The following is a 121,896-nucleotide window of genomic DNA, read 5'->3' on the forward strand; positions in this document are numbered from 1 at the left end:
TGTTTATTCTGATGTTACTATTGATCAAAATCGAATAGAGGATCTCCCTCTAAATGGACAACTTTATTCCTCTATTAGTCAAGAGTCCACTGAGGATAGCTCTTCTGAATCAGAAAGTGAGCATAGTGAAGATGAAATTACAACAGACCTTGGTCCTGAAAATGAAGAAGACATAAGGCCTGATGAAATGAGTTCATTTGTACCTTCTTCTTTGAACACACAAATGCATAAAAACAAAATTTCTCATTTTATCAACAATATCCCTGAACTGGATATTATTGGTATTGAACCAATCAATGAATTCAATACTCCATTTTTAGCTACTATGGCTTTTCCAACTCTATTTCCTGATGGCAAAGGTGATCCAACTAACCTTGCCTTGGAAAGAACTATAGCGTCTAATGAACTTGAAAACTTTTCATTAAAGATTCGTCATTTACTCAAATTCTGTGATGTCAATGATGACAATTACTTCTATCGTTTTGCTGCACATCCTAGATTTGCCTACTGGGCTTTCAACATATTGTATCGTAGAAGAATTTTGAGCAGGGGAAATTTGTACATTAAAAGGAATCCAGGGGAAATGAATTTTACTTTGGATGAATTCAATGAAATGTTAAACTCTAACTGTGCTAATGAATTGATGAAAAAGGTATTTTATTACACCAAAGATGTAAGTGGATCACGTTCTTTTTGGAACAAAGTACGAAACAATCTGACAGCAACAGTTAAACAAGTTGGGGTATTTACAATTTTTTTCACATTTTCTATGGCAGAGTTTCACTGGCCAGATCTTTTGAGTAAATTTAAAGTAGATGTCAATGATGTGAATGGAATAAGAAAATTTATTACAGAGAATCCTCATGTAGTAGACTATTACTTCACTGAGCGTACAAACAAATTTGTCAAGCATTGGCTTTATAATTTGCTAAAAGCTACATGGCACTGGTACAGGTTTGAATATGCTTCTAGAGGTTCCATTCATTGTCATGGTGTTGCTAAACTAGAAGACGATCCAGGTTTGGTTGAATTAACAAATATTGCTCTGAAAGGTTACCTTGCATCGCAAAAATTAAAATCTGAGAATGTTGCTTTTCAGGAAAAAGAGTTGAATGAAATTATTGCTGAAGGTAGCCAGGCTGAGAAACAAGTGTGTGATTATGTTGATAAGCTTCTTTGTACTTGCAATCCTATGGAGGGAGAAAACTGGGTCAAACCCCAGGTACATCCCTGTAAAGTGGATTATAGAAACTTAAATCCAGAGGAAATGAGTACAGATTATGCCAATCTTGTTAACTCTGTCGAAAAACATCTTTGTAGTTCGGCATATTGTCTTCGGCAAAAAAATGATGACACAACATGTCGATTTCACTTTCCTTTTGAAGTAAACGAGAAAACACATTTGGAATTTGAAAAGGTGAAATCTAGAGATGGTGTTGAAAGGTTCAGAGCAAAAGTTGTAACTTCAAGAAATGACCCAAGAGTCAACAGGCACCAACGTGTTTTATTACAAGGATGGAGAGCCAATGTTGATATCAGTGTAGTAGTTGATTACCACTCATGTGTTGAATATTTGACAAAGTATGCTTCTAAGCCAGAGAAGCTCAGTGATATTACACAGGATGCGTTCACTCATGTGGCTTCAAAAGTAAACTCTGATAATTTTTCCCCAAGCTCTGCAATAAAGAAATTAATGATGAGATCGGTAGGTTTACGTGATATGAGTGTTCAAGAGGTTTGCCATCAAATATTAGGATTGAAGTATTACAGTAGTTCTTATGAAGTTTATTGCATGTCCTTAGATGGTTCTCGACAGGTTGAATTGGTTGATGGTGAAGTTAGTACAAAAAAATCTCACTTGGATATTTATGCATTTAGAGAGGACTACTCTTCTGATCCAAGGATTTCTGAGATGAATTTTATCCAATTTCATGCCAATTATGTTTTGGTCAATGAAGAGTTGCATAAAAGGAAAAAAGAAGTTGTAATCCGAACATTTCCTTCTTACTCATCTTCTCCAAATAGTATTCACTATAGTAAGTACTGCAAGTATAGTTTACTAAAATATAAAGTATGGAGACATACTCCAAATTCAGCTTGGGGTGAAATAGATGCAACTGATGAAGGTTTTATTATGTGTTGGGCTACATTTCTACGATCAGATGCTGCTGTTAGTGTTCCTAATCATTTAAGGGAATTAGAAACAATTGAAAATGCTATGATGAGTAGAGAAACAGGTACCGATTCTCAGGACTCTGATTCCGAAGATGATTCTGAAGTAATCAATGATGAGATAAGCAACTACAGAGAGGAATGGATGTTTCTAGCAGATCATTTCTCAAATCCCCAACAAGAAGATAATTCGAGTGGTAGTGAAAATAGAACATATTGGCTGGATCAGTGTTCCCAGTATAATTCAATATCTAGATTAGAAATGCCTGCTTGGATAAATAGCAAAAAAGCTACCTTAAGAATAGAAGGTCAACTGAATGACGAGGACACTGAATTACAGAATGTCTTAAAACTAAATGATCAACAGCGTAAAGCATTTGAGATGGTAAGGTGTCACATTAATAGTAACTCACAACTGTTGATGATAATTTTTGGAAAGGCAGGTTGTGGGAAAAAGTTTTTTGATTCACAGACTTAGACATTTATTAGGAGATGCACTCATCATTTCATCATTATTTGGACTTGCAGCTTATAGTGTAGGAGGTAAAACTTTACATCACTTGTTGAGATTGCCTATCAAAGGCAAGTTTAACTCCGAACTTGAGGGCTCGTCATTGATACAACTTCAAGAAAGGCTAAAAGGTATTAGGTACATTATAATTGATGAATATTCTGTAATTAATCGAACAGACTTAGCTTGGGTGAATCGGAGATGCAAACAAGCCACTGGAAAGTTTGATGTGCCATTTGGAGGTATAAATATGATCTTGTCTGGAGACTTGGGACAACTTCCTCCTGTGAAAGGACATCCTATTTATTACAACAATCCTAGAAATGAACTTGAAGCTGAGGGATTTTTCGTTTATCAATTATTCAATACAGTTATTGAGCTTACTGTGAATCAGCGCTCAGATGGAAGCAGTTCTCTTCAAAAAAGATTTCGCAGCCTCTTGAGTAATGTTCGTGATGGTAATGTGAGCATAGATGATTGGAAATTGTTACTACTGACACGTTCTGGACCTAGTATTAAAACTAACTTTTCAAATGCCTTGAAGTTGTCCTATGGAAATAAAGATGTTGCAGAAAACAATTTCAAGGCCCTTGAAAAACTGAACCAACCGATAGCTAGAATTTCTGCTTTACACAATGACAAAAAAGCTGCAAAATGCTCTTTAGATGATATGGGTGGCTTGGCACCTACTCTCCTTTTATCAGTTGGAGCTAGAGTAATGTTAATGAGAAATTTGTGGACTGAATCTGGTCTCTGTAATGGAGCCATGGGTACTGTTTGCAGCATTGTTTTTAAGGATAATGAAACTCCACCATCTTTTCCAATAGCAGTGATTGTACAATTTGACCAATATTCAGGTCCAAGTTTTTCAGAATTACAACAGAATTTGGTACCCATACCACCTATTGCAAATACATCTGACAGCCTAGGTAGTAATTATGAAAGAATTCAGTTTCCCTTGCGATTGGCATGGTCAATAACTATACACAAGTCGCAAGGCCTTACTCTAGAACAAATGTCAATTGATCTTGGAAAATCTGAACGAGCATCTGGACAATCTTATGTTGCTCTCTCAAGAGCAAAGACTTTAGATAGTATTTATATTGAGCCAATGCCATATGAAAGATTGAAATCCTTAGCAAAAAGTAAAAGTTTGAAAAAGCGTTTGGATGAAGAAAGCAGATTACGTCAACTTGGTATGACAAAGTAATCAAATTAAAGTTTTTATTTACCAGCCGTCTCCTCTAAATAGTTTGTATATAGATTTGCAGTTTTTGTGATTCTTTCATTGTTTTTAAAAAAAGTAAAGGGGAAATGTGGATATTTTCCTGAAAATTTGTTTATTTATCATTTTAGTTTCTTTTAATAACAAAAATTATCCTGTATCTTTATTACAGTGGCAAAAGGTGACAGAAAGAGGAAGCAAACTGCTGCTGATGCTAAGATGGATGACTTTGATGCATTAGCTAGCACTCAAAGTAATAACACCACCAAAAGTTCAAGTTCTTCTCCCAACGCCAGTGAAAGTTTGAATAACAATGAGACACCGGTGACTCCTAAAAAGCAGGCTGTTGAAGGGATGGTCAATACACCATCACGTTTGTTTGGGTCTCCATCACTCTTGCCGTCCCCAAGATTTTCACCTTCCATTCCACCCAATGCCAGAGGTAAGAAAAAGTAAAATTCAAGAACATTTTTCTTTAATTTTTTCTCAAACATTTCAGAAATGCATTATTTAATTCTTACCAGCTTTTACTAAAATAGTAAACCCATTAAATACAGTGGGACTGGTTTAAGTAAATGGTTTATGTATAAAGTCATTGCCTGGTCATGAAAAGTTTTGCGTTAATGTTATTTCTTGTGCTTATGTCAAGCCTTCTCTTTCAACACAGGGTATTGCAAATTGATTGTTACTATTCTTCTTTAGACATCCTTGGATTTGTTGGCGTAGTTGCAACGATCAGCCAAAATCAAGCTCGTACCAGAAATTTCTTCACGGTGCATCTCAAAACTGGCAAAACTGATTTTTGCAAAATAATAATCAGCAACCATAAAGACATCAAATCAATAAGGCAAAAATTTCTTGACGCCTTTCATAACAAAACTGCCATCCGTGCCGGCAAATTAGTACCAGGGAAAGAGGTATATTTTTTTTAACAGCTACTCTTCAATCTCGGACATTGATGACAATGAACTCAGCTTTGGTTTAAATGATGCTGATGCTGTTCATCTTTCTGATATCGATGAGAATGGAACGGTTCTTTCAGCGGTTGGAAAAATCAAATATTCAGGTCCCACTGAGATGAAAGAATATGATAAGTTCGGCAAAACCAAAACAAGTCTTATGCGCCCTTGCCTTTTCTCTGATGGCGTGAAAACTGTCAGTTTGTCCCTGTGGGGAGACTTTGTTCATCTGGTTAGAGAAAACACACTCATTCAATTGACTTCACTTTCCTCAAAAGTGATTAACGAGGAGATTTGTCTTGGTACCACTTACTCATCTTCAATTTGTTACCTGACAGCAGATTTGGACGTTGAATTCCCAGAACAGGTTCTCAGCGAAGTTGACTTGTCTACCAAGCTAATAACAACGCCTGTTATAGCTAGCGTTAAAGTGGACAACTATTGGTCATGTAAATCATGCCAAAAAAGGTTAGCACCATCCACACAAGGTATGACTTCCTGTTCTTCATGCAGTAAGGATTTCAAGATTAGTTACCTTAAATTGCATCGAAATCTATTTAAAGTTGTCGTATTCGTTGAATTTGATGCTCCGGAAATGACAGTGAAATTATCAAACAACATCCTTATCGATATGTTCGGTTCAGAAACTCTGAATAATATCGACACAGAAGATGGTATGAACGACCTCAAGCTCAAGTTGCTTAATTCTGATTTCAGTTATGAAGTTGATGTTAAAAAGAAAATAGTTATGGAAATTGTGAAAGCTGAAGAAAGTTAAGACTTCTTTTTTTCGCACAAACTTTTGAGAGGTTAAATCTCTTAAAAGAATCCTTAGACCATGATTTTATTATGCTTCTATTAAAAAACGTAGTAAAGACATATTTTCATCATTAAAGATTTATCAATGTACATTTTATCTTATAGTGTAGGTGGGTTGTCAGATTTCAATCTTCGTTTGAGTATAATGGGTAGAGCTAAGTTTTCATTGACATTGATTCTATGGGACCTATGACTCTTTGAGCCTCAAACTGTTCTTATTTGGTTCTTATTCTTTGGGGTATTTTGGGTCCTTTTTGCCTTATTTTTATTTTTTACCTCATCTTACCTCGTTTGGACCCTTATTTGATAAAAAATTAGACATCCCAGCCTTCAACTTGTTCTTATTTTTTGGGCATTTTAAGCCTCATTGTTTTTTTATAAAAAAGAGTATTAGCTTTTTTATTTTCCCATTTTGTTAATAATAAAAGAGGCGTAGAAAACAGATTTTTACCAAAAAAGATTTTTTTGTTAAGATTATTTAAAAAAGAGACGTAGAAACAGATTTTTATGAAAAAAGATTTATCATTTTTCCCATTTTGTTAAGATTATTTAAAAAAGAGACGTAGAAACAGATTTTTATCAAAAAAAGGTTTATCATTTTTACCACTTGTTAATAATTTTAGAAAAGGTTTGTAGTTTTTTATTTAGTTTAGTTTTTTATAAGCAGGTCATTTATGATATAACATTTGTATCAAAATGATTCCTTTTTTTTACAATAAATGGATTTGCTTTAGCCATTTAGAAGTTTTATTGTTTACGTATTTTAGCAATATTCCATACATGTACACATTTATCACCATTATACCCTTGCAAAGATTTATCAAAAGTTATTTACCTTTTAGTCTATCTTCATCGTTATTCGCAATTTTCCTTAAATTTCTTCCCAAATTCATTTAGTTGCTTGAAACTGCCCTTTTGTATCTCTAAAGTAAGCAACGTCAAACTTTTGTTTTGGTTTTCATATAGACTATAGACAGAACTTAAAACACACATGTCACGGGAAAAATGAAAATTGAAAACTGGTCCAAAAGCCTAAAATTTGTACTAAATTTCCTAATTTCTAGTCTATTTTCGTCCTAATTTGTCCTATTTTACTAACTAAATGGCAAAAAAATTGGCTTGGAGGCCTGAACGGTTTCCCTAGCCTGTAGGCCACTTGGAGCTTTTTGATAGACTGGATGACGCTGGTAGCCAATTTTTTTGTTAATTTTACTTTGCCAGCATAAGTTTTTTGTGCCTACTCAGCTTTTTTAAGATAAATCGATAAACTTTAAGGATTTTTTAAGAATGTTGTTCAGCTTCAAATTTTGTCTGAAATATGGTTCTGTTGAGAAAGTTTCAAATTCTTGTTTTCCATTTTGGTTTTTATGTTTGAAGAAATTTAATCCCTGCAAAACTTAATCTACAAATGGTATTGCAGGAAAAATCTTATTTTTGAAATGAATTTTATGGCAAATTTAGTTAAATTCACTTTTTTTATTTTTCAAGTCTTAGAAACAAAAGAATTTTTTAGGGCTCAAATTCGTGACATTTTCAGATCGCGAATCACTTCGATTTATATAATTCTTATAAAAAAACTGTACTTTGTATATCATTAAAAATTATATTTTGATTAAAAAAAAACTTGGAAAAACGTCTGGTTTCAAAACTAACTGTAGTCAAACCAAACTTTCTATAAGATTTAAGGATTTTTCTATGTACTGTTCATATTAAACGGTAAATGGTGTACAAATTCATAAATTTCATAAGATTTGACCGCGGTCGCCTCAGTGTGTTACACTGTGACCTAGTATTTTCCAACACATAAAAAACATTGCACACGCGAAAACCAGAAAAGCCATTTTGATTTTATTCAGTGGGCTCCAGCTAGAACAGATAAAGCTGCGTATGTTGAATGATGTTATGCGATTCACCGATTTCTCAAGTATATACTCAAGTTGAACCCGCCTGTGAAGAAGTTCCTCGCAGATCTTAGTTACCCCACGCTGGCAAGTATGCAATCTATAGGCTGAAAGGCTGGGGAACAGATTTATAAAGCATAAAGCCCGAAGGGCTAGACTTGGCTGAAAAATGTGCCGTATACCGTAATTTTTCTAATTTAACGCCACGCGTAATAATTAGAGTAAAATTTTCGCCAAAAACAGGGTACGCGTTAAATTAGAGTACGCGTTAAATTATAAATTACGTTACGTACATCACTTTGCCTCGTTTTAAAATTGTTGCCATGGTGATCAACTCCCAGCGGATTTTATTATAACTACTTCCTATTCATAAAAAATCATTATGGTAATTTTTTGAATATCATCCACCAACCCTAGTTCTAGTACCCCCGGATCGGGACCAAAATTCAATGGAAAAAAGAACCTCTTCCTCAGATATTAATAGGCTATAAAAGGGGAATTTCTCACACATGACATTGTATGATACAAAATCTTGATTTTCGGAAAAATCAAAGTAACGTTTTTTCTTCTTCAAAGTTTCAGGGAAATGTGACTGATCTACCTACTAGAGTTCAGAACTGTTCAAGATTCCTATACTTGCGCGCAGCTATGTGGAAACCTGAGCTCCAATATTCCCGAATCTGGACTGATCGAAGGGGAAATCTCTATCAAAATAAGAGGATTTAACAAATTCAGTCATCATTACATTGACCCCTTCACAAATAATTAGGGCGCCTTGTTGTTGAGAGTTGAAGGTTGAGATATGAAACTTGAGAAGTCTCAGGTTTAAAAAACTCAAAAGAAAAAGTAGCAAATTTCAATTGGCAAAAGCTCATTCAGTTGTATGTATTGTACTTTTTGCACAATGTTTATTTTTTCTGTCAAGGCTTTCAATGAGATAAGCTCAGTAACATAGTATAAATTGTAAAATTAAAACGTAGTCGGCCGAGTCAACTAACGTGTTGAGAGGGAGAAATTCCTTTGTAGCGCAGATGCAGATAATTCAAAAACGTAAGTATACAATTAGCACTCTTCCAACCTTCTTTTTATTCGGGGATTTGGTTGATAGAGGCGGGGGATTATTAGCTCATTTTCCTATTGACGCGGTATAAATTTGCGAAAGTGTACTTAAGATATTAAAAGTCTGCAAATACATCTGTTTTAATGTAAAGAAAAAGATAAAACGACAGAGAAAATCTAACATTAGCTTTCTTTGAAATCTATACAAAGTTGCAATTATCGATGATTTTAACACCTATCAAAATACTGTGTCCTTGAAATTGAGTACGTTGAGAAATACGTGATTATTTTTTCAACTTCAGGTTTAGCGGAAAGAGTTGATGATGAGTGAGCAGCGACTTTTAACGATATTTGTGCTATTGGTATTCATTCCAATATTATCAAGCTTTATAATCGACAAAAATACAACTCTTGAAGACTTATGTGCATCAAATCCGAACATAACAAAAGAAGATTGCAATTGTGAAAAGCATCAGTTCTTTTGCAAATTGCTGCAGGATCGTGATCGACAAAAGGGTTCGAACAGCACACCACAAGTACCCCTTCGTATTACTTGCGATGAGGAAATGGGATATATGAGAGGTGTGAGCAATATTATCATAGGAGGGATCGGCATAATAGGGAATGTCTTGGTGATCACTGTCTCATTCCGCTATTACTGGATGACCACAAGGTGTCATGTCTTGATTACTATTTTAGCATTCAGTGATCTCGCAACCTGTATCATTCGTCTGTGGAGAAACATACCTTTCTTATGGACTTGTCATTGGGTATACAGCGCACTATCATGCAAAGTTGGAAGCAGTCTTCTAAATACTGCATCCTATATATCGATGGGGCTGATCGTTTTGATTGCTGTTGAACGTTATCTTGGCATTTGTCATCCGTTTCGAACTGTTATGACTAAATCACGACTTGTTTTTCTCCTTCTGGTAAACGTCGCAGTAGGGTTACTTATCACTACGTCACTTTTCCTCTACACAAATCTCAATGAAGAAACGAAGCAGTGTGAAATCAAGTGGCCAAGCAAGAAAGTCTCGCTCTTTTATGCCATCATCAATTTGATTTTCTTTTCACTTTTACCAGCCTTAGTCCTAGCCATCCTCTACCAGCGCATCATAAAAGTTTTAAAAAGCACAACACGGAATCTCTTCAAAACCAACTCGATGTGTTTTAATTCGGAAAAACGAAGAATGAAAGATAACGAACGTATCATGAAAATGGTGGTCACGATTTCAGTCTTATTTGTCGCTCTTGTATTCCCTAACCGTATAATGTGGATCGCCAAAGACAGTTTAGAATTAGAAGGTATTCGGCCATCAAAAGACTTTCATTTTGCATATGTTTTCTTTGCTTTCATTATTTATTCACTACATGCGATTGTAAACCCTATCATTTATTCTCTGATGGACAAAACCTTCCGTAGAAAAGCTATCAATACTTTGATGTGTAAAGCTATACCTCGAAATAAAACAGACATATGGGCTAACTCGAACACACAGGCTAGCCGAATAACGAGGCTGTCAACCTTTAAAAAAGAAAACCGATATTCACAACAAATAATGACGTCAGGAGCTTTGTAAATACACTTGAAGTTACCCAAGCTCAAGGTATTAGTGTTCATATTTCAACGAAATCCAAGGGCACTAATCTCGAGGCACCAGTTGCTTTAAACAATTCATTGGACTGAAAAAAAAACTATGATTAATGAGAGTCAGTAGTCAATGATTATAGCTTACGAATATATTAATTGTAAATAAAATAGTTCTTCCTTATTCTGAACATTAACTACTTGATGATGCAAAAAGTTGAATGCTGTTTAACTCTTTCACGGTTACACAGTAGAATTTCGTACTCTCAGGGACAACAATTTCGGTCTTGGCTGAACCTTTCTATCCATCTCGAGGGAGCAGAATAATCATTTGAATGAATATTCGAGTTAAGAAGGCTCGAGTATTATAGGTTTATTTCCCGGAGTTTATTATGGAATCTTCACGAAACCAACGACTCGTGTTTAGGAGACTCTCTGTAGCTCTAAATACCCCTGTCTAAGTAACTTTCGGCGACTTTCAGCTAGTGCGCATAAGATATTAAATACAGAAAAGATGAAAAAGATTTTGATTTGGTGAGATCGCCAATTTTGTACATCGAGAAATAAAAAGAGTAAAGATTACTTTTACTTTTCAAGGAGTATTCAAAAGCCGTTTTAGCCAGGGTTTTAGTCAACAAAAAACTAAAAAATCCCTCACAAAAGAAAGGTAGCCCAAAAACCTGTATAGGGGGACCCCAGCGGATCTGAAATTTACGCATTCATGCAATGGGCTTTTCCAGAAAAAAACCGTATACCCCCTGTTGAGGAGGTCCATTTCCGTTCCAAGGGGGTAAGGTTTTATATGTGGCGGAATTCCAAAGGGAGATAAAAAAATCGGTCAAAAATAACTGGAATTCCATGGGGGTAGCTTTTTAAATCCTACTAAAATTCAGAATTCAAGAGGGGTTTAAACCTGAAATTGCCTGGAATTCCAGGGGGTTACAGCATTTCCAGCCACAGAGGGATGAACCTCCTCAACAGGGGGTATACGGTTTCTTTCTGGAAAAGCCCAATTTGTTTTCCGAAACTCATGCAAACTTGCTATTTCAATAAATCAGGATATCGGAGGAATTAAGTTAACCAGGAAAGTTCATACTCGAACAACTTACAAGATTCGCACATTCACAATTATAGAGTGGATTTTCAGCTCACGCAAATATTTTCAATTCACGCATTCACGCGATCAAAAAAGTTTATTCACGCATTTAAGCAAGCCCCTGGGGGTGGGGCTATAAATTGCCAAATAAAGTCAGGATAAAAACACACAGTATTTTTAATACTTGAAGGCTCTAACAAACCCCATTAAATTTATCGTAAACAAAAACAGAAAGCTAAACAGTCCAAACAATGTTTGACTTGTTTTAATTTTTTTGCCGCATACTTTCCTGCAAATTTGCAAAATATAATTAGAGCGAGATTCTATAAACTGAACAACTAGCTTAAAACCAGGTTTTTGAAGAATTTTATAGTTTGAAAATGAAGTCATTAGGAAGTAAAAAGAAATATTTCATCGTTTTCACTATGATAAGTATGCTAGGCTTCATTGTGTTTTACATGTTTAAGAAAGTGATGGCAAAACGGGCACAATATCTGAGAGATTTGGCAAGGCATGATGGTACTAAACATGGAGAATCCGCCATCTTTGAAGAACAATCAGCAATATTAGAAGAAAAAGACGACGAGAAAATTGACCAAGATGACATGAAGGTCGACGTCACTCAATATTTCGAATATCAAAAATATGATCCCGAAAATCTTTGGGAGCAATATAAAAAAAAGCCAAGTAGGTTCCTGAATGTTGCAGCGTTATGTGAAAGTGATAGCGACGATACAACACCAAGAATTGAAATTCAAATCTATTACCAAACATTTGTTCATTTGTTTCGTGTCCACATTTTATCGTTGACAAAAATGCTATCTTTCCAGACAAATGACAGTAAGAATATCAAGTTAAAAATCATGCTCAGAAGAAGTTCAAAAACATGTTTCTCCGATGTTACTGACATTTATCCATTTGGAGAAACAATTGAATTTTCCGACAAGTTCTCATTTGCAATCAAATTCAAAGAACTACAGGAATACATCATCTACATATCTGTCTGGAATGTCAACATATTTCACCATGAGATCTTATTAGGAGCAGCTCATATGGATTTGAGCAATTACAGTGATTTCACCAACAAGAACATAATTTCGAGCGACATTGTCCCTGTCAAAAAGGTGTGTAGAGAAACAATGAATGTAGCTAATTTCAAATTGCAGTTTCTCCAATATATACAACACCGAATCTTGCAATATCAAAATATTTTCCTCTCTTTCTAGGACAAAAACATTTATGGGCACATCTTGGTCGGGTTGTGTTATCTACCGAGTGTTGAACGGTTGATGTGCGTGGTGATGAGCGCCAAAGACTTGAGAGATGATGTCACTAATCTTTCCATTCTCAATAATGTCATTAGTGAGTGGCTTGAAAATGCCTACACACTATAATTCTTAACTCTTTCGAATAAAGGTCCTACCGAGGTGTTTAGAACAGCTGATGAGCGGTAAAACAAAGCTCTGCCTCAATGACATCCCTGTCTCCCTGCTTAACACGTTCGCTGCCAACTACGAGTATGCTCGTAGTAGAGTAGTCTAAATACCGGTAGTACTTCAAAGAGTCGTAACTTTTGATACGGAAACTTAGCTTGCCTTTTTCACTGTATTTTTGGTATATCTACGTGAAATTTTGCGTCGACAGGTATACAATTTGTAGGCATTTGAAGTGAAACTAAGGCCACAGGAGCCTCTGAAAGTCAAACATTCGATAACATTCCAAGAGGTTGAATTTTCAATTTCTGAAAAAGGATCTGCAGTAAAAGTGTCAAAATGTCGGTGGTTCTTTTAAAAACGCAAAAAATGTACGTGAAAGAAGTGTTGCTAGCTTACTCGATACCTGATAATACCGTGGTTTTATGTTTTAGATCCCTTTGTAGACGTGTTTTTGGTGAACGATGGGAAGATGATCAAATGTCATTCCACTAAAATATTACTCGATGATAAATCACCTGTTTTCAACGAAGCTATCGAGTTTTACATTCCGAATCATCAAATAGAAGGATCGGATATCCATCTGATTGCAATGCATAAATACAATCGTATCACGAACACTCTGATAGGGAAAGTCATGATTGGAAGTCATTCCGATGGTCATTACAAAACACACTGGACTGAAACATTAGCTAACCCAGAAAAAGTCATACCATTTTGGCATCCCTTAACACGATGACGTCAAGATCAAGGAAATAAGATATTTTTCTTTTGTTTAGAAATTTGATCTCATGAATATATGTCGAAAGATCTATTTGATCAAATAGGACTAAAACAAGTTTGAGATTTGAAAATTTCGAAATTGAACGCATAGTATGTAAGCAAATAAAGGGAAATTAGGCTTAAATATGAGAAAACATTTGAGTATCTTGTGCTTTGGCGTTTTATTTTTGGTTCTTGGTATTGGTTTAGAAACTGCAGGTGTAGCAGCGCCAGAATGGTTTAGAAATACCAATATCACAGATGATGCTATAATTGTTCTCAGCATATGGAATCGTTGTCAAGAAGGACCAGCTCTGAAAACACCACCAAAAGATTGTAACAAAGGAAAAGTATTATTATTTGGAAAAGATGATTTTGGTAAGTTATTCTATTGCATCTTCATCATGTATACAAGAAAAAGATACAATTAAAAATGATAATTTTAATTAGAAAGATCATTTCGAATTGATGAATTCAAGGGTTGAAAAGTTTATAAAAAAATTGAAAAAGAAGAAACTGCAGACTGCTAATTCTTTGAAATGGACTTAAATTCAGACAAAGATTTTGCTCGTGAAAGTATAAAAATACGGTGAGAACAAAAAAATTGCTCTTACCATAGTATAAGAAAGCCGCGGCTGGAATGATAACATCTGAATTTCTGTTATTCTATCACTGTCGTATTTGATGACTATTTGTTGATCAAGAAATCAGTAATGTAGCATCTTTAATGGTAAATTTTATTGGTTTGTCGTTAATAATTACTTCTCAGTGCGTTTTAGACATTAATGATATGCTCTTGATAATACACTTGCATTATAAAATCATTGTAAAGGAAAAATCAAAACTAAGAAATTGAAATAAGCACAAAATGGCTGGGCTGAAAGAACTCAAAAATTAATGAGGTGCCTCGAAATGCCTTCGCAATATTTCAGTGAAATCTATTTAGAAATCAATGAAAAAGTACATCAAGATAATAATGTGAAAATTTCAAGCCAGCACCTTCAAAATGTATCATTTAAACTGACAGGAAAGTTGTCTTCTTGAATATAGTTCTTATAATTTTAATTTTAGCGAAAAACTATTGTTTCCACAAAATACCCCTAAAATATGTCCAAAATTTGTTCAAGTGTTCTATTGGGTACATATTCAAAGATATCTAACGACAAAAAAACTTTTTGTGAAGAAAAATAAGAGAAAAATTTCAAAAACTATCTACCGATAACAAACTGATCATCTTGATGTGCTTATAAAGCTCGGAGACAGAGATGGAACAGCAATTAACTGAAAAGACAATGCTGTACATATTCCAGCCGCGGCTTTCTTATACTTTCTTACTGTGTTCGTTCTATTTCCATTCCATTTTGATGTTTTAAAGGGTTTAATCAAGTTCACTCTCTTTTTAGCGCTGGATTTGATATTGGCACTTCACTGTGGTTCCATATTGATTTGCTTCATCGGATTGATCGCTGCAATCAGCATGTTTTATTGCAGAAACCAAAGGAATGCCTGGAGACATTGTTCACTTTTCACATCAGCAATTATTTTGATTTCTGGTGAGTTTTCGTCCTGAAATATATTTGATTTCAGATGAAATTCAGCCTCGATATTGAAATGTCAGATAAGGACTTTTACCAAAATTTATCCAATTTTTAGGGTTTTTAAAATAATGGCCAGTGAACCATAGTGTAAAGGCAGAAGTTTCGAATGGGATGTGCAAGGTCGTGGGTTCAATTGGTAGTCGGGTTAAATCAAAGATTTTAAACTGGTGTTTGATGCCTCTCTTCCTAATACTCATCAATCTAAGAGATTGATCACGGGTGATCGAGCAAGCTAGGGAGACAGGCTACCTTTGGATAGCTAGAAAGAGCTTTCGGGTTGCCTCCGACTGAAGTCGAAAAACTTACTTACTTTAAGACAAGTCAAAGAAATGCGTGAGATTTGAAGATTTCTAGTTACTAGTCATCGACACGTCCCCATACTGTCCCATACTCGAGTTCCGAAAGTGACTCCTTCCAAAAGCTTGATTTTAATTAAATGATATATATATTGATAAAATATTGAATTTTAGCGGCATGTGGCGTAGTAGCAGTGGTGTATAACGAATACAATCATAAAGAACATTTTCTAAATTCATATTTACGTGGTTGGGCGTACATGATGGCGGTATGTGGCGTTTGCTTGATATTCATTTCTGGTGTCATCCTAGCGGTGTTGATCTTCATCAAACCTAGAAAGAAGATGATTTATGTACAAAGTAGAAGAATAGAACGTAACAATGAGAATGAGGTGGAGCTAAAATAAGATAAGAATAAGAATGTTTTTATTGGTAATTTTATTCATGCAGGATACTTCACAAAATATTACGTTAGTAAAACACTTTCGGAGCCAATTGTTGTTGTGTTGTTGATATTTAAAAGTTGTTACCTTCTTATATTACGCTTAAAATTTATATCGTGACAAATTGTTTTTTTTCATTGAGTGTCGACAATGAAATAAAAAATAGGATTTCAGTTAAGCCGTCTGTGAGTTTAAAGTAACTATTATTTATTTGTTGAATGTCTGTAGAGAATATATTTGTAATTGTTAAAAATAAATTTGAAATTATCAAAATATTATGGCACGAGGATCTTTATTGACTTTTACCTTATGGTTGCTCTTGACAAGTTTAGCAGCATTATCAGCCAGCATCTTTGGAGATGTTTGGTATGTTTACGAGCCCAATGGAACGACCACAGGTTTACTAAAGAAATGCTACTTTGACATCCAGACTAAGAAAGTATGCATTAACAGAAAAGTGTTTAAATTCAAAGAAAAGGATTTCGGTGAGTTTTGTTCATAAGTGTAAATATTTAACTTGAATTTTAGCCGGTCTCACCTCACTGTCAATTGGTACTCGAGCGCAAAACAGCTGAATTCAAGATTAAACCTAGCCTATACCAACCCACCCACGGACGTTTTTTATATTTTGAAAAACTTACCGTGTGTCGGTCTGTTTCGTTTAGCGAGATTCTGTGTCTCAGTTTGTCCCAGATTTTCCAGGAGTGCTCTTATACCATTGCATTGATGCGTTAAATAGACCATCCCTGCAGAAACATCTAGAGGTTTGCCTAAAAATGTCTGAGACACGGAATGTTGCTTAACCGTAACAAACCGAACTCCGCGTTATCTTTTCAGTAAGCAGTACAGGTTAGATTAAAACTTCTAGCCAAAGTTTTGAATAAGATATTCTTTTTTCAAACGGGGATAAAAAGTCGGTTTTTACGGACTGCACGAATTTACAGCAAAAAACTATTTCGATTTTGTACATTTCAGATTTGGATGTGATATTGACAGGGCTATTGGGCTCCACACTTCTCATTATATGCAGTATTTCGATAGCGACAAGATTGTACTGTTCACAAAAAGTGATCGTCCCTACCTGGAAATGTTATACCACACTGATTGCAGTTTTGACTATCACAGCTGGTAATGAACCAAAGTCTGTTTATTTCAAATTACTGGGAAAGCGAGCATAAACTAAACTTGTACGTACACTAGCGCGTGTGCATTTTCGGACTTTTTGAAAATCTTCTTCAATTAGTAACTTGGATGATTTAGCCTTGATTAATTTTGCGCATAATCGCACGATGGGTTATTTTTTCTTATTTGGCGTGCCCTCAAAGAGAGCAATTAATCGTTAATTGCATCCTGTAGAGAGCAATTAATCGTTAATCAAACTCTTCGATGTCACACCAATGTTTACAAAATTGATTTTAATGTTTTTTCTTACATTTTTTTTTACATCGAACGTTTTAATTGCATTCGAAATTCATTTTGTGAGAAAGAAATTTTATAAACAACAATAAAAAAAACATAAAAGCGAAGAGAACAAGACGACTTAAAGTCGAAAATTTCGCCTAGAATTTAAACTACATAGGAAAAACAAGAAGTAGAGATTGAAGCCAATTTGAAATCTACTTTACATCGAGCCTTGACGAAACAATTTTACAGAACAACGAGGCTTAAAATCGCTAAAAAAGAGACCAATTTAAGAACTATTGTTTAATTTTTAAGAACTAATTAACAAAGGTACAATGGAACAACTAATTACCGAAAGCTATATCACCGTCTATCAAGAGTTATTGGTTTGATTCTTATAAAGTAAATGCTTATAAGAAAAATAAATATGCTCATATTGTGCGCCATCCCTTTTTTACTTTGTAAGAACTAATTACCGAAAGGTATATCACCGTCTATCAAGAGTTATTGATTTGATTCTTATCAAGTATATGCTTATAAGAAAAATAAGTAAGCTCATATTGTGCGCCATCCCTTGTTTACTTTGTAAGAACTAATTACCGAAAGGTATATTACCGTCTATAAAGAGTTATTGATTTGATTCTTGTAAAGTAAATGCTTATAAGAAAAATAAATAAGGTCATATTGTGCGCCATCCCTTGTTTACTTTGTAAGAACTAATTACCGAAAGGTATATTACCGTCTATAATGAGTTATTGATTTAATTCTTATAAAGTAAATGCTTATAAGAAAATAAAGAAAAAATCAAAACTGTTGAGCTCAAGACAGAAAGATATATTACGTAATCCAAAGAAAACCCGCGAAAATCGTCCGTGGTTATACGAGCGTGTAATTTGTAAATTAAATTTAGTGAGTTCGTCCACCGTATCAAGCACTTTCGTTTTCTAATTTTTTTTCCGAGGACACCGCAGAAAGGCTATCGTAATACTTTCGCTAAGCGAAATTAAAAATATAAAACTCTCAGTGTAATTTCTATAATTTACTTTCCTAACTGAGAAACCCATTGTGCGATTAGCTAGTAATCACATAGTAACTCGTACAATTCGAAAATTGCACTCGTGTTTCGATTTTTTCTACTCCTTTCGGAGTCAAAAACAAAAAAGTGTTTTTTCGACTAGTTGCGTTTTAAGGGTCCACCCCGTGCGAGCTGGGATGAGATACCGAGAATTTCCCGAAAACGATTTTTTCAAAATCTTCATATGCAAATATATCTTTTTCAAGGTAACTTCATTTAATATTGAAATTCAAATGTTAATAGCCTTACCACTGGTTGATACTAGTCCCAAATATTATATTAATTTGATGTCACATAATTGACTTGCCTAGTATAAAAACTGTGGGTTGTCCCAAATCGTTTCAGTCACTTCTTCATCCTCGAAAGCGTACAATACGTAAACTCGCTAATAGAAATTAAAACAGTTGCTTTCTACCAAAGCAAAGTGATTTTTATCGAATTTTCTGAATTTCCCCCATAATACGAGATGCTCTCTTTGTTTTTAATGGCTTCATCCTATCCAAATAGGAACTGGTGATAGAAAAAGATCGTCAAGGGTTGTTTGTTTAGTGGGTACGAAAGCGTAGAAATAATTACGAAACTTATTATTCTTTCTTATAGCTTGTTCGACGACGGCAACTATGGTTTACTACATTTACGATGACTCGGGAATGCTTATAGATAAAACAAGTGGGTGGACAACTACAATAGGATGGGTGGCAGTTGGAGAGCTAAACTTTACCATGGTTTTTGCTGTCCTTTTGAGATATATTGGTCCAAATCATGGAAACATAGTGAATGGAGTATATGAAACACGGAGGGGCGAATATGAGATGAATTAAAATCTCTGCTGGAGACTGCGTTTGGTAACACAACAAGTTATGACGGGAAGATGAATCATTAATTAAGTGATGAACAGTTTCCTAAGGACAATCTTCAATAGATGCCGATAAACAACACTGCTATTTCTTTCATTCTAGCTCCCCTACCGTTCAACGAAAATCGGCCAACAGCGCCGTCAGGAAAGGCACTTTGAATTCCAAATTAATATTTCAAAGATCAATGAAGAAATGCCCGAATAATATTTGGCAAAAAAAATCAAAACGCCTTTGATTTGAATTTACGGAACTTTTTTCGTAAACAATTATAAAGTATAGAATTAGTAATAAAAATCAAAACGAAATAAAAAAATTCATACCTTTTTACTTTTCAATTTTGTTCATGGAGTAGCTTTGTTAATAAAATTGTATATATGATTTGAACTGTTTTCGATTTCGAAGAAAATGAAGTACCAGGGGTTGATCTTTCTTCTCCTTTTCACTCGCCTAAAAACGTAAGTTAAAAATCTCTCAACGAACACTTCCTTCGGTTGGAACACCAAATAAATCGGGACTCGAGAATTGAGACTTAAGGTTGGCTCCAGATTCCCATAATAATTTCTAGCTCTATAAGTTACTCATTTTAATAACAGCATAGTTCCTTGCCAGCATAGTTCACCATATAATTGAAAATTATTTACCGTTAGTTTTCTTTTCTCAAAACGTCAGGATTTCGTCTAATTTTTCCTGAAGGGTTCCTTCTTCCAAGTGACAGAAAAAAGAATTCAATGAATTAAGATTACTATAGAACCTTAACAATTGAAGCTCAGCGTTCCATGAATAAAGAACTAAACCACAATTATCCGTGTCCTTCGTTGTGTATTTGAAATATTTTTACTACATTGAATTAGAATGATAAGTAATGTAGAAAGAAGTTTAGAGCTATTATATTTAGTAAGCGCGTATTCTTTTCTTCTTATTCAATTCAGGATTGAAAGTGCAGAGCCAGTGATCAACAACGCCATAAACGAGATTAAAGTATCTTACTGTTCAACGCAAGAATACAAACTTGACGCAAATGCTTATTCTGATGCAGAAGACGGGAATTTAGTAGGTGGAAAACTTACATTGAAACTTCTAGATGCGTCTGCAGCAACCTTCGTGCCAAATGATGAGAAGCCAGTACAATTGGTGGGAACTTCACTCTTTATTGTTCCAGTATCGACAACACAGAGTGAATTGAATCTCATTCTTCGTGTGATGGATACATCTGGATCGTTCAAAGACGACAGGTTCAAAGTCACTTTCAACAATAAAATCTCCGTACGTGAAATCTCCTTCCACTTCACTTTGAGCAAGGTAACAACAGGAGACGTGCAGATACAAGATCTCTTCAACTTTTACCAAGCGCTGAAAGAATTGACCACTTGGAAGACGAGAAACTTTGGTTTAAGTGAAATCACAAATGTAGCAGACAAGAAAAAAGAAGTGGCTGTATTCGATTGTGGAATGACGCAGTCTACTTGCCCATTACAGACCATTTTGAATCTGATCAATGACGTAAAAGATCAAAACCCAGGGCCAACCTACACGCTCAATTTTGATAGTAAAATGGCAGCAATAGACCTACAAGCCAGTGGGTTTCGCTGGGAAAAATTTGACCGCTGTATTGGAGTGTCTGGAGTACCAGACCGTGACATAAACCTTGAATTCTGGTCGTTTGCAGGAATCCAAGCGATTGATCGAACACAGGTCATCCAGGTAGAAATTCCCGACGGAGGCTTTACTTATGAAAGTATCAAGCAAAGTACAATGACTCTCGAAATACAATCAGGACGCAATGATCCAACAATAGCTTTCGATAACTTCTGGATTGGCGCTGAACTGGAAGGTAGTAAATGGATCATATATGCAGTGAGAACAGACCGATTTTATGAGTATATAAGTTTGACAGGGAACTTTTTCGAACACAAAGGGATCTTATATGCTCAAGTGTTTGTCTCTGCGTCAGTTCTATTACCGATCAGCGTCGAACGAAATGATTATTACATGTCAGTAGAAAACACAACGAAACCAATGAACAACTACATTGTTGAATTCTCCGTTGGAATCACAGGAATTGCTAAACACATATATCCCAAACAAATCAACATTTTTTTATCAAAGTTGTTTGTGACATTTGGTACATCATACAAAGAATTGATCTATGTCAATGATTACGTCATCGAATCGTTTGATGGGCGAAATGGAGATGGAGTTATCCGGTGGAGCTTGATGATGGACAAATGTGAATTTGACAGAATTGAATTCATCCGTTCAAAAATGTTTGAAAGTGGAAGCCAGGAAGAAATCAATAATGATTTTAAACTCCGAATGAAAAGAGAATATGACTTGAGATCGATAAAGGAAACTCTATCAGGTGACTGCAACCTATCAAAACCAAAACAGAGCAGTCCGATCGGCCCATACCAGATTTCCTACTGTGGAATAAACAGCTTCAAACTAGCAGACGATACTTTTATCGACGAAGAAGATGGCAATCTAGCGAAACTGACCGCAAAAATGACAACCGAGCAAAACAAACCAATTGGCAGTGACGATATTATTCAATTCGACGACAGCAACTAAGATCATCTATGGATTGCTACCTTCGACATACAATCCACCACTCCAGAGAGAAATCACATATAAATTAGTAGTCACTGATTCATCAAACCTTTCTACAGAAACTGTCGTTAAATTTATTGTGTCGGATGATTCAAAAACAATCCCTTACAGTATCTCCATAACAACCAAGTTCACGGCACAGTCAACAAGCTTCAACCAAGAGTCCAGGATTGGCATTAGCTTTTAAAGTTGGTAACTATTTTGGTGATAACGGCAATGGATTTTCTTTGGTCAGCTCACAAACTTCTTCTGATGGGAATCAAGTCATAAAGTTCGGAAATTGTACATGGTCGACACCTCAATGTGACTTTGTTAACTTAAATTTTTACAAAAACAAACTTCTAGCCACATCAACATCCTTGAACGCACTTCTTGATTTGAAACCAGAATTTGAAGTGTTGAAATGTGGAAGAAGTTATCAAACCTCCCTGTGACAAGGACAATCCACCAGAAGTCTCAAATCCTTTACAAGATTTGTCAGTTACAACTTGTGCAACGTTTATTATCAACATTCCTGCTAATACCTTCAATGATGTCGAACAAGGAAATACAAGGAATCTGGATCTTTCCATTCATTTTTCTGGACTGCAATTCGGACAAACAGAAATGCTACATTTTCAGGAGACAACTCAAATCATAGCAATTGTTGCAGCAGAAAGTGATTTAAATAGCTACAATTTTGAATTGAAAGCCACTGATATTGGTGGAAATCAAGCTATTGACACTTTCAGTGCCCAAGTTCAAAAAGAGGAGAAGGATCCGTCCCATATCTTCACATTTCAGTTCAGAATTCTCAAAAATGACTTTCAAAATTATGTAGAGCTGTACAGTTTTGTTCGTCGAAGGTTCAAAGAATTTTTTGGTGACAGAGAAACCGATAATACTTTTCAAATTTTCAAAACTGAAAAAGTATCATCTGGTTATGGGAAAGATTCTGTGCATATTATTGAATGGTCCAACTGTACAATAACAAGAGATGAATGCAAAAAGGAACAAATAGAACGTCTCAAATCGCGTGTGTTCGATGGAGATGTGGTTAAAAATGAATTCAAACAATCGTTCCAAACAGACTTTTTTATTCTGGCTTTATCTTTCAAATTATTTGGTGTTTGTGATGTTGACCCACCAGTTGTTCAAAATCCGATTCCTGACCAAAACCTTGGGTTTTGTGGACCGCTGACTTATCAGATTCCCGAGAACACATTCAAAGATTCAAACGATGGAAACACAAGAGCTTTGCAACTAAAGATGACTTTTGAGAATGGTGAGCAGATTCCAGACACTTTCTTCGTTCAATTCAATGAGGAGGAGCAAACGATCTATGGAGTATTGGCGGCTGAAAAGGATACAACTCTAGCTGGAGAGTACAGTTTCGCCATTATAGCTAAAAACAGTAAAGAAAAGACCGCAAAAGCAATTTTAAAGTTGACAATCGATTCAGCCAAAAAGACAGTCAGTCATGTGTTCAAGCTCAATTTTTCATGGAAGGAGAGACAAAGTCAAATTGAGGTTTTGTCAAAAGTTGCAAACAAATTGGCAACGTTCTTCGACTTTTCGGGAAACTTTTATATTTATAACTACAGGGTGCTTACTACTTTCGGTTCGTTGACATTCACTACCTGCAATGCTAAGTATTCTCCATGTGACAGAGATTTGATTGCTGCAATCGAGAGTAAAGCCATCCTGAATGGACAACCTAGTGATTCGCTAAGAGAATCTTTAGGAAATAAGTACACCATCTTTTCTTTTCGAAGACTTCTTATTGGCGATTTCTGCTTACCTCAACCAAAGAAGCCAACGTACGTCAAACCATTTCAACCATTCACCATCGAAATATGCAAAACGTTTCGAAGAAATTTTGACTCGAAAACATTCGTGGATGAAGAAGACGTAAAATTGAATTATTTGGTGACAAAAATTGATAACAATTTCGTGAACGCCGAGTCCTCGTGGATTTCAGTGGATTCTTCAAGTCATCAGTTCATTGGCATCGTCCCAACAAACATCTTCTCGGCTACACAAAGCTTGAAATATAATGTCAGTGTTCGAGCAATCGACTCAGATAACATGCATGCCAATGGTGACGTTCTAGTTACGGTTAGAAGGGCTCAAATCAACTCTTTTTATATCTTCGAAAGTAAAATCAAGCCAAAAGACAGCCAACTCACGAGTCCAATTGATATCAAAATGAAGTTTTCTGACGGGGTCAACAGATTCTTTGGTTCCGACGCAGCTATGAGTATTTCAGGTTTTGAAGCAAATAATGACATTTACACGATTCGCTGGCAAAACTGTCTAATGGTGACATCTTGCATTAACGAAGCTGCTCTTCAAATTTTGAAAAGTAACATCATACAAGGAGAAAACCAACCAGTTCAAGACTTCAGTGACGCTTTGTCAGAATTCGACGTATTGGAAATGGGTCTCAATATCGCAGATGTTTGTAAAACAGATATTAACCCACCAACTTCAAAAGACAACCCTTTAGAAGTTCGTTTGCCGATTTGTGGAGGATTTGTGTATCAGATTCCAGAGGACCAGTTTACAGACACAGAAGATGGAAATACGAGAAGTCTTGAAGTTTTTTTGACAACTGATACAGACAGTGAAGTCAACATTGTATACAACTGGATGGCATATGATGTAACAAAGCAAACATTGACAGGGTATCCAACCTTGTTTGAAGCTACTCTTTTCAATCAAGAGAAGAAGAAACTCATTTTAACAGCTCGTGATAAAACTGGTCTCACCTCAAAAGTTGACCTGGTGGTAACGTTCAAGGAGATTAACGAGCCAAAGTTTTTCTTTGTGATTGGTATGATAACACAAGAGACAAGTGAAATGGTGAAAAACTTCGAGCTATCTGAAAAAATATCAGAATATTTGAAGGATTCTAACAATAAAAACATTGGAATCAAAAGTATAACCAGTAATGAATTGAAGTTCTTTAACTGCTCGATCTCATATAGTCCTTGTGATTGGGCTTCATTGATCCAAATAAAGTCAGCCTTGGCTACAGATAACATTCCTAATCCTGGATTGAAGGAGCTTTTGATGCCGAAATATGATATCACCTATGTATCCGTTGAATATGACCTTCCTTGCAAAGATGATGGTGTAAATCCACCAAGTACACGAGAAAAAATCAATATTGAAATAAGTATTTGTGAGTGGATAGATTTCGTGGTGCCAGAAAATACATTTTATGATTTGGAGGATGGAAACACAAGAAAACTTCAACTCAGCTTTCAGTCTACCTTGAGTCAGCCATTTGATAACTGGATACTATTCAAACAGCAAGACCAAAAGTTCCATATCAATACATTGGCAAATGTGGCAATAAACCAGCCTGCTGAAGGATATTCATTCTCAGTCATTGCAACGGATTCTTCGTCAAGAACAGCTTCAACCGAGATGAAAATAAAAATCACTGGTCCTTTCAGTATCCTCGAAGAATGTAAATTGAAAATGTCATTAACAATTCTTAATCAACTAACTATGAGCTCGATTTCTCTGATGAGAATGCTGATTTCGAAGATGGCCATCTACTTCCAAATCAAAACTGAAGAAATTGGAGCAGTAGATTTTCAAATAGATTCACAAATGAAACAAGTCACATTCTTCTGGTCTTATTGTTCTGATGTCTACAGGAGAGTTGAATATCAGACCGACTCAAAAGCACTCATGGTTGACTACTACAACTTCATTGTGAAAATACTGTTAAAACTTTATCAAAACGATCGTAAAACAATTCGCAGCGAGTTCCTCCAGTCGTTTGGCAGTGAAATTCAAGTCAATGAAGTCATTCCTATGTTTAGTGGAAGATGTCAAAATTTACCACCTATTGTGTATCCTGGAACAGCGTCTCTGCAAATGGATGTTTATTACTACGGGTATTCAAGCCAAATCTATCAAAATACAATATTTTACGACTTTGAGGATGGATGGACTCATTCTTTGCATGTCACAATGAGGAATTCTAATCGCGCAAGTTTATTCATTGACAGTTGGATTAACGTGGACAATGTTTCATATAACATTTATGCAGTTGCAAATTCCTTTGTTAGATCACTCACAACCTACAGTTTCACATATTATCTTTACGCCCAAGACTCTGGTGGACTTGAAGCAAATATCGCAATCACTGTGAATATAATCAAGAGTACTCTCAACTTATCTCCATTCAGATTTTCCTTTATCTATATTTATAGAGGATCACCAGGTCAAGTCTTTGTTAGCCAAACCGTGTATTTGATACAAAAAATCATGCTTTATTACACCATTACTTCAAATCAAATTGTCACTTTTAGCTACACTGTGACTTATGGGAATTTGAATTATCGCCTGATGATCTGGTCTGTATTGCAACAAGATTGTCAATCAAACATCTATCTTTCTACAGCAAGCATGAGATCTCTCTCAGATGGATCACTCAATCAAAACTTTGTCAACCAATTCAAAGACTTTATGGATTTAAAGAATATTTTCATCAGCACAACATGCCAGCCAAAGACAGAAGTCGTGATCAATTATAACATAACCTTACCACAGATAACATTCTGTCAAGTTTTTTCTTATCAACTTAAATATGACCTATTCTATGACCCTGTCGACGGAGGGATGTCAAATATGCAACTTCAACTAATGAATGAGAATGGAATGCTTGTCTCAAAATCATCCTGGCTTCAAATAAATCCAACATCTTTACAATTATACGGTGTTGCAATTAGACGAAACTATCGTCGTTCAGCGTCCCAAAAATTTCAACTTAAGGTCACCAATGGCAGAGGAGTCACAAATAGCTTAGCCTTTGAAGCAGTCATCAGTGATGAACCTTTCACGACAGATTGTCCAATCACAATGAGTTTCACTTACAAATACTTTACAGAAAGCACACAGAATATCGATGTCTTAACAGAGATGATCAGAATGCTGCAAAAATATTACAACGATCAAGAGGTAAACATCAAAGTTCTCAGTTTTCAAAGAGTGGATTCGACTTTTACAATGGTTTGGAGTAACTGTTCCAGCTCATTCAGATCATCCACTCTCTCTACAGCCAAGAATGGATACACAGAAGAAAATCGCCAAAAGATCAAATTTGTTTTTGACAAGATTTACATGAACGGCCAAATCAAACAAGAATTTCAAACCTTTATGAGCCAATGGAGTTTGCTGATTTCTTTTGTATCTGTCAGTTACTGTTGTATTGAGAAAGGACCAGTAGCTAAAGAGAATGAAATTCGTTTACATGTCGACTATTGCAAACCAGTTAATTACATCATTCCCGAAGACATGTTCAACGATGAATGTGATGGTTCTACACGAAACTTGCAAATGAAATTATTTTATGCGAATGACCAAGAAATCGATAGTAATGAATGGATCCAACTTAATAAGGAGCAAGCAATATTTGGGATCGTCACAGAGGTAGTCAAGATGAACTCTCCTCAAAACGGATACAGATATCTTTTAAAAGCATTCGATTATTCTGGCAGATCAACAAGTATCAGTGTGATTGTAAACATCATTGGAAATATACCAGATTATGAAGCTTATTTTGTGACAGGATATTCAAATACTAACAATGAAATGGTTTCAACTACACAAATACTATACGAAACCTACCAGCATTTGGTAGGGATGATTGATTCACAAAACCAAGTTGACTCTCCCAACATATTTATCAAAGAATTTCAATACCCAGAGGTCATCACTTGGACCAAATGTGAATTATCTGAATGTGACCATGGAAAAGTTTACTAGCATTTTGGACAAATTCCAAATCCAAAGATATGACGCAATACCAAATACTAAATTCATCGAATCAGCATCCTCTCAAATGACACCCTACTGGATTCAATCGTTCATCTTTAACCAACAGTGCGGTTCTGGGATCATCATCATAACAGTTAACCCAGAAATTCCAAAGGAAGAAAACAAAGGTAACTGTGAAATGTTCACTTACCAAATCCCTTCAAATCTCTTCGTTGCATCTACACAGATGGATTCCAGGAACTTCGTGATGACAGCACGATTTGTTGGTAGTCAAAGCATCACAACTTCATCATTGATTCAATTCAATCAAGCAAAGCAAACATTTTATGGGTATGCAGTCTCATACCTAATGCAATCTTCATCTTTTCAAATGGAAGTGACTGCAACTCATCCTCAAAGTGGACAAAAAGCTTCAACTGAAATCAAGATCAACTTTCCAAACAAAACAATAACTGACAATCTAAATGAAACCATCTGCCTTATAAATACGACCTTGATATCAAAATACCGAGCAGTCTATCCTGATGTTGATATATTGTCAAAGTTTTCACAATTGATTACAAGCTACATAAAAACATCCAATATCGAAATCGTGTGGTACAAACGGCAACAATTAAACAACTCTGTCTGGTCAATACTTTGGACAGATTGCTTTGCTCTATACACTTTCTACCAAAATAAAAATGGTATCCAATATTTCAACACCATGGAGACAACCATCAGCAGTCTTATTCAATCGAATGGTGAATTAAATCAAGACTTCCAACAGTTCTTACAAAAGTACGAATTTTTCAAGTTCATAAATATCACGACATCTGAAGGTTGTGGGGAGCCTCCAAATACACCACCTGACCCAAAAACACCAGTAGAAGTTCTTATGCCAGATTGTGGTGCTTTCGAATTCCCATTAGAAGAGGATGCCTTTGTGGATGGTATTGATGGAAATACAAGGAATCTGGATGTAGAGATGATGTTCGTGGATGGAAAAGCTGTTCCTGAAGATTACTGGATAGTTCTCAATAAGACTCAATTCTTCGTGGGCTCTGTGAATAAAGAAATCATTGAAAATCAGCCTGAAGGAGGATATGAATTTAAGCTCGTAGCTACAGACAGTGGAGGATTGTCATCAACTATGAAAATAAAAGTCAAACATTCTGGAAAACAACTACCTAATCCAGACTACAAATTTAATGTTGTTGGAAAAATTGCAGAAGATTTTCAAAGTGAGGTTATTTCAGTGATCAAAATAGAAATCCTTAAGGCCGTTAGCAACTATGTTCGACCAAACCAAGTAGAAGCCTACAAAACATTCTACTTCGAAACCTTCACTGTTGGTGATAAAATACGTTTTACAGTATCCCAATGCAAAGAATGTGACCCATTCCAAATTGCACCATTTGAGCTGATGGATAAGTCAAAAGCAGAAAGTATATTTGAGAGCATCGTAAACGTCGAAGATGCAAACGCTGAAATATTCGATAAGTGCGACATAATTAAAACAGTGAATCCTGATTTTCAGTTGGAGATGAAATATTGTGAATATTATAGATACAGCTTCGTCCAGCAGTTTGGTGAATATTTTAAAAATCAACTTGATTATAAACTCACTGACAAAAATGGAAACGACATTTCCTCGTGACTATTTCCTGTATTTCAACAAAGATGAATTAACAGTTGAAGCTTTTCCAACACCACAAATCTGGAATGATGCCCCAACAATCTATGAATTTCATTTCCTTGTAACTTTTGCGTTTCAACCAAATACCCCAGCCAAATTCTTATACAATCTAACGGTACCAGAGGTTAGAACTTTTCCAAAGACAGCCGATTATTCAATAGTGATTCAAACATCGGAAAGTCAAGAATTGCCAGACGGTTATTTTATCAGTAAAACGCTAAATAACATTCGAAAGATCATCAATGATAACGAGGGAAATATAACGTTTTACAATTTTCAGAGACTTTCGACGGACCCGTTTCAATACAGAATTGATTGGAAAATTTGCATTGTTGGTGAAAAATGTGACAGCAGCTTTGTGAAGAATATAACTGAAAAACTACTGAATAATGAACTTCAACCATCAGATGATATAGTAGCAGCATTTTCTCCTGATAGCATACAAAACATTGAAACGGAATGTGAAAACCGACCTCCTACAGCTATGAAAAACTACACAATAGTGATCAAACCATGCGGGCATTTCATCTATCAGCTTCCAAGGAGTCTGGCCAAAGATGAAGAAGACGGAGATTTATATTCAATGTCCATTCAATTGAAAAACAAGGATGGATCTTCACTTGATAGAACGTCCTGGGTGCAACTTAACGAAGAGACGAAATCTATAATAGCAATACCTACTGCTAAAGCTTATGAAAGTCTACTCCAAACACCGTTAAACTTTCTTTTACTCATCACCGATACTGAAGGAAAGTCGATAGAAACAATTCTCATATTGACTGGCGAGGAAAAATCAAGCGATTCTTATTACAGTACAACGATAACTTTCCAGAATAATTTGGGCACCAATGCTCCTTTTGTTGAAATTCAAATAGTGATCCTGCGCAACATTGCTTCCACGAATAGCAGTAATTCTTTGGATGATTATCGCTTAGTTGACTTTAAAAAGCTTGCAAGTGATGAAAGCAGTTATCAAATGATCTATTCCATTTGTAAAATTGACGAAACTGTCTGTGTTCCTGAAGATAATGAAATCAAAACATCCGAGAAACAATTACAAAACGACGATGGAAAACCATCGACAGAATTGATTAACAAACTTTCTCCTGACATTCTGCTCAAAGACATTCAGTTTACCAAGCGGTACACCATTGACGAAGTCCCAAAAACAGCAGAAGATTCTATTAAACTGGCAGTCGATTCTTGTTGTCATAGCAGATTGTATTGTTTAGAAAATGACATTTTTGTCGACAAAGAAGACGGGGACATAAAAAACTTGAAATTGTCTTTGATGAGAAGAGATACTTCACCAAACAGCGATTTTGTTGGATTAGTTGATGATTGCATTTACGTTGTGTCTTATCAAAACTTTCTTCCAGGTATTTACAATTTCGTTTTGGAAGCTCAAGACAAATGCAACAACACTAAACCTATCAATATTGAAGTTGAAGTTTTGAAGAAATGCAAAGACGAGTTTGGTGTTGAATTTTCTGTCGACATCGAGAAACCAGCAGGAGAAAAAATTGATCAAAAAGATGTGTACCGCATCAAGAGTGAGCTAGAAAAATACTTCAGTACTGAAGATAATATTGCAGTAATTAGCAAAGAAGAGCAAACATCTGGCAAATACACCCTAAATCTGGGGTATTGTACCTTGGATATCAATGCATGTGACTTGAAGTCAGTTGAAGAAATTATCTCCAAATTGGACGAGAATGGCGAATCAGAACTTACAAGCATTTTAAAAATTATGAATATAGAGCTACAAGACATCAATATAGAGAGAAAAGGGGATTGCACAAAGCCCCCTTTTCCACCTCCAGAATCAAAACTCGAAAAATTGGAATTCAACGTAACATATTGTGAGCATATGGACGTCAAAATGGCTGAAGACACATTCTTCAACCAGGAAGGATTGTCAACTCGAGATTTTCAGTTGCAATTATTGACGGTAGGTGGCAAAGATGTTGGGAAAGATTCTTGGATTCAATTGAATAAAACATCACAATCAATTTATGGATATATTAGATTCAGTGACAACCAAAACCAACCCAAAGCCTTCAACTTTACGTTGTTTGTGAGGAAAAACGAGCAGGACCGTGGATTGAAAGTACCTCTTTGTGTTTATGTCATTGGTGAAGAGCCTGTTCTCGACTATCAAATGAATATCAAGTCCACAATCTTAGGTGATGCTTCAATGCCTAACGTGTATTACGAAATAGAAATGACTAAATTTCTCGCAAGCTTTTTTGGAAGAGGATCACTGAATAATTTGGGACTAGCTCGCTCATCAAGCTCGTTGAATGAAATTGAAAGTTTTAAATTTAGCTTTTGCAACGCAAGGAAGAAAACCATGTGATTGTGTTTTAATTGGAGAAACAAGCTTCAAAAGCAAATGGCATAAGTTCCATGAGAAGTGACATGTTTCAATTTAGAGAGTCAGAAAAGGAAGTTTATGGAAATTGCGCAGAAACAAATTCACCAGAGCAAAAGGAAGACTTGATAAATTTTATTCAAATTGTTAAAGGGAGTTACTTCAATGTATCAATACCTCCGGATTATTTTACGGACGATGAAGATGGAGGTATGTCAAACCTGACACTGTGTATAAAAGATGATCAAAATCGCCAGCTCGACAAAACAAGTTGGATGAAAGTGAACCAGGAGAAGATATGCGGTGTATACACACTGAACGAACAGCGAAATCAAGTATCCACGAATAAGCTGATACGATATAGCTTGGTTGCAAAGGATGGTTGTGGAGAAGAAGCAGTCGATAATTTCGTTATCAACGTAGAAGAATCTGGTATAAGTAATAAATCATACTGCTTGATTATCGATATACCTTATGATGAATTCGCCACAAATTGTTCATTGATTGAAAAAGTCAACAAAATCATCGCTGAAACTCTAAAAAGACCCACATCTGAAATCATAATATCTGACATCAAAACAAAAGATAATGCAACATTGTTCGAATGGCTTATCCAAAACAATCAAGATATCAAATGTCCAGCAATCGGAAACAAAACTTCAGACAAACTGACGACAAATGAAGGTCAGGTCAACAAAGACTTTGCAGACAGAATGAATGGAATAGGACTACCTGTTAATGACGTAATCATTAAATGTTACGGAAACGAGGCGAGAGCAGACCCTACAGATGACGAAATCCCATGGTGGATTATCCTTCTCAATCATATTACTCTTATTGCTTCTCATTTTCTTTTGGTGTCTTTGGTTGTTAATACCAAGGCTGTGCCCTGGATGTTGCTGTTCAAAATTATGCCCAATATTTTGCACAAGGAAAGGTGCCTTATCATCTGTTGCACACGAGGACTTTATAGATGGAAAAGCAGCCATTGTGAAATCTCCATCAATAAGTAGTGCACCAGATAGTATCGATGGATTTCCGAAAGGAGGGATAGCAAACAAGGAAATCGATACAAGCTCTTTGTCATCAGTTGACAAAATTTCTACGGATTCCGGTCATTTTTCGGATCCACTTGAGCTACCACCACTATATGATCATCAACATGGTTATATTGATTCACCGAGGAAATATTCAAACATCTACTACAAAAACAATCACAAACAAGAGAACGACGACTGAAGGGGATTTCAATCGCATAGATGAGCGTGATGTTAAATTAGATTTCAACACGCATCGAACTGATCAAGGTCGTCACAGAAATGAAGCTTTCTATGAATCTTGGAATGATCCTAGACAAAGAAATAAGATGAGCGATAGACGATTAGGTTATAGAGAAGAGTATTATCACGACAATCGACAAGCGAACATAGGCTCGTACGCTGGCTTCAATAACTATGAAGAGAGAAGATACAACGAGCAAAGAAGAGCTCGAAGAGCTAAAATTAAAAGAGGTGACGATCATCTTCTTGTAAGAAGAAATAAAAGCAATAGAATAGAGAATGAAGATCGCTACCGCCGAAACTTACCACATTATTGACGAAAGAAATTTACGTCAAAACCACCAATCGTATGGGAACAGTTACTCAGGTGAGGACCAAGTAACTGTAACTCTTTCAAAATCTCTACTCAACAAGTATTTGAGAGAGCAAAACTTCAACATCCAGCAAGACAGTAGAACCCAAAATAAACGGTATTTTATTAAAAAGAGAAGTCGCAACGTGGACGCTTTGGTAGACAACAGATATATGAGTTCAGGTCGGAAAAATATATATTGCGTACATTCACCTGGTACATCGTCTTCAAATGACATTTATATTACAGACACGACAACAGGTTATACGTCAGACACAAGTGATAGAAACTTCTATATCGTGCGACGAAAGAGGGACGCGTCAACAACCAACAGCTCTTCAAGAAAAGCGAGACGAGTTCGATTAACCAAACAACATGCAGCAAGGTCAAATAATGTACACAGCCAACAGACATTATAAATCGGAATCTTCTCATAGATATGGCGAAAGCAGAGGACAACTTATTTTGAGATAAATATATTAACTATCTAATCAAGAAGTAGAGCAATTTTACCAAAAAAGATTTTAACATTTAGATTATATAATTTACGGTCATTAACATATTTTTTATAAGTACTAGTAAACTTTGGCAGAGACTTTCCTCGTGATTTTCAGGCTAAAACTGGCTAAAATGCTCTTAAAATGTTTCTAATACACTTAATTAAGAAACTTGAAATAAGACCTTGTTCTTAACCATTAATGAAATATGAAGAACTGTACTTAATTTTTAAAGCGGGGGGTTGTACTTTTACGGTGTGACGGGATTGGCCCTTTTTTAGTACGGTATTGCGGGATTTGACGAAAAAAAAAGACGGGAAAACGGTATGTTTAAAATCAGACGGTGACGGTGTTTGGCCTTTTTTTTGTCATTATGCCGGTATTTGAACCTGTACAAACCGGTGTGACGGTGTTATAATTTTTTTTCAATTTTCGGGATTCCGGGATTCAGCAAAAAATTTTTCTTTATTTATTATTTTTACCCATTTATATTTATAAAATAGTGGAAACTTTCCTTTGTCTTAAATCATTTCCTTTATTTAAAGAAATATAATATAATTCTTTCGAACGCTTACCCTCTTTCAAAATCATAATTTGAATCTGAAGTGGTTTGTTGTAATAAACTTTACTAAAGTTGTTTGGGTCAGCAATAGCCTTTGATCTGATTGACCCGCCTTTTTGCCGACAACTAAATAGAGATATTTCAGTCATTGAATGAATTTTTTTATTGCAGGGTAAGTAAGGGCGCCACTACTAGTAGCTAGGGTCCTATCCTTGGGATCCAAGATTTTTCGTGAGGCGCATCCTCACATTTTAAGTTCGAAAGTAATGATAAATATAAAGGATAGTTATATGATTTTGAGACATTATTGGAGAAGGTTGTTTAAAGTTTGAAATTCAATAGAGAACAATCAACATAAAATAATGATAAGTGAACACTGATTTTTATTTTGCCATGTTATTTCTTAACGAATGCCTCAAATTTTAGGTATAGACTGCTGAAATGAGAACCACGATAACTACAAATTCAAAAACTAATTTCGCAACTTTTTTCCATAGTTTTTTCATCATATTTCACTGTTCCGCGAGGTTGACCTTTACAAAAGAGGACGGACACTCTTCGCACCCTTATTTCCGATGTTTGCTAATTTCTTCTCTCTTTTTTAACTCTGTGATACAGACCCGGTGAGAACCCATTGAACAATTAAACAAACAGGCGATTTTCATCCCTAGTGTGATTTAGGCAATGCATTCTTTCCAAACGGCTGTAACATTGGGCTACCGAGATAGGGTTAGCAAAAGCAAAAGCAAAAGGTTCGCAAAAGTTACTCATCGGTAAAATCCCTAAAGCAATATTGAAATACAGCTGGAACCTCTAATTAGCGGACATCATCGGGGAATCGGATCAGTGTACGCTAATAAGAGGTGTCCGTCTTTTGGAGGGTTTTGAGTTTCAGGCTCGAATTTCGAAATTAAACCGTACTAGGAGGTTGCAAACATGAAATTATGGTTTTAGGCATTTCCCTAAAGACATAGGAACATGAAAAGACTCGAGAAAAGTTATTTAAACACAACAAACTACTTTTTTTCAATCGTTTAAGAAAAGTATAAAAATACTAAAAATAACAAAGTCAACTTCAGGGTTGGGAAAGAGCCTTAAGAGCTATAAAAACTGAATTTTTGTAAACAAAATTTGGAAAAAAAAAAAAAAAAATGCTTGAAATGAATGGTTTAAAATCACTTATTACTTGTATCTTAATGTTTGAAACTATGTTTTCCTCGATGTCCGCTAATTTGAGGAAAAAAACAGGTTTTTGACCATTCCGTGCAAAAGTTTTTGTCCGCTAAATGGAGGTGTCCGCTAATTGAGTGTCCGCCTTTTGGAGACTTTTTTACAAGGATTTGACTAGGAAACGGCCGGGAAAAAATATTTTGCCCACTAATCAGAGGTGTCCGCCTTTTAGAGTGTCCGCTAATTGGAGGTTCTACTGTACATATTATTACAAATATTTAATGTAAATTTGTAAAAAAAAATGCCGATAATAAGGATGGAATTCAAATACTCCGTCAAAAGAGATGCAAATAGAGTTCTACATTTGATCCTCACTAGAGCAACAATTTAGGTTAATGAAATAGGGATGTCCCAAAATGAGAATCATGCATGAAGAACTGTAACTCTTATAATTTTTGCTCGATTTACTCGATCACTTATTAAAAATGTGTTCAGAAGACTAGAATTGATTCATCATTTGTGTTCCAAAAAGTGACAGACAAAAGTTTACCTAAATTCTGCTAAATTGAATAAAAGGACGCAAATAACCTAAATAGATGTGAAAGAAGTACCCAAGGGCTAAACCGTAAAGGAAGCTAATCAAAGATTAAAACATTTTTATTTTGCAAAAGTGTCATGCTAAGATTTGAGGAACGTAAATTGTACACATATCTATCAATTATTTAAAATCTCTCCCATACCGGCGATCTGAATGATTGTTTGTCAGGCTCAATATCGCTTTTGACCATAAAACGAATCAGCCAACTCAATTCAAAGTCACTTCTTTCTTTGAAAATGATTGAAGAGGTTCCGGTACGGTCATGACAAATATTTTGGGTTACCTTCTTTGGATTTTTATCTTCTATTCAAGGTGAGCATCACTTAACTTTACGTGTTCCTTATAATCAAGAGTCTATTTTTCGCCTTTGAATATACTTATGCTTATAGGAGAACCTTTGCAGAATATGTTTATTGTATGTATGTATAAGGTATTGCTTTAAGACGCATCGGGGCAGCAAATTTTTTTCCGTAAGCGGCCCAAGCCCTGATTTAGCGGCCCAAGACCTGAATTACCGGCCCAAGACCTGGGAAACTTTGCGATTTTTGAGACTTGCTTTTTTGCCATGATTTTAGAACTTATAGTGGCCCAAGACCTGAATTATTGGCCTAAAAAGTTATAAAAAACTAGTAGAACACATTTATCAAATAAGATCATTAAATTGAAGTACTTTTCCATGGGAATATAACGGTTTGATCATCTTCTTTTTCCAAAAAAGCAAGTCTCAAAAGTCGCAAAGTTTCCCAGGTCTTGGGCCGGTAATTCAGGTCTTGGGCCGCTAAATCAGGGCTTGGGCCGCTTACGGAAAAAAATTTGCATCGGGGCATAGGAGTAGTGCAGTAAAAATATTGCTGAAAATCCCAAAATATATTAAGTATAAGGAAAATTACAAATTGATAATTTTCTACTTCAATAGGACTGACTGTGCAGCTCCACAAGCAAAGAAAAAGATACAAGAAATCAGAGTTTCTTATTGCTCAGCGAAAGAATACCCGATCGAATTAGATGCTTATACGGACGTAGAGGATGGAGATTTAGGTGATGGGAAACTTACATTAGAGCTTTTGAATGCATCTGCTGAAAGTTTCGAAGCTGACGAAAAGAACCCAATACAATTGATTAATTCAACACTCTATATAATACCAGTGTTTGGGGAAACGCAACAAAAGAATGGCAAAACTGAAGAGGAGCGCTTTTACATTTTGAGGGTTAAGGATACAGAGGGATCGTTTGTCGATGATAATTTCAATATAGTTTTTTCTGGAAAACCGAAGGACGCCCAAGTCATTTTCAATTTTACACTAAAACATGTCCATTCAGAGGCTGCTTTGTCTTTTTATGACATTTACAACTTTTATGAAAACTTGGTATCTGAAAACCTTTGGAGCGGGAGAAGTTTAACGACAAGATCAATCTCCATTGGAAAGAATAGAACAGAACTTGAAATAATTGACTGCGACATCGACGCTAGCACATGCGAGACAAGGCTCATCGAACAGCATATCAACAAAATTAAAGATCAAAATCTCATCCCTACTTACACTCGTAACGTTGAAAATCTCAGAAAAACTATTGAAGTTGAAGTCATATCATTTAAGTGGAGAGCAATTAGCTCTAATTGCATCGCTGCAATCAAACCTGTCGATTCCATTGGAACAAACAAAAATGCTGGATTTTGGACGTATGACGAGAAAACGGTCAGATATACACTGAATCAAACGAAAGTGATTGAAATTGCTATGCCAAATAATGCATTGACGCGGGAAGATATCAATCCATCTGAATTGACAATTGCTGTCAGGGAACTCAATCAGGATATCAAGATAATAGATTTTTGTGGATCACAAATTGAAAACGATCAATGGAAAATATATTTGCTTGCAACTGATGCGTTTTATGAGTATTTATCAAGACCACTTGACGGAAAATTTGACATCTCGCCAATTATAGCGAGTCCAACTGTAGAGGGTAGATTATACGGACAGGTTATTATTTCAATGCATGCAAGGTTTTTGGAAGATCTAATGGGCACAAATTATGCTTTCATTTTGAGCAAAAGTACACGACCAGTGAACAAATACAAGGTTACTTTTTATATGTACGTAAATGAAATTTCTAATTGGATCTTTCCAAAACAGATACAGCTGTTTCTCACCAAATTACACAGAGTGTTTGGGTCCGAATACAAAGACTTGATATACATAAATTATTATACTATCAAAGAATTTCAAAGCAGAAATGGTTATGCCGAGATCCAGTGGAGTTTACTGTTGGATTATTGCAATTTCCCTATGATCGAGTTTCTGCGAACAAAAATGTTTGTCGATGGAAACAATCAAAACATAACCCAAGAACTGATCAATGAAATGAACGAAGAGTTTCGCATCGAGAAAATTATAGAAAACGTGACAAGCTGTACTTTGAATCCTCCAGTTCAAATCAGACCAATTCGTCCAATTACCCTCTCTTACTGTGGCGTAACAGTTTATCGAATAGAAAATAATACTTTTAAAGATGAAGACGGCGATTTGTCAAAACTTGACGTTCAACTTCAAGATGAGCAAGGGAGAAAGCTCACAGGCACTGACATTATTCAATTCGACGACGCAACTAAGATCATCTATGGATTGCTACCTTCGACATACAATCCACCACTCCAGAGAGAAATCACATATAAATTAGTAGTCACTGATTCATCAAACCTTTCTACAGAAACTGTCGTTAAATTTATTGTGTCGGATGATTCAAAAACAATCCCTTACAGTATCTCCATAACAACCAAGTTCACGGCAGAGTCAACAAGCTTCAACCATAGTCCAGGATTGGCATTAGCTTTTAAAGTTGGTAACTATTTTGGTGATAACGACAATGGATTTTCTATGGTCAGCTCACAAACTTCTTCTGATGGGAATCAAGTCATAAAGTTCGGAAATTGTACATGGTCGACACCTCAATGTGACTTTGTTAACTTAAATTTTTACAAAAACAAACTTCTGGCCACATCAACATCCTTGAACGCACTTCTTGATTTGAAACCAGAATTTGAAGTGTTGAATGTGGAAGAAGTTATCAAACCTCCCTGTGACAAGGACAATCCACCAGAAGTCTCAAATCCTTTACAAGATTTGTCAGTTACAACTTGTGCAACGTTTATTTTCAACATTCCTGCTAATACCTTCAATGATGTCGAACAAGGAAATACAAGGAATCTGGATGTTTCCATTCATTTTTCTGGACTGCAATTCGGACAAACAGAAATGTTACATTTTCAGGAGACAACTCAAATCATAGCAATTGTTGCATCAGAAAGTGATTTAAATAGCTACAATTTTGAATTGAAAACCACTGATATTGGTGGAAATCAAGCTATCGACTCTTTTATTGTCCAAGTTCAAAAAGAGGAGAAGGAGCCGTCCCATATCTTCACATTTCAGTTCAGAATTCTCAAAAATGACTTTCAAAATTATGTAGAGCTGTACAGTTTCGTTCGTCGAAGGTTCAAAGAATTTTTTGGTGACAGAGAAACCGATAATACTTTTCAAATTTTCAAAACTGAAAAAGTATCATCTGGTTATGGGAAAGATTCTGTGCACATTATTGAATGGTCCAACTGTACAATAACAAGAGATGAATGCAAAAATGAAAAAATAGAACGTCTCAAATCGCATGTGTTCGATGGAGATGCGATTAAAGATGAATTCAGACAATCGTTCCAAACAGACTTTTTCATTCTGGCTTTATCTTTCAAATTATTTGGTGTTTGTGATGTTGACCCACCATTTGTTGAAAATCCGATTCCCGACCAAAACCTTGGGTTTTGTGGACCGTTGATTTATCAGATTCCAGAAAGCACATTCAAAGATTCAAATGACGGAAACACAAGGGCTTTGCAACTAAAGATGACTTTGGAGAATGGTGAGCAGATTCCGGACACTTTCTTCATTCAATTCAATGAAGAGGAGCAGACGATCTATGGAATTTTGGTGGATAAAAACAATGACAACTTGCCAAGTGTGGTTTCATTGAAAATAACAGCAGAAAATGCAGGAATGAAATTTGCTGAAACATCATTCAAAATCTTTATTACTAAAAACAAGAAAGCGTTTAGTGTGACCTTCAAAATGAGATATGCTAGGCCTAAACAGCTTGATACAGTGGATAATCTAGTTAAAACATCAAAACTGTTGACCGAATACTTGGAATGGAATATAGACGATTTTTATGGCTATAAATACAGCACCTTTGGGAAGCTCACTTCTTTTACATTTTCAACATGCAAAGCAAAGTTCTCTCCCTGTGATAGGAAAGTCATTGAAGCAGTTGAAAGTAAAGCTATTGAAAATGGCCAACCAAGCGAATCACTTAAATCATCAATGAGCGTTCAGTTGCAAGTTCAAAATTTTCAAAAAGTAAGAATAGGAGACGAGTGTATTCCAAAAAATAAACCAGAATACGTCAAACCATTTCAACCATTCACCATCGAAACATGCAAAACGTTTCGAAGAAATTTTGACTCGAAATCATTCGTGGATGAAGAAGACGTAAAATTGACTTATTTGGTGACAAAAATTGATAACAATTTCGTGAACGCCGAGTCCTCATGGATTTCAGTAGATTCTTCAAGTCACCAGTTCATTGGCATCGTCCCAACAAACATCTTCTCGGCTACACAAAGCTTGAAATACAATGTCAGTGTTCGAGCAATCGACTCAAACAACATGCATGCCGATGGTGACGTTCTAGTTACGGTTAGAAGGGCTCAAATCAACTCTTTTTATATCTTCGAAAGTAAAATCAAACTAAAAGACAGCCAACTCACGAGTCCAATTGATATCAAAATGAAGTTTTCTGACGGGGTCAACAGATTCTTTGGTTCCGACGCAGCTATGAGTATTTCAGGTTTTGAAGCAAATAATGACATTTACAGGATTCGATGGCAAAACTGTCTAATGGTGACATCTTGCATTAACGAAGCTGCTCTTCAAATTTTGAAAAGTAACATCATACAAGGAGAAAACCAACCAGTTCAAGACTTCAGTGACGCTTTGTCAGAATTCGACGTATTGGAGATTGGTCTCAATATCGCAGATGTTTGTAAAACAGATATTAACCCACCAACTTCAAAAGACAACCCTTTAGAAGTTCATTTACCGATTTGTGGAGGATTTGTGTATCAGATTCCAGTGGACCAGTTTACAGACACAGAAGATGGAAATACGAGAAGTCTTGATGTTTTTCTGACAACAGATACAGACATTGAAGTCAACATTGTATACAACTGGATGGCATATGATGTAACAAAACAAACACTGACAGGGTATCCAACCTTGTTCGAAGCTACTCTTTTCAATCAAGAGAAGAAGAAACTCATTTTAACAGCTCGTGATAAAACTGGTCTAACATCAAAAGTTGACCTAGTTATTATATTCGAGGAGATCAACGAACCAAAGTTTTTCTATGTGGTTGGTATGACAACACAAGAAACGAGCGAGATGAAAAAAAATTTCGAACTATCAGTAAAAATAGCACAATTCTTAAATGGTAGTCACAAAGACATTGGGGTCAAAAGTATAACAAAAGAGAAGTTTATATTTTTTAATTGTACAATGACTTTTATCCCTTGCCATTGGGCAGCCTCGAATCAAATCCTTACGAAGTTAGGTGAGAAAAACCGTCCGAATGAAGTACTCAAAACATTGCTATTACCGAAATATGATATTTTATATGTTGCTGGTGAATATGATCTTCCTTGTAGCGAAGATGCTGTGAATCCACCTATTCTCAAATTTGAACTAGAAACGATTTCAATTAGTATGTGTAGATGGATGGATTTCGTGGTGCCAGAAAATACATTTTATGATTTGGAGGATGGAAATACAAGAAAACTTCAACTCAGCTTTCAGTCTACCTTGAGTCAGCCATTTGATAACTGGATATTATTCAAACAGCAAGACCAAAAGTTCCATATCAATACATTGGCAAATGTGGCAATAAACCAGCCTGCTGAAGGATATTCATTCTCAGTCATTGCAACGGATTCTTCGTCAAGAACAGCTTCAACCGAGATGAAAATAAAAATCACTGGTCCTTTCAGTATCCTCGAAGAATGTAAATTGAAAATGTCATTAACCATTCTTAATCAACTAACTATGAGCTCAATTTCTCTGATGAGAATGCTGATTTCGAAGATGGCCATCTACTTCCAAATCAAAACTGAAGAAATTGGAGCGGTAGATTTTCAAATAGATTCACAAATGAAACAAGTAACATTCTTCTGGTCTTTTTGTTCTGATGTCTACAGGAGAGTTGAATATCAGACTAATTCAAAAGCACTCATGGTTGACTACTACAACTTCATTGTGAAAATACTGTTAAAACTTTATCAAAACGATCGTAAAACGATTCGCAGCGAGTTCCTCCAGTCGTTTGGCAGTGAAATTCAAGTCAACGAAGTCATTCCTATGTTTAGTGGAAGATGTCAAAACTTACCACCTATTGTGTATCCTGGAACAGCGTCTCTGCAAATGGATGTTTATTACTACGGGTATTCAAGCCAAATCTACCAAAATACAATATTTTACGACTTTGAGGATGGATGGACTTATTCTTTGCATGTCACAATGAGGAATTCTAATCGCGCAAGTTTGTTCATTGACAGTTGGATTAACGTGGACAATGTTTCATATAACATTTATGCAGTTGCAAATTCCTTTGTTAGATCACTCACCACCTACAGTTTCACATATTATCTTTACGCCCAAGACTCTGGTGGACTTGAAACAAATATCGCAATCACTGTGAATATAATCAAGAGTACTCTCAACTTATCTCCATTCAGATTTTCCTTTATCTATATTTATAGAGGATCACCAGGTCAAGTCTTTGTCAGCCAAACAGTATACTTAATACAAAAGTTCAAGCTTCATTACACCATTACTTCAAATCAAATCGTCACTTTTAGCTACACTGTGACTTATGGGAATTTGAATTATCGCCTGATGATCTGGTCTGTATTGCAACAAGATTGTCAATCAAACATCTATCTTTCTACAGCAAGCATGAGATCTCTCTCAGATGGATCACTCAATCAAAACTTTGTCAAACAATTTAGAGACTTTATGGATTTAAAGAATATTTTAATCAGCACAACATGCCAGCCAAAGACAGAAGTCGTGATCAATTATAACATAACCTTACCACAGATAACATTCTGTCAAGTTTTTTCTTATCAACTTAAATATGACCTATTCTATGACCCTGTCGACGGAGGGATGTCAAATATGCAACTTCAACTAATGAATGAGAATGGAATGCTTGTCTCAAAATCATCCTGGCTTCAAATAAATCCAACATCTTTACAATTATACGGTGTTGCGATTAGACGAAACTATCGTCGATTGGCGTCCCAAAAATTTCAACTTAAGGTCACCAATGGCAGAGGAGTCACAAATAGCTTAGCCTTTGAAGCAGTCATCAGTGATGAACCTTTCACGACAGATTGTCCAATCACAATGAGTTTCACTTACAAATACTTGACAGAAAGCACACAGAATATCGATGTCTTAACAGAGATGATCAGAATGCTGCAAAAATATTACAACGATCAAGAAGTAAACATCAAAGTTCTCAGTTTTCAAAGAGTGGATTCGACTTTTACAATGGTTTGGAGTAACTGTTCCAGCTCATTCAGATCAACCACTCTTTCTACAGCCAAGAATGGATACACAGAAGAAAATCGCCAAAAGATCAAATTTGTTTTTGACCACATTTACATAAACGGCCAAATCAAACAAGAATTTCAAACCTTTATGAGCCAATGGAGTTTGCTGATTTCTTTTGTATCTGTCAGTTACTGTTGTATTGAGAAAGGACCAGTAGCTAAAGAGAATGAAATTCGTTTGAATGTCGACTATTGCAAACCAGTTAATTACATCATTCCCGAAGACATGTTCAACGATGAATGTGATGGTTCTACACGAAACTTGCAAATGAAATTATTTTATGCGAATAACCAAGAAATCGATAGTAATGAATGGATCCAACTTAATAAGGAGCAAGCAATATTTGGGATCGTCACAGAGGTAGTCAAGATGAACTCTCCTCAAAACGGATACAGATATCTTTTAAAAGCATTCGATTATTCTGGCAGATCAACAAGTATCAGTGTGATTGTAAACATCATTGGAAATATACCAGATTATGAAGCTTATTTTGTGACAGGATATTCAAATACTAACAATGAAATGGTTTCAACTACACAAATACTCTACGAAACCTACCAGCATTTGGTAGGGATGATTGATTCACAAAACCAAGTTGACTCTCCCAACATATTTATCAAAGAATTTCAATACCCAGAGGTTATCATATGGACCAAATGTGAATTATCTGAATGTGACCATGGAAAAGTTACTAGCATTTTAGACAAATTCCAAATCCAAAGATATGACGCAATACCAAATACTAAATTCATCAAATCAGCATCCTCTCAAATGACACCCTACTGGATTCAATCATTCATCTTTAACCAACAGTGTGGTTCTGGGATCATTATCATAACAGTTAACCCAGAAATTCCGAAGGAAGAAAACAAAAGTAACTGTGAAATATTCACTTACCATATCCCTTCAAATCTCTTCGTTGCATCTACACAGATGGATTCCAGGAACTTCGTGATGACAGCACGATTTGTTGGTGGTCAAAGCATCACAACTTCATCATTGATTCAATTCAATCAAGCAAAGCAAACATTTTATGGGTATGCAGTCTCATACCTAATGCAATCTTCATCTTTTCAAATGGAAGTGACTGCAACTCATCCACAAAGTGGACAAAAAACTTCAACTGGAATCAAGATCAACTTTCCGAACAAAACAATAACTGACAATCTAAATGAAACCATCTGCCTTATAAATACGACCTTGATATCAAAATACCGAGCAGTCTATCCTGATGTTGATATATTGTCAAAGTTTTCTCAATTGATTACAAGCTACATAAAAACATCCAATATCGAAATCGTGTGGTACAAACGGCAACCATTAGACAACTCTGTCTGGTCAATACTTTGGACAGATTGCTTTGCTCTATATACTTTCTATCAAAATAAAAATGGTATCCAATATTTCAACACCATGAGGACAACCATAAGCAGTCTTATTCAATCAAATGGTGAATTAAATCAAGACTTCCAACAGTTCTTACAAAAGTACGAATTTTTCAAGTTCATAAATATCACGACAACTGAAGGTTGTGGAGAGCCTCCAAATACACCACCTGACCCAAAAACACCAGTAGAAGTTCTTATGCCAGATTGTGGTGCTTTCGAAATTCCATTAGAAGAGGATGCTTTTGTGGATGGTATAAATGGAAAAACAAGGAATCTGGTTGTAGAGATGATGTTCGTAAATGGAAAAGCTGTTCCTGAAGATCACTGGATAGTTCTCAATAAGACTCAATTCTTCGTGGGCTCTGTGAATAAAGAAAGCATTGAAAATCAGCCTGAAGGAGGATATGAATTTAAGCTCGTAGCTACAGACAGTGGAGGATTGTCATCAACTATGAAAATGAAAGTCAAACATTCTGGAAAACAACTACCTAATCCAGGCTACAATTTTAATGTTGTTGGAACAATTGCAGAAGATTTTCAAAGTGAGGTTATTTCAGTGATCAAAATAGAAATCCTTAAGGCCGTTAGCAACTATGTTCGACCAAACCAAGTAGAAGCCTACAAAACATTTTACTTCCAAACCTTCAATGTTGGTGATAAAATACGTTTTACAGTATCCCAATGCAAAGAATGTGACCCATTCCAAATTGCACCATTTGAGCTGATGGATAAGTCAAAAGCAGAAAGTATATTTGAGAGCATCGTAAACGTCGAAGATGCAAACGCTGAAATATTCGATTCGAAGTGCGGCGGAATTTACCCATATAATCCTCCTTTTGAATTATTAAAGGTGAAATATTGTGAATATTATAGATACAGCTTCGTCCAGCAGTTTGGTGAATATCTTAAAAATCAACTTGATTATAAACTCACTGACAAAAATGGAAACGAATTTCCTCGTGATTATTTCCTGTATTTCAACAAAGATGAATTAACTGTTGAAGCTTTCCCAACAACACAAATCTGGAATGATGCCCCAACAATCTATGAATCTCATTTCCTTGTATTTTTCGCGTTTCAACCAAATACCCCAGCCAAATACTTCTACAATCTAACGGTACCAGAGGTTAAAACTTTTCCGAAGACAGCTGATTATTCAATAGTGATTCAAACATTGGAAAGTCAAGATTTACCAGACGGTTATTTCATCAGTAAAGCACTAAATAACATTCGAAAGATCGTCAATGATAACGGGGGAAATCTAACGTTTTACAATTTTCAGAGACTTTCGACGGACCCGTTTCAATACAGAATTGATTGGAAAATTTGCATTGTTGGTAAAAAATGTGACAGCAGCTTTTTGAAGAATATAACTGAAAAACTACTGAATAATGAACTTCAACCATCAGATGATATAGTAGCAGCATTTTCTCCTGATAGCATACAAAACATTGAAACGGAATGTGAAAACCGACCTCCTACAGCTATGAAAAACTACACAATAGTGATCAAATCATGCGGGCATTTCATCTATCAGCTTCCAAGGAGTCTGGCCAAAGATGAAGAAGACGGAGATTTATATTCAATGTCCATTCAATTGAAAAACAAGGATGGATCTTCACTTGATAGAACGTCCTGGGTGCAACTTAACGAAGAGACGAAATCTATAATAGCAATACCTACTGCTAAAGTTTATGAAAGTCTACTCCAAACACCGTTAAACTTTCTTTTACTCATCGCCGATACTGAAGGAAAGTCGATAGAAACAATTCTCATATTGACTGGCGAGGAAAAATCAAGCGATTCTTATTACAGTACAACGATAACTTTCCAGAATAATTTGGGCACCAATGCTCCTTTTGTTGAAATTCAAATAGTGATCCTGCGCAACATTGCTTCCATGAATAGCAGTAATTCTTTGGATGATTATCGCTTAGTTGACTTTAAAAAGCTTGCAAGTGATGAAAGCAGTTATCAAATGATCTATTCCATTTGTAAAATTGACGAAACTGTCTGTCTTCCTGAAGATAATGAAATCAAAACATCCGAGAAACAATTACAAAACGACGATGGAAATCCATCGTCAGAATTGGTGGACAAACTTTCTCCTGACATTCTGCTCAAAGACATTCAGTTTACCAAGCGGTACACCATTGACGAAGTCCCAAAAACAGCAGAAGATTCTATTAAACTGGCAGTCGATTCTTGTTGTCATAGCAGATTGTATTGTTTAGAAAATGACATTTTTGTCGACAAAGAAGACGGGGACATAAAAAACTTGAAATTGTCTTTGATGAGAAGAGATACTTCACCAAACAGCGATTTTGTTGGATTAGTTGATGATTGCATTTACGTTGTGTCTTATCAAAACTTTCTTCCAGGTATTTACAATTTCGTTTTGGAAGCTCAAGACAAATGCAACAACACTAAACCTATCAATATTGAAGTTGAAGTTTTGAAGAAATGCAAAGACGAGTTTGGTGTTGAATTTTCTGTCGACATCGAGAAACCAGCAGGAGAAAAAATTGATCAAAAAGATGTGTACCGCATCAAGAGTGAGCTAGAAAAATACTTCAGTACTGAAGATAATATTGCAGTAATTAGCAAAGAGCAAACATCTGGCAAATACACCCTAAATCTGGGGTATTGTACCTTGGATATCAATGCATGTGACTTGAAGTCAGTTGAAGAAATTATCTCCAAATTGGACGAGAATGGCGAATCAGAACTTACAAGCATTTTAAAAATTATGAATATAGAGCTACAAGACATCAATATAGAGAGAAAAGGGGATTGCACAAAGCCCCCTTTTCCACCTCCAGAATCGAAACTCGAAAAATTGGAATTCAACGTAACATATTGTGAGCATATGGACGTCAAAATGGCTGAAGACACATTCTTCAACCAGGAAGGATTGTCAACTCGAGATTTTCAGTTGCAATTATTGAAGGTAGATGGCAAAGATGTTGGGAAAGATTCTTGGATTCAATTGAATAAAACATCACAATCAATTTATGGATATATTAGATTCAGTGACAACCAAAACCAACCCAAAGCCTTCAACTATACGTTGTTTGTGAGGAAAAACGAGCAGGACCGTGGATTGAAAGTACCTCTTTGTGTTTATGTCATTGGTGAAGAGCCTGTTCTCGACTATCAAATGAATATCAAGTCCACAATCTTAGGTGATCCTTCAATACCTAACGTGTATTACGAAATAGAAATTATTAAATTGCTCGCAAGCTTTTTTGGAAGAGGACCGCTCAATAATTTGGGACTAGCTCGCTCATCAAGCTCGTTGAATGAAATTGAAAGTTTTAAATTCAGCTTTTGCAACGCAAGGAAGAAATCATGTGATTGTGTTTTAATTAGAGAGACGCAATCAAAATCTACTGATGGAAATGGTATAAGTTCCATATCGAACGATTTGTTTCTATTTAGAGAGGCAGAAACAATAGTTCAAGGGAAATGTTCCGAATCTAAAGCTCCAGTTATCAATAAAGATATAATCGATTTCATTCAGCTAAGAAAAGGTGAGATTTTCGAGGTTTCCGTACCAGAAAATGCTTTTACGGACGATGAAGATGGAGGTATGTCAAACCTGACACTGTGTATAAAAGATAATCAAAATCGCCAGCTCGACAAAACAAGTTGGATGAAAGTGAACCAGGAGAAGATATGCGGTGTATACACACTGAACGAACAGCGAAATCAAATTTCGACTAATAAACTTGAGAAATTCAATTTAGTTGCTAAAGATGGCTGTGGAAAAGAGGCTTATAATACATTTACTGTCATCCTTCAAGAAAGTGAAATCAAAGCGAGTGCTTCATACTGTTTAATAATAGATGAAAACATTGAACAGTTTAAGAAAGACTGTTCAAAAGTAGAAAATATCGTTGAAATAATCGCTGAGAAGTTTATAATCCCTGAATCTGATGTTATTATTACAAAGATAATATCAAAAGATGAAAACAAGACACAATTTGAGTGGCAAATCCCCAATAGTAATGACATAACTTGTACAGTTCAAGAAAAATCTTCAAAACATATCTTACCAAATGGAAATGTAGATAATGATTTTGTTCTGCAACTTGACAAAGTTAATGTCAAAGTTGAAGAAATTCTGATTAAGTGCGTGTCAACTGATACAATAAAGACGCCAGATAAGAGCGAATTTCCATGGTGGGTTATCATTCTGCTCATAGTTATACTCGTTCTGCTCTTTCTTATTTGGTGCTTGTGGTTGTTCATACCAAGATGCTGCAAAGAAAACTGTTGTTTGTCTTTGTTTTGTGAAAGATGTTGTACCAAGTCTGGCAGGTTTTCCTCGCTTAATAATGAAAATGATCCTGATTATGACGAGAATAAAGAACCAATTGTTGACTCTGACTCTATTGATGGGATGCCCATGGTTTACACCAAATTTAACAAAGAGTCAGACACCAGTTCAAATCCAAGCACCAAAGGAGAGCTAGTTGATGGGAAATTTTCGAAACCAAAGAGGACGAAACATCTATGGATTCTGGTCAATTTTCAGATCCACTTGAGCTACCGCCACTATATGATCATCAACATGGTTATATTGATTCACCGGGAAATATTCAAACATCTACTACAAAAACAATCACAAACAAGAGAACGACTGGACGAGATTTCAATCGCATAGATGAGCGTGATGTTAAATTAGATTTCAACACACATCGAACTGATCAAATAGATCAAGGTCACCAGAAAAGTCAAGCTTTCTATGAATCTTGGAAAGACCCTCAACAAACAAACACTGATTATCAATCAATTCGCTATGTCAATAGACAATACAAAAATAATCAAACACCTCCTGGATACATAGAAGAGTTTTATAACGATAATCGGCAAGCGACCATAGGCTCGTACGCTGGCTTCAATAACTATGAAGAGAGAAGATACAACGAGCAAAGAAGAGCTCGAAGAGCTCGAAGAGCTAAAATTAAAAGAGGTGACGATCATCTTCTTGTAAGAAGAAATAAAAGCAATAGAATAGAGAATGAAGATCGCTACCGCCGAAACTACCACATTATTGACGAAAGAAATTTGCGTCAAAACCTATCTTATGGAAATGATCATTCCGAACAAGTCACTGTTACTCTTTCAAAATTGCTGTTCAATAAATATCTGAGGGAGCAAAACCTGAAGGTTCAACAGAACAGTAAATACAAAAGATATTACACCAAGAAACGGAGCCGCAACGTGGATGCTTTGGTAGACAATAGATATATGAGTTCAGGTCGGAACAACATATATTGCGTACATTCACCTGGTACATCATCTTCAAATGACATTTATATTGCAGACACTGCAACTGGTTATACGTCAGACACAAGTGATAGAAATTTTTATATCATGCGACGAAAGAAACAGACTGGTGACGTAAATAGTAAAAATCAAGCCAAAATACATTATATTCGTAAAAGAAGGGCTTCGAGCTCTGAAGTTTAGAACTTTTGAAATTAAAAATGTCTAAAAAAAATGTAAATAATTTTGCACTTTCCTAGCAAGCACTGCCGGATCAGGGAAGAAAAAAATCGGTGGAGAATGACCGAAGTTGACCAAATTTTTCCCCGACTTTTCATTACCCAAAAAAAATATTTTCAACGAAATTTTGAATTCCCAAAATGCTTTCCCAGGGGTTAGTTTTATTACTTTTGATAGATAGGCTAATTCTTTTTGTCCCATTTTCGCTATAACCCCCAAAATGTGGTAGGTTTATTTTTATGGCTTTAAATGTAGTACTGTAAATGTAAATGTTGATATGTTTTGAATTGGATTAACTATAACAGTAAATCTTAGAAATATTTTAATTTGTAGGAAAATAATTTTCAAAAGATTTTGTTATCCCGAAAATTGTATTCTTTCGATTCTTTCCCCAGAATGTAGGTGATTTTCATTGAAAAAACTAATTTAAGTTTAAATTTAATGTCCTGACATAATGAGTAACATGTAACAGTATGATCTGAAATAACTTTAATCATGAAGTTGAACTATCATTAGGGCTATAAGTGATAGTTATCACACGGTAAAGAGTACAATATGGGATATATTTTTCGAGTTCAGATTTTTCGTTATATTTAGGCGAGGAAAATATAGAAAACTCTGAACGAGAAAAACATATCTAATATTGTACGAGTAAAGTGTGATAACTGGTTTATTGTCAACTTGAAAAATATCAACAAACTTTTCTCTCTCCGTTTGTCTCTTCTTTGTTTTTTTTACTTCCTGTATTTTGGTGAAATCAACATCAAAACATTCGATTCTTCGAAAATGATTCGAATGGTTATTAAAATGGCATACTATAAAAGTCGGACCCGGACCTTGGACCCTGACCCCGGACCCTATTTTGGACCCAAGATAGGACCTCAAATCGGACCCTAATTCGGACCCCCATCTAAAAAGTCGGACCTCCATCTAAAAAAGTCGGACCCCCATCTAAAAAAGTCGGACCCCCATCTAAAAAAGTCGGACCCCCATCTAAAAAAGTCGGACCCCGATCTTAAAATGTCGGACCCCCATCTAAAAAAGTCGGACCCTAAAAAACAACTTAACTTAAATCATTATGCCTTAACAGCTTAAAAAAAGACATGAGTACAAGCTTTTTGCTTATAGGCTAAGAAAAAGGTGATAAACAACCTCTTTGTAAAATGTAATAAAAAAACCTATAAAAGAGAAACCCCAGAGAAACCCATTGCTCTCCCTCCTCACAGCATGGATTTATCATAGAACTCTGGATAAATATCAAATAAAAATGTGGAGAGCAAACCGTTGCCGTTCCATTGTTTTAGAAAACAATCTGAAACAATCGATGTCCGCCAAGGACAACTGTCACGGTGGCTCGAGTTTGATTTTGATGGATATAGATATATGCCCTCCGATAGCGATCGGAATGGGTCCTACTCATCAAGGAGTAGGAATCACTGTGAACACAGACATTGCAACCCTGCAGGTGCGAGCTCACGTGGGTTATGGCATATACATTGACACTCGAACGACACTGGGAGAACGATGTTCATCGCAAGGCCGAACCTGTAGGGAGTGTTGCAGCACGTCTGGAAGTATCTACCCAGACTACCTAATTCTCCTCACATGGTATGGGTTGACCTGGGCGAAGGTACATTCACCTGCCAAGTGAATCGTAGTACCGCGGTGGGTATCGAACTCGGGCCTCCCAGACAGGAATCAAGCGTAATAACCACTACTCTACTACGCCAAAATGATTACCGTCAACAGCTCTAACTTGGGACGAGTGGTTATATCATGGGATTGTTGACTTTCTGGTCTGTATTTTCACTTACTGTTAAATCTCTGACAACAAATTTGTTTTCTATGAGATTTATGACTATGTTAATTAAATGACTTTGGAGATTCGGTAAAATGATGGCCGAATTGCTGTCCCATGTTTTATCAGACTGTCGAAAGTTAGAGCGCCATATCAAAACATTCTTTTGACAACTTTAGTGCTTATCGAGAGGAAAAAAGAAAACATTCCTGAGCATAAATTTTTGGATAAGGTACAAAAGTAAGTACAAAATATGATCTCTTGCTTACCAGACCCCTTTTTGAACGGGTACAATATGAAATACAGCATTTATGAGCCTTTGCATCAGTTATTTGTCCTTTCACTTTTTTCTCGAATTATCAGTAGGGCTCAGTATAGACTAGTAAACCACGTCGTTGTATTTCGCTGCAGATTAAACTTGCAATAGGATCTATTTTTCTATATGTTCACTGAATACAAAGACTAGTTCCAAGAGGCGCTATTTACTAAATAAACGGTGGAGTGCTTTTTATACCGCGGCGGAGTGCTCACTAAAAACAGCGCACTCAAGCTCGCGGATTGGAATAAAAAAGTAAGACAAAACTCTGTGCTTTTTATGCTTTATTATTATTATTTTTTTAAAACTAAATTCAATTCACTCAAATCAAAACAAACTCACATCCTGATTATTTTTGGATTTTAATGTATTATAAAAGAAGGTGAGTACAATGTACAATGAAATATCAGTCAATTTAGAAGCTTTTTTTTTGAAAAAAGTTTTTGAAAAAAGTTCTTTCTTCCATAATTCATGCATAAATGCACTAATAAGATACCAACAACAAGACAAGGAGTTGAAACTATTCACAAAAAGTATGATATTTTTGTGAATGAAAAGAATATGAACTAGACTGTACCTACCAGCTAGGTACCCCAAAACAAAAATATTCATATATATAAGGGGAAAAATCTTTTTCAAATGAAAAAGATTAAAATATTTTAGAAAAACGGCATCAAAAATATAAAAGATCAGGCCACTGCAGGCATAAGAAAACTTTTTTTTTTGTAGAAGCCAAAATGAAAAATGTTTTCAAAAAAGCAACAATTTTTACTTAACATAAAATTATATGTATTTGTTCATATTGATCTTTAATTTTGCTATAACAATAATATAAAGTACCTACATAAAATTACTTCCAAATCCAAGTAGATTTTTTTAAATTGGCAAAAATCCAATCAAAATTTTCATAAATTTTCAAACTGTAGGTTTTTTCACGTATAAATTTCAGTCTGAACTTGTTCAACAACACCAGGGGACAACACAAAATTACAAGGTAGAAGTCTGCCGGGGGCACCCTGGCGAATAACCGGGACGTGCCACGCTAATCTGATAACAGATTGTGTATTTTCTGGCCCAGTACGCTGAAGCTCTAAAGACGTGGGCGAAAATATACAATCTGAAGAATATGGTCGCGCGCCTGTACGCGGACCGCGTAGAATTTTATTTAAGAGGAACAGGTCCGAGTGCAATGTCGACAGGGAAGGGTGTCATGGCCGACAATTTTTGGGTCGGGAGATATGTCAAGTTCTCTCAAAGCAAATTCAGAACTTTTTTTGGAAAAGAAGCATGCAAAACATTATTGTATTACACAAACAAGGTTCTTTAATGGATGAATATGCTCAAAAAAGAATCTTTTTTGCTTTAAACTGATTACACAAGAGAAAACAAAGTATAATAACATCATACACAAATATCACTTAAAAAGAGAGAAAAATCATAAACAAACATCTTTATATTATCAGTAGAAGAAAACTTAAGCTATAGAAAAATGACTACAAACCATTACTGAATACTTTTATGAAGTTTATAAAGTATAAACAGTATAAAGACCAAAAAACTCGAGTTTCAAAACAATAACAAACATCCATTTTCACCTTCCGCCTCCAATTTGAAACCTTTCCACTCGCAAAGCATTGTGGGGCAGAATTTCAAAAAATTTTATAAAACGCACTTTTTATGGAGCGCCATTTTAATTTTTAAGTTTTCGGCATGAAACAAAAAGTTGACTCAAAATTTCTGTAGAAATAGGGCCATTTTCCTCAGATGTTAGTTTTCAGCGATCTTTAGAGCTTCAGCGTGTCGCGTAGAAAACTCCACAGCTGCTATCAGGTTATGCCACGCTGGAGTTTGAAAAGTGGACCCTGTGAGATATGAATGTTTGTTAAATTTGGGACCCTTTCAGAACGAAAGATGATTCGATCGAAAAAAATCAAAATATTTTCCCACTTTAACCCTGTAAATTGGCAAAAGTGACTTAAAGTAGACGAAAAATTCAAATATTTTTAAATTTCCACCCTAAAAATTGTCTACATCTTGAAAATTTTAGTAAATTTTGGGACCATATCAGATATCTCAAGAGTCTGAAAAAGGGACCCTGGTCAGCGGCATGTCCCCGTACTTAATTTTGCCTAAGTGCCCCCCCCCCTGGAAGTCTGTCAGTAGTGAAAACCCAAAACATCCTCGTACATCTACCATTTAGAGTCAAAGGTAGTGAAATCCAGCTAAACGACGGGCATCCGAAAGCCCAGGAAACCAGTCATCTCAATGCAAAATGTTGTTCAGTTCAGTTTTCATTCACAAATAGAACCAAGATGTGTCTCAGTGGTCAGCTTGTCAGAATATTGTTTCCACGTAAAAAGCATTCAATTTTTAAATTCCAAATTATCATTTTTCATCATTTCTACACCATATTGCACCACCAAAAATGTTATATAAATACCATACTTTCCATCTTAATTTTTGAGGATTTCTGTAGCCATTTTGGAGTTACATTCTCTGGGATAAGGTTATCAGGTTTAACTTGTATATACCCATAGAAAAAAGCAGTGATCTGTTACCCAATGAATGTGAGCATATTAACATATTGAACATTCCCAGCAAATAGTATCCTGCATGCAGTCAATCTCAGCTGTGTCATAATGTCATAAATATTGCACTTGTACTATAGATTTACCAACGTACCAAGCTGACAAAATTTCAAAGATCCCAGTGTTAAAAGATGTCATGAATGTTTATAACCATATACACAATCAAAAAATCTTTCAATCACAACAATCACATGAAAAAGTGAAAGTATGATCCATATATGCAGATATGAGTTTGTTTGTTTTTGTTAATAAATCAACGTCCCAACCAAGCCAGAAACAATGTATGAATAAATTATCTCAGATAGAGAATGCCAAGACAGTTTAAATCTGTGTTTATAAACATTTAAAAGCATTAAAAAATTTCTCTAGCAAAAAAGTTGGAGAAGTCCTCCGAAGTCCTCGCCACGTTTTTCTGTTTTTGTGTTTATATCTTTTTTCTCATCCATAACTCCGAGAAACTCAAATATTGCGATGAGAATAGAAGAAAAAATAAGCCGTGTCCATTCATTTTATCTTCCCTCTTTTTCGAGGGAACGTTGCCTGAGATTAGATTGAAGCAAAATCCCGTATTGCACCACTTGGAACTAGTCTGTCTTTCCAATCCACTCTCCCGCGACAATTTCTATTTTTTATAAGAACTCTTTATTATAAGCACTATTCCCGCGTTCCTGTGTCCAAGAAAGACAGACGCTTGCTAGTCTAGGCTCAGTACGACACTGAAGTTTACCTTCCGTAGTTGTTTATTTTCTCTTTTGATACTTCAAAAATACTTGAATAAAAATTCTTACCGAGCCTTTCTTCCTTTAATTTCACCCATTCTATTGACAATTTTTTTATTCTATGAAATCGACACCGAAACATTAAAAATCGAACAGTCATAAGCAGACAAAAATGATTTTGCAAAAATGAGTCTATGAAAAGGAAAAGAAGTTTGGGTCGACAATCACCGAAATTGGGTTCAAAATCTGTCAAAAAGTATACTTTTTTATAAGAACAAGCAACATGCTGAATGGACCTACCTGATGATGAAACTTAGATAGCAATAAGGAGAAAAACAATCATTAAGAAAATATAGCGCTTAGCGAAAATGCATTAAATGTCATCATTGATTGTTGATGGGGGGGGAAGGGTTTAGGGAAAAAAGAAATAGAAAGTTCCGGTTGCAAAATTGCAAAAGTTTTATTGACAATTGAATCATGCTTGATGGTGGCATTGTTATCAATAATTTTTTTAAGTGAATAAACAAAGAAATGTATGGAAAAAGCCCAATTCAAATCTGCAAAAACGGCGATTTCCGGCATATTTTCGGCATTTTCGGCCGGAAAAATCTTTTTCTCAAAAATCGGACTCGGCAATGATTTGGGCATTGTTAATACGCATCTTTGTGCAAAAACTCAGAAAAAACTAATGATAAAATCTCGAGAAAATGCTAAAAAACCTGTTTTTCCGGCATATTTCCGGCATTTTCGGCCGGAAAAATTTATTTTCCAAAATCGGCTCCGTCACATTTTAGGTATTATCATTTTGCATCAGTGTGCAAAATTTCATAAAAAAATATAAAATACAGCTCGAGAAAATCAAGAAATACCGTTTTTCCGGCGAAAATGGGCTGCACCAGCGATTTTTAGAAAGTTCCGGCTTCAAAACTCAGCTCTATTGACGATTGAACCATGCTTCATGGTGGGCATTGCTATTAATAATGTTTTTGTGTGAACAAACAACGAAATGTAAGGAAAAAGTCCGATGAAAATCTGCAAAAATGGCGATTTCCGGCATATTTCCGGCATGTTCGACCGTAAAAAATTTTTTCTCAAAAATCGGACTCGGCCAAGTTTTGGGCATTGCTAATACGCATCTTTGTGCAAAAAATCAGAAAAAACTAATGATGAAATCTTGAGAAAATGCCAAAAAACCGGTTTTTCCGGCATATTTCCGGCATTTTCGGCCGGAAATAATTTTTTTTTCGAAAATCGGGCTCCGTCACATTTTGGGCATTACCATTTTGCATCATTGTGCCAAAAATCAAAAAAAACTAATGAGCCAATCCTGAGAAAAGCTGGTAACAGACGGACGGACGGACGGACGAACGAACAGACGAACGGACGGACGGACATCGGTTAATTTATAGGACCTCTACCCCACCGGGGTAGGTCCAAAAAACTATATAAGAACATAAGGCTTCGTTTTAAGGCTTTGGGGACTCTAAAACACCCGAATTCTTAGAAAAACGCACAAAAATACCCACAAAATGGCGAAAATAAGAACATTTTAAGAACATTTTTAGGCTTCAATCTAAAAAAGTTAAAAACATCCGAAGGCTTCAAAAATTTTAGATGTTCTTATAAAAAAAACGTGGCATCATTTTTAGAAATCTGTTTCTGTTTGAGAAGAAGATTTTTTTTTTGAATAATGGTCTGCAAAACATGAGAAATTTTTTCAAGTTGATTTAAAAATTTCTAATTTCTAAATGACCAAATCTTGTGATATTCGAATGACACAGAATTTAATATTTGGTACATTCAAAAAATCTTTTTAATTCATGATTTAAACTTTTTCCTACATCAACAATGTAATTAATAAAAAATAAAAACTTAGCTTTAGGGTTGTGAACCTTTAGGTGGAATAGCATTGAAATGGTTCTTCTGGCCCATTTCCTCTTCGAATTTGAGATAACGGTCGATAGCTTGTTGAATAGTATCTGATTTCAATTTGGCAGCTTCTGCAGCATTCAATTCTGCTATTTCATGAATGTGTCTTTTAAACAAAAAGTTTGCTGTGGTCATGATATCTCCTGTGATTATTCTTGCATCTTTTCCCGAATAGTCTTGGGCTGAAATGAAAGAAAACGTGTCCGCAAGCCTTTCTCTCAAAATCTCCAAAATGTGAGCATAAGAGCAAAAAATCTCTTGCTTTTGTTTAAAAACACAAACAAAGCAAATTCTTTTCTCTGATTGGTCGATAATTCCCGCCTTTGATTAAAACGTTCGAAATATTAGAAATGTCGATTTTACAATAACAAGCTTTAGGTGTACACCGAGCCTTAAAATACAAAGTAGAGTAGCATATGGAATGTAGCAAGTAAATGCAAATTTCAAATATCGACAAGGTAAGTAAACCCCTAACAACAAGAATATGTTTTTAAACATCAAAAAACGAGGCCCGGAATCTTCGAGTAAGAAAACTTCGAGTTAGCAATTTTCGAGTTAGCTAAATTATGACGTCATAAAAGTGCAAATTATGACGTCACTCGACTCTAACTCGATTTTTTATTTTCAAAAAAGGATTTTCGAGTTAGGAATAACTTGATTTTTATTTTTCGAAAAAACCTTTTCGAGTTAGCTAACTCGGATTTCTTTTTCACAAAACCTTTTTTCGAGTTAGCTAACTCGGAATTTATTTTTCGTTCACAAGTTTTCGAGTTAGCTATCTTGGAATTTTTTGTATGGTAGTAGAAAAATCCAGAAAATTTCGAAAAGGTAGGGGGAAGGAAGTTTGCTCGTTTTTCTTCCTCCTTTCTTCTTGTTTAATGTGGAGTGGAGATTTTGTAAAAGATGAGAAATTAGATTTATTGAATTTAAGTGCCCTGATGTATCTTATGTGTGCACCAACAAAAATCCAGATAATTGTTTTGTCAGTTCTACAGATATGTTGCAGATTATTTCAAGGTATGTTAGTTATGTATATACAATACATTTGAGAGTTATATTGAATATTTCTAACATTACTTCTTTGTGATTCTACAAATTCAAAAGAGAGTGTCGTTGTTCCTTTTTAAAGATGTTAAAACAAACCAATAACTTTTCTTCAGCTTTGGTATTTCACTTTTCGATACTGCGTGGCCTTTGTGTTTATCTTTTTCAGGTACGCAGGTGATTAGCTTCTTGCTCAGCTTCAATTCCATTGAAGAGATTGAAGTGTTTTTTTTGTTTTCTTTCCTTTCCTTTTGGAGCTTCGACCGTAGATGGTAGAGCTAAGAATTCGAATTTCCAAACTAAAACTCGAATTTTGAATAAAATATTCGAATTATGAATAAAAACATTCGAATTATGATTAAAAACATTCAGATTATGAATAAAAACATTCGAATTATGAATAAAAACATTCGAATTGTGAATTAAAATATTCGAATTATAAATAAAAACATTCGAATTTTGAATAAAACCATTCAGGATTTGAGGCACATAATCTTCGAGTTACATGATCGAGTTATATGGCTTCGAGTTATGAAATCTTCGAGTTAAGGCCCATAACTCGAAATAAAAATGCTTCATTTTTATTTCGAGTTATTTTTTTAACACGGTTTTTTTATTGACCATTTTCCTCTCGAGTTATATAACTCGGATTTTTTATTGCAAATAATTTCATCGAGTTATATTCCTCATTTTAACTCGAGAGAAAAATAATGATTTTTTCCATCGAGTTAAAATGTTGTTTTTAACTCGAAATCAAAATGGCAAATTTTTTCATCGAGTTATATAACGTATTTTAACTCGAAAGAAAAAAGGCAAATTTTTCCATCGAGTTAATGATGACAGGCTCTTTTGTCGTCGGTTTCCACGGATTGTGGATGGGCTATAGCTTTCTTATAGTAGTAGAGTCAATAAGGACCGAATTGTCAAATTGTGAACAGAAGAGAACCCTTTGAAAAGTTTTAGCATACACCTTCCTTAGGTCAAAACTTAGGGGTAGTTTTTTCTTTTTTTTTTATTTCGATTTATTTTGCGAGTTATCCCCGGAATTACCGATATCTTGCGTTTATTAAACGTCATAAAATTCTAAATAATTGACGTCAAATATTTTTATGTTAATATCCCGACTGCCGGGATGAACTGGAGAGGGAACTGTGAGAGGGAATATATCTAGCTAGATTCACTCTGTGGAGTATAGATTTTTCAATGTGAGGTAGTGCTGTGGGATAAATGATAAATTTCGAGAAGAAGGACTGTTAAATACTTAATTGGAGAGGCAAATATACTGCACTAGACATTGTGATTTTTAGCGATTTAGAATTTCACCAATAAGGGAGTGGTCAGAAAGTATCTATTATTAAATTTCGCACCCCCTCCCTGATATCCTCGAAAAAATTTCAAGCCACCTCATAACCAGTCAATATATTTTTGGTACCCACTCCTAATAAATGTCACTTAGAATGTTCTTTAACCTCTCAAAATGGACGATTTAAAGCTACAATAATATTTAGCAACTGCCAGAGGCGTAGCCACGAGTTTTCGGTTTGGGGGAGGCAAGATTGAAAAATATTTTTTCGACACCCTCTTTCTCAAACCCCCTCCCCCCCCCTAGTAGATACTTTCTGACCACTCCCTAAAGATGCGCGAGTAAAATCACTGTGATACACAGAGATCGCTTTAAAGCCTTTATTCCCTTTTTTTGCCGCTTGCACTGTAAGGGTACAAATTTCTAAGTTCTCACAAAAATGAAATTGCCCAGTCAAAATTTTTATAAGGGATTCGATTCCCATTTTTGGATCCCTATTAGATGCAAAATTACATAAATACATAGAATAATCGCACATCGCACCAAGCGTGTCTTTTTTTTATTTGTCAATCACCTCAGGGACAAAAACTAGACTACGCTGTAAGGTTATTCGACTTGGTGAAAAAATGCACTATAAGGGTGTTCGGGAAAACCACTGCGATTTTTAGCCCGTACATACCGTCAGTCCAAAATCCGACTACACCTCCTGGGCTCTTAGAGAGGCTGCCTTTCGAAGATTCTGCCCATTTTTGGACATTTTCTCACGCTAAGAAAAGAGAGACTATTCCCTCAAAATTCAGCCAGAATGTTCATAAATTTTAGTCTAAGATTCAAGAATTTATGACCCTTTGATGGAGTCAGTTTTTCTTATTTCGGTAATTTTGGAACCCTTACAGAGACTTAATTGTTTTTTAATGGTTTTTGTACTCCTTTGAGGAACTTTCGAGGGCGTCTGACAAGAACCCTTATTATGGCTCGCACATACCTGGCACCCATTTTGTCTAACTGGGGGTACTTTAGGCTTTAAGGGTTCTAGAACCACCAGAATGCAGAAAGAATAGTCGATTGATAAAGTTTGGGGCATTTTTTGATGACGTCACTTTTTAATACAAATTCCTATAAATAAGATTTTCAAAAAGTTCTCGAAAGGCAATCTAATTAACGATTCAATTCTGACTATTTTATGACGAAAAGCAGATGACGAAACTGGGGTCAATTGTAAAACTTCGTCGTTTAGAACCCCTAAAATGGCTGAAAAAATGGCTAAAAATCCGCAACATTGCTTGATTACTCAACACAAAATCCATTTGCTTCCATGGTTTTAAACGGCTGAAATTGTTATTTGAAAAGTCAATTTTTCCATCCAACATGTACCTAACTGACAGACACAACTAACCCTATTTACGTAACTCGAAACCAATATTGTAACATTTTGAGTTCGAGTTATATAACTCGAGATCATTTTGATGGCATTTTAGTTTCGAGTTATATAACTCGAAATCATTTTGACGAAATTTTCATTTCGAGTTATTTAACTCGAAATCAAAATGCTGTATAAATGGTTTCGAGTTAATTTGCTTGATTTAACTCGAGAGGAAAATGGTCAATAAAAAAACCGAGTTAAAAAATTAACTCGAAATGAAAATGCTTCATTTTTATTTCGAGTTACGGACCTTAACTCGAAGATTTCATAACTCGAGGCCATATAACTCGATCATATAACTCGAAGATTATGTGCCTCTAACTCGAAAACTTGTGAGCGAAAAATAAATTCCGAGTTAGCTAACTCGAAAAAAGGTTTTGTGAAAAAAGAAATTCGAGTTAGCTAACTCGAAAAAGTTTTTTCGAAAAATAAAATTCGAGTTAATTTTAACTCGGAAAAATACTTTTTGAAAATAAAAAATCGAGTTAGAGTCGAGTTAGGAATTTTCGAGTTAGCTAAATTATGACGTCATAAAAGTGCAAATTGTGACGTCATAATTTAGCTAACTCGAAAATTCCTAACTCGAAAATCGCTAACTCGAAGTTCTATAACTCGAAGATTCCGGGCCTCTCAAAAAACCATAATAAAACCTATCAAGAATTTAGAACCGTATTTTGCATAGTTATGGTCAATACTTTAGGGCGTGAAATCGATTTCACATCATAGAAACAAGTGATACTTTTATGGACCTACAGTACTTGGCTGATCAACAGCAAACATTAAATTCAAAATAAACAAAACGTCAGAAAAAACTACACTGGAGTCTCTTTAACTCGAATGTCTCCTTAACTCGAACAACTTTTGTAGTCCCTTCAGTTAACAATGCCCGGTTGCCTTTCTCCAACTCGAACAAATTCGTGTTCCCTGTGCGTGTTCGAGTTATGGAGACTCCACTGTGATGAAAAAATCTCGAGGAATTTTTTTCGGGACATTTCTGGATTTGGCGGCCAGAAATAATTTTTCTTCGAAATTGGGCCCCATTACATTTTGGAAATAACTATTTTCCTTAAATTAAAAAGTAATGAAAATCTATCGAGTTTAATCAAAAAAATCAAGGAAATCCGTTTTCCACCGGTTTTCGGCTGTTCCGGTTATTTTTAAGGAGTTCCGGATTGGTAATCAATCAGTGCAAAGTTTTGGGCATCACCATGAAATACCTTTTCCTGTAAAGTTGTGTAAAGAAATAATCAAGCCAATTGAAAAAAAATCAGTAATAACCAATGATGAAACCTCGAGAAAATCCCGACAAACCGTTTTTTTCCGGGACATTCCGGATCTGGCGACCGTAAAAAAAATTTTCTTGAAAGTCTTGGGGGAAAACCCAAAAGTTTTAAAGGGATAATCAGGTTGTTTGGGATATTTGGCATGTGGAATCCTTCTATAGGGTAGATCGTCAAATGGCAAAGTCAAAGAATTCAAAGTGTAATATTTTTTTGTGAAAATTTAATCTATTGTAAGACATTTTGCGCAATTTTTAACCTCCTAGGTCAAAAATCCAGCATTCCCCAGGGGGGTCTTTGATTCGCACTAAAGCCAAAAATGAGTAAAAATGGCATTTTTTGCCCATTTTAAGACTATAAAAGGCCAGGAAAGGGTCAAAATGGTTTCTAAATGGTGTCTTGTACTAATATTCAACACAAAAAGACAAAATAACCCCAGCGAGATCGCTCAATGTTTCAATTTCAGTCTAAAAAGGCTGATTTTCTTCGATTCTGGGTAGGAAAATGCATGAAAGCAGCATTTTTGAGGACCCACAACTTTTAAACTTTTTAAGGTACACATTTGAAATTTTCAGTAATTAAACACTCCAGAGAAAGCTCCAGGAAAAATCAAACTTGAGTTTTCAAAAATTTCCTATAAATCCATAATGGCACCCTAGAAATTGAGTTTTCATGCTAAATGCCAATATTTCAAGCTAAAACTTGGTTTTCTTGGGCTAAAATCTCTAAAATGATTTCAAATGATGTCCTGAAATCTTTGGATCTTGGAAGTATTCTGAAAATACTCTGGGAGAATCAAAATGGTTTGGGTCAGAAATTTGCCCAAGTCTGCCATTATAGTATTGCATTTCCCACTAAAATGCGATATTTAGAGTTAAAGTCTAATTTTCTCAGGCTAAAATCTCAAAAATGGTTTCAAATGGTGTCCTGAAATTTTTTGGTGTTGAAAGTATTCTGGATATACTCTGGCAGAGCCAAAATGGTTTGGGTCAGAAATTTGCCTTAGTCTGCCATTATGGCATTGCATTTCCAACTAAAACGCGATATTTAGAGTTAAAGTCTGATTTTCTCAGGCTAAAATCTCAAAAGTGGTTTCAAATAGGGTCCTGAAATCTTTTGGTGTTGAAAGTATTCTGGAAATACTCTGGGAAAACCAAAATGGTTTGGGTCAGAAATTTGCCAAAGTCTGCCATTATGGAATTGTATTTCATTCTAAAACACAATGTTTTGAGTAAGCTTGAGTGTTCTTCCTAAAGAAATAAAATTCATAATGGCAGACTTTGGCATACATATGTCCATTGTGAACCACTGTGATTTTCCTTGATTGTTCCAAGAATACTTTCAACACCTAAAGATTTCAGGACCCTATTTGAAACCATTTTTGAGATTTAAAGCCTGAGAAAATTAGACTTTAACTCTAAATATCACGTTTTAGTAGGAAAAGCAATACCATATTGGCAGACTTAGGCAAATTTCAAACCCAAACCATTTTGGTTCTCCCAGAGGATATCCAGAATACTTTCAACAGCAAAAAATTTCAGGACCCTATTTGAAACCATTTTTGAGATTTTAGCCTGAGAAAATAAGACTTTAACTCTAAATATCGCGTTTTAGTGGGAAATGCAATACCATATGGCAGATTTGGGCAAATTTCTGACCCAAACCATTTTGTTTCTCCCAGAGTATTTTCAGAATACTTCCAACACCAAAAGATTTCAGGACACCATTTGAAACCATTTTTGAGATTTTAGCCTGAGAAAATTAGACTTTAACTCTAAATATCGCGTTTTAAGTGGAAATGCAATTCCATAATGGCGGACTTTGGTAGATTTCCAACCCAAACCATTTTGATTCTCCCAGAGTTTTTCCAGAATACTTTCAACACCCAAAGATTTCAGGACACCATTTGAAACCATTTTTGAGATTTTAGCCTGAGAAAACCAAGTTTTAGCTTGAAATATTGGTATTTAGCATGAAAACTCAATTTCTAGCGCGCCATTACGGATTTATAGGAAATTTTTGAAAACTCAAGTTTGATTTTTCCTGGAGCTTTCTCTGAAGTGTTTAATTACTGAAAATTTCAAGTGTATACCTTAAAAAGTTTAAAAGTTGTGGGTCCTCAAAAATGCTGCTTTTATGTATTTTGCTACCCAGAATCGAAGAAAATCAGCCTTTTTAGCTTGAAATTGAAACATTGAGCGATCTCGCTGGGGTTATTTTGTCTTTTTATGTTGAATATTAGTACAAGACACCATTTAGAAACCATTTTGACCCTTTACTGGGCTTTCATAGTCTTAAAATGGGCAAAAAATGCCATTTTACTCATTTTTCGCTTTAGTGCGAATCAAAGACCCCCCTGGGGAATGCTGGATTTTTGACCTAGGAGGTTAAAAATTGTGCAAAATGTCTTACAATAGATTAAATTTTCACAAAAAAGTATTACACTTTGAATTTTTTGACATCATGCTAAAAATGGTATTTGACGATCTACCCTACTTCTAATTTTCCTGAGCAAAACCTCAAAATATTTCCAAAAGTCGAGATAATTAAGTTCTGTTAAGTCTTGAAGTTACAAGTTTTTGACTTTTAGTAAAAAACAATAGGATTTCAAACCGTGTGAGAACCCAATTTCAGAAATTTTAAATTGTGATATCTTGACTTTAGAATATAGAGGGGGGTACCCAGTGCACGAACGGCAAACTTTATCTATCTATTTTTTTTTGGCGCGAATTTCGTTCGCCCTTTGGTTCCTTACTGTTGGACGATGGTGGCAATCATACACTGGTTGATTATGATATCAAAGAAACCTTTAAAGGCGATGGTTTTTGGTTTTAAGCTAGGCTATACATTCATCTATATGCTACGGAAGTCAATATAGTTGTTCTGCAAAGTATCTAACAGGCAGTATTGTCATATTTCTTCAAAAAGTCTATTTTTATGGGTACCTCTACAAGATCTTGAGTTATAGGAATTCTAATCGACCTTTAGCTGTAATTTTTGGAGAGATTGCAAGGAATAGTTTGAGGATTCTGCTGCACAAAGGAAGTTCTATAGAAGTTTGTTTTTGGTTGTTTTTTTCAAGTTCAAAGCCGCTCGTTCGTGCACTGGGGCCGTTCGTGCACTGGTGATATGACTCTAGTTAGACAAAAATACTTAGGGATTTTACTCGAAACCACAGAGGGTTTCTTCAGGCAAAAATCTCAAACCATTTGATTATATATAGATTTTTGGGTTTCAGGAATACAAGGTTGTTTTCGGTTTTGAGTCAAACACTCCAATTTAAACCTTTTTTTCTAAGCCCGTCTCAATGACCATTTTTTACATTTTTAACACTCTATTTTAAAATGGCCAAACTTTACCAGCAATAGGGTTGGTGTTTACTATGGATCTGTATTAAAAGGGACGATAAGATACATAAATTATCAATAAGGAATTTGAAAAACAGAAAAGACTTACTTGAAAGAACAGGATTTGCGGAATGCATACAAACAAAACTTGCCAAAAGCAACAAAGTAATCGATATGGACCTGAAGAAAATAAATAAAAATGAAATCAAGAGATGACTATCACCAGATTTTATGTCTAAAAAAGGAAAAATCAGTTCTTGGTAAAACTAAGTATTAATCAGTTTGGCTTTTTATGGATTTGAAATGTGAATTATGCAGTCATAAAAGTCTAATAGATCTAAGTAAGTAAAGCACTGTAGCGACCAAAACTTTTTAGGCAATAAGAACCGATCTACTATGATTTATTTCGAAAGAAGCCAGCGCGAGAAAATAAAACAAAAGAATATCTATTTATTTCGGTGAAACATTAACATAGACATAGAATAATTAGAATATTCACATAAAAGTATAATCGTATAACAGAAACATTCTTACCTCATCTGGAGATGTAGTATCGAAGATAATTTACCAGGTTTTCTTGTGAAATGATCAGTTCGTTGGGTTTGCAGTGGCAGTCAGCAGTAGACTGGCGAAAGTTCCAGGACAGACGACTTGTTTTGATTTTTTGTTGAGCTTGTTGTCATGTCACAACAATAAATCGAATGTTTTGATTCGAGTATTCGAACGTTTCAAAGAATTCGAACGTTTGAATTTTCGAATGAGTTAAGGCCTTGCGCACATCTAGAAGTTTGAGAAAATGGATGGGCGGGGCAAAAAAGAGTCACGTGTGCTGACGTATTGACTGGAAATACTTGGGGAGGAGAAATACTAATTTGATTATTTTCATATTGCTTGCAATAATCTAAATGAAAGTAATCCATGTAGTTGATAAGAGTAAGTTAAGTTAAGGTAAAAGTATGATTTAATTATTGATAAACCTAATTCATTAAAATAATAAATAAAATCCTACTACAAAATAATTTTCTATTTTCTAAATTATAAACCCTCAACTCACACCAATGAAAATACAATGAAGAGAATGGGGGAAAATTAAAAAGGGGAGAATAAAACAATTACAGTAAGTTATTGTTTTAAGTCCGACGATAATTGCCACTTTATGAAAAATGGATGAAAAAAGAAATGAAGGTTTTTCTCATGGTCAATAAGTAGATAGTGCAGAAAGTTGCAAACTTAATGTCTGAAGATAAATCAGGCTTTTACTCGGAATTTTTACGTGCGTACATTTATTTTTGATTGGTTCGAATTTATTGATACTAATAAAGTTATCAGTTGTAAGTAACATGGGAATAAAATTACGTGAGCTTTTTCGAGTAATCACATGTTTTTACTGCATTGATATAATTTTGCAGCCCGTGTATTGAATATAACTCTTCATCACTAAGCTCGAAGTGGACGAAATTACCTCGTTAATTTGGAACCTAGAAAAAAATCCGTAACCATTGGTGTATTATACCCAGTCAAAAGTGAATAGAATCTTTAAAAAATCCTATCAATTGAATCGATTAGATACATTTCGGGCGCTGTGGCATACACATGTTATAATGAGCCGTTTGATTCCAAAAGTTTTGACCTTTCCACCCAACCCAACCTTTAGATTGGACAGTTTTCAAATTGTCATTACCGGTAAAATGAGGGTCAATGATCAAGAAACGAGTTTCTCCCGTATTTTCATTGAAAACAACACCTACAATGGTGTGGGCTAGCACTCCTCCACCGATCATAACAGGTGTTCCCTGTGTTTTAAAATGTTGATACAAATCGCGTCCTTTGTAAGAGAGATCAGCACCGGTAGAAACATGTAATGTTTTAGAAGTGATCCCAAACAATTCATCTAAACAATAACTGACTTCCATTGAGCCGATCCACTCACGAGACCCAACAAAATTAGCTTCTTTATCCCCAATCTTGACCAACGCTTCTTGGATTTCTTCATGCGTTGGGAATCGACGCTCAGTGTACCCTTGCAACCAAAACCAAGAAGCTAGTGTCTGCAGTGAACGGTACGCGCATCCCCAATGACCATCATCGAAATTCTCTTGAGTATAATGATGATATGCATAACGCCCATCAACCAATGCCACCTTACCACCCTCAATAGCAGGGATGTTCAAGCCTTGGTGTGGATTGATGAGATGATAATTACTCAATTTCCTCTCACTGAACATTGATTGAGACTTCTTGAAGATGGGTCGATCAACAACGATAAAGAATCGCTTATGAAGCGAGCGGCGGTACTCAGTGGTCGAATCCTCTCCCAAAACCTGCCCTTTGTTATCATTACAGGGGATGAGAGTGGTGATAGGAAAAACTGATAGAGATGAAGTTAGAAAATGAAAAGGTTCGTACACCTTATTGTTATTACGCATGCTTAAATGAAGAGCAGTAGATTGCTTGTACATAGCATCTCGAAACAAAAATAATAGCTTTGGTGCTGGTGTTTTCAATGGAGCCATCACTAAAGCATCAACATTAACTTTAACAGTGATACATTGACCACTGATTCTTTTAGATAATAAAACTGGGACACTACATCCTATTTCTTTATCCATCTCATCGACTGAATCTGAGTTTAGGTTGGGATCACCTTTCGAAGCATCGAAACTCATTCGTACAAGATTGGTGACATTGATGACATGTCCTAAAGGGTGTGATTCAGGCCATGTTTTGATGTCACGGGCTTTTCGAACATCATTCACGATATCATTGCAGGAAATATTTCCGATGACCTGCCCTTCATCATTATCAAAAAGAATAGCACGTATTTCATCAATCAAAAATGCCGATCTGCTATTTACTGAGGACATTAAATCCAATCCATCAAACATACAATTTCCTGTATTCTTAGTGAGGTAACTAACAGTGACCTCCTTTTGAACACGAAAAAGAACTTCACCTGATAGATCTATATCGATGGTTGAGACATCATTGGCGATATTCAAATTACCATCGGAATCGGCTATATGCCAATCACAGCGTGAAGGTTTGATCAAACAAACAATATAATTCAAACTGGGATTTGAAACGATGTCTTCTATCTGCTTCAAGTATCGAATCAAATGCTGAGCAACCTAAAAAATGATAAAATAAATTTCTTTAATTAGTTTTCTAAAGTTTTAGGGGACTGATACACAGAAATCTTATGAGCTTGAAAGAATTAGTGCTTGAAGAAAACTCATTGCGCTGGTTTTTTTACAAGAGCCACGGCTTGTTTTCAGAAATGGTTTAGAAACTATTATGAAGGGTATTCGATTTGAATACTTTAATCGTAGAAATTTTAGTATGCTCTTTTAATAAGTATAACAAGCTAGATGCTGAATGGACCTATAGTCCAGGGGAATTTAGGTTTGACCCAAAATTTGCGTACACATGGAATTTTTTGATTGAAATGTGTTCATTGGGTCATTGGGATTGAAAAACCGTCGAGTGCCACCTGGCACACCTTGAGCATTTTCCATAATGGCGGAATTTTCAAAATGGCGGATTAAAAAAAATTCAAAATTTTGATATCTTCAAACCTAAGCACATTATATACCGTTGGAAAGGATTTTTTATGCTGAACAACTTTTTTGTCTACGAAAAAGTCTGAAAATGTACTCAATGTGAGTAATAAGTGTCCGAAGCTAGGTCGGTGATGTCGTCATTTTTCGGACAAGTGCTTTTTTCGTTAAAACTATCAAGTGTAATATACCGTTGGAAAGGATTTTTTATGCTGAACAATTTTTTTGTCTACGAAAAAGTCTGAAAATATACTCAATGTGAGTAGTAAGTGTCCGAAGCTAGGTTGGTGATGTCGTCATTTTTCGGACATGGGCTTTTTTCCTTAAAACTATTAAGTGTTATATACAGTTGGAACGGAATTTTCATACTGAGCAAGACTTTTGCGTACAGAGCAGTTAATAAGAATTAGAAAAACACACCAGAATGGAATCAACAGCCCTGATAATAGGATCAAAAAGGAATATTTAGAATACTGAAGTGAAAAATATTATGGCTCTCTATTTGCATAAATATTTACATAATTTACTTTCTGTGCAATAAATTGAATAAATTGTTCAATAGTAAACCTTTACATAAATTACGTGACGAGCAACGTTTACCTCGTTTTCAAAATATTGCTATGGTAATTGATTCTCAGAGGAGTTTATAAGAAGATTTACTCTATTTATAGAGTAATACTTGAAGACTCAAGGGATTTAATCACCTAGGTAATGATTTCAAAACGAGGCAGTCGTATCAAATAGTTCGTTCAATAAAAAAGTCTCAAGTCACCTGGAAAAATTTTAACTGCTCTTACAGATAAAGCTTCTTTTTTTCGAATAAAATCCTAATAGATGAAAAGGTTGATGTCGATTAAGAATTAAAGTTTTCAAAGAATCTTGTTCAGAGCAAAAACTAATTCTAAAATGGTAATCATTCTTCCAACTCGTGCACGTCTTCGTTCTCGTTCTCCTCTTCGTCATCGTTCAAATAATCATCCTTATTCGTCCATTCATTGCAACACGTGTTTTCACTTTCATAACATTTGCAAAATTTGTTACAAGACAATTTTGCACTGGCACATGTACAGTTCTGCCTTGAACAAGGAGATTCACTTGCACAATTACATTTAATCATCTGAAGGACTGCATCCGGTGCGGCGAACACGCTTTCGGGAAACATTGTAGGTAATAGGCACTCGTTGATATCGTCTTTAGTCCATCCATACTATGGGATAATGAAATTAGAAATAAAGTTTCTAAACTTTCAACACATTAAGTAAAGAAACTTTTGCGAATGAGCTTAGCATTTTTGAGAAAGTTCCTTCTCTTAAAGTATCATTTCGCAAAAGTAATGGCCGTGAAAAAATAAATACATATATAATAAACCTAACAATCCAATTCAAATCCATTGTTTAAATCGACACTGACATTTAATACCTTAGTTGGATCCATTTCTGGTGGTCTTTCGTCAAGGCAGCTGTTCCAAATACATGCTTGGTAATGGGCTCTCAGCACGTTTAAGAGAAACACTTCGGTTGTAGGTGGAAGAGATTCCAATTTTGGTGGTTTAAGGGTTGTAGATAGCTTCTTCTTTGTTCGCTTGGCCCACAAAAAGAATCTTGCTTTTGAGAGATCGGGTTCATCCAGTTTTATGCCATAGCATGCAGCAATGAGTTTGGTGCTATCTTCAAGGATCGATTCTTCAGATGCATTGATATTACCAAGAGACTCTAATTTGTAGCCTTTTTTCAACGCATTTTTGACTTTCTTCTTTCCGATACCTAGCATCTTTGGAACACTATCACATCCTGAGAGAGCGTGTGCAGCAATGAGCGATGGCATGATATCAGCATGTTTTTCCGCTGTCTGGTTGATGTTAATGAGTGCTCGAGCATCTGAGAAAGATTCCATAACAACTAATGCTTCCACTGAATACTTATGGACATACGACGCTAGCAGAACAAAGACATCAGTATCGTCACATATCACTTTGATTGGGGACTGTCCTTCCTCTGCACACTTCATCGCTTGTTTGATAATATTGACATCAGCTTCTTCGTGGTAACTTTTTAGATCATCTCGGGTTGTGATGACACCATTTTCCACTTGGATGGGTGTTGCCTCTGAGCACGTAACGACAAATCGTTTGGAGAAACGATGGATGGTGAGCATTTCGATAATGTATTTCGATACAATGTCAATAACTTGAATCTTGTTCTTTGAAGACTTCATCACAATTTTCTCTCGTTGGTAGAGGTGAATCGAGGCTCAAAATATGATTGTGAGAGATGTTTCCCGTCCTTTGATCCCTGGTCGCGCCTTTGATTGAGTACTTGAAGTACCGATCGAAAATGAGAAACACGTCAGAATTTTCTTTTGACAGCTGATAAGTTACATACTGGTACATCTTGTAAGCCAAATCTCTGACGGTACCATTCGTTGGCCATCTGACGTCCCAAAACTTGGCACACCCATCCACGATGATAACTTCTGGTTTTGTTTGGTTCCTTTGGGAAGTCGTTACCTTTAGAGCCTCCTTTAACTCTGACTTTGCGTTTGGAGGTCTCATTTCACCATTCTTTTGAAATATTGACAGGGGTATGGGAGATAGCTCAAATCTCAAGACTTCCTCTAACTTGACCCTGTCAATACTCAATAAACACATAACCCGTGAATAGATTACCTCTGTGTTGAAAATCTTGCTTTCTCCAGAATCGACCGATTTCTTGCCTGACTTCATCGTGACTATTTTGCTAGATATCTTTTCGTGAAACCCTTCTGGTAGGTTCTTTATAAATTGATTTCGTTGGCTTTGTCCATCCTCGACGGCTTTATGAACATTCACTTCACCTTTGGCAATGAATCCCGAAAAGATATTGACCAGACCATCTAAGCTTTCCTTGAACGGGTCGATGCATTTTTCTAGTGTTTTTCTGATACCGGATCGGTCGGTCTCGTCACTTTTGACTCTTCCTTTGGATTCCTCCTTGTGAAAGTTTTGAGATTTAGGCGTTGATTTCTCCCTCATATCATCAAGATCCGACAAGATTTGGGTTGTTATGTGAAGACTGTTGGCCCACTTCTTAACAACAGTTGGCTTGAGTGTGACACCGACGATTCCGCCTGGACCTTTCCCATACCGCATGAACGTTGTTTCGATAAACATATCTGACCAAATTCCGTTCCAAAATCCCTCTTGATGCCTCATGACGTGTTCCCCCTTCATAAATCTTTGAAGAATCTCCTTTGGTATACTTTCCATGTTCAATAGATAATACGAAGCGTATCTAGCATAGTTTTGGTGGCCCGCTGCAAAGAAGTATGGTATCATATCTTTAACTGCTGATAGATGAAGCAACCACTCTCCTTCTCTTTCAGCACGCACGAAAAGGAGGCAAAGAAAAACTGGTTTGATAAGGTTGTTCACCCAATGTTTTGCTGTCGAACTTCTCTCAGATACTGTCTCCAAGAATTCCGAAAGTTTGGTGCTATCAGAAATTTCTGTGATAACATTCCGAAACAGTTCCTCCACCACCATTCTCAAGGCTCGAAGATTCATAGGGAACTTTTTGCCAGATAGCATCTTTTTGACACCAGAAAAGCTTTTTTCTAAGATTTCTTCAAGCCCGCTATTTGCCATAAGAGTTCCTATACATCCGATAAAGCTCATGAGAAGATGCATACCACCAAGTCTAGGAATAAAGTTCGGGAAGATTTCTGGATAAACCCACATAATATCTACCATGATTTTGTAGAGTTGTTGGTCACAGGTCATTATTGTGTGCTTCTGGCCGGTTGCATTAGTGATTCTCTTTGTCTCAGACATTGCTGTATAAATGGTTGTGTGATCGGATGGCTTTTGATCAATGAGAGGAGTGTATACAGCGATAGTTTTCTTTGATTTTAGAACTCCACTTTCACGAACTTCACGGGTATTGAAGCCAGAGTACTCTGGGGTGGTTGGCTCAGTAGCCATCGCATGAAAGAATTTGAAGTCCTGTTCTTTTCCTCGTTTTAATAAAAGGGCTTGCTGGGCTAAATGTTTCAAACTGAGAGGGTTCCGTCCTTTTGGTAGACTTGGCATGGCAAATTCCAACGAAAGCAAACTTTTTTCTGTCTTCAGCTAACTTTTCTGTTCAATCATTTTATAACTTATAATTTTTCTTTCACTAGAAAATAAATAAAGAGAAACTCAATTCTATATAATAATGTTCTTCAATTAATTCAATTTTCAAGTTTGACTAATACAGATAAAAGAATTCTGACATAGCTTCACTAAATACAATATGTAGTTTCTGAAGATTCGATATTTAAGCTAAAAGGAAAAGACAGGTTTCTGAAAAGTGATGACATCAGCTACATGCCTTCAAACACTTATTACTCACATTGGGTGAATTTTCAAACTTTTTCGTAAGCAAAAAAGTTGTTCAGCATATAAAATCCTTTCCAACGGTATATAACACTTGATAGTTTTAACGAAAAAAGCACTTGTCCGAAAAATGATGACATCACCGACCTAGCTTCGGACACTTATTACTCACATTGAGTATATTTTCAGACTTTTTCGTAAGCAAAAAAGTTGTTCAGCATATAAAATCCTTTCCAACAGTATATTACACTTGATAGTTTTAACCAAAAAAGCACTTGTCCGAAAAATGATGACATCACCGACCTAGCTTCGGACACTTATTACTCACATTGAGTACATTTTCAGACTTTTTCGTAGACAAAAAAGTTGTTCAACATAAAAAATCCTTTCCAACGGTATATAATGTGCTTAGGTTTGAAGATATCAAAATTTTGAATTTTTTTTAATCCGCCATTTTGAAAATTCCGCCATTATGGAAAATGCTCAAGGTGTGCCAGGTGGCACTCGACGGTTTTTCAATCCCAATGACCCCATGAACACATTTCAATCAAAAAATTCCATGTGTACGCAAATTTTGGGTTCGGTAAAAAATGACCAAAATTCCCCTGGACTACTACCTGATGATGAAAGTTAGATGGCAATGCAAGGAGAAAAATGAAAAAAAATCAGTCAGAAAACATAGCGTTTAGCGAAAATGCATAACGCAATAAATTCATCATTGATTGTTGATAAGGGGAGAGGGAAGGGTTGTAGGGAAAAATTAATAGAAAGTTCTGGTCGCAAAAATCAGTTTTATTGACAATTGCATCATGCTTGATGGTGAGCATTGTTATCAATAATGTTTTTGTGTCAAAAACATATAAATACAAGGAAAAAATCTAATGAAAATCTGCAAAAACGGCGATTTCCGGCATTTTCAACCGGAAAAAAAAATTTCTCAAAAATCGAACTCAGCCATGTTTTGGGCAATATTAATACGCATCTTAGAGCAAAAAATCAGAAAAAACTAATGATAAAATCTCGAGAAAATGCCAAAAAACCAGTTTTTCCGGCATATTTCCGGCACTTTCGGCCGGAAAAAAATGTTTTTAGAAAATCGGGCTCCGTCACTTTTTAGGTATTGTCATTTTACATCAGTGTGCAAAATTTCATAAAAAAATATAAAGTACAGCTCGAGAAATTCAAGAAATACCGTTTTTCCGGCGAAAATCGGCTGTTCCGGCGATTTTTAGAAAGTTCCGGCCTCAAAAAATCAGTTTTATCGACAATTGAACCATGCTTGATCGTGGACATTGCTATTAATAATGTTTTTGTGAGAAAAAACAACGAAATATAAAAGGAAAAAGTCCGATGAAAATCTGCAAAAACGGCGATTTCCGGCATATTTCCGGCATTTTCGGCCGGAAAAGAATTTTTCTCAAAAATCGGACTCTGCCATGTTTTAGGCATTGCTAATACGCATCTTTGTGCAAAAAATCTGAAAAAACTAATGATGAAATCTCGAGAAAATGCCAAAAAACCGGTTTTTCCGGCATATTTCCGGCATTTTCGGCCGGAAATGATTTTTTTTCGAAAATCGGGCTCCGTCACATTTTGGGCATTACCATTTTGCATCATTGTGCCAAAAATCAGAAAAAACTAATGAGCCAATCCTGAGAAAAGCTGGTAACAGACGGACGGACGAACGAACAGACGGACGGACGGACGGACATCGGTTAATTTATAGGACCTCTACCCCACCGGGGTAGGTCCAAAAAAGATTCAAAATAAAGTATTCAAATCAGTCAAAACGTTATACCTCGATATTTCCATTTTCTGGCTGCGTGATGAAAACTCCCACAATATTCAGCCCGACAGGAAATGATGCTCTGATACAAGCAAACTCTGCTTGAATCGCATCAGATGGTCCATTGTTAACGTCAAAATTCTCAAATAGTGTCAAGTCAAGCTCGATAAGATCAAAAATTTGAATTCCCGATTCGCCATATCTTCCGATCAAATACCCACAACAAAATCTGTAAAATAGAATAAACAAGACAGTGATACTTTTATGGACATATTAAGAGTTTTAAGTTTGACCCCGTCTCAGGAAGGGAATCGAATCAGGGAATGTTAGCATTATCCGTGTAGCTAAAATGAATTAGTGGATATAACAACTTCACTTTGAGTGACACGACCCAAAAATCAGAACTGATACATTTCAAATATATCTGATCACTCAGTTGTTTTTTAATTAGTAAATTTGACCACTTATCTATGTTTTGATTTTTCAAGTGGGGATTTTTGTAGAATGGTAAAAATAGCTTGGCTGAAATTGACGCCATAACAGCAGTGTTCGCTTAGTTGCAATCAAAGTCGGTAAAAACATACTCTCCTTTGCCGAAAACTTTTCGTATATCCAAGACAATAAAAATATTTTGTTATCAAAAGCAAAAATAATAACATCTACGTTATTCCCAAGAGCAATCAAAAATGAAAAACTTTTCTCTTTGTTTGGAACGCGTTATTGTCAAAACAAACAGAAACGACAAATTGTCGTTTTGATTATAACAGGGAAAGTACTAGAATTTGATTTGATGCAATAAAACGAGCTGCAACGAAGATTTGTTTGCGACCAGGCGTCTGTATAGACCAATTCACTGTAATGTCATTATGTTTTGATTTGACTTATTTAGCTTACCAAAACTGTACTGAAATACAGGATAATAAAGACAAATGCCCCCAATTCCACCCCAATTTTTTGTATCAATTGTTTACCTTTGTTTTTAAGCTGAGAATATGCAAGATCACAGAAACAAACCGAAGCAAATAAGAATTGGTCTATAAATGTAGTTGCTCCAACCGGAGTGAAGTATGGGTGGGATACGGAGTCGAACTCTGAATAGCCCTGTAGAACCTGAGGAAGAGATGGTATAGTCTTTTTTAACTCCGGTTAGTATAAAGACTCCATCGCAGATATACCACTTTTATTTGAGAAATGAAATAAACGAATGTAACAAAAATGGTGCATTTGATTAGCAGGAGCTTCGCATTTCCCTCACCAGATTATATTTGATTTATAAGTGCTATAGAAACTACGCATACGAAGATCGGTTACGACTCATCAAACTACCAAGCCTAAAGACCAGGCGGCAAGTTCCTGATATGATAGAAGTTTTCAAGAACCTTCACATTTATGACGAGTTCATAAGATCAGAGAAATTTTCTCCTCGGACACGACCAAAGGAACTTTGCTAATGACGGTATGAGAGGCTACCAAACTAACTCTTTTTTTCACAGAAGTGTAAAACCTTGGAATGATCTAGAAGAAGATATTGTTGAACAATAATCCTTAAAAGTCTTCAAAGAGCGTTTGATAAAAGAATGGTAGGAAAAATTTGTAAAATGTAAAATCAGAAGTTCTGTTTAAAAGAGGTCAATAGACATATATTGCTATAAAAAAATTGAATTAAATTTTATTGAAAGATTTTGCAGCAAGTTTATCAAACTCCTGACAGACTGAGAATAATATAATAAAAAAGGATGAACATGGAATGAAGGTAGTAAAAATGATTTAATTTAGCCGATATACAGTAGTCTGTCTTCATGGCAACCCATGGTTGCAGTCTTGAGATATTTGTATGAGAAACATTTTCTTTTGTTTTATTATAGATTTCTTTAGTTTGTGTCTGATAAAACCTGATTTTGATCAGATGAAAAATTCAACTACTTCCACTAACTGGCCGATTCTCTTTCCTGGATCATCCTGGAAATTTCAATGTTGTTAATCATGTGCTGCTTTTAAACTCTTTAATGTTTTTAGATTACCTTAAGGGAACTAATTTTGACAAGCGTCCTTAATTTTGGCCGCTGGAACTAATCTGTTCTAGGGTATTTTGCCTTATTTGAAGCTTTTTTTTTAACTCAAGAAGTTATTTTAAACAAAATACCTAAAAATTTAATTTTGGCGATAACTTATTTTGGCAAGTGAGCAAAATATTTAATTTTGACGGGAACTAATTTTGGCGAATTTTCACCAAAACTAGTTCCCGTCAAAATAAGTTCCCTTAAAGTTCACTTGAAAAATCCAACCAATCTAACCTTACTCGAACGCAATCAAACACAATTGAATATTACCCAGGAATTGGGATTCGATTACGTTCAACAATCGAATCGCAATTATATACCGTCAACTGCTCTAACTTGGGACTATCTGACAAAACATAAGACGGCAATTCGGCCACCATTTCACATACATACATACATACATAACTTCATCCCTCTCAGCGAGAGGGTGAAGCTAAATTTTCTCCAAGCTTCTCTGTCTTCCATGATGTTGATCGCTTCTATCTTTGTTAATCCATTATCCTCAAGTATGACACTTTTCAAGGTAGTGAAAGGATGACCACATCAATAGCTGCGAGGCGGGCTCTTCTCGACGTGCTACGTGACCGGCGAGAGCAAGTCGACGTTTTCGTATTGTTGCAGATTGGAGGAATATTTCCATAAAGGACTTTGTTAGACATACGTGTCGTTGGAGGTACGTTGCAGACGACTCTCAGCATTTTTGTGTATTTTCCGTCAAGGGATTTTGCAAGGGTCTTTGTCATGGTCCAAGAATCAGATCCATAGAGCAATATTGATTCGGCTGTTTGTCTGAAAACCTTTATTTTTGTTTTCTTTTTAACTGGAGACTTCCATACTTTAGTCAGGGCATTTACTGCGCCCCAAGCTTTTCCAATCCGTACATTCATGTCGTTAGCAGTGTTTGTCAGACCACCCAGGTAGGAAAAATCGTCGACTTTTTCAATGATACTATCGTTTGAAGTTTTTAAAGGGATAGAATCATTCGAGTTCACAAGCATATACTTTGTTTTCTTTGGATTCAGATAAAGACCAACCCGCTGGCAATCAGTTTCAACTCGGTGTAGGAGATCTTGTGCCTTTTTGATAGTTTCTTCGATCAATGCAATGTCGTCAGCGAAGTCTAAATCACTAAGAAGTAGTGGAGGATGTCTTCTGCTTCTCCTACGTTTCAAAACTATTCCGTCTGTATCAAGGATTGCAGATCTCATAGCGTAGTCCAGACAAATGATGAATAAAAAGGGTGCCAATGGATCACCTTGCAAAACTCCAGTCACGATTTTAAAAGGATCTGAGTCGCCATCAGGGGTGGAAACGTAACATGATGTATCTCTGTAAGAAGTCCTTATTGCGTTGACAGTTTCAAGTGGTATACCATAGGCCTCTAATATAGAGAACATCTTGTCTCTAATGATCGAATCAAAAGCCTTTTTGAAATCGATGAATATAAGGACAGCTTCTTGTTTGTGATTTTTTAGCTCTTCTATAAGTCTACGAAGTGCGAGTAGATGAGACGAAGTCGATTGATTTTCACAAAACCCGTTTTGGTTGGGTCTCAAAATTTTGTCAATGGTCGGTCTTATACGATTTAGAATAAGACGATTAAAAATCTTTGATGCTGTCTGTGCAAGAGAGATACCGCGATAATTGTCGGGTTTAGATAAATCGCCTTTTTTTGGTACAGGAATCAGTTTAAAGGAGATCTAACGTCAAAAATCTCTTTATCCTTATTTTTTGACAGAGTACAGGCCTAATTAAATAAAAAACATTGCAAAAAGAACGAGTGCAAAATCTTTCATATTGATTGAATTATCATTGTTTAAAATATCTCTTTATTTGAAAGTAAGAGGGTTTCGTGACGTCAGCGCCGAACTTTCATTTCGATAGAGAAACTGTTTGTAGACAAAAATTATGGAAAGAAGATGTTTTATAGCAAAATATAATTTTGATGTACGTAGACGTAGAGATGTTTTGAGAAAAATGTAATTAGAAGAACGAACTTGAAAGATATGGTATTGTGTCAAGCTTTCGGATGTTCCAATAAAACGTCAGGGTCAAAGGCTATAAAAGGGAAATGTTTTTTCAAAATTCCTGACCCAAAGAAAGAACGTGATAGATGTTCACGATGGCTACACAACATGGGAAATGCCAAATTGACTATCAACACTTTCGAAGCTGCTCGTCATCGAGTCTTATGCAGTGACCACTTCCACTCGAAATGCTTTGAACGAGACTTGAAAGCTGAACTTTGTCCATTGTACAACACTAACGATGGACCCCGGGGGGGGGGGGCAGCTGGGCAAAATGACCGACGGGTATGTGCGGGTCCTAAGGGTACCTTTTCCAATATGTTTAAAATGCACTGTAAGGGTCGGAAAAACTAGAGATGCACTGTAAGGGTAGAAATTTCAGAAAATTCTTGAAAAATCTAGATATTTTGACCAAAAATGCTAGAATTTAGACCATTTTTTGCACGAAAGGGATCGAAAATTTGGGGGAAAATGCACTCTAAGGGTATGATTTTCACTGATTTTTGCTGCACTGTAAGGGTGCAATTTTAAAAGCCAATTTTTGGCCCGCACATACCGTCAGTCCGCAAACCCAGTGCCCCCCCCGGGCGATGGACCTGCAAGGGCAAAACGTCTCATTGATGGGGCTATACCGACAATTTTTTATCATCAGGTATACGAACAAATTAACATGGATGGAACTACAATCTCTTCAAGACAACCTAGAAAAAGAGTCTCTGATATGGAGAGAGCAGATGTAAGTTGACAGTTTTCATTTAAACAACAGAAATTTTGGAAAAGTTATAAAATATGATTTTCCAAGCCCTTTGACAAGTCTTCCTTTTGACTTTTGACAATTTTCAACTTTAACAAGATATAAGCCTCATGTCAGGGCCAAGAGCATGGTAAGAAAGATACTAAGACAGGGGTGTATATTGCAACAATCGATCAACACTATAAACTTGATTCTACATTTTGGTTTAAGGTTGTCAAGAAACTCCTCGTTGACTATGAACAATCCATTGATAATGAGAGGATCGTAAATCAAGAAAATATCGAACCATTCGATACAAACGACGCACCTGAGGAGACAGTGAATCAAAACGAAAGTCCAATTGAAAAGGAGATAGTCGAAACCAGCAGTGACGTAAGAAAAACCAATGAAGTCGGTACACAAACGGAAGATATTCTATGGCCAACTTCGTCAAGTCCTATCAAAAATGCAAGTCAAGATTCCATCTCCCAACCCGATCTCTCATTTGTTCACGATAAATATGACCCTGATTACGAGCCTTCTGTCATCGAAAATTCTAACCGAGAAGAGGTCAAAATCGACATTTTAAACGATGAAAAATTTGTCGTTTACGAAGGAATGCTGGATCAACTTGTTTCATGCTTACGTTGCAAGGTTTTGTGCACTACCTGTCAACGAAATTAAGAAAACTAAGCTAGGAACTAGTATTCACTATAAAATCTTTTGTGACAACGAACATGTCATAATTGATTGGAAGAGCCAACCATTGATTGGGAAAATGCCTGCTTTTAATTTGTTGATTTCCGCCTCTGTATTTTTTTCTGGCTCAAATTTTGAGAGCATTAGAAAACCTGTGAGCTTTTCCGGACTGAATTTTGTAAATGCTAATACCTTCTACAAGATTCAACGTGTACTTGTAATACCTAGTGTCAACCAAGTTTTCAAACAAAATATAGAGGAAGCAAGAGCAGAAATAAAAACCAAAGCAGATCTTGAAATTGTAGGGGATGGTCGATTCGATTCACCAGGAAAATCAGCGAAGTACTGCACGTACACATGCCAATCACCCGAGACCAAAAAGATTATCGCCACCTCAACAGTCCAAACTTCAAAAGGCAAAGGCTCTGCGCCTCTTGAACTTGAAGGTTTTAAAAATTGTTTGACCGATTTAGAGAGCAGTGGTTTCAAGGTTAAGAAGATAGCTACTGATAGGAACATGCAATTGGCAAAATGGCTGAGAGAAAATCGTGCCCGTATAATCAGAAATTATGATACCTGGCATTTTTCGAAGAATATCACTTCAAAATTGAGGAAGGTGTCTAAACGAAAAGGTTGCAAAGTAATCCAAGAGTGGATTCGACAGATCGGAAATCACCTATTTTGGTGTGCCGAAAATTGCAAGGGAGATGCTGAAACCTTGAAGCAAATGTGGAAATCTCTGTTGCACCACGTCACAAATCGTCATCGATTTAAGAGGGTTTACCCCAAATACCCCAAGTGCTGCCATAAATCATTGAAAAGGAAGGAGACTGCACAGAAAAAATGGATCGTGAAAGATTCGGTAGCGTATGATGCATTAGAAAATGTCGTGACAGAAAGCAAAACCCTCAATGACATGGATCATCTCGTCAATCCATTGCACACCGGGAGTATCGAAGTATTCCATTCGCTCGTTAATTCTTACGCCCCAAAAAGATTGGAATTTGAGCTGAACGTGATGGATGCACGGGTGAAAGTAGCCGTAATTGATCACAATAGCAACGTGGGCAGGCAGCAAGCAGTCATTACCTCCGAGCGTAAAGGATCAGGGAAAAAGGGAGAAAAACAGTGGAAAATCGTCTCTTCAAAGTTGTCAAAAAATTGGGTGGCCAAAGAGACGAAGGAAGCAAAGTCTTACGATTTCGTGAAAACACTTTTAACTGAGGTTATAAAAAGGAAAGAAAAAGGAGAAAAAAGATTAACCAAAAAGCCTCTGAATTAGCGAATAGACTCGTAAGCCCAAAAAACAACATTGCATTTACAGAACGTCCAGAAAGACAATTGGTTTTGGAAAAACATTTCAAAATACAAAGGTTCAAAAAGTAGTTTAGGAATTTTGCAATAATTTTATTTCCTTTTATATTATATATCTATCTATACTCTATGTTCACAAAAGATTATAAGTCTAGTTGCTCAATGAAGCTCTCTTGAAACCAGTATATTTTCCACCAATAGACTCAGGGAACGTGTTTTTTATTTCTTTCACGACACAAGATGGGATCACCACTCTTTTGTCACGCCCAAGTATTTCGAAATAATGTGTCCACGATGTGTATTGGTAATACGCAGTGTAACGATATTGCCTGTAGAAATAAAAGAAAACAAAGACTGGTTTTCTATTTGAACTCTTGCCTAGAATTGATTCAATAAATTTATTTAGAATCTTCATTTTGCTAGATTTACAAACTATTTTGTAAGATTTACGAACTATTTTACGATCTATGATGTATTACACCCAATCAAATTTACCTGTTTTTTATTTTTTTGATTCTTTTGAAAATTTTCTTATGTCTCCTTCTTGTTATAAAGGTGAACTCAAGGGCTGATGGGGTGAGAATGAAAGGTTTGAAGTCTTTGTGTTTTGTAATACAAGATATGCCTTCAAGTTTCTCTTCGAGAATACTACATTCTTTGCAACAGAGACATTCTTCTAAAGTGAAATCGGTGCCAATTACACAGTTTCTACAAGTGCACCAATGCAAGTTCTCAAGTCTACTTGACTCCAGGTCATCATTTTCCCGTTCGCTATCACTTGAAGACGAGCTTTCATCTTCTTTGTGCTTTGCTGACAGGATCGCTAGCTCTTTTTTTGAATACTCAGGTTCAAAACCATAAAACCCTCCAATAGCTTCATCCTCTTCATCTGACGCGTCTGCCTCTGATTCTGATGTGTCTAACTCCTTTTCTTCATCAGTAGAATGGTTAAAAATGTCTGAGAAATCATTTTCTTCACTTGAAGATTCACTCGACGACATTTTGCTCTGAATTTAGAAGTCTAAATGAATGTGCTAAATGATTTCATCAAGAAATTTTTCTTTATAAAACTCACTAAAAGTTTAGAGAAAAAGAGAGAAAATCTTGTTTAACAAACAAGTTGTTCGGCAATGACGTCACACGCTTAAATCTTTAAAGGGATATAACTTCCTATTGAGTTAAGATTTTTCAACATAACATAGCCCATTTTAATCCCCACAATATAAAGTTTCCATAATTTCCAAAAAAATGTAGCAAAATTTTTGACGTTAGATCTCCTTTAAGAAGTCTCCATTCAGTTGGTCTGTCACCATGGTAAGCAGAATTGCAAAACTGTAACAGGATTTGATTGAGATTCTCAATTTTCCAGAATTCAACAGGAAGGCAGTCTGATCCTGGGGCCTTTCCATTTTTCATTTGTTTTGTTGCTTTTGTTAGCTCGTTAATATCAAAGTCACCTTTCCGTATATCTTTCAATTCTTCAAAGACTCTCACGATTTCGACGTTCTCTGTCACATCGGGAGTGTTGTTTAAAAGTTTTTGGAAATGATTTTTCCAGATTTTGGGTCTATCTTCTCCGGAAATGAAATTTTGAGAGGTGGATTTCTTTCCAGACAACTCTTTTACGAAATTCCAAGCGTTTCTACTGTCATCAGACGACTTACTTTCGAATAATTTGAGCGTGTCGTTGATTCTTTTCTCTTCAAGATCATCGTGAGTTGTTTTAATATTTTGTTTTTTGGCTTGGATGTTTTGGACTGGCGCAGTAATTGATTCCTTTCTCGAGGATATCTTCTGAGATAGGAGCTTCAATTTTCTTCTTAGGAAGATGAAGAAGGCCTTCTTGGTTAGATACTTTCATAAATTCTGAGTAGTTTCTTGACATATCAGGAAGAGCATTAAACTTAGCAGCAATGTTTTCACCGATCCTAGAGCCAAGATCTATGTCATTTCGTATGGCTTGCCAATTAAGACGTTTTGACCGGTTAGGCTTTGGTGTTCGGAAACTCATTTGAATCATAGTCGATACAATGCGATGATCATTGGATTGGAAGACGAGTAAGCTTGGCAGTTGGGGATGCTGTTTCGCCAACGTTTCCTATACATGCAGTAGTCTATCTGTGCAAGATCTCCACGTGGTGAGCGCCAGGTCCAAAGCTTTTTGCGAGGCTTTTGAAAAGTGATGTTGCCTACGACCAGATTATTTTGTTCTGCAAATTCGCGTAAATATTTGCCGTTTCTGTTAAAATCGTCATGGAAGGAGAATTTGTCTTCTAGTCTAGCATTGAAATCTCCTTGGATTAGTAACATGTTGTGATGAGGTATGGCTTCAGTTATCAGATCAAGAGTTTCGTAGAAGTCAATGACCTCTTGTTCAGGTCTCGAGTTGTATTTTACCGAACCTCCAAAGTCATTTGATTTGAGTTAATGAACGGCGTATTAAAAAATACACAATTTCTTTTTCACACCGAGTAGGCTTTAAATTGAAATATGAAAAAAAATCCGTAGTGGAACACACGCGAATGTCTGGAACAAAGAAACCAAATTAGTTGCAATACGATGGAGCGTTTGACGTCACTCGCGCGGCAAGTTACACACTTGTTATTTATTAATCCCATCAGGCGATAGGCAGTTAGGTGGCGGGCGTTCTCTAATTCTCCAATCGGTGTCTGGTCATTTTTAATGAAAACAAAAAAGTTAAAAAGGGCGCACTATCAGTGAAAGTTATTGTGATATGTTATGACAGAAAGTATGATTGATAAACTTGGTGGAGTTATCAAAACAAATTTGTTGTCAAAGAGAGATTTAACAGTAAGTGAAAATACAGGCCAGATATCAACAGTCCCATGTTTCGACCAATCGTTCCAAGTTAGAGCAGTTGACGGTATTCGATCGCGTTCCATATTGTGTTTGATTACATTCGATTGGTTCGATTGCAATTTTTGTTCATAGTTGTTCGATTGACACCGTCTGGCCTTATTGACTCAGTTCAGACTACTCTAACAAAAAACTTCCTTTCATTAAGACCAAATTTCATAACAGCGCTTGAAAATAATACCGTGAGATTGGGTAACTTGCATCAGTGGAGGCTAACATGCATAGCCCTCAAATGAATGACCTGGCTGGTCATTAAAATACAAAATTAAATCAAAACAAAAATGGTAGAGTAGAGCTGCAAGCGGAGCTGTGTAGTTCATTTTTTTTGAAATTTTGCTGCTTAGATTGGTCAGTCATTTGAGGGCTATGCATGTTAGCCTCCACTGATGCAAGTTACCCAATCTCACGGTACAATATACATGTAAGCTACCCCCCTTCTTAGACCATCCCCCGCTTTCTTGCTATCCCCCCTTCTTCATGAAAATTTCTGATTGATCCCCCCCCTTCTTCATTTTTTCAGAAGGTGTCATCCCCCTTAAAAGGTACCGTGAAGTCGGGTAACCTGCATCAGTGGAGGAAGGTGGAGGCTAACATGCATAGCCCTCAAATGAATGACCTGTCTGGTCCTTAAAATACAAAGTTTAAAATCAAAACAAAAATGGTAGAGTAGAGCTGTGAGCGAAGCTGTGTAGTTCATTTGTTTTGAAATTTTGCTGCTTTGATTAGTCAGTCATTTGAGGGCTGTGCATGTTAAACTCCACTGATGCAAGTTACCCGACTTCACGGTATCAATCGAACCAATCTATCCGAACTACCGTCAACTGCTCTAACTTGGGATGATTGGTCAAAACATGGGACTGGTTGATATCTGGTCTGTATTTTCACTTACTGTTAAATCTCTTTGACAACAGATTTGTTTTCGTGTATTTTTTAATACACCGTTCATTAAGTCAAATCAAATGACTTTGGAGGTTCGCGGCAGTGAAATTGTGGCCAAATTACCATCCCATGTTTTGTCAGATAGAGTACCCTGCCCAGTTGGCGACCGAAATTCTTTTATTCAAATTTCTCACTTACTTTTTACTTTTTTGAAAATCCTTATCGACCAACGGTTCGACGACTTTTAACATGCTCCTTTGTGTTTGGTTTGATTTTTTATTTGAGGCAATCTTCTTAGAATAAAAAACTTTCCAAGCGAGCGGTACTAGTACCCAGTTCCCGACCGACGTACTAGTCTGTGACCGATTGCTAAAAAGAGAAAATCAGTGCTCTATTTGCAGGTTAGGTCATATGAATTGATCAGGATGATAAAAAAACTCATAAGCTTTCCCGCATTTAATTTCTTTGCACTCGTTCTTTTGTTTTAAAATAGCTCACTTACATTTCCCTTCGGCATGTTTTTTTAGAATTTTTCTTCAAGTCGCCATTTTTTTCTAAAGTTTGTTTTTGTTTTGTTTTCAAAGTGGTGGTCTATGGAGAGTCTTCATTTGACAGTGAGGATATTATCGCGATTCTCAGATTTACGGAAAAGCTTTTTGCTGGTTTTTGCCTCGATTGCCCAAAACCCGTAACCTTTTTAGCTTGAGGCAATTACTTTTTTATTTTCTGGTTTACGGACATTTTGAGGAAAAATTTTGGACAGGAGGATGGAAAAAAAATAAAAATAAAATTAATGTTTAAAATTTTTTTTATTTTCTTTTTAAAAATCTGAAATCGGAGGAAATAATAAAATAAAATTTTATGAAATGGTATCGATTTTTAGATTTAAAGACAAAAGAATAAAGTTCAAGATGTTGTTATAGATATAGTCTATGGATAAATTGAAAATAAACTGAAACATAAAAATGTACACATAAAGACTGATATGTGTATATGTAAGACTGGCATAGGTTCCCATTTAGGGTTCCCATTTAGGGTTCCCACTTTAGGGTTCCCACTTTAGGGTTCCCCTATCCCACTTTTCTGGTATGTCTATTTTTATATCTACTCTTGAATTTTAACAATCACATAAAGGACTTTAAATAAAAGTGATTACAAAAGAAAGAAAAAAATGAAGAAAATCCACTGTGTACACAAAGAGTTACATAATTTAGTTTGTTTTATGTGGATAGGGAAAGTCTACGGGGAAGTTCCCTGACATTAAGGGAAGGATCAAAATATCTTTACATTGGCAGAAAAGGGCACAGCTGTGTTTAGATCATTTAACACCCTCTCTCTTTCTCTTCTTTTCTCTTGTTTTCCTGTTTAAGTAAAGGTTTTTTTATTTATTTCTTCTTTTTTGAAGGTTGGAGGAGAAAAAGTAAATAAAAAAGTATTTGCCTGAGGGAAGAAAAAAATTAGAGTTTTTGGGTTTGCCAAAAAAACGCCTACTCAAAATTATTTCATCTTCGCAGGATCCATTCCCAACCTGATATCACGCCCACAGAAGACGCTGTTTAAAAAGCGGGGGTAAAAATAGTAAGTAATAGCTTTTGTAAGTGTTTATTTTGCAAAATATATAACCATTTTCTAATATGGTCTACAAATTAGCATTTTTAGAATTTTGATAGTGAAAACTTAAATATATAATGAAGAAAAAAACAAACCATTTCAATTTTTTTATACGTTTCACCCCCAGAAAAATTATGTATTACCTATTACGTAACTTTACATTTCCCGACTTGCTAACTCCCAGAGGAATTCAGATTGTAAACCCAATTGGTTAATTTCGGAACATCTTCATAATGGCAGATAATTTAGAAGTGTCTAGTGGAAAGGTCGTTTGAATTTTTTGATGTCAGTATTATTTTTGTTGGTTGATGGCTTGTTGAATCTGGCAAGAAAAAAGTAAACAGGTATAGCTTTTTCTAACCAAGGATCTGAACAGTTAGGAACATTTGGCGAGTTCCTGTACGCGACCGCGATCTAAAAAGACATATCTTTTCCAAACTTTCAGCAATGATTGACCAAACTGTTGCAATGAAAATTATCCAGCGCATTTTTTATCTTTTTATCTTCTTAATCTTCAATGAAGCACTCAAAGTTTACTGAATTTAAGCACATAAGATATATTCTTATAATTATTGATATTCACTAAAACACCGTTCGTTGTGCGCTGCGGTGGAGTGTATGACGTAACTCGCGCGGTAACTAACTCGCCTTTTGTTGGAAAATCATATTGGGCGTTTTGACATTACCACCCTCGAAGCTAGCGGGCGCCCCTAACTTTCCGCAACCCTTTCCACCATTTTAGATGGCTATAACAATAGATCCAAAAGGGCGCCATAATCTTGGAAGATAATTTGTTTTGGTCTCCAGCTTTGGGAAGTAGCAATGTTTTTGGTTGTTTTTGATGGAAAATAGTAAGAAACTTAAGTTTACAAGTGGCATTTAGTTTTTGCTGGCTTATAGAATGCCAGTCTGGAAAGAAGGGAAATGTTACGCCGGAGCTGCGCCAACTTAACTGGAAAAAGTTGCAGGCAGCAGATCTCAAATCTCAAATGTACGCCGGAGGATTCGAGCCACACTGTTTGATAAAAACGCGGGAATTTTTTATGTCTACCCAGAGATTCAATATACCGTTTCCTTTGTTATTTCAATCCGGAGCTAGAAACTTCCCATTGGAGTTGTCAAGTTAAAGACCGCGGGCATGCCCCTTGAATGTTGTGATCGCAATGTAAGGTCTTCTTTTTCATTCTCAGCATCTGGAATGTTTTGATCGCAATGTAGAGTCTTCTTTTTCATTTTTTGAGTTTGGTCGGTCGCAGACTGGACATCAAATTTCGAAGCTGATTAAATCAACTTTTTTATCAATATTTCACACGAAGGCAAGGTCAAGGAAACTGTATCGAGCTGATTTTTATAGGACCCTGCCGACGCACCGGACTTAACGAACACCGGACACGCGAAAGTCCGGTGTAAAATGAGAATTTTTTTTACCACCGGACAATTTCTACACCGGACTTAAGGAAGTCGGATGTCCGGTGTCAGAGAAGGATATTTTTTCCCACCGGACAATCAAAACACCGGACATGACCAGTCCGGTGCGTCCGGTGTCTCTTAATTTTTTGTTTCATAAATGTCCGGCGTCCAAAATTCCCTGTATGCAACACCGGACTGACACCGGACTTATTGCGTCCGGTGTAGCGAAAGGATACTTTTTGCCACCGGACAAATACACCGGACAGTCCGGTGCGTCGGCAGGGTCCTATTTTTATAGAAATGCTTTCTAACATACTCATCGTTTTGGACAAGTATTTTTTGGAGTGGCAGTTGAAGCGTTTTTTCTTACGAAGCTTTTTTGTCCACAGGTAGCCATTTTTTATTTTTTTCGAAAAATCCGGCTTTTTCGTGTGGCTTTTCGTGTGCAAAGTTGGATCTTTCGGATTATACATCTTTTTTTCTAGAATTTTTTTTACACAGTACGGGAAATAGGTCAAGGCAGATTACTCCCAAAAGAAATTCTCCAGAGGTTTGTTTTTGTATGACTTTTCTGGGTTCAAAGATATTTGGTTGCCAACTAGACCGGTCGCCAACTATGGGCAGCGCAGGGGACTCTACTAGTCCCAAGTTAGAGCAGTTGACGGTATGTGATGACGTCGCACTTCAGCTCCAGTTTTTTCCTATCATATAGTTTTAGAAGGATAAAAAATACTATTATACCTTTCAGTGATTTGACGTGAAACTTCGATTTTTCCTTGAACATTTTCACAGAGAAAAATTTTGTTGTTGTTTTCATCCGCCATCTTGAAAGAACGACACGAGTTGATAACTCAGATCATGTAGATAGGGTTATAAAATTCAAATTGCCGTAATTATTAATCCCTATCTACACTACCTACCCAGTCTCTGGCGCACGGTGGGGGCAATGAAGTATAAGCCCGTTGGTAGGATTTGAAGCCAACAAATCCTACCAAAGTTGCGCGGCCTTGAGCGGCTCGCCTGGTTTTTACACAAATGACGGATTGAAACTAAAATTTACCGCTAAATTTCGAAAAAAATATCAATCGTAAACAAGGGAATTGCTAGATTCAATCTGTCGTCAAGCTCTGAATGTCGGGAAAATTTAGTTAGTTTGGCCCGCTCCTTCAGAGCTTTAGCGTGGGCGGCCGCCAAACCGCCATCGGAATATTAGATAACACTTTTTCTTGCCTGAGAAAGGTTAGAGATTGAACTCTAGCCCTTCGGGCTTTAGACTCAATGGGGGGGGGGGGGGGGCGGGGGGGCGACATAGCCCCCGGGGTCCGCTTAAAGCTTCTTTATAGACTGGATGGCGCGATTAAGTGACCCGGCAGTATATGGTAATATGCTTTTGCTTAGGCGGTCCGCCAGATTTTAGTTGTTTTGAGAAGGTAAAAATAGTATAAAGCAATGTTTTTATTTGAGAATAAGGGAATGCAAATCTGTGATTGATGTTTGTTTCTCATTTCTGATAATATCTGTAAACTCCAAGTAGTTTTATTGTTATTTGATATCTGTAGCTGTAGAGGGGGGGGGGGCAGATTTCTGTAAACACACAAGGCTAGATGGCGTGCTTTAAGCTTTTCCAAGAACAAAAAGGGAATATCGCCGAAATATTGTTGCTAATGCTATTGTTTTCGAAAACCCGCGAACCTTTAATCACGAATAAATGTCGACGACAAAATTTTCTTTGATGAAAACTTGGCCTCTGGTACCCAGAGTAAAAAAACATTGATTTGAAATCAATGGTGGCCAGCAGGAGGGGCGCCCCATCAGATCTGTACTTAGGCTGCTGCGCTGGCAACCACCAACGGATGCGTGCTCCTTATAGATGTACTATACTACCTTCATTTTTGTAAAGCAAAGGTCTAATTTATTAGGCAGGGGAGGGTGCGACACCCAAGGTAATAGTAGCCATCCACGGTCAGGGGGTTATGATTTTCTGCTCAAATTTCTGATATTTGGCTGGCTAAATTTCCTCTACAATGAGTCATGGAGGTATAAAGAAACAGGAGAAGTATGTTATTGTATTGTAACCAAGCTAGCCCACGATTAAAAAAGTTACGATGTATGTATGCATGCTCATAATCTCATATATCGTGCATTTTTAATGAGCTCTTTTATCCATTGGTGAAATCTTATTGGCTCATTTAAGCTTTAGAAATTAGATGAGACGAGATCCATTGTTTCTGACATCAGTGTAAGAAAATATTTGGACTAAAAAAAGGCCTGTAAACTTTGACAATCCCTCGTCAAATAATGTTTTCTTCAAGGTGAACTCTATCTATATTGCTTGATACTTTCCTCAAAAATTCTCCAATGACTTTATGTTTACAAATTCAGTCTGAAATCGTGTGTGCTTATAAAGAACTTTTCATTTTCTGGCTTGAGAAAATATCTTTTCAAAACTAAATTGAACGGATAACGAAATGGAACATAAACTTGTTTCGTGGACGAAGTTTTATTTAATTTTCGTATATCAAAAGGCTAGAATCTTCAATACTGATAATTAGAATGTTCAGAGCAAACTTGAGTTCTACTAAAAACAAGTCTTATTTCATCGGGCGAGCTTAGAATTTCTTTTGATACATTTTATAAAAGAAATCAAAAGACTTTAACGACCAATTACCGACACATTCAACTCCTGTTTTTCTTTATACCTCTATGAACGAATGGTCTAATTTCGAGACCGCGAACTATGTCCTATACTTTTGTCGTTTTCAACGTGTGCACTTTATAAATCTACCTACTATATTGATTGAAAAGCCAAACTATCAAAGGGATGCATCATGACAGACAAGCGTGTGGTACAGGACTAGGTGGGTTATTTTAGAAAATCACGAAAAACAAATAAATTCTCGCCAAAATAAGTTCCCCTTAACGTAGATAAAGAAATCAAATCGAACTATTTTTTCTTTTTTACTTAAATGTACTCTATTTGAAAGATTTGCTCAATGGGATTGATTGATCAAAATATAAAAATCACAGGATAAAAAAATCTATCAAAATATCTAAATAAATTATTTTCCAAAGTTCAAATAGTAATTATTTCTTCAGCATGATAACGTACGTGTATGTGAAATGTTTTGTTTATTCAGCAGGGACGTTGGGAGTTCCACTTAGTGTTACTCCAGATTGTTGGATGATGTAATTGGCAGCATAGTTGCCAACTTGCACACATCTTGGAATGTCTTTACCTTGCATAAATTGACTTAAAAATCCTACAAATAATAATAATGATAATGGTAAGACAACTTCGATCGACGTTCATCTGGTGAAGGGATCGATGAGAGATGATTAGTCCTTATCTTTTGAAATGGTACATTTGTTTACTAGGTGGTTACAGGAGAAAATTGAAAATGAGACCTATCAACAGCTGTTACAAAATAATGAGTACTTTTAGGGTAAAGAATTTTCCCAAAACGCAATGCATAGAGATCAAATCACCGAAATTCTTACCTCCAACAAATGAATCACCGGCACCGTTCGTATCGATGATGTCTTTCGCTTCAATGGGGATGATTGGGTACTCGGTTACTTTACCACCTAAACAACAAACAATCTGTGTAATTTCCGTACACATCGCAGTACCTTCATTTTCCTCTAGAAAGTTTAGTATGAAAGGGGTAAGAATAAAGTTTTTGACTTCTAGTTCTATCCAATCAAACGCAAAATAATGCATATTGTTTGAAGTAAAAATTAGTTAGGGAACAAACACATAAAATAACCTTTAGTCGGGCAGGCTTAAAGGAGGTGTTCCTATTGGTTGGCTTTTGAAAATTTCATGGCATGTTTATAATCCGAATTGGTCGGTGCCAGGTGTAACTAGAAAAGCCACTTTGAAGTCCAGTGGTTGGATGAGGAGGTTATACCTGTAGCCACAATAGTAGGGTCTTTTCCTTGAGTGAAAATAACGATTCGTTCACGTCCTTTGTTGATTTTATCGAGTGTTGCTGCTTTCAATGCGATTTCTTTGATGTCTTCAGTCTAAAAGAGGTAGTGGATATAGTAAGAGGTTGGTAAGTTTAAACTTTTTCATTATCAATCTAAATGATCTCTCATTTTCTTTACTCCAAATCTACCTCAGCTCTCCAAGGCAATATAGTACTGACAAAATGAAAGAATTTACTTACGCCAAAATTTTGTTGTTTTGCAAATGCAACAGCTTCCTAAAATATAAAAAAAAATCAAAATATATGTATCGACGAGCTTGTAGTTAGTTGTTTGTTATTTAAAATGTAAAACCTTGCTCTCAAGAAAATGAACATTACAGCAAGAATGATAGCAAGTTAGTGGAAATTCCTAGAGGGCAATAATGGTCGTTCGTTAACAAAATCAAAATTTTGAAGAAAAGAAATTCCACAAATAAATAGGAAACCATCCAGCCATTAACTTGAGATGCCAAATATCAGCCGAATACAATTATTTTATAAGTATCAAGCAGGGAGCACCAAGATTTTAGCCGTAATTTCGCAAACAACTATTTAATGAATGAAAAAGTACCCCAAGGATTCATCAAAGAATAGCTGTGCCAAATTTCAGCATTAAAACCGACCATTTAAGTCTCTAGGCTGCTCTTAAAAAGTACTTAGGAGTTAAGAACTTACTGTTTCATTTCCGAATAAAACGTCAACGTAAGGAAAGAATTTCATCATGGGTTCTGCGAAAAATTGGCATAAGAATGGAGCGGACAAATTTGTCATACAATACTGAAAAATGAAAAGCAATGGAAAAATCAATGAAATATCTGAAGATTATTAAAACTAATTTCATACTTTAATCTGATTAATTTTTATGAGATTTAATTTCCTGAAAAAATCAAAGTTTTTTAATTTATTTTCACGAATAGCGTTTCAAAAATATTTGCCTGGATCTAATTTTGCGAATCAGCAAATTATCAGTTAAGAATGGCCCTAAAAACACAGATTCTTGTCAAAAATAGAAAATTTACAGGGTATTTTGAGCCAGAAATCTAAATATATAAGTTTTGTGTGGATTTAATCAGGGCAGTCAGCAAACTCACACGATTTGCAAGATCACACAAAACACACAGAAATTTGAAATCACAAAATCAGAGGATGCAAGAATTTTCCAGCCAGGCTGAGCCAGGACATTCTTTGTCGTTAAAGAAATATACAATCAGTCAAAGAAAAATGACACTAAGGATCTTAATTCAAAGTAACAGAGAATATACGAAAAAGGGAAAAAATCAAGAAAGTAATACAAGTCTTACTTTATTATTGTCACTAGCATGTTTTGCCATTTCCAAAATTGATTCAGGCGAGACAGTTAAGAAGAAACCCTATGGTATGAAATGAAGAGCTTTTATCATGATGTCAAGTCCAAATAGTTTTGCGCAAATTAAGGATCAAAAGTTTGGTCATATATTCAAGTTGAGTGACGATAAACCAGTTATCGCAATTTCACTCGTACAATATTATTGGATATATTTTTCGAGTTCAGGTTTTTTCATATTTTCCTTGACCAAAGGCTGGAAAAATATGATCTATTTAATTTAATAATTACCAAGTTTCTTCAATTTCAAAAAGTAATTTAGATAATTTGGTAATCATTCTTACCCCAATATAAAAATAATCTGCTCCATCAATGATTTTCTTGACAACTTCTTGGTCAAAATGAGTTCGTTTGAAGTGGTTGGCAGCTGCAAGATTTGCAACTAAGGATCGATTGGCACCTTTGTTTGTGATGAGTACACCACAGGTTCCAGTATCATTTTCTGTATTAACTTGTGGCTTCATGTTTACACCTGCTTCTGTGGCTTTTTCAACTAACTTTTTACCATAGTCATCGTCACCTGTGGATAAAAAGAAGAATAGTTTTGATCTTGTTTTAATAACATTTTACTAGAAAGATTAAAAATGTCGACAAATACTTTTAAAATAATTTAATACATACCAATACAACCAAAATAAGAAATGACATTGGGCTTTTGCACCAGCCATTGACACACTCTCATTGTATTCAATGTTGCCCCACCAGCAATGTATTCAACATCAAATTTTTCAACCATTTCTTTGTACCTTTAAATAACCATTGGTTGTGAATTTAACTTTATCTTAAAATGAAATCATTCACCATTCAACAAGCCCAAGACCCAAGCAGGTCTTGTTTACAGTTCCAGGATCTTCATTATCAAGATGCAAGCAATACATTATGCTTTTAGATGCTATCCCAAAAAAAATTTTCAAGGCTCTCATGAAGTTTGGCAATTATAAGTTATCTCAGTCACAAGCTTTGATAAATAAGTGTATTAAACAGAAATTCAAAGGGTTATCTCTTACATTGGTAGGTGAGGTTCTGAGGCTAATATAGCATCATTTGCTTTTAGGTCGTATCTATGAATGAATAAAATGATCAATAAATAATTTTGCTCGTGCCCAACTAAGTACAGCAATTGCAATAGTTATATATTATAATGCAAATGTTTTGTAAGAAAATAGAAATTATAAAAATGATGAATTAAGTTAAAATCTTACTTTGTCAAGAAACTTTCGTCACAGTTTGCAGATATGTCAAGTAAAGGATTGCCCATACCAACCAGAAGCCCCTCTCTAGAAAGAAATTGAAATTTATCACCATGATGGTACAGAAAAGCTGTGGAAAAGTTAAAAAGTCTAAAATGGGTTATTTTACCTTCTCTTCAACAGACTCTGAAAAGACGATAAGCTTCTGTAAAAATTTAGAGAAAATATGCTTCGAATCATTTTAAAATATGATTGGAGCACTCTTCTTTTTCAATCTGAAAAAAAAAAATTCAAAATAAATTAATAAAATTCATATTTAACAAGTGATACTTTTATGGACCTACCTGGTTATGCATTTAACACATATATAATTGATATCTACGTGAGCATGAACGTTAAACAATCATTCAGAACACAAATAGTGACGATTTATTAAAATTAGTCGTCTGTTTCTTATAAAAAAAACGTTTAGAAACCAAAATTTCATGCTCTTGAAATATTCTTTCATATTCAAGACTTCGTGAGCATAAAAAGACATCTATCTCATCAAAAAATTGAGTAATTTGGCTAAGAACATTGATGTATGCTTATTAATAGTGATTCTTATAGATAAAGATGCGTTTTTTGAGCTGAAAAGTTTTTTTACAAAAATCTGCTAGACGCATCTTTTACCTACTTTCATGCAAAAAATCAGAAAAAAACATCGATCTAATATTTCACAAAGTCCAAAAAACCCTTTTTTTAGCCGTTTTTTGGCCCAAATTTTCCCAAAAACATTTTTTTTCGAAAATTGGGCTCAGTCACATTCGAGGGTTTATAGTTATGCATCTTTGTGCAAAAAATCATAAAGAATGAAAGAGCCAATCTCGAGAAAAGCTAATACCTAAGTAATTGATAATGTGCTTATAAAAAATATCGAATTTGGCCAGTTTTTCTATAAAAACACGCCAAGGAACCAAAATTCCATGTCTAAACACACATATGCTTCAAAAGTAAGCCCTCTTGAGCAAAAAAAAACATCTATCTCATAAAAAAATTGAGTAATTTGACTAAGAACATTAATGTATGCTTATTAATAGTCATTCTTATAGATAAACATGCGTTTTTTGAGCCAACAAATATTTTTGCAAAAATCTCCCTGAGCTATCTTTTACCTATGATGGTACCCTACTTCCATGCAAAAAATCAGAAAAAATCAATGATTCAATTTTTCACAAAGTCCAAAAAACCCGCTTTTTAGCCGTTTTTTGGCCCAAATTTGCCCAAAAACATTTTTTTTTCTCAAAAATTGGGCTCCGTCACATTCAAGGGTTTATAATTATGCTTCTTTGTGCAAAAAGTCTTAAAGAATGAAAGAGCCAATCTCGAGAAAAGCTAATACCTAAGTAATTGATAATATGCTTATAAAAAAATATTGAACTTGGCCAGTTTTTCTATAAAAACACGCCAAGCAACCAAAATTTCATGTCTAAACACACATATTATTCAAAAGTAAGCCCTCATGAGCAAAAAAAACTTCTATCTCATAAAGAAATTGAGTAATTTGACTAAGAACATTGATGTATGCTTATTAATAGTGATTCTTATAGATAAACATGCGTTTTTTAAGCCAAATAAATTTTTTTGCAAAAATCTGCTTGAGCCATCTTTTACCTATGATGGTACCCTACTTTCATGCAAAAAATCAAAAAAATGTAATGATCCAATTTTTCACCAAGTCCAAAAAACCCGTTTTTTGGCCCAAATTTGCCCAAAAATTTTTTTTTTCGAAAACCGGGCTCCTTCACATTTTGGCCACCACCGTTTTGCACCTTTGTACCAAAAATCAAATGATTCCTATGATTCAATCTCGAGAAAAGCTGGTAAAGAACGGACAGACGGACGGACAGAGGTGAATTTATAGGACCTTCACCCCACCGGGGTAGGTCCAAAAATGATGGATGTAATTTCTAAACTTTTTCACGGAAATTCCCATAAGTCCAAAAAGACGGTCATCTGCAAAATTCAAAAGGGAGCCAAGACATATCGTAACTTTGTGTAATGCCAACATACCTTGTCTAATTCTGTCATTACAACTGTCTGGTCTTTTTTAAATGTTTATACATAGTGTGCAGAGGGGTCTGACCCCATTTCATCCCCCCTATTTGAAAAAAATTTCGAATCCGCACTATTTTTAGCAGCAATCCACCAGTCTTTCAAAACCAAAAACATTGAAATTTGTATCAAAAGATTATAAGAAAAAAGAGTTAAACATGGCGCTGCAGGCGAAAATTTAGCTATCTACACTTGTTTTTTAGTTGTCCCACACCAAATATCTAAATCAATATAAAAATGATAGATATTTTGACCAAAAGTTGTTATCCCCCTATTTTTACTTGGCCCTCCTAAAATCTCAAACCTCCCATTTTATTTGGAAAATCTTCTATCCCCCCTATAATGCACTTTCTGGAAAAGTTGGATCCCCCCTTAAAAAAAGGGGGCTTCATACTATGTTATAAATAAAAGCTTCTGAGTATAACCGTGAGTGGTCCTAAATCCGACAGCCCTGCCTAAATCCAATGGGGTCTTTCAAAGATACCTTAAGTGGATAAATTTTCGCGTGGATTAATTTTTGCGATTTTCGCGTATTTTGGCCATTTTCGCGAAATTTTGTCCACGCGAAAAATTTAAAATTATGATTTTTGCCAAAACCCCTAGGAAAATGAAAGAAATTAGGTGAAAAAGAGGCTGATTCGCGAAATTTAGTCCACGCGAAAATTTTCGATTTTCGATTCGCGAAAAAAAGTCCACGCGAAAATTTATCCACTTAAGGTACAAACTAAAATAAAAACAAACCTTTCGCTGTGACGCAATGAGAATATCAAAGTGTCGAAACTAAACTGAGAGATTTGATACACTTAACCAATTGAACCAAATAACAATAATTGCTTCTTATACAAAACATAATTTTTTATTACAAAATTGTTAACGTTTTAAACAAGATGCAACGGATTCAGAATAATAGAGGTAATTATTTTTACAACTCACACTTTTGATCACATTAATTGACATCTTGACATTATAGTCATCTTGTTAGATGTTTTATTTTAAGATTTCTCGCAATAGTTTATTGTTCAACTTGGAGAGGGAATTTTTGTAAACATAGATTTTTTTTCATAGCAGTTATTTGGGGGGTCAGGTTTAGGCAGGGCTGTTGGATTTAGGACCACTCACGGAACCTGTTTAAAACGTTTTGATATGCTTGCCTTTAGTTACAGGGGTTTGTGCAAAAAAACTAAACATTATAGAAAATTTTCCATACCCCCCCCCCCCCCCATTTCGATTAAGACAATAAAAAAATAAAATTTTTGTTTTAGTCTAGTTTCTAATCCTGATATGGGAGTTTAAGTCTAGACTGCAGGAATAAATAGCCACCTCCAAATAGTCCAATCAACGTTTTCAGTGGCAAGTTTGAGTTTAGATGGCTCCCCTAAGGTTAATTTTCATGCTTATTGATTGCTAAGATTGTAATGTTTTCGCAAGTATCCCTGACTGTTTGCTGGTTGTCTGGTCTCCTATACTAAATAACCTTCACCTTTACTGTCGCTTTGTATAAGATTCCCATTTCCGCACTAAGATTCTTGCCACACTAGCTACCGTGAAGTCGGGTAACTTGCATCATTGCAGGGAAACTTGCATAGCCATCAAATGACTGACCAATGAAAGCAGCAAAATTTCAAAACAAATGAACTACGCAGCTCTAGTCTACCATTTTTGTTTTGATTTAACTTTGTATTTTAATGACCAGCCAGGTCATTCATTTGAGGGCTATGTATGTTAGGGATGCTCTTAGATCGGATGGCCAAAAGTCACCTTATTTATTTTCTCATCCGCGCATCGCTTAAAGTCACCCTGGAAGACGGGGGTTCGGTTATCATCAGTTAGGGTCAGGGTTGGAGCTCGAGAGTCACAATAAAGGACTGAAGGTCCTCATAGGGGCACCAGTAGGGTTGGGAGTCTCATCTATATAAAGAGATTTGTCCGTTCGATATAAGTTCTTTCAAATTGCGGAATTTGGCATGCAACGAATGGCTCAGTGGATAGAGTGCTCTGGCTTCCGGAACCGAAGGTCTTTATCTTTGGCAAGGGTTCGAACCCCATACGGTGCGATGATTTGATTGGATGAAATATCATTGACGGATCAAAACTTAGGTAGTTAGAAAATAAAAAACGTCAGACAGTCAGAAAAGAGAAAAATAGGATAAGAGATAGGAAATAAAAAAAGGTGACCGATATAACATCTACCGTATGTTAGCCTCCACTGACGCAAATTACCCGATCTCATGGTACTTGTCGCACCAAATGGAAATCTTATATAAAATGACGGTACTAAAACTATATAAGACAAACAAACACGTACAAATTGCCTGGAAGAATTAAAAACTTGTTAGTAAATGAAAAACTTTATTCACTTAAAATCAAATTAAAAACGAAGACGTGCGTCTCTTCGTGAGAAAAACGTGCAGAAAATCACAAGTTTGTAAGTCTGTATACTTACTCTAGGCCAACTCTTGGTTTCTTCGATTGTGGTTCAGCCATTTCGTTACTTTGTTCTTTGTAAATGGGTCTTCAAGTTGGATGGTTGCAAGGCAGAGGACGAAGCCAAGAAAAAGTGCAAGGTTGGTCTAGCACCTTGATGACATGTGTGTTCATGTGCAAATCAAAATAAACATGCGATGAAGTGCAAAGAGGTGACCACTCTTCTCCCGGCTGCTTTATGTAATGTAGACAGGCCCTTAAATTTTTAGATTTGCAATTTATTTTGTTGAGCCAATGTCACGTGACCATATAAGACGCAAAAAAAGGAGCATTGTGCATGCGGCGCTTATATATCAGGGGGGTCAGGGTCAGAATTCGGCCGTCGAGAAATAGTTTCTCGGTCGGTCGACGGGAATATTATCCGGCCGGATAACTGTTCTGATGGCCGACTATTCTGCCGACCGAATATTTCCGGTGAATTCTGACCCTGACCCCCCCCCTGATTGGCGCTTGTGGTTTTATTGTCTCAACTTCCAGTATTTTCTGGCACTGGTAATCCCGATGGGGTATTGTACACCTGAAACCCTGAAAAGGGGCAACTACAAACTCTATTCTATAAGCTTAAGTTTTGACCTTTTCAACGAATGCGAAGAGATAGTTCAAAAATTTAATAAAATGAGGATGAAAAACGAAGAAAAAAGATAAATTTTTATTCTATTGTTGCTAGAAACTTCATGTTTGAACTTGAAGCCTCCGGATTACATCTATACAATAATTTTTCACGTAACGTTCCTGCATCGAAGGTTACAGATCTTAGAGGCTAGCTCGTTGGAGCCTTTTGCTGTTTTTCACTTAGGGATTTAATTATTTTTCGTAAACATTATAGTGAATTATCTTTTCAACGGTGTATAATATGCTAGAATTGAAGCATTTGTTCATAGCAAGTGAAACGAAACATCACAATTAAAGCGAATGTATTTTGATCATAAACTGTAATGCTTGCCGCTTGCCTTCCCGCTACGGTGTGTGGCTCCTTATGATGGTCGATTATTCCTTATTACTCTTATTGATAAGTTGCAAAGATGATAGACAAAAATCCTAAGTGAAGAGAGTTACTAGAAGCCTAAAACTCCGCGTTTGGTGGTGAGTTCTTTTCTCCAGTTTACCAAAAAGTAAAGCTATTACACCATTATACAATAATTATCGATGAAAAAGTTTTTGTTTATGTCAAAAAATATATTATGAGAAAATCTAAAATAAAGTAACATGAAAAGGATACGAAAGGATACTCTGCTCGTTTCGTTATCATCCAAATGCAATGTAATGGTGGAAGTTTTATTTTTATGAGGGTTTCACATTGGCGGGAACTGATCACTAATCCGAATAAAGAAAGATTCGAATCATAGAGCTTGTGTTTAGAGAAAATCGACTACCATCATTGCCCGTTTGATGGATCAAATTACAGCCGGACAATAGTATTGTTGAACCAAGGGCGTTTAAGAGGAGCATTGCTAATGTCAAAATAGATGACTGCTATTGACAATGTGAATAAACAATCCAAACACTTAGGACCTTAACATTCCCTCAGGTAATATGATATGCAGGTACAAAATTTAAGTAGTATAAACTAGCCCTTAACGATTGAGAGAGTGATTACAAAGCAATGTTTGTTATTGAGCAATATCAATCATCTAAGATAAAGATTAGTGTCTGAAAAAACAATAACCAAACAGTCCGATATAAATAGATTAAAAAAGGATAAAAAATAATTGAATTTCCGTATACCACATTAAAATCAATAATTACTTGTTCGTTTTTCGACCACGAATGGAAGCTGCAACTTTTTGCGTTGCACTTTTGAAGGAACTCCGAACACCATCCCCTCGGTGGAAACGACTCGTCGGCCCTTTAGACCCGGACTTTGTTGACGCCGATCTAGAGGCCGGTTCTTTAGTTGTCGTCACAGGAGGTCGTGTTTTGGATTCTTTCGTACTTTCATTGGTTTTGAGATTACCGGACGCAAGTGATCGAGTCATTCTTGGATTAGGACGCGACTTCTTTGGAGGGTCCATGGTGATTTCGAAAGCACAACTTTGTTGTGCAGGTGGTGCATCGATGGCCTCGTTCTGTTTTGTTGACGAGAGAGTCATCGTGTCACGTCTCAAACTTGATTCGGAACGGGTACTACGTCCAAGATATGATAAATCATTACTGAGGCTTAGGGAATTTTCGGTTCTCCATTTTTTGTATGTTCCTCTCGGTCCATCTTCACTTTCCCCTTTTCGTTTACCGTGAGTATCTTTGAGCACTTTTTCAGGGATGTGATTCTCTTTGTCAACAGCCAACTCCATTGGATAAGAAGATTTGAGATGTGGCAAACACAACGTGTTTCGTCGTTGTAATTCTTGTAACCTGTCTTCTTCGCTTAGCTCCGTCAATGGAATACCCGTCTGTTGAAAAATAACAAAGAAGAGAGTAATGAAAACAACTATCAACCAGTTTATCGGCAAAGAACATCTCCAAATTGCACATAGAGCTCTCTGAAATTCATCTGTGTCCATTTAAAGGAGCGCTAAAAGCACGAGCTCTTTTAATAATTGGTAGAATTAATCAAGTCAAAAACACAAATAGAAACTTAGGAGTGGTTCCAAAGGTAAGTAAGTGGAACACCGACCTGTTCGTTTTGAAGGTTAGCAATCAGACCCCAGTCATTATGGACCTCAGGCTCTTCTTCAGGTTCCGTGCTAAACATCGAGATTCGTGCTTGCGCAGGATCACCAAGGAAAGTCCGTTTGCTGGGTGGTGTATGTCCACCCATGTAACGGCGTGGTTGGAATGAGCGTCTTCTCTCACTCCGTTGTCGTAACGAATACGTCTTCTGGAAGGTCGCTTCCTCCTCTGACGTTGTCACTTCTTCACGCGTTGTTGGCATGACGATCAAGCTTCGTCGCAAGTTAGCGCGCGTAGATCGCGATCTTTGGAAGATCTGTTCAGCTTTATCTTCAGTTGTTAAATGGGATTCTAGAAGCGGTCCACTGTCATCACGATCTGATGAGCTGGCTATTGTTGACGTCGTCAGCTTTCGATCATTGGTTGGTTCGATCGGTTTGCTCCTTCTGATTGGCTGATCAGCGTTTGATTCCAATTCTTTGATTTGCTTCTTCATTTTAATGATGACTTCTTCTGAAGCTTTCAGTTGTGTTTCTAAGGATCGAATTGTTGCAGTCGATCTCTTTTGATTTGTTTGGTCATTCGATGCTTGGTAATATTTATCTTCCAGATCTTTGAAGGATTCTTCTTTGTATTTCAACTCTTCCAGTACCTCCTAAACAATGACAGAAATTAATGATTTTCTAAGGGGAATTTCAATAGGCTGAATATGAATAAAAAAAACGCTTATTATCTTGCCTAGTTGTTTTCCTTTTCAACTTTAGATAATTCTTGATGCATTTTGATTACTACTAGTAATAGAGGATGGATGAGATAGAAACCAAAGTTAACACTAAACATAAACATAAACATGATTCCGCAATCAGTAAAAATACCTTATTCAGTGCTTCCAGTCGTTCTGAGCATTTCACTTGATCGTCTAAAAGGGAAGATTTTTAGGTTCCTTGAATTAAAACAATGCAAGTAAAAACATACTCAATCTCACAACAAATCGTTAGGTTAAAAATGAACTTAAAAAGCTAGTTGTTAACAATTCGCAGAAGAAACAGAACAAAATTCGAAAAAAGGGAGTCCTTACCATGTGCTTCTTTCCATTGGTCGAGTTTTTGAAGTAGATCACCAATGGTTTTGTTTTTGTCTTCTATTTCGTTGATGTGATAAAGTTCAATATGTTTCAAGTGAGTGCTGTTTTCTGTCTCGTTCGATGATTTCTGTGAAGCTAAATCTCTAACCAGTTTCTGTTCACTGACCTTCCAATCCTCCTGCAGTTTGGTGAAATGTTCCACAGATTGCTTCAACGATTCATTTTGGTGACTCAGTTGGGTGATTTCCATTTGGTGGTTGACCATTTGACTTTTCATTGAATTCTTCTCGTCCTCGAAGGATTTGGTTTTGGTGACCAGTGTCATCTCATATTCTGTTTTGGTGTTTTCGATTTGTGATCTCAATTCTGCAATTTCGTTAGTGAGTTGACCACGTCTCGAAGCCCCATCTTTCAATTCAACTTCCAAAGTCTTGTTTTGACATTTCAACTCAGTGTTGTGTACCCGAAGTTGGTCCAAGTCGTCAATCTCCTGCCGCAAAGATTGACATTTCTGTTCACTTTTCTCGTACGCAAAACTGAGGTTTTTCAGATTCTCACTGACCGACTGAAGGGCGGTGTTTTCACTTTGAATGATTTTGTATTGGATCTCCACCTCTCTCAGCTCCGTCAGTTTTTGTTGTTGGGTTTGCATTTCTTCTCGGTGTTTATCACGTGACTCTTTCAACGTTACAATCTCTTGTTGTAAACATTGGACCTTGGTCAAACTTTCTTGAAGACAAGTTTCCTTTGATTCTACTTCTTTCTTTTGGTGAACAAGACCTTTGGTCAAGACATCACTCTTTTGGCGAGCCTCCTCCACCACGCTGTTCATTTCTTCCAACTTTATCTGTTCTGCTTTTCGTAATTTCGCTTGTTCAAGAGCATCCGCTTCCAAGCGTTGGATCTCTTTGAGAGCTTTTTCCTTCTCTTCTTTCAAAACAATCATTTCGTTTTGATTAGAGTCAGATGACTGTTGGATTTGGTGTAGCTTCTCTTTCAGCTGCAGCTCGTTTTGTAGGAGTGATTTATTTTCCGCTTCGATCTTTCTCAATTCTTCAACCTCGTTCATGAGATGTTGATGACTTCGTTCACTGTTCGTACTGGCTTGCTTGTAATCTTCCACTGTCTTCTTCACCGACTCATTCTCCATTTCTAATTCTTGAATGTTCTTGCTCATTTTCATTTTCTCGCTCAATTCACCGTTTAATTGGTCAATTTCCTTTTGAAGCAGACTCGCTTGCTCTTGACTTTCTTCCAGATCTTGTTTTTGTTGGTCACGCACAGCGGATAATTTTGTTGTTTCGGCGTTCAATGTGTTGATTTGTTTCTTTAGAACTGTAATCTCTTTATTTTCTTCGGCGAGCTTGTGAAGCGATTGTTGAAGTGTGGTAGCTTCATTTGATGCAACTTCATACAACTTTTCCACGTTCTTTAAACTCTCTATTCGACTTTCCAAAACACTGTTTGCACTTTCAACATTTTTCAATCGTTCATTTTCATAAAGCACACTTTGATGTTTCGTCTCAATTTCTTGAAGCCGAAGTCGATCTTCAGTCAGGATCTGCAATTTTGCTTCCATTTTCACTTTTTCTCTGAAGAAAAATAAATGTAAACAAATAAATATATAAGCAAAGTCTGACGTCAAAGCTAATCAAACTGTATGTGTTCATTGAGGCTTTGTCTTGACAATTTTGTAATGGGATAACATCAAAAGCACATATCAGCAGGGATTTTTCTAAGCACTTTTTTACTACCGTATACCGGCAAAAATACTCAATCCAAGATTGGGTTATGAAACTCAATCCGAAATATAAAAAAAAATTTACAAGAAAAAAGTTTCAAAGCAGTTTTCTCAGAAACGCCAATTGTTTGTTTTTAATCAGTATAGAGTAAAGACAACACTACTGGGTCAGAAACCGTTCGATTCGGACACACGAACGCTTTTCCATTCGTGACGAACGGGTTAACCGTTCGCAACGAATGGAATGCTTTTGCATCCTTCGCGAACGCCCTACAAAAAAGTTTTAATGAAACTGTTCGCGACGAACGCTTATGCTTTTTAACCCGTTTGTGACGAACGGCCTAAAAAGAAAACCGTTCGTGAAGAACGCTTACGAAAACTTGAGATATGAAACCGTACGCGAAGTATGCTTTTCCGTTTGCCACGAATGCTTTTAAAGAATCATTCAAAAAACCGTTCGTCACAAACGGTTTAACATACGCAACAAATGGATTTTAATGGGAAAAGATTTCTAAGAAAATTTATTTCGCATTTACTTGGATTTTTGGAAAGGGGAATGAATTTACTTATTGAGTTACTTCTTTCATTAAAGTTTTTTTCAAAAGGATAACTTTATAGAAGGGGTCAAAATTGAAATAAAAGTCATTACAGATTTACAGCAAAATTGCTTCCAAAAAACTATTCGGGGTCGATGAGGTATAAGGAAGCTTTAGGAACTTTTCTTTTCAAATCAAATCAACATTTGAAAAACAAAATCAGACTATTTAAAGTTAAAAGAAAAACTTTGAAGATACCCCTGTCCTACCACGAATAATCTTTTAGAGAAAACCTGTATTAGAATAACCTAATAAAAAATGATGAAGTTTGGTATACCTCTGTCCCACTCATTGAAATTCTTTATTATTATTTTCGACAATGCAGGACTGCAATCGGACATTATGTCCGACTGAAATCAAATCCAGTCGATAAAACTTAAAATCTTCTCGGTCATTCATTCGTCGGAATTTTTCAACTAGCAGAATATATTTTCTAACCTCGTTTATAAGAAGCTAGCTTTTGAAAGTTACACGTAAAGCTATAGATAAAGTGACCTTGGGACAATACTCGCTGCAGTAATAGAGAAAGTGGTTAGTTTGGTAAAAGTGAACTTAGAAACACTCTTAAAAGTTACAAAGAATAAAGCGATTTGATAAAAGTGATATTTGAAACACTCATAAAAGTTACAAAGAATAAAGCGATTTGATAAGATCGATCTTAGAATCACTCTTAAAAGTTTCGAAAAAAGCGAAAAAAGAAAGCGAAGAAGCAAAGAAAGCGATTTGATAAAAGTGATCTTAGAAACACTCTTAAAAGTTTCGAAAAAAGCGCTTTGATAAAAGTGATCTTAGAAACACTCTTAAAAGTTTCGAAAAAGCGATTCGATAAAAGTGATCTTTGAAACACTCTTAAAAGTTACGAAAAAGCGATTTGATAAAAGTGATCTTAGAAACACTCTTAAAAGTTTCGAAAAAAGCGAATTGATAAAAGTGATCTTAGAAACACTCTTAAAAGTTACGAAGAAAGCGATTTGATAAAAGTGATCTTAGAAACACTCTTAAAAGTTTCGAAAAAAGCGATTTGATAAAAGTGATCTTAGAAACACTCTTAAAAGTTTCGAAAAAAGCGATTCGATAAAAGTGATCTTTGAAACACTCTTAAAAGTTTCGAAAAAAGCGATTTGATAAAAGTGATCTTTGAAACACGCATAATTTGATAAAGAATAGAGTAAGAGACAGGGGTGTATGTGAGATTTGTTCTTGATGAAATGAATTTTTAAGAGAATCCTCATTATTACTTGTAAATTCTTTTGTAGATTTTTTCCTAAAAAAAAACAGATTTGTTGTTATTTCTTCTTTCGCTTTTGCCACAACTCTTTCTATTTAACTAATCGGCCCTTTTTACGCCGGCCCTTATTGGTGTTATTTTTGGGCTCGTGCGTGGCGTGATTAAGGGCCGGCGTTAAAATGACCGCCGTAAAATGGGCCAAAATCTTTCTATTTTTACTTAAGCGGCGTTAATGTATTCACCCCTTTTGTTCTTGTTTAAAGCAATCCAGGGCCAAATTTGGAGTAAAAAATTTTCTTACAGCTCTAAATCGCGATCGCTTCGCTCGCGTTTTGTCACGCATCTGAAACTCAATCTAATTATACATAAACGGTAGTAGCTCAAAGTGCTTGAAAAAATCCCTGATATCAGTGTAGTATAAGTATAACAGAAAATTTAATGTTTAAAACTAAAACAAGAAAACTAAAATCAAGGTCATAATATTTCAGAAAAAAGGGAAATTCCCCCCACGAACTCTTATAGCCACAAACGATTTGGAAGTGCTTTAACTTAAGTTGGAAGAGTGGAGTTTCAACTCTGAGTTAGGACCTTAGGATACGAGGATTCAAAAGTTCAAGAATTGCCCAATAAGGCCTGGAATTGAAACATTCGATTACATTTGACGGGATAGCCCAAATGCGACTTTCTCGCCCGAACTTCAAATTTCGAAAAACGAGGAAATAACCCAAATTCTTAATATATTTCGACAGAGATTGCAGATTTCAAATAGAGAGTGGGTAAAGGAGAGAAAAACTTACACATCCAGTGAGACGATAGATCCTTTCTTTTCCTCAATTTCTTTTTGTAACAACAATATCCTAAAAAATACGAGGAATATACATTTTGTGAATATCAGCACATGTAAAGAAACAGCTATACTAGACTAGCAAACTAGTTTGTTATTTAATCATGTCAGAGGGCGGGAACATAAAGGCGGCGGGCGTTTGCTCGAATATGAGCTGCGTAAGAGAGCAAGCAAAAATTGGCGAGAGGCTGCTGATTAAAAGCTTTCAGCCCTTGCCGTCGACAAAATTTCTTCCCATCCTTATCTAACCCCTCACTCACTTTTCCCGCGTGATACCGTTCCAGCCCGACTGGCGTGCCAGTCTACAGCTATACTAATAGCAAAACGTCAATAATGTGACTCGATATATCGATAACTCGATATACCCATATCGATAACTCGATATACCCAAGGGCCACATAAAAAGTCAATTGATAAAACACATATACCATCAAAGCAGTTGGTCAGCCCTAGCGGCTAATGCTGAAATCCCATCATCAATCTTTCTCCTTTGAGGATAATAACTGGCGAGATATACCCACCACCAAAGTTGCCTCAAGGAGTTTGGTGATGAAATGTACAGTAGCCAATACTTAACGTAATGGATCCGATAGATGTAGGACATTCATCTAAACACCGGGGATAGTCTATACTGAGTACAGACCCACGCCGGTGATTCACCACCACGTTAGTAGCGTTGATTAAGGGTATTAAAAAATCAACTCAGAATCTTGAATTTAATCGGAAATAGCTGATATACCTTCCGTCCTTTTCTTCAATCGTTTTCGTTTGCTTCTGAAGATGTTCTGAAAGAAGGATCAGTGAGAATGAGTTCGCATTTCGATACTGTAAACCACTGGCAAACTTCTTGGCAAAGCATCCAACAAGCCTACATTTGGAGGTAGTAGCTCAATTTAAAAATGCTAGTCTTTATTTATTACATACCATTGATTCGAGTTTCACTTTCTTCAAATTTTCCAATTTGTTGCTCCAACATTTTACACTTTTCTTCAGCGTTTGTCATCTGATGTTAAGGAAAAAAGTGTAGTTTCATTGTTTAGAAGAAACGAGAATGTATAATCAGAAGCAGGCTAAGAGTTTGCTTCCTCTTTCCAGGAGACAGCTTGTACTCGAAAAATTGGGAAACAGAGCAGAATTTCTAGGAAGGGCGGTTTGCAATCATCTGTTTCCATACTCGATGACGTCATCATTGGGAAAGAGATCAATTTTTCATGACTTAACCAGCTAATGTGAATTTACTTACCTTTGCGTTCAAACCTTCATTGCGTTGAGTGTGTTCAGCAACTTGTTTCAACAATGTACTGATCTGGTCCATGTACTGATTGCTTTGGGTTTTATAACTGAAAAAAGAAGAAAATAAAATATAATAAAAACATCTGGGCCACAGCATCAACAACACATCCCTAAAAAAGTAGATGGATTCAGTCAAATTTGAAAGATTTTTGCTGAGAAAAGAGAATTAAGCCAAGACCACTTTTAAAAGTATGAAGAGGTAGAATGTTCACTTACTTTTCGGTTGATTCCTCAGCTTTCTTCTTCAACGATTCAATCTCTTTCTTTAAATGTTCCACTTGGAGCTAAAAATCGAAAATGAAGCAAATAGTAACAACACGACATACCTATTAGATAAACAGATTCGCACTGGCAGCCCTAAGAGAATTCTACTGCGTCTTTTTGTGAATTTAGACAGATTCTAGGTATGGAAAAGGAAAAATTGAGATGATTTCATTTCTTTAAAACTTTGCAAAGAAAATGAAACCACATTCAACTTTTACATTTGAGCACTGATTCGAAACCAAGTTATAGATTTAAAAAAATGATAAGAAAATATACTTCTAGTTCAGCTTTTTTAGTTTGAATATTTTTGGATTCGTATCCCATGTTGATGATGGTGGCTTCTTGAACTTTGATGGTGTTAACATGTTTCTTTACTTCTGATTTCAATGAAGAAATTTCTGCGTCTCTTTGAATCTCAACTGATAGTGCTTCGTGGGTCTTAGCTGTAGAATGAAAAAAAAATCTAATATCAACACGACGTTGAAAACCTGAGTCTACTAAAATGAGGACTGAATATCATTAAGAAAAATATATGAAAAATAAAAGAATGAGCGGAGTTAACCAACATACTGTAATTCAAAGATAAAAGGCCGTTCAATAAATACCAAAATTTTACCTGCTTGCGTTAATGATTTTTGTTCCCATTTTTCGAGTTTCTCCTGAAGATGAGCGAGCTGATCAGAATAATCTTTTTTACGTTGTTCCATTTCTTTGGTGATACTTTCAACAGCTTCTTTAGTGGAAAGCATTTCTTTTTTCATTTCAGTGTTCAACTGTTCAAGTTCGTAAACTTTGGATGTGAGTGCCACATTCTTCTTCGTCTCATCTTCGTATAAAGTTTTCTAAATCAAATTACAAACAGAGTTAATTATATGATGAAGTAAAGTTTTGGATGCGTTAATCTTCAGGATTTCTATCAGTGGTCAAAGCAAGATTTTTCATCTGAGACAAGGAATGAATTTTACACAGCAAATTAGCATATCAAATTAGAATTTTTAGACGAAACTTTTTACACTGGCTAGATAAGTCAACTGGAAACTTTGATAAAGGTCTGGAACGAAATGCGATTGAATTAAAGAGGCTTGATTACGTGTTGTTTCAGCTCATCCTCAGTTTCACTTAGTTTGTCGAGAAGCGTTTGCATGTCTGATACTACTTCATTCGACTTCTTCATGTGAGCAGCTTGGCTATAAACAAAAATAAAGTTAGGGTCAATCCAAAACTTTTAAGATTGATGAAGATTTTTGATGAAAAATTTCGATAATTTTACTCAATCCACAAATCTCATAATTTCCTAATCACCAAGGCCTTACTCTGCTAACTCTTTGTCTTTAGCCTGCACTTCCAGTTGAAGAAATTCCACTTCTTCTTTGATCTTATTGATAACATCTTCTAAATCTTGAATCTTTTGTAAGTGTATCTCTTGCTCCTTCACTAAATAATAAAAAAAATTTGACTTTGCAAATCCGTATGATAAAACAGCTTCACAGCAATTGAAGCTTAAATGAAAATTGTCTGGACGTGCGGCTCTAATTTGAAGGAGGGATCAAAATAGGAACGGGAAAAAAATCTTAATAAACAGGGACATTTCATTTTATCTCTGAACCATGTAAATAAGTTGGACGGAGTTATCTGAGAGCCTGATGTTCGCTTGTTTGGTACTCACGAAGCGTTCTGTTTCTTTCCATAAGGTCTTGTTTTTCAGTTTCGATATCTTGTGTAACTTGATCTTCAAATTCTGTTTGTCTTCTCATGAATAACTCTGAGTGGCGAACCTTTTGCTTTAATTTCCGGTTTTCAATCTGAAAATAGCATAGATATAAAATCATTTTCACAAAACAATGAAAATCAATAAGCACTCTAACCAGCGTTGAATTCATTTCTTGGACTTTAAAGCCTTTAATTAAAACTTAGTTCACCTCGCCAATAGTAATGAAACTGTCAACTCTACATATTTAAAGAATTCACTTTTGGTGTGGCTATCACATAGTTTACGTACACTAGTACACCCCCTTCTCACAGACCCGGTAGGATTTTTTCAGCCACTGGGGGGGTAAAAATAACGGAATGAAACTCGACGGGGATTGATATTCCCATATTTTTTATGGCTGAGGATTTAAATTCTTTTATTTTGAATCAGAAAATTCAGTGGGGACGGGAAAAATAGCATAATTTTTGCAGTGAGGATTAGTTAATTTGATTATTTTCAGTGAGGACAAAAATTGGAGGACAAAAATTTCCACCAAGGATTATATTTGGTCCCAGTGGGTCTGTGAGAAGGGGGTGTACTAATTCCCCAAATTTCTGAATAATGTGAAGTAACACTTTTTTCCGTACTGCATATCTCAGTGGAATGTTCTGGGAGGTAATATACGAGATCTACCTTCAATTAAAATTTTCAAAAAAGCAATCTATGAATTTTTGAGACCCAAGCAATCTCATGTTTTTGATGTTCCTGACATTCAAGGAGTGATCTTTCTCAATCGACTTCGGGTCGGTTTCAGCCAACTCAACGAGCATAAATTTAGACATGGCTTCCGCGACACTTTAGACCCTTTCTGTGGTTGCCGAACTAACTCTGTTGAAAACACTCAGCACTTTCTTCTGCACTGCTCTATATATTCCCATGCAAGACAATCTTTGTTCGACAAACTTCAGACCCTAGGTATTATTTTTCATGCGCCACTTAACCCCCTCCTTTTTCTGTCGGCTTTTATTATATGGGGATGAAAGTTTGAGTTCAAATCTAAATAAATCTATTCTTTGTTCTGTTGTTGAATTTCTTAACGGAACTGGTTTAGCGGTGCTTTATTTTAGGCTTTTACCTAACAATTGTAGCTTCCTTCTCCAAGATTTTTTCTTTTTTTTCTCTTTATTTACTTATTTATTTATTTTTTACATAGTCTAGTACCTCTGGCGATATAACGTTAGTTCCTAGCGGGGGGAGGGACTATATTTTATGTTTAAGTAATGTTTTGTAATATATGTTCGTAGTGTACACGTGTTTTTGTTTCAATAAAGAAAAAAAAATGTGAAGTGAACTTGACGTACCATCATTCTCCTGTACATAGCTTGAGGTGAAGAAGCGAAAACTGCTAAAGGAGAAGTGTTCTCATTGACAGAAGTATCCAATGTACTTTTCCTGGGCATCAATGGAGAAGCGAAGACAGGTGTACTAGGCTGGTTCGGTGTATTGTTTGACACAGGGATGGAGTTATTGAAAGTGAGATCTTCATCTGAACTAGTTTCTTCACTCACTACAAGGAAAAAAAAATCTAATTATTACAGTGTTTTGAAATATGCATCTACTTCAATAGTGAGGCAAAAATACATCATTCCTTCCTATCGAAGTGCTCACTTATTCTTTATCAAACAAAGCAAACGTATTTCTGACCATTGCTATTCCACAACAAATGACGTGTAAAAGTAGAAAGCAATTAGGAAATATGGGTTACCATACAGGAGTCCCTGAATGTGTGCAAGAAATATAAATGTCTTGAAAAGGCAAGTCAATAAAACCGACGACACATACCACTTAGTCTTAATTTTCTTTCCATAATATCACCCAGGTTGAACTTTTCATTGTTATCAAACACCATTTTTGTCATTGACATGATATTAGTTTGAACAATCTCCGGCAAACATTGAATCTTTAAGATGTGACTTGTATTTTCTGAACTTGTCAACGTCAACTCCAGTACTAAGCAAAGCAGCTGAAAAACAACAAGGAGAATGCAGCTAGAAATTTTCTCAATGTAGTTTTCTACTTGGTTGGTTCCATTAGATAGAAACCTTTTACGTCGTTGTAGGAAAACACGTATCAGCCCTTAACGGCGCGGTTGGCTTTTGAGGGGTCTGGTAATGAATTATAAGGAAATAACGTCAAAATTTATTGTTTTATACGAATGAAAATACAATGACAAAAAATGTGATGTAAATAGTTTAAGGACTCCTTGGAGAGTCTTTAACCAAAATGAAATAACTTCAGCTATTTTAACGTGACCCTTCCTCGTAAACTCGAACCCAGTTAGGTGTATTTCCACCTCCCCCTCCAGAGCAAGCTTTTTGCCTTTTTCAGATTAATTCGAATTTTAGGTACGAAAGAAATTTAAATCAACAAATGAAGCTCGTCATAAACTCTCGAAATGTTTTAATTGAAGCATGAAGGTAATAAAGATATAGATGGAGAGAAAACGTCTCGGTAATGACCTAAATGATCGTTGAAATCTTTTATAAATCTATTCAAAGCGGCTTTTCTTTGATGTACCATCATTGGAAGCAAAAAAATCCGAAATGTAAATTTATAAGAACAGAAGTGAGAATGTTATCCTGATTGAAATAAACTTATTATGCAAAAAGTTCTTGTTCAAACGCGATACAAAAATAATTTTCTCAAAGTCAGGTTACAAAAGTTCTATGATTTCATATCGATGTATTTTTGGGTGAACACAGTGCTAATTTTGAGAGTTTCAGCACATTTTCATTGAACAATTTCTTCACTAGAAATCTTTACGTCTAAAAGGGAGGGGGCTTTCAAATTCTGATGGATGATTAATTAAAAGGTTACCTAATCGTAATATAGAATTCTTTTTGAAATTTATCGATGATTTTATGAGAGGGGACCCTTAGAAATATAGGATTTTGTGTTTGTTACGGCAACCTTTTTCTTATTTTGATCAACAAAGTTATTATCTCACAATAGAGTTGTTAAAAATCCAACATCTTTTTATTCAGTTTTTTATGAACTTAAATATTCCCACGAGTATACCCAAAATTAATCATGTTATTCCCAAAGCAACCAAACAGCTGTTTGCTTCCGATGATAAATCAGAATAGAACAAAAGGCATTGACTCTCCATCTATATTTTTATTACCTCCATGATTGAAGTTAAAGCATTAAGAATACACGGAGACAAACATCATCTTCACATTCATATGATACAAAGAAGCTCTTCCAGATGACGCATATAGTGAGACACAATTTATCATAGCAAAAAATAAATAGATTTAGGAATTTTAAAAACAGAAAAATCAAGTAAGTAAGTTTTGTATTTAAGTTACTTCTTTTTGCAATTTTAAAATTGATAGTTTTTATAAGAAATGTTTTTTTATTTCCTTCGTAGTAATTAATTAACAACATATATACTTGAGGTGATTAATTACACGCCATAATTAATCATGACGTCATCAATGGGCCAATGGGTGGTGATTATCTAACGTATTAGTACCTTGGTAACACAAGGATTATCCGAAAATATGAACTATTTTAACATTTTTATTGATTCTATCTATTGTAAATAGAAATAGGAAATAATATAAAAGATTTTACTAAAAAAGGTATTAGTAAGGAATATGAAAAGCTAGTGGCAATCGAATCAACGAGCTCTGTACGACGACGAGCTTTAGTATTTATGATTGTTATATGGAGAGATGTTGTTATATGTTAAATCGCATTTTACGTGGTGAGTGATTTTTTTAAGACAACTTTGTTTGTTTCGTTAACTTCAGGTAAATAATAAAATTTTTCTTGAGTTACTTTAGATAGACCTACTCGGACTTGAAAACAGAAAGCCTGCCAAGCAGGTATTTTCTTATCGGTAAGAGCACCTCAAGAACCATTTTGCTCCACAGAGGGAGGGTACTTAAAAAAATGGAACGTGATTTGTACCTACTCATTGATTATGTAGGAACGTAAAATCACAAATAATAGTCCCTAAATAAAGTATTCTGGAGTATTTTAGAACCCGACCCTGTCAGACAACATAAGGTCTATTTTTCAAAGCCCGGCAGAACTTCTCAAAGTCAACTTACAGCTGCAGCAGGGTAATAGTAACCGCAAGGAGGGGTTTAAAAAACAGTTGACCCTCTTTTTAATTGGAATTTCTATTCAGGGAATTAGATTTTTATCCAATGGTAGGTAATAGCGTCGATTAAGAGAGTTTCTTGTTAACGGGGATCGAGTAATGGAGCGTTTCGTATAGTATAACGTTGAATTACAGAGCATCAACTGCTTTCGTTATAATTTCGCATGATCTTGAAATGATTATTCTATGGTCAATATTCTTTTACTTAGAAAGGTGCAACCATGACGTTAACGATCGTTGCGCTGATTACCACAATCCAATTCTGGTTACGTCTTGCCACATTCTTACATGGTCCCCTCAAATCTTTCCTGCTACATGTGTTGCATAACCTTTCAAACGATCCTTCGTATAGTGGACTACCTCAAAATCCGCAACTGCTTTACAAAATACTCTCAACACCCATCAATCGGAAAAAGATCAATAACCTCAAGAAGAAAATCTTGAAACAAGATCAGTTGGACGTTCTTCTACCTCCAAATGGTAACGCAACAGACTCATCAAATTTTGACGTGACGCTTATTTGCGTATTGATCATCAATTTCACCACCTTACCAGCTCCTCTCAAAGGATGGAATAACAAAAATCCTCCACCAAACGACTTCAGTATTGGTGCATTTGTAATTCGAGCGAGAGAATGGCGAAATTATATCCACCACACAGATCCAGACAAAATCACGCAAGCAGATTTCAATCAGAAATGGAAGGAAGGAGAGATAATTATCAACCATCTAGGCTTTACATATGACACTAAACAGCTCCAAACAATGACGTTGGACCTCAAGTATGAAAATGTCGTTAAATCAATGTATCTGTATCTCGAGAGAAAGCAACACACGTTGGCCAAACAACAAACAACCCTGGCAAACCAACAATCTTTAACATCTCAAGATGTTGCAAATTTACAGACTTCGACATCTCAACAAATTGGCAATCTATCTAAACAGTCGACTCTTCATCAAACAGAAATCAAAGCTTTGGCCGATAGATTGGACGAGATTGCAAGGGCACAGCAGAGTCTGAGCAAAAACTCTCAAATGAAAAAGCATCTTCCAGGTAAGGCTGTATTGATATACGTTATATAAAGCTAGCTTAACATTTATAACATTTACCAAGGTAGACTTGGTTGAGTTTTGACGAGACGATAAACAAAAGTTTTTGTAAATTTCAACTTGCGATGGGAGTTGAAAGGAAAATTCGTGATTGTTAAACAAATAATTTTCAAAAGTCTCATTTTCTCAAACAACCGAGACGCTCTTTGAACTTTCTTTTAAGGTTTCATGTTTTTCCTTTTCATATTTTAAAATATTCACAAGCGTGTAGGTTTTAGCGAAAAACGTATATTTACTTACATAGTTTTGTTATTTTTGTGGCGCTAAAAAGATGAAATATAGTAGTATCTATGTTGCCTTATAGGGTCATGTTGCTTGGACGAGGTTTTGAATTATATTTCAAAGGAACTAACAGAAAAAGAATCAAAAACACTTTTGAAACATCTTTGCATTGAGGAAGATGACCAAGAAAAGGACTTGTCGAAAATATTGGAAGATACTCCGTGGCCAAATATCCAAAGGGAGCTTCAAATGATGGGAAAACACGAAATCATTGACTATATCAAGAAGAAAACTTTGATCACTAAAGGTATTACTTGATTGATTGATTGATTGATTGATTGATTGATTGATTGATTGATTGATTGATTGATTGATTGATTGATTGATTGATTGATTGATTGATTGATTAATTGATTGATTGATAGCAAATGCATTAAATAAAAAAATTATTCCATTTTATAGCTTTGAAAGCTGCTACTGACGGATTACGTAAGAATTACGTAGACGAATTGATCCGTTGTCTCGTGGAGCAACCCTTATCTCAAAGAGACGGTGATACCAATTATGTCATGCGAGATAACGTCTTTATTGATCTGGTTGTGTTGCCATCTTCAACCGTTGATAACGAATGGTCGAACTCTGACCGCGCTGCTTTGATGGAACAACAATATATTCCTAAGTCATCGTCAAAGATGTCACTCGATAACATCTTCTCCAAGGAAGATGAATTGGTCTTCGTGAGGGGGATTGGGGGAATCGGGAAAACGACAGTAATAGAGATGCTGACTTATAAATGGGCAAAGAGAGAGCTTGATGGGCTAGATGAGATTGACTTTGTTTTTAAACTGACATGTCGTGACCTGAACAACATTTCAAGTCAGTTTTCAAACATTCAAGAACTGTTCAAACTTAAGTTTCCTGAAACGATGAAGCTGGTTTCATTTGAAGATCTGAAGGAGATTTCAGAGAGAGTTCTTATCATCGTGGATGGTCTTGACGAGTTGAAATATTTATATCTTTCTGAAAACTCGTCAACATCCACTGAGGACAATCTCAATCGAACTGTTCGAAGTTTGTTAAACCCTCTGGGAGCCTGGCTTCCCCACCACAAAGTTATCGCATGTGGACGACCGAAAGCTATCGAGTTCGTGAAAAACCATAGTCCCGTAAACTCCAAGCGTAAGAACATCGAAGTTTGTGGATTTGACGATGATAATATACAGAAATATATAAATAACTTTTTTGGTGATCGCAAAGACAAAGCCTTCTCTGTTCATCAACTTATCGAACGATCGTACAATTTACGGGTAATGGCACGTGTCCCGGTCTTTTTATTAGTCATTTGTACAGTCTTCGCAGAGGATTTGATAAAAAGTCCAATCAACACACAAACAGAACTTTACTTCTACACGACTTTGATTTTCATCAGAAATCATCTAAAGAGAAAATCGCCAGTCCACACCAACTTGATGGATATTGTAAAAGACTAAACTGTCGCCGAAATTTTGTTATGCTTGATGAAACTTTCTGTCACTACTTACATGCAGAATAAAGTGGTATTCAATGAAAAAGATATTGCATCGTTGAAAAGTCCGATACCAATCGAAGAAACCGGTTTTATAACAAAGCACCAAACATCCTATTCTACAGAAGCGACTTTCCAGTTCCGTCATCTAATTCTACAAGAGTATTTGACGGGACTTCACATTTGTGTTACGAAAGATATCGGACCGTTTTTCGAAAATAGAGAATTAACAAGTTGCAAACCTACAATTTTGGGAATCCAGCGTATGTTGCAGATGAATGAAAATCAACTTTTCCTGTCATTTTACAATAATCTACAAGACAATTTAGGACCTGGTCAAAAGCTTCTCGCCTTCATCAATTTGCTTTCATCTAGATTTGGATTAGTAAAGCCAGTATTTGAAGACTTTGTTGGTAGCTTTATCAACGTTCCATCATTCATGAACAAAGGGAGAACACTTTATATCGACACACATAAAAATGAGTGTGTCGAATTCCTTACGTTGTACAAAGAATCACGCGACAATCTTATCTCAACACTGTTCTTAAAAGCAAAGATTATGATATGGAGGAATTACAGGGACATTCGAAACATCGTCAATTTGATAAAAAATTTGGACATTAAAAACATTAGTCATCTTAAGGTAGCGGATCCATCATACAATGAGGATGAGAAGCATCTAATTGCTTCGGTATTAGGTGAAGAATATAAGCCGGTGATTTGGATCGATAATTCCAATGGATCATCCTTCGAATACGATGAAGGAAAAGTATTCTTCCGTTGTTCTTCAAGGAATGAAATACCTGATGATCTGTTGCAAAAGTCAACGTCTTTTAGCGTTTATAACCATTTTGAAACTGATGATGAAGAGCGAGGTGTAATCAAAGCTTTACGTCGATTGTCATCATACAACAAGCCAATCGATATTAGGAAAATGCGGAAAAAATCTAACGGTGAATACCAAGAATACGACGAAAAGGAAATTCGATCAACCTTGCGGAAACACAAAATTGATAAAAGCAAAATCAAAATAAGCAAGCCATTTTTGAGTGATGAATAAATTCTAAAACATTTGCCAAACTGATTATAATAAACATTGTTATATTTAAAGAATATTTGAATATTTTTAGTTAAATTCTTTTTTTGAGAATCTGTTTATTTTTTCATTAATTTGTTTACTTATTTGTTGATAGTGTATTTATTCATTGTTTTAAACTGCAATTCTACTACCAAATGATTTCCGGAATTTAATGTTTTGGCCAATTGAATGAAAGCAAAACTTTAAAATTAGCGAAACTTATTGCACGCCAAAAACAAATTTAAAACCAGGAGTTTTGCCAAAGCCCCTAACATGGTGATTTTTTTATGGGACTGATTCATGAAAATAAGTGCTATGCCAATAACTGCCAAAAGGGATAAACCAATCAATACAATGCAAAACAGAATGTCCAAAACAGTCAAAAGACCTCTGTTTGTATTCTAGATCTTATACAATAATCGAAAAGGATCATTACAAATATACAAGAGTCGATACCTTTCCAATCTCCAATTCATTTCCAAGTTGAACTTTATTTTCATCAATCACATCTTCATTGAACAAGTCTGTAATATTAAAATAATTTATTATCTGACAAAGAGAGCAAAAAAAGCTATAAACTCGAGGCCATTCATAATGCAATTAAATCTTGTGAGAGTAGGCAGAAGATGAAAAAAATACCTTTTAAATGAGCACATATCCATGAAAAGTTCTTTTCGTTTGTTCCAATTGGATATTGTAGCTGTGGATCACTGGTATTCAAATAAAAAAATAAAAAAATATCATATATATGGATCTAAAGATGCTTGACAAAGTTCTACAATTTTACAGTAAGAAAATTTGGATCATTTATCATAAAAATGAGTGCATTTTGAAAAGTTAAAATTTTTAGGAAATCCCTTCTAAATAACTACGTTTTATAATTTTGAGAATAAATTTATTATATACAATAGATTACATTTTTGACAGTAATTGAAGAATAATAGAAGAATGGTTCTTGATTTCTGATAAATTGGCAAGTTCAACACCCTCCACCACAGCTTTGATCTACAAATGAAATTAGAATAAAGTTTCTGTCATAAACAGTTCCATCCTGTTCTAGTTAATTTCAAACTAGAGAGAGATCACAGTACTTTCAAGTACAACTAAAATTTAATTCTGTCACTGCTATCAATGTTTCAGGAAAATTGAAAATAATGATGTGAAGAACTTACCCATTCTAAAACAGCTATTTTCTTTTCAGCATCCATCTCAGTTGTATATTTTTTTAATTTCTCATTATTAGTTTCTAAAAAAAAATTCATGCTGCAAGTTGATATACCCAATTGTATATACCCAATATACGCAAGCACTTAAGCTAAATTCCGGTAAAAGCAAAAAATATCAAATTTTTGAAGTTTGTAAAAGAAAACCAAAATCGGCCCGCACCCACTGGCCCGCACTCCAAATCCTGTAATCTTGATAGAAGAATTTAAAGGTATTCTATGGGAATAAAATGAGCTTATTTTAGGCAGTGTCTTCATGCTGAGTCAGATAAATTAAAGCTACTTTTTTACGCAACGATATGCTGCAAACAAGTGAAAGATCAAAAGTTGTTTCGAAATGTGACC

At 35.7% G+C, this 121,896-nt stretch overlaps 10 protein-coding genes and 1 long non-coding RNA gene across 11 annotated transcripts in view; 6 read left to right on the forward strand and 5 right to left on the reverse strand.

Moving 5' to 3' along the window:
* The window catches only part of LOC136815561 (uncharacterized), an 8,512-nt gene extending 2,457 nt beyond the window's left edge, over window positions 1-6,055 (forward strand). Inside the window, exons 2-3 of the long non-coding RNA XR_010847737.1 lie at window positions 4,081-4,350; window positions 4,611-6,055. This is a non-coding gene — a long non-coding RNA (uncharacterized lncRNA). The remainder of the gene's footprint in view (window positions 1-4,080; window positions 4,351-4,610) is intronic.
* A 2,420-nt stretch (window positions 6,056-8,475) lies between these two features.
* LOC136815568 (growth hormone secretagogue receptor type 1-like) lies at window positions 8,476-10,469 on the forward strand. Its single transcript, XM_067072024.1, has 2 exons — window positions 8,476-8,637; window positions 8,949-10,469. The coding sequence occupies exon 2, from the start codon at window positions 8,967-8,969 to the stop codon at window positions 10,227-10,229; it is 1,263 nt and encodes a 420-aa protein (XP_066928125.1). The 5' UTR covers window positions 8,476-8,637; window positions 8,949-8,966; the 3' UTR covers window positions 10,230-10,469.
* Window positions 10,470-11,692: 1,223 nt separating this feature from the next.
* On the forward strand, window positions 11,693-21,842 carry LOC136815578 (uncharacterized). Its single transcript, XM_067072033.1, has 8 exons — window positions 11,693-12,457; window positions 12,560-12,695; window positions 13,201-13,906; window positions 14,932-15,081; window positions 15,597-16,350; window positions 16,841-16,993; window positions 18,942-19,653; window positions 20,128-21,842. The coding sequence occupies exons 7-8, from the start codon at window positions 19,604-19,606 to the stop codon at window positions 21,764-21,766; spliced, it is 1,689 nt and encodes a 562-aa protein (XP_066928134.1). The 5' UTR covers window positions 11,693-12,457; window positions 12,560-12,695; window positions 13,201-13,906; window positions 14,932-15,081; window positions 15,597-16,350; window positions 16,841-16,993; window positions 18,942-19,603; the 3' UTR covers window positions 21,767-21,842.
* LOC136815867 (synaptotagmin-C-like) lies at window positions 11,768-13,505 on the forward strand. The gene is made up of 3 exons (XM_067072316.1): window positions 11,768-12,457; window positions 12,560-12,695; window positions 13,201-13,505. The coding sequence occupies exons 1-3, from the start codon at window positions 11,768-11,770 to the stop codon at window positions 13,503-13,505; spliced, it is 1,131 nt and encodes a 376-aa protein (XP_066928417.1).
* A 14,486-nt stretch (window positions 21,843-36,328) lies between the features above and the next one.
* Window positions 36,329-50,159, forward strand: LOC136815589 (uncharacterized). Its single transcript, XM_067072044.1, has 2 exons — window positions 36,329-36,406; window positions 37,011-50,159. The coding sequence occupies exons 1-2, from the start codon at window positions 36,357-36,359 to the stop codon at window positions 49,870-49,872; spliced, it is 12,912 nt and encodes a 4,303-aa protein (XP_066928145.1). The 5' UTR covers window positions 36,329-36,356; the 3' UTR covers window positions 49,873-50,159.
* A 7,769-nt stretch (window positions 50,160-57,928) lies between these two features.
* Window positions 57,929-90,623, reverse strand: LOC136815619 (ufm1-specific protease 2-like). The gene is made up of 5 exons (XM_067072075.1): window positions 90,510-90,623; window positions 76,171-76,387; window positions 66,999-69,592; window positions 66,574-66,644; window positions 57,929-58,249 (listed from the first exon to the last, which is right to left on the reverse strand). The coding sequence occupies exons 1-3, from the start codon at window positions 90,590-90,592 to the stop codon at window positions 68,027-68,029; spliced, it is 1,866 nt and encodes a 621-aa protein (XP_066928176.1). The 5' UTR covers window positions 90,593-90,623; the 3' UTR covers window positions 57,929-58,249; window positions 66,574-66,644; window positions 66,999-68,026.
* Window positions 70,880-72,221, reverse strand: LOC136815600 (uncharacterized). Its single transcript, XM_067072055.1, has 2 exons — window positions 71,441-72,221; window positions 70,880-71,228 (listed from the first exon to the last, which is right to left on the reverse strand). The coding sequence occupies exons 1-2, from the start codon at window positions 72,173-72,175 to the stop codon at window positions 70,935-70,937; spliced, it is 1,029 nt and encodes a 342-aa protein (XP_066928156.1). The 5' UTR covers window positions 72,176-72,221; the 3' UTR covers window positions 70,880-70,934.
* LOC136815709 (uncharacterized) lies at window positions 80,898-82,959 on the forward strand. Its single transcript, XM_067072158.1, has 3 exons — window positions 80,898-80,981; window positions 81,210-81,632; window positions 81,880-82,959. Exons 1-3 carry the CDS (start codon window positions 80,916-80,918, stop codon window positions 82,957-82,959), a joined length of 1,569 nt encoding a protein of 522 aa, XP_066928259.1. The 5' UTR covers window positions 80,898-80,915.
* On the reverse strand, window positions 83,077-84,275 carry LOC136815610 (uncharacterized). Its single transcript, XM_067072067.1, has 2 exons — window positions 83,487-84,275; window positions 83,077-83,320 (listed from the first exon to the last, which is right to left on the reverse strand). Exons 1-2 carry the CDS (start codon window positions 83,990-83,992, stop codon window positions 83,143-83,145), a joined length of 684 nt encoding a protein of 227 aa, XP_066928168.1. The 5' UTR covers window positions 83,993-84,275; the 3' UTR covers window positions 83,077-83,142.
* A 2,204-nt stretch (window positions 90,624-92,827) lies between the features above and the next one.
* On the reverse strand, window positions 92,828-101,069 carry LOC136815627 (uncharacterized). Its single transcript, XM_067072082.1, has 11 exons — window positions 100,830-101,069; window positions 96,305-96,379; window positions 96,110-96,163; window positions 95,724-95,848; window positions 95,387-95,622; window positions 95,041-95,109; window positions 94,415-94,516; window positions 93,941-93,976; window positions 93,680-93,794; window positions 93,267-93,353; window positions 92,828-93,028 (listed from the first exon to the last, which is right to left on the reverse strand). Exons 1-11 carry the CDS (start codon window positions 100,868-100,870, stop codon window positions 92,898-92,900), a joined length of 1,071 nt encoding a protein of 356 aa, XP_066928183.1. The 5' UTR covers window positions 100,871-101,069; the 3' UTR covers window positions 92,828-92,897.
* Window positions 101,070-102,463: 1,394 nt separating this feature from the next.
* Window positions 102,464-121,580, reverse strand: LOC136815637 (putative uncharacterized protein MYH16). Its single transcript, XM_067072086.1, has 20 exons — window positions 121,501-121,580; window positions 121,245-121,333; window positions 120,968-121,038; window positions 120,785-120,852; window positions 114,063-114,243; window positions 113,582-113,787; window positions 112,197-112,332; window positions 111,844-111,964; window positions 111,621-111,717; window positions 111,147-111,372; window positions 110,807-110,973; window positions 110,483-110,550; window positions 110,217-110,313; window positions 109,898-109,976; window positions 109,713-109,758; window positions 108,927-108,986; window positions 104,559-106,156; window positions 104,356-104,399; window positions 103,485-104,135; window positions 102,464-103,260 (listed from the first exon to the last, which is right to left on the reverse strand). Exons 1-20 carry the CDS (start codon window positions 121,534-121,536, stop codon window positions 102,613-102,615), a joined length of 4,689 nt encoding a protein of 1,562 aa, XP_066928187.1. The 5' UTR covers window positions 121,537-121,580; the 3' UTR covers window positions 102,464-102,612.
* Window positions 121,581-121,896: the final 316 nt, after the last annotated feature.

The sequence above is a fragment of the Clytia hemisphaerica genome, unplaced genomic scaffold (assembly GCF_902728285.1).
Source record: "Clytia hemisphaerica strain Z4C2 unplaced genomic scaffold, Clytia hemisphaerica genome assembly, whole genome shotgun sequence".
NCBI classification, from domain to species: Eukaryota; Metazoa; Cnidaria; class Hydrozoa; order Leptothecata; family Clytiidae; genus Clytia; species Clytia hemisphaerica.

What these genes read in the sequence shown, in the direction of transcription:
- LOC136815627 (XM_067072082.1), bottom strand. Translation starts at nt 100,870, where the DNA reads ATGGCTGAACCACAATCGAAGAAACCAAGAGTTGGCCTAGA. An exon ending in AAACCAAGAGTTGGCCTAGA is followed by an intron (nt 96,380 to 100,829) that starts GTAAGTATACAG and finishes ATTTCTTTCTAG; the next exon opens with AGAGGGGCTTCTGGTTGGTA. An exon ending in TTTTATTCGGAAATGAAACA is followed by an intron (nt 93,977 to 94,414) that starts GTAAGTTCTTAA and finishes TTTATATTTTAG; the next exon opens with GAAGCTGTTGCATTTGCAAA.
- LOC136815610 (XM_067072067.1), bottom strand. Translation starts at nt 83,992, where the DNA reads ATGTCGTCGAGTGAATCTTCAAGTGAAGAAAATGATTTCTCAGACATT. An exon ending in ATCAAAAAAATAAAAAACAG is followed by an intron (nt 83,321 to 83,486) that starts GTAAATTTGATT and finishes TTATTTCTACAG; the next exon opens with GCAATATCGTTACACTGCGT.
- LOC136815578 (XM_067072033.1), top strand. Translation starts at nt 19,604, where the DNA reads ATGAAGTACCAGGGGTTGATCTTTCTTCTCCTTTTCACTCGCCTAAAA. An exon ending in CTTTTCACTCGCCTAAAAAC is followed by an intron (nt 19,654 to 20,127) that starts GTAAGTTAAAAA and finishes TATTCAATTCAG; the next exon opens with GATTGAAAGTGCAGAGCCAG.
- LOC136815600 (XM_067072055.1), bottom strand. Translation starts at nt 72,175, where the DNA reads ATGCTCACCATCCATCGTTTCTCCAAACGATTTGTCGTTACGTGCTCA. An exon ending in CAGAAATGGATCCAACTAAG is followed by an intron (nt 71,229 to 71,440) that starts GTATTAAATGTC and finishes ATTATCCCATAG; the next exon opens with TATGGATGGACTAAAGACGA.
- LOC136815867 (XM_067072316.1), top strand. Translation starts at nt 11,768, where the DNA reads ATGCTAGGCTTCATTGTGTTTTACATGTTTAAGAAAGTGATGGCAAAA. An exon ending in ACATTGTCCCTGTCAAAAAG is followed by an intron (nt 12,458 to 12,559) that starts GTGTGTAGAGAA and finishes CTCTCTTTCTAG; the next exon opens with GACAAAAACATTTATGGGCA. An exon ending in CATTCTCAATAATGTCATTA is followed by an intron (nt 12,696 to 13,200) that starts GTGAGTGGCTTG and finishes TTTATGTTTTAG; the next exon opens with ATCCCTTTGTAGACGTGTTT.
- LOC136815568 (XM_067072024.1), top strand. Translation starts at nt 8,967, where the DNA reads ATGATGAGTGAGCAGCGACTTTTAACGATATTTGTGCTATTGGTATTC.
- LOC136815619 (XM_067072075.1), bottom strand. Translation starts at nt 90,592, where the DNA reads ATGGCGGATGAAAACAACAACAAAATTTTTCTCTGTGAAAATGTTCAA. An exon ending in TCACGTCAAATCACTGAAAG is followed by an intron (nt 76,388 to 90,509) that starts GTATAATAGTAT and finishes TCTATTTTACAG; the next exon opens with ATTTTGTTGTGGGTATTTGA. An exon ending in CAGAAAATGGAAATATCGAG is followed by an intron (nt 69,593 to 76,170) that starts GTATAACGTTTT and finishes ATCATTTTTTAG; the next exon opens with GTTGCTCAGCATTTGATTCG.
- LOC136815589 (XM_067072044.1), top strand. Translation starts at nt 36,357, where the DNA reads ATGACAAATATTTTGGGTTACCTTCTTTGGATTTTTATCTTCTATTCA. An exon ending in ATTTTTATCTTCTATTCAAG is followed by an intron (nt 36,407 to 37,010) that starts GTGAGCATCACT and finishes CTACTTCAATAG; the next exon opens with GACTGACTGTGCAGCTCCAC.
- LOC136815709 (XM_067072158.1), top strand. Translation starts at nt 80,916, where the DNA reads ATGGATGGAACTACAATCTCTTCAAGACAACCTAGAAAAAGAGTCTCT. An exon ending in CTGATATGGAGAGAGCAGAT is followed by an intron (nt 80,982 to 81,209) that starts GTAAGTTGACAG and finishes TTTTGGTTTAAG; the next exon opens with GTTGTCAAGAAACTCCTCGT. An exon ending in TTTCATGCTTACGTTGCAAG is followed by an intron (nt 81,633 to 81,879) that starts GTTTTGTGCACT and finishes ACCTTCTACAAG; the next exon opens with ATTCAACGTGTACTTGTAAT.
- LOC136815637 (XM_067072086.1), bottom strand. Translation starts at nt 121,536, where the DNA reads ATGGATGCTGAAAAGAAAATAGCTGTTTTAGAATGG. An exon ending in AGGATGAGCTGAAACAACAC is followed by an intron (nt 111,373 to 111,620) that starts GTAATCAAGCCT and finishes AATTTGATTTAG; the next exon opens with AAAACTTTATACGAAGATGA. An exon ending in CTAAAAAAGCTGAACTAGAA is followed by an intron (nt 110,551 to 110,806) that starts GTATATTTTCTT and finishes TTCGATTTTTAG; the next exon opens with CTCCAAGTGGAACATTTAAA.